The sequence below is a fragment of the Magnolia sinica genome, chromosome 12, assembly GCF_029962835.1.
Source record: "Magnolia sinica isolate HGM2019 chromosome 12, MsV1, whole genome shotgun sequence".
NCBI classification, from domain to species: domain Eukaryota; kingdom Viridiplantae; phylum Streptophyta; class Magnoliopsida; order Magnoliales; family Magnoliaceae; genus Magnolia; species Magnolia sinica.
In genome coordinates this window covers 26,884,898-27,029,076 of record NC_080584.1, presented here as the reverse complement: position 1 = coordinate 27,029,076, position 144,179 = coordinate 26,884,898, and the positions used below count along the sequence as shown (strand labels likewise).

Below are 144,179 nucleotides of genomic sequence, written 5' to 3'. Positions count from 1 at the left end.
AAGCCTTCCGTACAGCTCGGGCGTATTCTCGCAAAGGAAAATGAGTGGACGTAGTTTCCCAAATAAATGGGTCGTACAGTTGCAAATTTCTCTTTTACAATTCCATCCACCTTACTCCTTCCTAATGCAGTTGGCCAACCTCTTACAGTAGACGCAACGTTAATACTTTATTACTGTAGATACAACCGTATATACCAAAATAGACCCCTGTTTCGTAGACACAACCATAATACTTTTTTACTTTTTATTTTTTACTTTTATTCTGTCTACCGACCACAAAACTTACGTACCAAAATAGACCCTGTTTGTTTCTACAGACTCGGATAAAACTAACCCTTCTTTTTCACCCACTTTTTACTTGAACCTGAGGATAACTTAGGGATATTTTCATCCGTCCTTACCCTAAAAATCCATTTCCGTCCATCCGTGTCCCTCCAGCAGCGCGAGAAAAATAATTACCCTAAAATACAAGGTCTACAGTCGTAACTTTTTCGGCAAATCCATTTCCGTCCATCCGTGTCCCTCCAGCAGCGCGAGAAAAATAATTACCCTAAAATACAAGGTCTACAGTCGTAACTTTTTCGGCCGCCAGGGCTTATCCCAAAAATGAGAGGGATATAACTTGGTGGTCCCGGGTGTGTATTGAGGCTACCAGTGCATCTAGGATCACACCACACATATAAAATCTAACCACTTATCTGGACCGTAGATTAGTTTCTCCTAACTATTTATGGTCCATCATCAGAAACCGAGGGCTATCAGAGGATTCCAAACCTTCCGAACGCTGGACCATTTTTGATCCACACATTTCAACTGTAGGGTAATGATCAGATGGAAAGTTACGCTGGACCATTTTTGATCCACACATTTCAACTGTATGGTAATGATCAGATGGAAAGTTCCGCTGATCGTAAAGAATTTTTAAGAGGGGACATAGAAAAGTGGGTCAAATATAATGGACGGTCCAGATGGATGATTGGCTGTCGGTGTGTTTAAAACCAGTAGTGTGCACCAACGTTCATGTGCCTCGTGACCGCCGCAGGACGGCTGGGATTAAATTTAGATATCTCTACTCTTATTTTCGTGGATCATGTTGCATTCTTTCAGCTACAAGGACTTTTCTCGGTCCTCTCAAGTCTCACCTGGCGCTTAGAGCACCGCACCCGTTCTGAATTCTGACTCCTGACACTATGAGACGTGAGGTAGCAGATTAGCAGGTGTACCCTGCACCAGCTGATGCATTGACGTTTACGAGTTTCGTTGGTCTATGTTTTATAACGGGGCTGGACGTCTACCATTAAAACTCTTTCAGGGGTCTAAGAAGTTTGGGATCAATGTTAAATTTGTTTTTCCTCTTCATCTCTGTAGCTGTGAACTAATTAAGAGATTAGATGGAAAATAAATGTTATGGTGGGCTCTACGAATTTTTTAATGGTAAAAATCATTATTTTTATAAAAAAATAAATTTTAAAAATAAAAATAAAATAGAAGACTTGATACAAACTTACCCAATCCGATCCGGTTTCTTTAATTAAGTCAGACTCAATTCGAGTTAGGCCAGCAATGCAACGGATTGCATCGAGTTATATAACTCGGACTCGGTCCTGGATCGAATCGAGTTCTGGTCAATTCATTAAAAATTTCGAAATAGGTTGAGTTGGACCCAATCCGGTCCGACTCGACTCAATGCCTACATCTACCCACACACACCACATGGGTACTCAAACTTGTGATTCAATGTTGAAACACAATGGGTCGAACACTAAGCCATGAGTATGAACCCAAACCAAATGTATAATTACTTGTGTGTAGGGCTGAAAGTCAGGGGATTGGGTTGGATTAGTGCTCAATCCTAACCCAATCCAAGGTTCATGTACCTCAACCCAATCCAACCTCACATCAGGTTGGGTATTTTCAAACCAAGCCCAACCCAAGTGGGCTCAATCAGGTTGGTTAGGTGAATACATGTTAATATTTTCGTTATTACATTAGTCTGTTCTATTTCGATGCACATATTTTTTTTTGTACTTATGATTTTATTAATTATAATTTGTAGTTATTTATCATAGAAAACTTCATTTTTTCTAAACAAATAAGTTAAAATATAGGATTACTCCTTTAAAAGTCGTGTCCTGTCTATTTGGAGAGAGAAATCCAACGTACCATGTTAGCTTGAGTTATCAAAAATAGCATGGACCAATGAAACCTTACGACACTGAAATTTCCTCTGCCTTCAATACAGACAATCCACACTCAATTATAATTTATAACTTATATATCAATTGGGTTCGGGTTGGGCCGAACAACTCGAGCCCGACCCAAGTTTCATCGGGTTGGTGTTTGTATAGCCCAAGCCTGAGATCGAACCCGATACATTCTGCCCAAACCCAACCCAATGTCGGGTGGATCACGGGTTGGTCGGGTTGAAATCACCTGACTTTTAGCCCTACCTGTGCATGAGCATATCTCTTTTCATTTTATATAAAATTTATAAATTTTAATTTGTTAAACAGTTCTCTTATAAATTTAGTTTTCCCTCAATTTAAGTAGAATAAAAGATAGTCTCCAAATTCTCAATTCATAAAGCATACTTTCTAGCTTATTTAAATTTAGGCTTTTTGCTGAAGGGACGTTTGGGAGCTTTGTATTTGGAATGCAATCACAAATCAAGGTGATTACGAATTCTCAATTATGTTAGGTAGCTTGTATTCAAAATACATTGGAATCCAAAATATAAATGCATTGAAATTCTATAGTTTATTTACATGAATTTGAATTTAATTACTAAATCAACTTTAATATCTCAAATTAGTGTACCAATGTGATATATTGACAAATGATCATACTAAGCCTATTAAAATATATACTTTGGCCAAAATAAGGAAATTCCAAGTCTCAGGTGGGCCATGAGCATAGGATCATAAATGAGAGACTTGCCAACGGTTTTTAATTGTTGATTTACATGATCAATGTTTGGACTATCCAGATCATTCTATTGATATAAGTTTAGTGATGTAGCTAATGAGTTGATTATTTTGGGTATCATTTGTGTGTCAAGTGCACACTAGATTAGTAGCCTAGTGACACCTTTGTTAAATTTGAGACTCTTACCTTTAAAAAGAAGACCAAAATACAACAATTTCAAAATACAATAAAATTATATATTTCAAATACCTTTGAGTCCACGCTACGAAATGACTTTTAGATTTCAAATGCACTTAAATACACTCAAATCCACATTGATAAATGATCTCATGTATCCTTTGTTCATGTAAATTTCTTCTTTGATTAAGCCCTAATCTTAACGTGTTTTTTTCTCACCATTTAAAATTTTTAAAATAATTAATTTTCTCACTCATGATTGTTATAAGAATAAGATAAATATTATTATTAGAGTTTTTGACATGTAGCATGCTCCCTTTTAGTTATACTTAAAACCCACCTTTTCTTTTTAATATTCCTAGATAAGCCACTTTAATTTCATATACATGAAAAACCATCAAGCTATGTTGCCTAAGCTCAGGTCAAAGACACTGTGCATTACTGCGGACCATAAGTTATAAATTATAATAAAATGAGCTGATGTCTTGGGTTTCAACACTAAAGTCTTGGGTTCTAGTGCCCACATGGGGTGTGGGTAGGACTCAGTTTCACTTGTGAAATGAATAACAACCAACTACTTGATATCAAAGCTTTGTGGGCTCCACCCGGATGTATGTGTTTTATCCATATTACTCATCCATTTTGCAACTTGGTTTAGGGCATCACCCCAAAAATGAGTCCGGACAAATCTTAAGTGGACCACACCACACGAAACATTGTTGATTAAATGTCCACAATTAAAAACTTCCTAGGGCCCACTCTAATATTTATTTTCCTTCTAACTTGCCAATAAGGTCACACAGTCCTAAATGAAGGGCAAACAAAATATCAACTTGATCCAAAACCTCTATAACCCCAAAGATATTTCAATGAATCTTTTCTATAGTATGATCCACCTAAAATTTGGATCTACCTCAATTTTTAGGCTCATTCCTAAAATGAGCTAACAAAATGAATAAATGGCATGGATAAAATACATACATCATGGTAGGGCCCACAAAGCTTTAACACCAGCTAGTAGGCTGGTGTTGGGTCACCAGGTGGGTGTTTAAAAAAAAAAAAAAAAAATCATCCCAAAGAGCTGATGTCGAACTCCAACATGTTGGATGAGCTACAAGCTAAACTAGCATTAATGAGGTTGTCTTAAGTAGTAAAGAGGAATACTTTGATACTCTAGCTGAGAGTGATGGATGAATATGCACGCACTTGAAAATTACTTAGAAAGTGTATACTTGAAATACAATCAAGTTAAACTGTCCAAAATGCGGTCCCAGTTTAAATATATTAAGACCCAATTTTTTTTTGTCATATTTGATTAACTGACCATTAGATTGCTAGATATTTAATGGATGGTTAAAAATAAAATTATCTGATGGTCACATTTCAACAAACCAGTGTCCACGAGTCAGAGGGTGGGATTGCTCAACCAATGTATTTCAGGACTTTAATTAAGGACAATCAATTCCACCATTTAAGTCGATTTAGTTGGAGTGCATTGGGAGCGGATTAGGTGAGAACCCGGATCCACCACGGTTGGTGGGACCCCTAACTATAGGGCTCACAGTGATATATGTGCCTTAAATCCACACCATTCAACCATTTTGAAAGCTCATTCTAGGGCATGGTCCCAAAAATGAAGCTGACTCAAATCTTAAGTAGACCACAGTACCATAGGAAACAGTTGTGATTGAATCCTCACCATTAAAAACTTCATAGATTCCACCGAATGTTCATTTGTCATTCAAGCTATTGATAAGGTAACAAATACCTAAACGAAGAAACCACAAAAATATCATCTTGATCCAAAGCTTGCGCGGCTTACAAAAGGTTTTTAATATTTAATCATCATTGTTCATTAACTATTGTCCATACGAGATTTGCAACTGCTTCAATTATTGAATTATGCCCTAAAATGAGCTTTCAACATGAATCAACTTACTCAATTAACTCGCTTGGCTTGACTTGAAAAAGCTCAATTTGACTTGGCTCAAAACTGAATTTGAGCCAAGCCAGGTTGATTCTGAGCTAAATTGAGCTTGATTTGACTCAGCTCGAAACTTAATTCAGTTCGAAATGATTCGACTCGAATTAGATTCACTTAATATATAAATATTTATATATTAAAAATCTTAAAACCTAAATTCAAAATTAGCTCACAGGCTTAAACTCAAAGTTAGCTCGAGTTAGCCCCAGTTGTTGACAACTGAGCCGAGCTGGGCAGTCAGCCGAGTTGAGCTGGGAGATCCTGCCGGCCGAGTTGAGCTGGGCCAAGCTCGACTAGGTGCAGCTCGTGTCCAGGCTCGATGTAAAATGAACTTTCAACACACGGATGGACAACATTGATGCAATCATGGATGTAGTCACGTACATCACGGTCACCACCCTACCCGTCCCAACTCGGAAAGAGGCTGGGGATCTGTGTGGCCTACCACCTTAATTGATGGTTTATCAACACCGCTCATCCATTTTTCCATGTAAGTTTAGGATACGACCACACTACAGGAAGAGGTTGTGATAATCACAACCACCTTTAAAACCTTAAGACCACCGTAGTGTTTATTTACCATCCAACCTGTTCATAATGTAACGTAGACATGGATGATAGCAAAACACAAATATTAGCATGACCCAAAGCGGCTCCCAAAATGACGGCATTTAATGGACATTGTGTGGTCCACTTGAGTATTGGATCTGCCTTATTTTTCCGCTTGTATCTAAAATTATATGGAAAAATGGATGGACGGTGTTGATAAACCCATACATTACAGTGGGACCCTCATAGCCCCAGCCTGTTCCGAGCTCGGTACAGGCGGGGTAGTACCAAATCCACGTACATTTCTTAGTTTCTGCGTGGAAAGCGTCGTACGCGGCCGGATTGGGAAATAAATGAAATGTTATCCGCTATTAACGACAATCAAAAGGTAGGGAATTGATCAGGTGGTTGTGATTTTCTTCTTGGATAGATTTTCAAGCAATAGCCAATCCAATGTGTGGCCCATCTACTGAACGGTCTAGATTCCCATGCTTATTCACTGACTGTGTCCTGTCAATCAGTGAGCATAACTATATTCACCCACGTGGACTTGGAAAAGGAAGCGGATTGCGTCCTCCCCCGGACTGACTCGCAGGGGCTCTGTGGGTCCTACCATGATGCATGGGTTTTATCCACGCCGTCCATCTATTTTTTCAGATTATTTAACGGTATGTGACCGAAATTTATATAAATAAAAGGTTCAAATGGACCACACAGTGGGGATTAAACACTCACCATTAAAAGCTTCTTCAGAGCCGAAGTTTGGATCAAGCTGATATACGTGTTTTTCCTTCATCATCTAGGCCTATCCGACCTTATGAATAGGTTGGATGGAAAATTAAAATCACAGTGGGCCATATGAAGGTTTCAACGGTGGGAATCATTATCATGGCTGCTTCCTGTGGTGTGGCCCACTTTAGCCTTGGACCTACCTCATTTTTGGGCTCATATCCTAAAATGATATAGATGAATAGATGGACGGAATGGATAAAACTCATAAATCATAGTGGGCCCCACAGAGTCCCCGCCAGCACTTCGTCCAGGGGGCAGGACGCAATCCGCTTCCCATCACCGTCGGATTCAGGACAGAAAGCCTTAAAAAGAATTTTGAAATCTCTCAAGTACGGATCCCTTGACGGGCAAGCTGATCCTTACCTCTAGCAGCACGGTAGTTTCGTGCGACACAGATCATGTACCATGTCCGTAGCACTTGTATACAATGATCTGAACCATTCATCCTATGCATCTTATGACCATGGCCCACTAATAAAAAATCATATGATCTGGCAATACTAATAATCTAATAATTCGACACTTTTCTCACTGACCGTTGTGAATTTTTTTTATAGGATCATGTGCCACCAACACTGAATTTTTGGACAATGAAACATTCACTGTATGATCTATGAAATGGATGGTTTGGATCTTGTTCATGCATGCCACGTATATACAATATATAACATGAAGGCACAGTGCCTCAGATGCCTCGAGAGCCACTTGATCCGGTCCTAATTAATGGGCCCCACTAATGAATGGCCAATACATTGATAGCTTTGTAGAAACTCTAACCCTGTTGCTTAAAATAAACATAAAGTTGACAATATATCTAACATTGGTTGGTATGTAGAAATGATATGATAGATCACGCTCTATCATGCCATGCAAGATCCTTCCTCCACTGTACACATAGGAAAAACAGTAGAAATAGTCGATCAGGACCGTTTATCTAGTGGGCCATATAATATATACCCCCACTATGTTTAAATTAGAAAATTTTAGGGATTCTGCACATCCATTTGTGGCCTTAAAATGGACAGTGCAAGATGGAGTCTCGTTTTTGACATTCTAAAGTTGGGTTTAGGACCATGACCATAAGAAACAAAGATCACTACAGTTGGACGGTCCAGATCCACCTTCTTCTGTGCCATGTGTATGGTAGAGGAGGTTCTCTGGTATAGTATGGTAGAGCCTACTCGTACAATAACTAATGATGCAAGAGGAGTTACCGTATATTCTGGCAGAGTATGACAGCCATACTCTTGAACTAAGAAATTGTACACTTGTAATATATATAACTCAATCTGAACCGTCCATATTGTGTAAATCACTGTAGATACGTTATAATAAAAATATAATATTATAATTATATCACAACCGTTATTTCGTGGAGTTTGAAACACTGGAAATAGATTTCCATCGAAAGGCCAGTAAGCATACGCCCATTGTAAATTTTTCTTGATGTTCATATAAATTGTGTCCAATAATTTGAACGGTTTAGATTGAATTCTATATGCGTAAATTTAAAGTTTCCGAGTGCTAGCTATGAATTACCATACTCTATCAAAGTATGTAAGTTTTTCTCTTTGGTTTAGGCGATCTGATCTGCCAAAGAACCTTCAAACTATTAAAGCGTCTTTTCAGTAGTCAATCCAAACAGATTAAACGACCGGTTGTTATTTGATACTCCGGCGGAGTATGATGGTTCAAGCGCATGCACTCAACAACTGTACACAGGGAAGTCATGTAACCTGAATCGAACCGTCTAAATCTTAGGACCCACCGTGGAGAAGTAAAATTCCCAAACGCATGTTGATCTAACCATATGTTTTCTGCTGGCCAGTTGATAGGCTTTACTTCGTTGAATTGAGACCATTGACTATTATTCATCTGAACCGTCCATTTATGTCCGCCAGTTGGTCAGTTGCTACATTAGTTATGTAGGGCTCATGTAAAGTTAGGTCCACCTGTGATGAATCATAGGATCTTTGGAAGTGGGGCCCATCTGATACGACCACCTGGAAGAAAAAGTCAAAAGAAAGGTTCAGTAGAAAACTTTATTTAATAATCATTAACTTATTAACTAAATTTAACTATTGTGTAGTAAGTTTACCTTAACCTCATCATCGACAGCCGTGGATTTCCTGACAAAGAAGTTCCTGCACATGCTAGGTGGGGCCCACCGTGATGATTGCAAGAAATCCATCCTGTCGATCAGTTCTGCGAGATCATTTTAGGTTAAGCAACTGAAAATGTGATGGATCCATAACTCAAGTGGGCCATACGAGGGGAAATTTGGGAAAGAAGTGTCTACCGTTGAATCCTTCATGGCTCCACCTTTCATGTTTATATTGATGGGGATTTTCTCCTCATTATTAGGTTCAATGAAATCGAACTAGCTTCGATATCATCGATAATTGTCGGGATTTTTCACCCCTGGTCGCTGGACAGTTTTGGTCTTGTTTCGATATCATCGAAGAACCTTATATGATATCGAAGGTTATCATCGAAGGACCTTCGATATCATCGAAGAATTACGCATATGCGATTGCGGAAACGCAGATTTTGAGATATCTCCGTTTTTCTTTTGTTCTCTTATTGTTTATCCATTCCTGCGTGAGTGAAGAAGGTTTGATCCAAGCGGTATATGCTTATGATCGGTTGTAACGTTCTGCTTTATAGTGGATTGTTGATCTGGACAAAGTCCCGTGGTTTTTACCTCTTTAAAGATTTTCCACGTAAAATTCTCTGGTGTCGTGTGGTTTATGCTTTGATTTATTTCGTTGCTTTATTATCCTATAATTCTGGTATTTTTAGCGGCTACATCCTAAGGTTTTTGTGCAACGGCCCCCAACAAAGTAGTATCAGAGATAAGTTTATTGAACGGAGTAGGATCGGTTCTGAATTATGAAAGGTGACTCATCAAGGATAATCATCCTCAATGGTTCTAACTGGATCATATGGAAGGCTAAGATGGAGGACTTACTTTATTGCAAGGACTTATATTCTCCAATTTTAGGCATATCAGCAAAATCTAAGGATATGTCTGATGATGATTGGAAGAAGTTGGACCGGAAGGCAGTGGGGTTTATTAGACAATGGCTGGATGATTCTATGTTCCACCATGTGTCTACGGAGACCTCAGCCGCTAGCCTATGACTGAAATTGGAAGGGCTGTATGAGATGAAGACAGCCGGTAATAAAATCTTCCTAATAAGACGACTTGTGAATCTCAAGTTCAAAGATGGTTGTTATGTGGCTGAGCATATGAATGAGGTCAACAATATAGCGAACCAGCTCTCCGCTATGAAGATGGTCCTGAATGATGAATTCCAGGCTTTGTTATTGCTTAGCTCATTGCCTGATAGTTGGGAGACATTGGTGGTATCTCTAAGTAACTCCACGGCAGAAGGAAAGGTATCCATGAAACATGTAACCAGTTGTCTCTTCAATAAGGAGACAAGGAGGAAGTCTCAGGGGTCTACTCAGTAAGAGGCCCTTGTGACACAGGAACGGGGGAGAGGAAAGAACATGAAGGGCGGGAATGCCAGAGATAAATCAAGAGGTAAATTGAGTACCAGGAAAGATATTGAATACTGGAATTATGGCAAGAAGGGCCACTATAAGCATGAATGTCGTAAGAATAAGAACTACAAGAAGGAAAAAGAAAGGAGAAGGAAGATGAATCAGATTCCATTGCGGTCGCTTCAGATGGCGACGTTGTAGTTATTCTTTCAGCAGATCATAATGTTTGTCTCATGGCTACGAGTCAGGACACTGACTGGGTGATTGACTCGGGAGCCTCTTTTCATGTGACTCCATGCAGGGACTTCTTCACAAGTTACAAGTCAGGTGACTATAGGACCGTGAAGATAGGAAATTCTGGCGTATCAAAAATCATAAGGGTTGGTGATATTTGTGTGAAGACCGATGTGGGCTGCACATTAGTTCTCAGGGATGTGAGGCATATCCCAGACCTTCGCCTCAACTTGATGTCGACGGGAAGGTTGAATGATGATGGCTATGAAAGTCATTTTGTTGGTGGGTGCTGGAAGCTTATCAAGGGTTTGTTGATCACAGCTAGAGGAAAGAAGTGTTGCACCCTTTACAAGATAAGTGTCAGTATGTGCAAGAGTGGGTTGAACGCAGCGGAAGATTCAGCTATTGACATGTGGCACAGGCGTCTAGGCCATATGAGTGAAAAAAGGCTTCAACTACTAGCAAGGAAGCATATCCTTCCAGACGTGACAGGTATACCTCTTAAAACCTGTATTGATTGTTTATTAGGAAAACAGCATAGAGTTTCATTTGTTAAATCTGCTTCTCATGTTAATAAAGTGCATGCATTAGATTTAGTTTATTCTGATGTTTGTGGTCCTATGAGGATAAAAACCTTGGGTGGGGCATTGTATTTTATCACTTTTATAGATGATGCATCTAGGAGGGTTTGGGTTTATGTTTTGAAATCCAAGGATGAGGTCTTTGGTGTGTTTAAATTGTTTTATGTTATGGTCGAGAGAGAGAGAGATAGGTAGATCATTGAAGTGCATCCACACTGAAAATGGTGGTGAATAAATTGGTGACTTTCATGAGCATTGTAAGTCCCTAGGTATACGGCATGAACAGATGGTTCCCAAGACCCCCTCAGCATAATGGTGTGGCTGAGCGAATGAATCGCACCATTGTAGAGAGAATCAGATGCATGTTATCCCATACGAAATTGCCCAAGACGTTCTGGAGAGAAGCAATGCACACAGCGGTGTATCTGATAAACAGGTCTCCATCAGCCCCGTTGAATGGAGAAGTGCCTAAGAAGGTGTGGACTAGACAGGATCCATCGTACAGTCATCTCAGGGTGTTTGGATGCAGGGCATCCGTTCACGTACCAAAGGACGAGAGGTCCAAGCTCGATATGAAGATCAGGTAGTGTGTGTTCTTTGGGTACGGTGATAAAAAGTTCGGTTACAGATTGTGGGATCCGACCAAGAAGAAGCTCGTCAGGAGTAGAGATATTGTTTTCTTTGAAGATCAGTGTATAGAAGACATTGGTAAGCCAGAGAAGAACCAGCTTAGTTCAGGTGAGCTAGGGGACATGGATCCAATTATTCTTCCCGTGGTGCCTGATGACAGGGGAGTACAGCAAGTTGCAAAGGACGAGGGAGTTCCTTCAGAAGATGGGCTAAGGGAGTAGCCCCCACTTGATCCACCTGCTGAGCCACAGGTGAGGAGGTCATCTAGGGATAGACAGCTGTCCAAGAGATACTCGCCGCATGAGTACATTATGTTCACTGATAGGGGAGAGCCAGAAGATTATTCTAATGCCATAGCCGACGAGCATAGGGGGGAGTGGTTGAAAGCTATGCAAGAGGAGATGGAATCCTTGCATAAGAACCACACCTATGATATGGTGAAATTGTCTAAGAGCAAGAAAGCTTTGAGCAACAAGTGGGTGTTCAGAAAGAAGATTGAGCAGAAGAATTCACAGACGAGGTTCAAGGCCAGACTTGTAGTGAATGAGTTCGGTTAGAAGAAAAGTATAGACTTCGAGGAGATATTCTCACCAGTAGTGAAGATGACATCTATACGAGTGTTGCTTGGGTTGGCGGCTAGCATGGATCTGGAGATAGAGCAGTTAGATGTTAAAACTGCCTTCCTCCATGGTGACCTGGAAGAAGAGATTTACATGCACCAACCAGAGGAGTTTGAAGTCAAGAGCAAAGAGCATATGGTGTGTAGGCTGAGGAAGAGCTTATATGAGGTGAAACAAGCTCCATGGCAATGGTACAAGAAGTTCGACTCATTTATGTTAAAGCATGGGTATGATAGAACGAAGTCGAACCACTGTGTGTTCATGCGCAAGTTCTCATATGGTGATTTCTTAGTTCTGTTGTTATACGTTGATGACATGCTCATCATGAGAAAAAACATCAAGAAGTCGATAGCTGAAACAGGAGTTGGGCAAGTCGTTTGCGATGAAAGACTTGGGCGCAGCTAAACAGATCATAGGAATGGAGATAACCCGTAACAGAAGCAGCAGGAAGCTTTGGTTGTCACAAAAGCGGTATATTGAGAAATTTCTAAAGCGGTTCAATATGAATGCAGCGAAGTCGGTCAGTACTCCACTGGATGGTCACTTCAGATTGAGCGACAGGCATTGTTACAAGATGAAGGCAGAGGTGGATGAGATGAGGAAGATACCCTATGCGTCAGCAGTAGGAAGTTTGTTGTATGCTATGGTATGTACACGTCCAGACATAGCATATGCGGTTGGTGTTGTCAGCTAGTATCTTGCCAATCCTGGCAAAGAACATTGGGTAGCAGTGAAGTGGATACTGCGGTATCTAAGAGGCTCATATAGGTTGATCTTATGCTATGGTAACGGAAAACCTGTGTTAGAAGGTAGGGGTGCACATCGAACCGTAGGAACCGTGTAACCAGACCGGAACCGTTGGATCGGCCCAGTTTGGTCCGGTTCTAAGGTGCTAACGGTCCGGTTCCGGTTCCAAAATTTTCAAAACTGTTGATTACGGATCGGTTCCGATTTAGGGCCCTGTAGAACCGAACCGTTGATCCGAACTGTTACACGAACCGTAGATCCGAACCTCACGAACCGTGGATCCGAACCGTTAAAGGAACCGTAAATTCGAACCGTAACATCTAATGAACGTAGGTCATAACTAACTGATCGGTGGACATCTAATGAACGGTCAAAACAACATATTTAAATTCAACAAAGTAAATGTACATTAAATTGAATTCCAAACTCAGCAAACAGTATTGCCGAGTTAATTTGATGGTGTGGCTACGTCTCATGTACAGTCAATATCATTACACGTGGCACACATGTACCTTAAATTGAACTGTCCAAGTAGTGGGCCCAGTATCGAAGGATCATCATTTAGCATATGATCTTAACTGGTTGATTTGTGGACATCTGATGGACCGTTATAGTGAGAAATCTTCGACAGTCCGAATCAACAAGAAAATGTCCATTGATCAGAGGTTAGAATTGTCTAATGAATCTAAATTTGGAGCACTGTCCCTTCTATAGTGGGTCCCATTATTTGGATGGTTTGGATTCTGTTACATGCAAGCCACGTATCTAGTATCTGATTGCATCGTGTAGGTTATTAAAAAAAGAGGTCTCCCATGTAACTAGTTAGATGATAAGCTACCATTCAACTGCCATATATATGTCCACATCTCTAGTGTGTAAAACATTCAAACCGTCCAAGAATTGATACGAAGTTATTCACATCTATTCACTCTCGATTGTATGGTTCCAAGACCTTAATAGTATTGTTAAAAAAGTGCAATTGGGCTAGAGTTTAAAAAGCCAAGAACTGTCGAACCGATCTGGAACCGAACCGGTTTTCACGGTCCTGTTCCGGTTCGGTTCTAGGGTGCTAACAGTCCAGTTCCGGTTCCAAAATTTCTAGAACCGTAGGGAACGGTTTAGTTCTGGTTTCACCCCAAAACTGGACCGAACTAAACCGTGTGCACCCCTATTACAGGGCTACACAAATGCAGATATGGCAGGCGACATAGACTCCAGGAAGTCTACATCGTTCATGTTCACGTTTGCAGGGGGAGCGGTTTATTGGCAGAGCAAGCTATAGAAGGTCGTAGCATTGTCGACGAAAGAGGCTGAGTATATTGCAGTCACAGAGGCATGTAAAGAGATGCTTTGAATGAAGAGTTCCTACAGGAACTTAGCCTGAAGCAGGAGCAACACGTGGTCTATTGCGATAGTCAAAGTGCTATACACTTGAGCAAAAATCCAAGTCAGCATTACAAGTCGAAGCACATAGAGATTCGGTATCACTAGATCAAGGTTACTTTGGAACAGAAGGTGTTACAACTTGAGAAGGTCCACATGGACGATAATGGGTCAGACATGATGACCAAGGCTTTGTTCAAGGGCAAGTCTGAGGTTTGTAGAAATCAGGCTGGCTTGAAGAAGGTGAATTCCTCCTAAGTCGAAAAGGAAGGGGTTTGATAGAGATTTTTTCCTCATTATTGGGTTCGATGAAATCGAACTAGCTTCGATATCATCGATAATTGTCGAGATTTTTCACCCCTAATTGCTGGACAGTTTTGGTCCTGTTTCAATATCATCAAAGGACCTTAAATGATATCGAAGGTTGTCATCGAAGAACCTTCGATATAATCGAAGAGTTATACAGATGCAATTGCGGAAACGCAGATTCTGCGGAATTTATTTCCTATTTTGGTTCTACCTCTTTCTATTCTTATATAAAGGGGTGTATACGGGATTGGGGTGTATTCCAGGGTATTCTAAGGTTTCCTAAAGGTTTTCTAGGAGGGCTTAGGGCTATCAAAGGTGAGAGAGAGAGAGAGAGCGAGAGAGGAAGCTTGTAGAAGGGAGATTTTGCTCGTAGAGGTGATCTACTTAGCAATCCACGTCTCAATACTTCTACGTCCTCATAATTGGTGAGATCTCTCCATTTTTCTTTTTTCTCTTATTGTTTATCCACTCATGTGTGAGTGAAGAAGATTTGATCCAAGCGGTGTGTGCTTGTGATCTGTTGTAACGTTTTGCTTTATAGTGGATTGTTAATCTGGACAAGGTCCCGTGGTTTTTATCTTTTTAAGGGTTTTCCATGTAAAATTTCCTGGTGTCATGTGGTTTATGCTTTGATTTATTTCATTACTTTATTATCCCATAATTCTGGTGTTTTGGGCGGCTAGATCCTAAGGTTTTGTGTAACGGTCCCCAACATATATGCCATCTAAATCATTTATAAGGTTATTCTCATGAGATGAAGTGGAAACATAGAAAGGTTAGCCTCGTGAAAATATGCGATGACGTATTAACGTTTCAACGGTGGTCACCAAATCCCCACTGTTTCTTCTCCTATTGCCCATTTAAGTGTTGGATCCACGTCATTTTTTGCCAGATATCGTAAAATGACCTCTAAAAATGAATGGGTGGAATGAATTTTTCATAAACATCAAGATAAGGCCCACCTAAGAATCCCAGTGCTGAACTTCCTGCAAAAGTCCTTCGCTGGAAATCGCCATCCATCATGAGAATGAATACCCTACTGCGAGCTAATGGCTAATGGTTAGTGCTTTGTGGCCCCCAGCAACCATGATGTATGTGTTTCATCCATTCCGACCACCTATTTTTCTAGATCATTTTATAATATGAGCCCAAAAATGAGATATATCCCAATCTCAAATGGACCACGTCATCATGGCGTGCATAATGAAATATATAATGATAATAGCAACAGCCATTGCATGTAAACAGCTGTTATAGCTGTTAACGGGCACCATTACTGTTACCATTATGGAACACCTTGCCTACTGCGTTCGATCACCCTCTATCAAACAGAGTAAAAATAAATGGGTTATTTGCCATCGCAATCCATTCTTAAAGTATGAATATTAATACTAATGCATAAGATTCCATCTGAAACCTTTAGTTAAGCATACTTGTGTAAGGATACTTCTAGAATGGGTGACTTCCTTAAAGGTCCTCTTGTTATATCCTAAAAAATAAAATAAAAAAGAATGCAACCCTTCAAATGGGTCACACTCTTACATATAATGCAAACCCTTTGCTATCATTTGATAATTGTCCATTCTTTCAAAACTTGTGAATCAGCTTGATTTTCATGCTAGGGAAAGTGCACAAAGGGTGCCCACCTCATCAAGAGCCCAGATCTCATATGAGAGTTACAATTGATGGTCAAGTTGGTAGGCGTGTGGCGCTTGTATTTACCATGTGCAGTTGCACTACTATTGCAATAGAACCCGGTAAGCGTACCTCACACATGCTAGGTCGCTAAGTTACTTTCGCTAACTGAGAGCCTTGTGGGTAAAATTTCCTATAAGATTTATCATGTCCATCAAATATGTTGCCTTATGCTTGCAATAGAACTAAAAGACTATTACGATGCGACCCTCGTGTTAACTATAACAAAGTAAATAGTTGGTTGGGGAGGCCCACAACCTACTATGGTGTTTATATTGTTGTATTTTTTAATGTTTTTTAATAAATATTTTTTCAAATTCAAGTTTTCCTCATTATTTCTTTTTGAAAAGTGTCTTGTTTTTTGTTTATTTCTCTTATACTACATTGGAAATTATCAAGGAAAATTTCAGTATATATGAGATATGGATTGTATAAGGCTTGAGTTGCCAAGGAGGAATAACTATTTTAGTTGGACTATCTCCTTACGCCAAGCACGTCGAACCGAACCTGGGTCTATATATGGACTGATAATACACTTGTGTTAATGGTTTTGTTCCGCACTCCATGAGTATACTCGCACTTGTCAGTTTTGCACAAATATTTAAATCAGATACGCATATGTTCAGGTGGTCACACCAATTGGGTTCAAACCCAATATATCAAACCTATTTGAAACACTACTTTAAGCACCTAATTGTGGTCTATAAATAAACCAGCTCTAATCCATTTTCATTAGGGGTATACATGAACTGAGTTAGCTCAATTAGCTCGCTCAACTCAACTTGAAAAAGCTCGATTCAACTCGGTTTGAAACTGAGTTCGAGCTGACTTGAGCTGATTTTTTTAGCTCTAAAAAATTTCAAGCCGAGTTCGAGCTTGCCCGAGTTCGACTTAACTCGGATCGAACCATAACTCGAATCGAACTCAAATCAAACCAGTTCAGTGACTCGGTTATTTTGATATTGACGTTACTTAGCAAGTGTTTGATGAAATGACTCAACGAAGTGTCGGCTGGTGACAAGGAAGGTATGGATATGAACCAAATACCCTTGTATCTTGATTTTTATGTTACATGTTAAGTGTTTGATAAAATACATGTAAACTATGTTGCTATTTTACATTCCGTGAGAAATTGAAGGTGCACTCCACGTGTTTGAGAAAATGCCATAAAGGCTTGAACTTGGCTCGAACTGGCCTGAACTACTAACCAAACCAAGCCGAGCTGGTCAGTCAGGCTCAAGGACCGAGCTGAGTTAGAGATGGGGTCAGCTAGTGGCTGAGCTGAGTCGAGTTGTGCTAAGCTCTACTCGGTTCAACTCGTGTACACCCCTAGTTTTTGTTCACTTGAAAATCAATGATCTCTCTCTCTCTCTCTCTCTCTCTCTCTCTCTATTTCTTCAAAATTTCTCTCTAGTTCAGTGTTGTTTTTCCCACTGAGTTTGTTGCCGAGTCAACTCACTTCGGTCTTGTTCTGCACTCCACGAGTATACTCGCACTTGTCAATTGTGTGAATTTTTTAATCAGAGACACGTCTGTTTGGGTGGTCACACCAGTTGGGTTCAAACTCAATAGATCTAACCCATTTGAATTATTTCTTTAAGAACCTAATTGTGATATATAAATAGGCCAACTCTAATCCATTTTCATTCACTCGAAAATCAATAATTTTTCTCTCCATTTCTTTAAATTTTATCTCTAGTTCAATTGTTGTTTTGCCAACAAAGTTCGCTACCGAGTTAACTCACTTTGGTTTAAGTTTGGCACGCTAGTTCGAGCCCGTGTATAACGAATGCACTGTTGAGACCGGATCATAGTTGTTGTATTTTAGAAGCCAACTTTCCAAGATTCCTATTTCACTTAGGACGCGGTCCAAAGAGGGCAGATTTGGTTTCAAGCCGAGTGAGTCACGCCCCAACTGAAACAAATAAGTCATTCTTTCTTACTTTACTTTTATTATTTATTATTTTATTTTATTTTTTCAATATTATCTATTATTTTCAACACACATATCCATTAGTTGTCTTAGTTTTAGATAAATCTTCAATAAAATATGGTGATTCTGATTAATTAGTGGTAGTTCATTTAAATCTTAGCCTTAGGTAATCAAATCACAAGGTCAGACCTAAGATTTAGGTGATCATGCATACTTGATAGCTTCCAATAGTTAATTAATCGAATTTGTGTAGTTTTTTATTGGTGACACATTCCATAGGCTAATATCATGTTTTAAGGGTTAGTAAGAGACAAAATAAGATAATTTTAACGAAAAAAATTAAAATTTTTAAATCCAAATTAACGAAAATCCAAGACATTACAAGATATATATTTGCAGCCAAAATCTGTGTCTGTTATATCTATTCACTGTGATTGTCGAGTAGCTATTAGTAGGGCCAAGAGCAAGAGCAAGATATACAATGGTAAAAGTAGGCATATAGATTGTGACTCAATATTGTAAGACACTTGCTAAATGGAATGATAGCTATTGATTTTTTATGATGAAAAAGAATCTGGCAGATCCTCTGACCAAAAGTGTTATGCCCCGCAATTCGGAATACAAAGTATTCACCCTCAAAGTCGAGTCACGGACCATGACTCGTACACCAAGTGTACTAAAACCATTATTCATATTATTTTCCAGAGGCATAAAATTAAATGCCTTCATAATAACCATCATTCAACATCCAGATTCACAAACACTCATCTTTATACATGTCTAATTATAAAGAATAATAATTATTCCACTAAGTCCATCCATTTGAAATTTCACGAGAGCATGCTCAAACTTTCATCTTACTAATAATAAAATACTTTAACATATTTCTAACTTAAAGTTTCTATGCAACAATAAACTCATTGATATAACAAAGAAAGTATTATGAATTCTACCTAAACATATTAATAATTCATCATGTTCAGCTCATATTCTTTAAGATAGGGCCATTGCCCTCATAGATCATCCATTGGTTCCACCTCATGTACTGGGAATTGACCAATAGTTTCATCTTTCACAAAATTTGCACGATCTTTTCATTAATATAACGTCAGCTAGCCAAGCTCTGTGAGTGAACCAATCATGGTTCATGCATGTCATAATCAAAATATGAATACATGAGTGTTATGAGATGCATGGATTCGTGAATGCATTAAGTGGGTTGATTAGTCCACTTACTTGAGTTGGATTCCATTAACCCACATCTCCCCTTCTAGGGTAGGCTTCCACCATCTTGGTAGGTTTCCACATATTGTGGGCATTCAGGGATGGTCCCCTAGGTTACTTGGTACTATAAGTGTGTATAGGTCTTACGAGGAGAGCCCCCAAGGAAACAGCGCAGGAACGTTATCCACGGCATGGATGAATGGGAATGATCGATGTATTACATTAATAATTTGTCACATATGGCATAATATTCTAATAATAGTATTTTAACATATACAAGTTCAATAAAACAATCATACAAACAAGTACAGTGAACATAGCAATCAAATAACTACTTTAATTACAATAAATATGAAACATGTTGGGATCACTCACCTTCATTTTGGTGATGTGATTTTTGAGATGCCTCCGACTTTTAATTAATTGACAACTACTTAATTACATAGCTCAATTAGTTCGTTGTTTACATCTATATAGACCTTTATGATCAATTCACCTTTGGCTAATCAAATTCTAACTTAGGGCTACCCACACGAAGAATCCAACCATCAGATTTAAATCCTCTTAGATCTCACCCACAACACATAAATAGTTAACTTTCCCTGTGGGGTCCACTTGATTAACCAAAGTTTTCTAATCATTCCAATGTCTCAAGATGATCAAGGATTATAATTACTTTACATGACATAAATTAAAATCATATATATATATAAGATTTTCAATTCAAACAGAAAGTTCCAGCAAACTTTCGATCGACATTGCCATCACAAACTGTCAATCACCGTTGCCATTGATTGATCGAGGTTTGATCGAAATCCACTTCGATCAATCAAAATTAATTCAATTTTTCAACATAACTCTCTAAACACTTTTTATTCCCTTCGATCGATCGAAACTACTTGTTCGATTGATCAAATTGTATCTTCGATCGATTGAACTACCCTATCGATCGGTCGATCTCATTTTGAATTTTGAACTTTGGTTGCTGCACATTTTAGACTGCCTTCGATTGATGGAACCAATCAGTTGATCGATCGATCGGACATCACTGAACGTAGTACAGATGATACAATTTTTTTTAATTTTCTGAATTTTCTTATTTCTCTTGTTTTAAATGATTCCTTAATGATATGGGTCATATATGAACCATCCCTTGACTCTTAAAATCGCTCATTAGAGATGAGTCAATAAATCATTTAGATCCAGACCATCAATGATCTCAACTTTTAGATCAATGCATGTTATGTATACTTTCTTTTATCTATCTTCGTAGGCTATCAAACGGTTAAATCCACCCACAATTTCTGTATATTAAGTTAGATCTATACTAGATTATGTATAATTGGTGGGGATCATATTCAATCCTTCCAATCACCATCTTAGAATCTGAGGTGTAAAACGATATCTACAGTTAGATCTAATTGATGGAATCCAACATATGGTCAAATTGATATGGAGATTAGGGTCCCAGTATCTTTTGGCCCTCAAGATCAAATGACCCATACAGATCAGATTTAAGGCCCTTAATAAGACTACATCGATTCCTACAACAAATGACTGCAGCCCATATCTAGATTCTAAATCATTTCTACTTGAGATTTCCCTACGGACCAATGCAATGAGCATGTGGTCGATCCACACCATCCATTTTATAGATCGAGTAAAATTAAACTAATAGCATAAAAATGGGTCAATGACTTACCAAATCCATCTCTCTAGAACTCTCTCCCTCTCTCTAGGGTTTTCTCTCTTGTGGGTTTCCTATGAGAGAGAATTCTCTCGCGAATCCTCTCAAAAAGAGAGCCCTTTCCAGATAAGATGGGATGAGTTATTATTACAGTCGCAAGAATTAAATCGATTATCCGACCTCACCCTCACCCATAACTGAAAGTCGCGGCGGCATGAGTTTATCCCTTGTTCTCTCTCTTAACTAAGAGTGCCTCTACCTACCTGCTAAGTGACTTATTTTTCTTTCATTCTAAAAATTAAATATATAACTATTAATTATCAATTTAGAGTGTACCGAAATTCAGCGTCATTACAAAAGAGCTATTTAAAGGATTAGTTATGAAAACATCGAAGATAATGAGGTTGAGCGAATGAACTACTAGTGTTGGTAACCCCACCTATATAAGTGGAGATAAATTTAATGGGTAAACAACAAGACACTAGGAGACAGGGAAGCACTGTAAAGAACTTACCTATTCCTATGGTGTAAGCAGTGTAAGCAATAACTTGTGAGAGGATGAGTGTTTGAACTCTTAATGAATCCATTACCAAATATGGTGGTGCATCCAGTTGTTGGGTACATTTAATGGAATTCACATATATAAGCGTAGAAGTGAGGTTGCCTCCTATGAGAATATACAAGTCATTTATCTATAGCATTCATGAACATCTAGGTAAAGGTATATGGCCAAAAGGCACCAAACCATAAAACCAGCTGTAATGGAAAAGTTATGTGAATGGCATAGATAGTCATTTATGCTTAAAGGGTCAAGTTAAAGATCGATAGTAACCTAATTCCTATAAACCTGTCTTGAGTACCCTAAATGTTGATTAAAGTCAGATAAACATTGACACTATTACATAACTCTTCTATATTATACCGAATTGTTTTGAATTTAAAATATTTAGGGAATTATTGTATTTTTACATGGTTTTTTTTTTTAAAGTATTTTTTCAACTTCAAATTTCTCCAATTGTTTCCTTTTTAAAATGTGTTTTGTTTTTTATATAGCTCTCTTGTCCCACATCGAAAAGAACTAAAGAAAATCTCATATATATATGAGATATGGATTATATAAGGCTTCAGCCACAAATAAGGAATAGCCATTTAGGTTGGACCATCACTTTACAATGCGCACGCGTGCCAAGTTGGGACAAGCCATGTGTCGTATGATGTGTGCAAGCATGCGCGCGTGCATCGAGCTGGTCTGGGTCTGGGTCTAGGTCTGAATTTATATGTGGACTAAGAATACACTCGCGCTAATAGTTTTACTCACGCTCCATGAGTATACTTGCACTTATCTATTTTGTGCAAATTTTTAACCCAGAGACATGTCTGTTCAGGTGGTCACACTAGTTGGGTTCAAACCCAATGGATCTAACTCATTTGAAATTGTGCTTTAAGCACGTAATTATGGTTTATAAATAGATCAACTCTAATATATTCTCATACATTTAAAAATTAATTATTTCTCTATATATTTCTTCAAAATTCATTTCTAGTTCAGTGTTGTTTTGCCAACTGAGTTCATTGTTAACTCTATATATTGCATTCAAGCACTTATCTATTTTGTTTTGCCAACAATATATAATTACACGCCTGTTCGCTACATTCTAAGCTAATGCAATGCAGTGAATGATCATGTTAGCCGAGTAATTATTAAGTTTAATTCACCCAGCATATTAGTGAAGCTAGGATACTGACATTATATCATGAGTCCCTACCGGATCACATGGTTCTTCACCGCACATAGTGACTCATTACCAGTGTCCCTTGATCCAAATTTAGGTACTACTCATTTATATCATAAATCAATAATTTCAAAGATACGATATGATACCTAAACGTATGAGGATCAACCCGGTATGGGTCATCACCCACACCGAATATGATTACTTAATTTCAAGGTTGTAACGGCCCACAGCGCGCTGCCCTGACCAACTAGAGCGCTATTTTTGAAAGGGGTCCGGATTAGACGGCTCACCCCAACCCACGCTTAGACCACAGCCCAGATGAACAGTGGCTGGGGCATTACAGAGGTGCAGGCTTATCACATAAAAACCAAATTACCACAAGAAAATGGCTCGTCACCCAATTCCATTCATGCCCATGTCGTTCGAATGACACTCTAGCACGCAACCAGCGGCAGAGTAATTTGACAGGGGCTGTTCGAACAGTAGTTTATCACATCCATCAGTGCTCACTAGTCACTATGGGGAGGCTCGTCACCCCAGCATAGGCCAATAGCTCAGACACGGTGTCCTATACCACAATGCATGGCTCATGAGTCTTAGTTGCTCACTGGTCACTACAAGGAGGCTCGTCACCCCAGCATAAGCCGACATCTCGGACACGGTGTCCCATACCACCATGCTCAGCTTATGAGTCTTAGGATCGTATCAATAATGGTTATGAGTAGACTAAATCAATGGTAATGGTGGTATCTCAGATTCTATTAAATATTATATAGTCACCAAGCACAAGAATTATCGAGCTTGCATTAGACTGATACAATCGATTACGGAGGACCCTAGGTAAACCGGCATTAGGTGCAAAGCATCCCACGTAGTTCCAACTACTGTCGATCATCCATATTCAACTCCAGTCGGCCATATAAGCCTGGGATGGCCTCCCTAAAGTGGGTTATCCGTATATTTACATAAATTGTGAAGCTCGATCCACCACAACAACACAATTCAATCATCCTATCTAAGCATTCAACATTCAAGAATTTTTATAATATTAAGAGTTTCATGTAATTCAAGTATTTCAACGAGTATGTTATCAATTAAAAAGTAAATAAATGTAATTAATAATTTTAAAATGCCCAGTAGAAGCTTGGAGGTATATCTTCACCTTTGAGTCAAAATCCTGGACTCGGATGCGGCCCTAGCGTCGGGAATATTGGGAAAAACGCTCCAAACCTAAATTAAAGTATAAGACTATCATTAATAACATAGATTTACTCCTTATTAAATATTAAACAATGAATTATGGCTTAACTAACTTAATTTGATTGATTCATCAACTCAGTTTAACTAATCGGGACTCATAATTGGCGCACAACCTAAACCATAATGGAATGAGGCCTGATTACAACTCTCGTAAGAGTATGGACCACTTTGATTAGTAATTATGACTTAAATCCCTAACATACTCAATCCTAATATTAGGGTTTATAAGATTTGACGGAAATAAAATGGGGTTTCTAACCCAAATGGCTCAAAATAAAAGAAATGAAAGAAAGAGATGAAAAGACATGTAGGGAAGTCTCTTACCTAGCAAGTGAGTGGAGAATCCAACCTAAAATCTTTGGATTTCATTTGTGGAAGACATGAGATCGGGAATAGAGATGAGGTCTTACATGAATCCGGCGAGCACGAGGATTGGATGGTGTGATCCAGCCGCCGGGGGTGCATATAAGGTGGTGGCTCCCATTTCTCTCTTCTCACTCTCTCTCTCTCTCTTAGCTGCTGGAAACGGCTGAGAGAGAAAAGGGTTGGAGCTTATACGGGTGGAATTATTTCAGTTGGCCCCAAGGTTTGAAAAATCCCAAAAATGGCCAAATGGGGCCTGATTTGGATTATAGGGGTTGCTCTGATGCACCCCTGGCCCATCTAATTTATGGGATAGGTGCCCCAAGGCCTAATGAAGGGTTGGGTGAAGTTTGATCGAAAATTGACTCAGAGTTTTGCCAGAGCGGCCCTGTAGGACCCCTTTTTTTGGCTGCTAAGGCTGCCCTGATAGCCCCCTAGCCATAAAATTTATAGGATAGGTGGTCCATGGCCCGATGAAGGGCAATACAAAGTTTGGCGGTAAACGGATGCGGAGTTTTATCATAATGGCCTGATTTGCGATTAACGGTCATCGTTACTCAATTAGGGACCAAATTTGGCAGATGAGTGTAAAGAATTATTTTTAGCCTTTGGTGTAAATTTGGAAGAGATCCAACAGCTGAAATGCTCTGATTCCCTATTCTAAGTAAGGGCTATTGATTTAAAATTTCAAGCCTGTGGCCAAGGCCAGGGTGAGTCGCACTTTACAAGTGTTGACTTGACAGTGTGAATCGTCTATTTCTGGGTGTTGTCTGAGTCTGTCATCCGCAATAGACCACAAGCCCAGTGGGATGAATATTACCCTACAATTTCGAAACTAGTGGCCCACTAACGAGCAGTCTAGAGCTTGTTCGGGTAATCAGGGCATTTTTGGAATAAATTGGGTAGGGAGATTTCTTAGGTGCAGTTGTTAAGGTGTGGATTAACTAAGTTTACAATATGGCCTATTCAAAATTAGTGAAAGTCGAGATTTAGTCATGTTTACTCTAAACCATCGGTTTTAGGTTAAAAGTATAATGGGGTTAATTTAGTCCATTAGTCAAGGTCCGAGCCTTATTTGACTCGACTTCGGGTAGATCTTTTAATTTAGTTACGATCGTCTTGATTAATCAGTGGTAGTTAAGTTAGATTTGGGCCCTATGTGAACAAATCACGAGCCTAAACTCGATACTTAGTGATCGGGCGGGTTCATCGATTTTCTACAGTTGATTTATTGAATTTGTTCAGTTCTTTACTAGTATCACCCATGTATAAACTAATATTGAGGATTAATGGTCAGTAAGTGATAATATATGTTAATTATATAAAAAAAATCAAGGATTTTTGGAAATCCAAAACAGTGAAAATCCAAGACGTTACATGGATCCTGGATGCATCAATCATGAAGGGTCTATTTAGGAACAATTCAACACAATAGATCTTTTAGAAGACTTAAACAGTGAACGTATTTGTAGTATTCTTTGATGAAAATATTTTTTGGAGGATTTGATGGATGAGAAGAGATCTGTTGGAGTTGATTGAGATTTGGATCGGAATGGTCCAGTTTATATAGGCACTAAGGAGTGGACCGTTGTTACGTGGGCATCAATGATTCAGAACATTTGAAAAATATTTTTGACCGTTGATCATTAATTTGAGCCATTTCTGGTTGTCAGATCGAAAGATCTGACCGTTGGATCATCATAACTTGTCTGTTTTCAGACCGTTGCAGCTTTTAAGGCTGCTAGTTGTTCTAAAAATTAGCTGAATGTTTCGAATTAATAATTCAACCGTTCTCTATAGCTTATAAAACACATGGCTTATATCATACCACTCGCATCTAAGCTCATATCAGACTACTCACACCGCAATCGAACTGTCTCGCGACGATTCGCGTAAGGTCGCGAGGAAGCGACTACACTGTGACACGATGCACACGTGCAAAGTGCAAAGTGCGCTAACTAATGCCACTATAGCTACACTGCCCACACCCACACCTGTGCCTAAGCCTAAGCACGCGCATGCTTGCGTTCCACTGTTACGCATTGAACACGCAATCCGAGGATTTCAATATCCAAAACTCCAAGTAAGAATACTACACACACCTCCACATATAAAGCACAAGTTTTCTTTTCTCATTTTTGATATGGGACAAAAGCAAAAAACCGCACATTTTCATTTAAAATTTTTCAAAATTGTTTTGCCAGCAAAAATTTTGAAAATTTTTTATTTTCAAAAACCAAATTTCAACAATCACCCACTAATTTTTTTAAAACAATAGTAAAATTCTGCCAGAGATAAAGAACAGTTATTATGGATAGAGAAAGATATCTTACGATTTGAATCTTTCCTTAATATAAGCATTTTAAAATTTTGTCGAAATTTCTAGTTGTCATAGCTTTGAACCAGTTATTCGTAAATGATATAACTGAAAATACTACACATATAATAGCTTCTGCCCTTAATATAACTCGCTTAGTACTTTTAATGGTCATGTACTTATCTTGTTTCATGAACGATCCCGAGAGAACTCTAACTCTCATGAGAAGCGGCACCACTTCTATATTCACATATGTGAAATCATTCCAGCATTTCCATTACTTAAAATACTTATCTTGTTTGACTAGATTTCATTAAGAGTTCCAAGACTCAGCCCTCTTATTGTAACGGCCGACACTTTCCATCCTGGATGAGGTTGTTTTTATATTTAGTGATGAAACTTTTCACATATCAATGATTTGTTATTACCCATTGAACCCAATCTTTAAAGATTTTGTAACTTTGGGTTGGGTTTCTATCACTAGTGGAACTTTGATTAAAGAGTTTTAACCCCATCTCTCTAGATGTTGTCCTTACTACCTCTCTCGTCAGAGGTTTAGTAAAAGGATCAGTCAAATTATTAGTTGACTTTACAAATGAGATCGTAATGATTCTATCCTTGATCAATTGCCTTATATAATCATGTTTCAAACTTATGTGTCTAGACTTCCCATTATACATATCGTTGTAGGCTCTCGCTAGAATGACTTCACTATCTCAATGAAGTGAAACAGCTAGTATGGGCTTTACATATAATGAGATTTCTAATAGAAGATTCCTTAACCACTCAGGCTCTTTGCCTATTGCACCCAATACTATGAACTCAGATCCCATCGTTGAGTACGTTATGCAAGTTTGTTTCTTGGATTCCCAAGATATAACTGCACCTCCTAAGGTGAATATCCAACTTGTAGTGGACTTGTTGTCCCATGCACTCGATATCCAACTTAAATTGGTATATCCTTCCAACACTATTGAAAATTCTAAGTAAAATAGTCATAGTTCTTTAATTTCTTTTAAATAACCTAGAACTCTATTTATAGCTTTTCAATGTTCAACACTTGGATTACTAGTAAACCTACTTAATTTACTCACAGTGTATGTTATATCCGGTCTTATGCATTTCATAACATACATAAGACTGCCTATAGAACTAGCATACTCTGTTGTGCAACTGCTCTTCCACTGTTTTCCTTCAACTTGATACTTAGATCAAATGGGGTTTTTGCTTCTTTGATTTTTAAGTGGTTAAACTTATTCAATATCTTCTTAATATAGTGAGACTGGCACAATGTATAACCCCCACTATATTTTTTAATTTTGATACCTAATATAGTATTCACTTGTCCAAGATTCTTTATTTTGAAAAAAGAGGAGAGAAACCTCTTTGTTTCAGTTACACCTTCCATTTGATTGCTGATTATTAATATATCATCTATATATAAACATATAATTACAATATAATCATTACAAACTTTTGAGTATATGCATTTATTAGCAATATTATGTGCAAAATCATAAGACAGAACTTTAAAATCAACTTTCTCATGCCACTATTTTGGTTCTTATTTTAATCTATACAAATACTTAACGAGTCTACACACTTTTCTTTCATTACCTGGTAGAACAAACCCTTCTGGCTGCTTCATGTATACCTCCTCATCGAGGAACGCTATTGAGGAATATTGTCTTCATGTCCATTTGATGGACATGAAGATGATCTATTAATGCCAAAGTGAATAAAATCATAATCAATGTTATTCTAGTGATTGGTGAATATGTGTTAAAATAATTGATTCCTTCCTTTTGTCGAAAACCCTTAGCAACTACTATTACGTTCAAAGTTTGAATTATACCATTAGTGTGATATTTCTTCTTAAATATCCACTTACACCCTATTGGTTTAGAACCTTTAGGTAGATCCACCAGTTCCTATGTTTCGTTAGATATAATCGAATCCATTTCATCACTAATGGCCTCTTTTCAAAAAGCGCAGTCTCTTGAAGTCATAGTTTCACTAAAGATTTTAGGTTCATCTTCTATAATTAAAACCATAGGTATTTTCCTAATGACATTCTCTCTATTACCATTTACAAGATGAAAAGATAGACGTTGAGTGTCTATTTGATCAAGATCAAGACTCTTTTCTACTCTTACTCTTTGACTCATACGAGATTCACTTGGTATTTCAACTTATTGTTGTGTTTCTTCTATAATTTCATTATGAGATTGAATCTCAGTATTCTTTTTCTCCATTAATCAAGAGTTCTCAAAGAACTCTACATCTCTAGAATTTATGATTACATTGGAGTCTAAGTCTAAAAGTCTATAGGCCTTACTATTTTGTGCATATTTTACAAAGACGCACTTGATAGTTCTTGATCCTAACTTAATTCTTCTGGGTTTAGGAGTTCTAAAATATGCAAGGCTCTCCCACACTCTAAGATACCCTATATTTGGTTTTCTTCCTTTCCATATTTTGCATGGAGAGGTCTTGATTTTCTTAGATGAGATATTATTCAGAACGTGACACACAGCTAACAACGCTTCTCCCCATAGGTTTAATAGAAACTTTACTTGTATTAACATTAAATTGACCATTTCAACAAAAGTCTTATTTTTTCTCTTTACTACACCATTTTCTTGTGGTGTATTCAGTGTTATACACTATTGTACTATGCCGTGTTCTTCATAATATGTAGAAAATTCATCAGAAAAATATTTTCCTCCTCTGTCACTACGAAGGATTTTAATATTTTTAACTAATTGATTTTTTACTTCGGATTTATAGATCTTGAATGCATTAAATGTTTCATCTTTTGATTTTAATAGATATACATATACATATCTTGAACAATCATCTATTAATGTTATAAAGTACCTCTTATCTTCTCAGGTAAAAATACTATTTAGTTCATAAATGTCAGTATGCACTAGGTCTAGTATTTGAGATGATCTCTCAACACTTGGGAATGGTTTCTTAGTTATTTTAAACAGTATGCATCCTTCACATTTATCGTTATCACTTTCATTGTATGATATTAAGCCGTTCTTAGCCATGAGTTTGATGGTACTATAGCCAATATGAGCTAATCTATCATGCCACAATGTTATAGACTTGATCACGTAAGTAGAAGAATTCTTTTCATTCAAAGAAAATTTGATCATCACATTACAAGCATAACCCTCACCCACAAAGTTTCCATTCTCGGACAAGATCAGCTTGCCAGACTCAAACACAAACCCTTATCCCAGGTTTGCTCAAAAGATCCCTTGAGACTAAGTTCCTCTTTATGTCTGGGACATACAGTAAGTTGGTCAGGATTACCTTCTTTCCAGAGGTAAAGAGTAATTCTACGGTTCCTTTGCCTACGACTTTAAATCGACCTTCATTTTCCATTTGAACCTCTTAATCATTGGTCACGTCTTCATAGGTTTTGAAGGCGGATCCATCATTGCATATATATACTGTGGCACCTATATCATACCACCAACCGAAGACTTTATATTGAACTAAGTTCACTTCTATGACCATTGTTATGATATCATCGTCTACTACATTAGCATCTTTCTTAAGCTTTTTATGGTCCCTACAGACTTGGGCGAAATATCCAGTCTTGTTGTAGACATAGCAAGGACCCTTAGATTTGTCTTTTTTCTTCTTTTGGATTTTCTTAAATTTTCCTTTATCTTTATTAGATTTTAGGGAATCATTTTTCTCAAAGTTATTTTTTTGGATAGTCTTTCTACTGCATTCACCTTGGATGAGGATGCACCATTTGTGTCATCATTCTTGTCTCGGTTACGAGATTCTTCCTCAATACGAAAATGCTTTTGAATTTGTTCCAGGGTAAACTCTTTGGATTTATGCAATAGCTTCTTCTTGTAATCATTCCAGCTCGGATGCAATTTGGCAATAATTCCTCCGACTTAAAAGGACTCAGGTAGGTCTATTTTCAAAGCTTTTATTTTGTTTACAATTAAGTGTAATTCCTGGATTTAGGCTAGTAGAGGCTTATTGTCTATCATCGTGAAATTGAAATACTTGGCGATTAGGAATTTCTATGTACCTCCTTCTTAAGCCTTGTATTTGTATTCTAGCGCATTCCAGATTTCTTTTGCTGATGTGGTCCCTGTGTATCAGTACTTATTGTCTATTCTAGAGCATCTGTCACTTCTGGTAGAGGCTGAAGATTCGGGTCCAAAATGTAGAAAATCTTCAGGGCAGTTAGCAGAAATTTCAACTTATCTTACCACCTAGTGAAATTTGTATCATCGAATTGGTCCAATCTTATCAGATCCTAGTTCATCAGTTTGACTGGAGCGACACTTTCCGTATCTATAATGACGCTTTAAGATTGTTAGAAAAAATGTTAGAAATATCGAAAAATAAAAATAAAATAAAATAAAATATTTTTGTTTCACCAAGTTTAATCACATAAAAATTATGTCGCCCTTAAAGCGTGATTCGCTCTCTTATCAATTGCTAATGGTTTATAAGCGAATTACTTTGAGCGCGCGCGTATGTGCGTAAGTTCCAGTGCATACGCAACTAGAGGATTTCAATCTCCAAAACTCAAAGTAAGAATAGTACACACACCTCCACATATAAATCACAAGTTTTCTTTTCTCATTTCTAATGTGGGACAAAAGCACAAACTATACTTTTTCATTTGAAATTTTTCAAAATCGTTTTGGAGGCAAAACAAAAATTCCAAAAATTCTTGAATATTTTTCATTTTCAAAAACCAAATTTCAACGGGATTCGGTGCTAATCAATGGTTTTAAAAAAGGTATTAGGATTGACGCATTTTAAAATTCTTAGTTTGAGTCATGATTTCACATCCATTACCATTAATTATCACTAATGACCTCGATACGAAAAACAATTTGAATATGACTTCAAGAATTAGTAAGCCTCATGGTGTCGTTTAAATAAAATCCACCCCAATCACCACATCACCTCATTATATGGCTAAAAAATTGGCCAAGTTCATGAGTAAGGTGAGCCATACGAAGGGAAACCACCCGACAGAGGGATGCCCACCCTTGATTTTTTTTAGGGCCCACCACAAGGATTATATGAAATTCACTTCAGCCATTAGATGTCAAGTTAAAATTTAAGTCTTGGGACAAAAAATTATCCCATTCATGATTCAAGTAGGACACATGAAGGAAAATAGTTTGGAGGGTGAGTTTCCCTTTAAATGGCTCACCTAAATCACAAACTTGCTGATTTTTGGACCTTATAACGAAAGTGAAACGATGCTTGGGAATAGATTTCACATAAACATCAAGTAAGCCAAGTGTAGAAGTTCATAAAATTAGCTTCATACATGTTAAAATGTACTAAAAATTTAAATTGATTTAAATTTTATGGTAATTATGATTTGAATTTTATTTCGTACTTAATCAATGTTGCCAAACAACCCCTGATAAATGGAATCCACGTCAAGCACATTTCACACGCATTATAGAAAGCAACCGTCACAGGCACTTAGTCAAGCGACCCTAGAATTTTTCCAAGAGAAAGCATGAATCAGTCCAAACCCGATCAAGTGGGCCCCACCGATCGATAATCTAGACCGTTGAATCTGACAATTTTCCCAGAATCTTCTTCGGTTTTTCATCCGTTGAATTTGGACCATTGATGTGTGCTCTCTCAATATGATCCTTGGCCGAGGACATGCATCGTGTCCTCGAGCTTCACTTACTAGACTGTCGGTGTCGCCGCCTTGTTACGTGGATCATACTTGGAAAATCTCAATTGCAGAATCCTAACCCTTTATTTTGGCCTTCAAAATAGGCAACGGTCCACATTCAACTGGGAAGAAATCCAATTGTGGCCTTAAAATGGATGGTGAAAGACGGAATTTCATTTTTGACAGTCTGAAGTTGGGTTTAGGGTCATGACCATCAGAAACAAAGATCACTACCATTTGAACGGTCTAGATCCACCTTCTTCTGGAAGAGTATGACAGCCATACTCTTGAAATAAGAAATTGTACATTTGGAATATATATAACTCAATCTGAACCGTCCAGATTGTGGAAATCACTGTAAATACATTATAATCCAAATATTTTATTATTATTTTAATACCAACGTTTGTTTACAGAGTTTGAAGCAGTGTAATTAGATGTCCATCAAAATGACAAATAAGGCATCTATCACTGTAAGTTTCAATATATTATTCATCTAAATTGTGGCCAATGATTTGGACGGTTTAGATTGAATTATGTATGTGGAAATTCAAAGTTTCTGAGTGCATGCTATGAACTACCATGCTCTATCAAAGTATGTAAGTTTTTCTCTTGGGTTTACATGTCAAGACCTTTGAGGTTATCTGATCTGCCAGAGAACCTTCTAACAATTAAGGCGTCTTTTCAGTAGCTAAGCAAAACAGATTAAACAAACGGTTATTATTTGATACTCCGACGGAGTGTGATGGTTCAAGCGCATGCACTTAACAATTGCACACATGGCCTTCATGTAATATGAATCGAACCGTTTAAATCGTAGGACCCACAGTAGATAAGTAACATTCCCAAAACCAGGTTGATCTGATCACTTTGTATACTGCTGGTGAGTTGAAGGGCATTACTTTGTTGAATTGAGACCATTGACTATTATTAATCTGAACCGTCCATTTATGCCCACCAGTTGGTCAGTTGTTACATTAGTTATGTCGGCTCATGTAAAGTTAGACCCACCTGCGACGAATCATAGGGTCTTTGGAAGTGGGGCCCATTTGATACGACCACCTGGAAGAAAAAGTCAAATGAAAGGTTTAGGAGTAAGTTTATATAATTAGTATTAACTTATTAACTAAATTTAACTATTGGTGTAATAGGTTTACCTTAACCACATCATTGGTGGACGCGGATTTCCTGCAAAAGGCTTTCGGAGGAAGTTCGTGCCTTGGTATGCTAGGTGGGGCCTACCATGATGTTCACAAAAAATCTACCTTATCCATCCATTTTGTGAGATCATTTTAAGTTAAGTGACCAAAAATGAGATAAATTCATAACCCAAGTGAGTCATACAATAGGGAAAATTGGGGAAAGTACTGTATGATGTTGAATCCTTACCTTAATATTTATATGCCATACAAACCAATTATAAGGTCATTTCCTATGAGATAAAGTGAATTTTATTTTTTAAAAATTTTTTAAGGTTAGTGTTTTTGTTTTTTAAGTTAGTTTAATACAAACATGTTATGGCAATATATATGTTTCGACAATGGTTAGTGAATCCCTACAGTTTCTTCTCTCATGGCCCACTTAAGTTTTGTATTTGCCTTTTTTTTTTTAAATCACGTGTCCTAAAATGACCTTTAAAAATAAATGGATGAAAAAAATTTCTCATGAACATCACAATGGGCCCCACCTAAGCATTCTAGTGCTGGAACTTCTTGCTAAAGGCTTTCACAGGAAATCTAAGTTCATCGGCAAACAAGCAAGTGAAGCTAACTTAATCTCACCAGGCCCCATCCCATGGTGTGCATAATGACCTTAATTTTATAATGTTAATGATGGCAACGTTGGATGTGAACAGCCGTTGTGACCATTAACGGCCACCGTTACCTTTACGGAACACCTTACTCACGGCATTCCATCACCATCCATCAAACAAAGTCAAGATAAATAGACCATTGGCCATCGCGGTCCAAGCTCAATGAATGCAACGCGGAAAGACCATATCAATACTTATCGCACAATATCCCATCAAAACCTTGTAGTCAAGCATATTGGACAAGGAAAGTATTAGTATGGGTGACTCCCTAGTAAGTCCTCATGATGTTGCACTCCTAAAAAAAATGCAACTCTTCATGTGGATCACACCCTTTCATGTAATGTGGACCATTGGAAATCATTTGGCAATTGTCCGTTCTTTTGAAACTTATGAACCAGCCTTATTTTCATGCTAGGGAAAGCATGTAAGAGGGCCCACCTCATCATTAGCCTAGATCTCGTACGAAAGTTACAATTGGTCAAGTTGGTAGGCATATCCAACCCTCAATTTGGCCACAACAAAGGAAATGGTTGGTTTGGGAGGCCCATGGCCCACCGTGGTGTTTATTTAACATCCAATCCATTCATTTTGGTGCCTCATCCTGATGAAATAATTTTGTGGTGTGTCCGACATGAGTGTTGAATTAGCTTGATTTTGTGGGGTCAAGCTATCCCTCTATCTGCTGATATATAAAGGTGATGTCTCGAGAGGTGATTTTTGAAATATAGGCCAACCAATTGATGTTGTACCTAAGGGAAATCAAGGCCAAACAATGGATGATGTGCCCAAGGGGCGACTGTTCTGCAACATAGATTCATTGCTACTCATTTGTAAAAGCAAAAGGGTATTTACATTTGGGACCAACGCGTTTTAAAGGCATGACTTGAAGTCCATTACCATTGAATATCCGCAATGACCTCAACAATAAAAAAAATTAAAAAAAAATAGCAATTTTAATTTGACTTCAAGAATTAGTAAGCCTCACCATAACATAAATCTACATAAATCATCAGGTGCAACATCCCATTTTAGTTGTATGGATGAAAAATTAGCGAAGTCGATGATTTTGTTGGGCCATACGAAGGGAAACCACCCGAGAGAGGGATGCTGACCTTTGATTTTTTTTAGGCCTACTATGAGGATTATACGAAATCCACTCCAATCGTTAGATGTCAAGCTAAATATTAAGTATCGAGATAAAAATTAAGCACATTTGTGATTAAGTGAGCCACATGAACGAAAATAATTTGGAGGGTAAACACTATTGTTCCCTTTATATGACTCACCTAAATTATAAATTTGCTGATTTTCGAGCCCTAACGGCTAAATGGGATAACGCACTTGGTAATCAGAGTGGATTTTATAGAAACATTATAATGGACAATGTGCGAGAAATTTTAAAGGTACATGTGGCTTACAATTGGTGAATTTTGTTTCAAAATACTCAAATTTAACTTCAAAAATTAACAGGCCCAACTCTGATGTTTAAGTAAAATTTATCTCATATATCAATTGTGTCACCCTATTTGACTCGTGGGACTAAAAGATTAGCCCAATTTGTGATTTAGGAGGAAAGGGAAGTAATTGAGAGAGAGACACATGCACACCTTATACTGTTTCCAATTATATCGTCTGGTTGAATCTTAGACTATGCTGCTTTTTGGGCCCTACAATTAAAATGAAGCGATGCATCCACGTAAATCTCATATAAACATCAAGTAAGCCTGGTGTAAAAATTAAGAAAATCGGCCTCATACATGTCAAAATGTACTAAATATTATAATTAATATAAAGTAACTGGGGGATTTGAGGGGCTGTTTGGCAGCATAAACTGGGGTTTCAAATCTAAAGGGTTTCAAATCCCCTTATAGAGTGGGTTTGAAATCGACACTTAGAGTTTGGATTACACCTAAAATCCTTTCAATAGTTGCGGGTGTAACATGTGTGTCACCATACTATCATTCTATTGGGCACATGACCCATTAATAATATCCAAAAACAATTAAATTATCAATTGCATCACTATAATTACCTTAATATGATGATCAACACCGTCCAAATATTGTTTAATCGCTGGTTAGTCACTCGAACATGATCTTGTGCTTGTGGCCCATCTGAGACTTGAAATTTCATCGTTTTTGAGCAAAGCATATATTTCAACGGGCTTATTACAACCATTGTGTCAAAATTTACATATCTCACTAATTAAATATATTAAAATTGATTTAGTAATTAAATTTAAATCCATGTAAATATACCATTCATAGCTACTATTGGATTAAAGTTGATTCACAATCCAATGTCCCAAACACACCACGAGGATTTCAAATTCAGGGGTTTCAAACACCGGGGGTTCCCACGCTCCCAAACAGGACCTACCCTCAGATATGGAAAGCAGGTAAAGGTAATTTCACACACGCCATAGAAAGTATGAATCAGTCCAAACCTGATACATCAAGCAAGCCATGGACTCCTTTTCTCGTCTCTGGAGTCAAGTGGGCCTCACCGATCGATTATCGAGACCGTTGAATCTGACCATCATTCCAAAATATTCCACAGTAGAAGCTGGTACTCGTCCTGTCTTCGTTTTTTCTTCCGTTGAATTTGGACCGTAGATATGTGCTCCCTCACATATGATCCTTGACCGAGGACATGCATTTTGTCCTCGGGCTTGACTAACTAGGCCGTTGGTGTCCCTGCCTTATTACATGGGTCATGCTTGGAAAACCTCAATCGCAGAATCCTAACCCTTTATTTTTGGCCTTAAAAATAGGCAACGGTCCACATTCAACTTGAAAAAACCCAGAGATTTGGGTCCACAAGTTGAAATGATCCCATGATTTGAACTTACATATGAAACAATAGTCGTATTACACGGGTGATCAGGACCGTTGATATTCGATTTGAACGTGAGCCGTTCTTTTCAGTGTTATAAACTCATCTACACACATAATGCTCATGACCATCCAGACCGCAGAAGCTTCCATCATCTGACCATCTCAGCGTGTGGGCCCCAGTGGCGTGTTTCATGCTTGTATCCTCAGTCGCGACAACGGGACAGAAGACCTCTCCGTGTTAGTTCACCACATTTTTGAAAATGCCGTTGATTCATCTCCCCACATTTCGCACAGATGTACCAATATCTAGACTCTCCAAATTTGTGGGTCTCACTTGATATGGAACATTTGTAAAATTACATCAAGAAATCCTAACCATCCAATTAATGACGATCAAATGGGTGGTCAAAAGTAAAATAAAAACCTGATGGTTAATAATATTTGTTTTTTTTTTTTTTTTCCTCCTTAGGATTCATCCACAGCTTAGTCGGCAGTTTGGCTGGTGTGGATTCTGTCTGATTATGCCATTTGTACGGTTGAAGGGTCACCACCATTTTTTTTAAATGGCAAAAACTAACATGGGAGTGTAACCTCGTCCGAAATACTTTCCGGATATTGTCCGTGAACTAACGGACAGTGATCAGGTGGTGTTGTTGGGCGCTGTCGGGCCCACTGTGATGTACGTGGCTTGTATCCATGCCGTCCATCCGTTTTTCATCTCATTTTAGGACTTGAAACAAAAATGAAAAAGATCTGGAGGTCAAGTGGACAACACTGTAGGAAACATCAGTGATTGAACGGCCACTATTAAAATCTTCTTGGGGGCCACAGAAGTATTAGATCAAGCTGATATTTGTACTTTCCCTTCATCCATATCTCTGCAACATTATCAAAATATTGGATGGAAAGTAAACATTACGGTGGGGCCTAGGAAGGTTTCAACGGTGGGTGTCATTATCACTACTCTTTATTGTGGTGTGGTCCACTTGAGATTTGAATCTTCTTAAATTTTTCGATCATAAGCTAAAATGATCTTTAAAAACAGATGGACGGTGTGGATATTAAAATAATCATAAATAAAGGTGGGGCCAACGGCGCCAAACAAATCACCGCACCACACTGGGGGGTGTCTGGGAAACATCACCTAATCCGCGTCCGAAACGAACAACCGGGGATACGGATGAAACCGTGGGCCCACCAGTACATTCGGTAAACACCAGAATAACTGATCACCTACCATTATTCCTGATAACATGATATATATTTATGGAATCAGTACCGTTAAAATGATAGGATCCACTACTAAGATTTTTATTCTCAAAAATAAAAATAATCCAATTAATATTTTGGCCACACGTATGTGTCAAGTCATATAGTCAGTTTTCCATTGAATCTTACAATGTGGCCAAAATAATGAATTTTACGATCTGATTTTCTTCCCAGGTGATATTTATGGTGAGACACACCATTTCCATGGCACTGATTTTGTAAAAAGATTATTAGTGCTGGGAAAGATGGTAACGCTGCACAAAGTTATGGTACCTGGCCGGTTGGTTATCAGTTCTCAAACTCGCGCACAACGACGAATCTCTTCTCGGCCATTTCTAGGCGTGGAAACTTCTTTTGATATTTTCAGATGTTGACGTGTTCCTCGCGATATTTTCAAGAAAATATTGCTGAAAGTAAATTATTAAAAAATCAAACTAATAAACAATTTTAATATTTTAAAATATGGGTAAGAATGAATTAAATTAAAGTTTTAGATATTTATTTTATTGAATTGCAATAAAATCATGCAAATTCAAAACTTGTCTTATATTTGAAAATGTATCATTCGATCCATTTCCTACAAAAATGTCTCAATAATTTCAAATTCTCTGCAATAATTATTTTAAAATATTTTCTATAAATTTATAAATGATTATATATATATATTAATGATGGCATTGACAGTTGCTCGATGGAATCAAGTGGTGTATCGATGACATTTACATAATGGTATAGATAGATTTAATATATCGACAACAATCTCTAGTGTGTCTTTAATCTTCACATTCTGGTGCTCATTTGTCGTCATTATTTCTAATCGTCTTTTATTATATCTCTATCGTCACTTTTTATGTATACTTTATCTTCATTAAGCATTTGCCAAGCTCAGAGAAATTGTACAAAACTTAAATTCTTCTATAGGAACTACATTCGTAAGCATATCAACCGGATTCATGCTTGTGTGAATCTTCTCTAGAATCACGCTTCCTTTCTCAAGCACCTTTCGAATAAAATGATGACGAATATCAATATGTTTAATATGTGAGTGATAAATAGAGTTCTTCGATAAATTAATCACGTTTTTGCTGTCACAATTAACTAGCATGGCCTCCTGTTGAATCCTTAACTGATTTATCATTCCCCCTTAGCCAAATTGCTTCCTTGAATTCTTTCGTCACTGACATGTACTCAGCTTTAGTTGTGAAAAGAGCCACCATATGCTAAATCTTCGACATTCAACTGATCGCTACACCTACTAACAAAAATAAGTAATCGAAAGTCGAACTTCTATTATCCACATTGCTTGTGTAATCTAAATCCACATAGCCTATTGACTTGTCCCCTAATTGTTTAAACATCAAGATGTAGTCCATTGTACCTCGTATATACCGAAATAACCATTTCACTATCTTCTAATGTTGCTTATCAAGGTTAGCCATTTATCTACTTATAATGCCCACTACATGTTAAATATATGGTCTCGTATAAACCATGACATACATTAAACTGCCAATGACATTCGAATATGGTACACAAGATATCGCTTGCTTTTCTTTATCTATAGTATGACAATTTTCTGAAGAAAGCTTAAAGTGAGCAGCATTGGGTGTGTTAACCGGTTTTGTCTTGTCTATACTGAACTTAACCAATACATTCTTAAGGTATTCTACCTGTGATAATTGTAACATACTTCTCTGTCTATCTCTATGAATATCTATACCGAGAATCTTCTTTGTAACTTCCAGATCTTTCATTTCAAGTGTCTCTAATAATTGAGCCTTCAATGTATTGATTTAAAACATGTCATAGCTGGCGATAAGCATGTCATTTATGTACAATACCAATACGATGAATTGATCATCATTCAATGCCTTATAATAAACACAATGACCATACGCACTCCTGGTAAATCACTAGCCCATCATGAAAGTATCAAACATTTTACATCACTGCCTAGGCAACTATTTTAGGCCGTATAATGACATCCTTAACCTTTAAACTTTATTCTCAGCCCCTTTTACTACGAACCATTCTGGTTGCTTTCACGTAAATATGTCCTCTAACTCTCCATGTAGGAAAGCAGTCTTTACATCCATCTATTCCAATTCCATGTTGTATTTGACAACCAAACCCAATACAAATCTGATAGACACTTATTTGACCACGGGCATAAAGATCTCGTTAAAGTCAAGACTCTCCTTCTATGCATACCCTTTTCACGATAAATCTTGTTTTTTTTATTTTATCTTACTTCTCCTTATAAATTCACTTACAACCGATCAATTTATATCCTATTGGAAGCTTCAATAGCTCTCATATCTCATTTTTATGCAGAGAGACCATCTCATCATGCATAACCATCATCCATTCTCAGCATCAGAACTATCTAATGCTTCCTGGAAGGAAGACGAACCTCCCTCATCCATAATGAGGGCGAATGCAATATTCGAGTCATCTCTGTATCTGACTGGTAATTTACAATCTCTTAGCGGATTTCTTCCGAGAGATGGCTGCTCCACCTGCTCATGTATATATGTCTGTGGCTCAGCTTCAAATTGTGTCTCACCCCTTTCAATTTCAATGTCGATCAGTATCGATTTTTCTAGTTTCTTGCTTTCGTCATTACGGAACAAGGAATCCTCATCAAGTCTGATATCTCGCCTCATAATGATTTTCTCAATAATCCAGTCGTACAGTCTATACCCTTTTATGCTATCACCATAGCTCACAAATGCAAGTTTCTTCACTCTTTGGTCTAGCTTATTTCTCTAAGAAAATCCAATTCATGCTTTCTGCTACACCATTCTATTTAGGTATATGCCTCACTATATTGTGTCTTATAATCCTATCATTTTTACAAAATTAATTGAATTCCTTTGAAATGAATTCACCTCCATTAGCTATCCTTAGAACCTTGAGTTTTTATCATGTTTGCTTCTCAACCATTACCTTCCACACCTTGAATGTGGCAAATACATCAGAATTATTTTTCAGAAAATAAACACACTTTCCTGTAATAGTCATCTATGAATGAGACAAAAATTGATGACCCTTTAGTGGAAACAACGGGCGACGGGCCCCATATATCTAAATATACATACTTAAGCACTCATTTACATATATATTTTTCAGTCTTAAAAGTTAGCCGAAATTGTTTACCATATATACAATGTTCACATATATGAAAATCTAGGCTTTTAAAGACAAGAATCAAGCTGCGATCAGAAAGTACCTTCATACCGCACTCGCTCATATGACCCAGACGAGCATGCTACAAACGTGCCGATGTGGATTCTACTACAAACACTGTAACTCCACCCGATACCGTATTCCTGATCAACTTGTAAATATTGATACTCTGTTGTGCTTTCATCATTACAAGAGCCCATTTAGAAACTTTAAGGACTTGATCAAAACCTATAAAGTTACACCTAAGTGCCTGTAGTGCCCCAAAAGAGATAAGATTCTTCCTGAGGTCAGGAACATGTCTTACATCCATCAGGATACGCTCCACACTATCAAATATCGTGATGTGCACTGAACCGATACCAATCACCTTATAAGTAATGTCATTGTCCATAAAAACATGTCCACCATCATTCTTGATATAGATGGTTAACCAATCTGCGTGAGAAGTCATGTAGTATGATGCTCCAGAATCCAAAATTCAGTCATTACTTAGGTAACTTGATTTAGATGTCAAGAAATCACCACCATCTACCTCCTCACTAGATTACGTTGTCTTGGCCCCCTTCGTCGCACTATCAGACTTTTCTCCCTTTTAAGCCTTAGGATTCCAACAATCCTTTTTCATGTGTCCTGTCATCCCACAATTCTAACACTTCATCTTTCCTTTCTCTTTTGATTTAGATTTAGACTGATAATTTTCCTTCTCTTATTCAAAATTTCTTCCCATGACTAGTAACGCATCCGTAGAGGTACCCTCGCCACTATCTTTCTTTCTCAACTGCTTCTCATAAAGGGTTGAGATGATATGTTCAACATCGATGGTATCCCTACCATATATTAGCGTGTCTACCAGATTCTTAAAAAATAATGAAAGCAAATTCAAGAAAATTAAGGCTTGATTTTCCTATTCGATCTTAACCGCTATATTCGTCAGTTTATAAAGCAATTCACTGAAAGTGCTAATGTATTCGCTGATATTAGATCCATCTGTTACCTTAAGATCATAGAATCATTTCTTAAGATATATACAACTACCCAGAGATTTCTTCATGTACAAACTGTCAAGTTTCGTCCATACTCATGTGGCATTCTTTTAATACAGGACATTATAGAGAACATTGTTCGCTAAACACAATTGGATCGAGATTATAGCCATCTCATTGAGTCCATCCCACTCTTCATCAGTCATATATGCAGGACTTTTCGCCCTGCCAATAAGATCATGTTGCAATCCTTTTTAAACTAAAAAGCCTCTCGTCATCACCTTTCATAGTATAAAAATATTTCTACTGATGAACTTTTCCGTTTCATACTTCACGATAGATGCTTTCAACGACATATTTCAGTTTAGAACTTGAAACTTAACGTTAGCTATGATACCACTTGTTGGGGGTCGCGCGAAAGCAAACTCAAATTTAAACTAACAAGACAAATCAAACGAAAGCAAAACTCATAGAGAACACGCAAGTTTTACATAGAAAAACCCTCATTGAAAAAAATCACGGTATAAAGCAACAAGTATTCCACTGTTAAAATAATATTATAAGAGATCGATGGACTTGCCAATCCGAACAACCCTAAAAACTTCCTTGAAGTTCCTATCTATGCTCTTGAACCATTAAGAACATCTTAGAGAACCATAACATTACCATGATCCTGATTACACTTGATATATATTACCACAATCGGAATAGGAAACAAATCGTGTACTTACGCAATTTTGCACGCACTTTCGATGGGACTTTCGATGGTATTGACAACCATCAAGGACCAGTCAATGATATTGAATTCACCGTTGATGTCATCGAGTAACAACTCCAAAACTGTCCACTAATCAACTAGAATTTTTCCAAATTTTCTTAATAGGATCGAGCATCTGTCGATGGCATCGACTACTACTCGATAGAATTGCATGCTCTATCGATGACATCAACATATAGATTTAAGACGTTGACAATAATGTAAAAATATTTTTAATTAAATTTTAATTTCTCCATATATTATTACCTGTTGATGCAATTATCTGGTTCGTCCTCCTGGATCCTTGTATGCCTGCACAGAAAAAGGACAAAGGAGACCCTGGCTAGCGCAGGGGACCCTCCGATGCCAAAGTCAGGCCTGGACTCGGGGTCTTAAAGTATTGAAAAGTCTTTTGGAGGAATTTGTTTTTCGTACCTCTCAAGGTGAGGGCCCCCCCTTCTTTTATAGCTGCTGGGGCATTTAATCGTACGAGGATTCTCTTCCTGGTATTGTGCGCGAGATCTTCTCCTGGGATCACGGAATCTTCTCCTGGGATCACGGAAACAGGATCGTGCCCGTCTCATGCCTTCATCCGATCCCGTGAGCTTCGGGATCGGGAATCTTATCCCAAGACATCCGGAGTGCGGCTTCATCTTGTGACGGTCGATCCGATAAAGAGGTCCGCCCGAAGCATGCCCGAGACACTGACGACCCTACCGACCCGTCGGGGCCGACTCAACCTTTGCCTCGGTCTAGCGAATAACTCCTCGGATTTGACACATCCTTTGGTGGCCCGAGGCATTTAGTCCGAGTCTGCGGACTTGTATGTTTTGTCCCCAACAGTAAGCCCCCTTACTCCGAGTGTTTTCATATGACACTGAGGAGTAGCGAGTGCTGAGTCGGTTCATAACTTAGTCCGAGACGAGAAGTAGTCGTTAAGCGCATTCATTGAGACCTTTGATGGGGACGGTTCAGCTTCTGACATCGTATGCGCCGTCAACTATCAAATCGCAGGTCCCGCCAATGAGGTTGGACACGTAGTAAAGCTATTATTGTTGCTAGTCGGCGTGCTCCACGTGTCGAGTGGGGGAATCGATGCAGGCGTCGAATCATTTCCCCATTAATGTCTCCGCCGTAGGGCGACCTTATAAAACGTCAGGGGTCCCGCACTTCGAACTTTTACTGCTCTTGCCATTCTCGCTCTGCGTTTTCTCTGGGATTTGCGTAGCCTTTCATCTCCTTCCTTTCTTCTCTCTTTATCGTCGGCACTTCTTTCCGCCACTGTTCCTTTCTCTCCGGTGAGTTTCTCCTTCCTCTTTATTACATAATAATAATGGCGGATAGGAGTTCTCAAAGCCCCCAAGTGGGAGTTTCCGGAGACGAAGGCGAAGCGCAACGTTTTTGGAACGTTGCGGAATCGCCCTCTTTACTAACGGAGATAGCAGTGGATGCCAACGCTGCTTGTATGCCTGAGAGAGTCACCGACGATCAGGCGGAGCGCCCTGCTTCCGTCGTTCCTTCCCGTGGCGGGTCATCCTTATTAACCCGCCCGGGGAGGCCCAACTTACCAAGGGACATGGAGGAAGATGAAGAGGAAGAAGATGAAATTTTAATCGCCGGAGGAACCCCTGACTCAGTTCCTGCTGATGAATCGGCGCAGGCCGAGTCTGAAGGGGAAGAATCGGGGGAAGATTTAAGCGGTCCGGTTCCTTCAGTCTTGACTGAGGCGGACTTGGACAGAATCCGAGTCGGGTATCATATCCCCGAGTCGGTCATCACGTATCTTCCTCGCCCGAATGACCTGCCAGATCACCCTCCTGCTGGGGCAGTCGCAATTTACCAAGTATCGATGCAGTGCGGCTTGCGTCTGCCCCTTCAGACCATCGTCCGGGGAGTTTTATCTCGCATACAGATTGCCCCGGGGCAGATAGTCCCGAATGGGTGGAGGAACTTACTCGGATGTGCGGTGTTGTGGGCTGAGATGGAACAGCCACCACTTACAGTCGACGAGTTTCTCCACCTGTACCAAGTGCGGGTAAATCCGAACTACCCTGGCTTCTACGTCTTCGCTGCTTGGCGAGGCGGAGGCGGTTCCCTGATAACCGACCCTCCCACTTCCAACAAACATTGGAGAGAGCGTTGGTTCTGGGCATGTGGTCGATGGGAGACGGACGAGTCCGGGTCTTGCGAGGCTCGTGTCCCTCGGACATTTCAGAGAGCAGGTGACTTGGGTCTTCTCTCCCTCGCCCTTTTTTTTTTTTTGTTTTTATCTGACGGACTTGTGTTTGGCAGATATTCCGAAGAAGAAGCCGAAGCTCGGCAGCACTGCCTCGGCTCGGATCAGAGAGTTGAAGTCGTTGGATCCGAGTGACATGTCTTGGATGGTGCTTCTTCAGCAGGTGAGCCTTCTCGGTGCATGTGTGGACTCGGTAGTTAGAGGTTTTTAAGTACGAATCTTCTGAATTTTTCAAATTTCCGCCGTCTTACTTCGCCATAACTTCTTCTCTGGTTTTTTTTTTTTTACAGATCTGCCCGAAGCTCGTCCCAACCTCAGGATCACCCTCGAACCGGAGATGACTGGAGCTCGTCCCGCCCTTAGGCCAATCACGAAGTTGAAGGCTCCTCCGCGGTCAGTTCTTCTTTCGGAGCCTCGGCCGCCGAAGAGGCAAAGGGTGCTGCGGAAGGAGAAAGAGCCAGCGAGCTCTGCCCCTTCCGTCGTCGTGATTCCCGACCTGGACGAAAGGGCGGAAGAGACGGCGATTGCTGCTTCGGATCCTCAGGCGGCACCTGACTCGGCACGCGTTGAGACGACGGTGCCGAGTCGGGAAGGAGAGACCGGGGCCACGACCTCAAGGGGGGAGGAAGAGACGAGGACTGCGTCCTCCCGAGGGGAAGAGACGAACCAGGAGGGGCCGTCAATCCTGCAACAAGTGGTGTCGGGGATGGTTCTTTGGGCCCTGGCCCATGGGTGTGAAAGAGAGTTCGTGAAACTGTACAACGCCCCGTCATCGCAGACCGTCAGCCACGCTGCCCGGATGCTTTTTGAACTCGCTCCTTGCTTAATCAAGGCCAGCAAGGAGCTATCCTCAACTCATCGGCTACTGGCTCTTCTGTCTGAGGCCGAGATCCGGGTCGGCGTCCTGACAGGCGAGGCGTCTCTTGCTCGGAAAGCTGCCGAAGACGCGAGGGCAGAGGCGGCTTCTTCCAGAAGAGCCCTGGACGAAGCGAAGGCAGAGGTCGCTCAGGCACTGGTTCGACTCTCCAAAGCCGAAGAGGAGAATCAGCGAGTTCTGGCAGTCCATGCTTCGTGCGCGGATGACTTAGCTCGGGCTAAGCTTGAGGCGGCGGAGCGCATTCAGCAGGCCGAGGAGAAGACTCGGGAGGCCGAGACGGCTAGGGACCAAGCCGTCCAAGCATTCCTTGAGTCGGCCGAGTTTGAGGACGAGAGGGATCGCCTGTTCCAGAGCGGATATCTGGAATGCGTCAAGGATATAAAGAAGTCTTTTCCTGACCTTGACCTTTCAGAAATCGAAGGCGGGGCAGCCTCAGAATCCGAGAATCCGGACGCCGCCGCTGAAGACACAACTGCCGGGGACGGGGCCGACGCATGAAGACTTTGGTTTTTTTTTTTTTTTTATATGTAAATATTTTTTTGCTCCGATGTATTCGGTTGCTTTTGTACTTACACGTATTCGGACGAATGAAAAAGCATGTCTTTAAACATCAAATAGTAAGCTAAGGATAGTAGACCTTGAGGTGTTCAGCGTTCCATGGATGAGGCAATGACTGTCCGTTTAGGTCTTCTAGCCGATATGTTCCTGGTCTAATGGTGCCCGAGACGATATAGGGTCCTTCCCAATTGGGTCCCAGTGTACCCGACCCAAACTCCTTAGTGTTGGAAAACACTTTCCGAAGAACCATATCTCCCCTTCGGAATCTTCTAATCTTAACTCGGGTATTGTAGAACCGAGTCACTTGTCGTTGTCGAGCCTCCGTGCGCAGCCTCGCCCTTTCCCTTTGTTCGTCCAGAAGGTCGAGTCCGAGTGCAAGGAGTTCTTCATTCTCTTCTGCATTGAATAAGGTGATTCGAGCCGAAGGTAATCCGATTTCGACGGGAGTGACTGCTTCCGAGCCGTAAGCGAGTGAAAACGGGGTTTCTCCTGGGGCCGTTCGGGTTGTAGTTCGGTAAGCCCAAAGAATTTTCGGAGCTCTTCGGCCCATGCTCCTTTGGCCCGGCCAAGCTTGGTCCGAAGATGTTGCTTGATACTCTTGTGAACCGCCCCGACTTGTCCGTTGGCTTGAGGGAGATGCGGTGAGGAATAACTAGTCCTGACCCCGAGGTTCTTGCACATCTCACGAAATCGCCTATGCTCAAATGGCCTTCCATGGGCGGTGACACTGGTACGGGTACTCCGAATCGGCAGATAATGTTTTTCCATACAAACTCGGTGATCTTCTGCTCGGTTATTTTAGCTAATGGTTCTGCCTCGGCCCACTTCGTAAAATAGTCCACTGCTACCACAGCAAACTTGGTCTGCCTTTTCCCATAGGGAGCGGTCCTATGAGGTCGATGCCCCATTGTGCGAAAGGCCAGGGACCACTCATCGGCGTCAGTGCCTCGGGTGCTTGCCTCGGAATTGCCGCAAACCGTTGGCATCTGTCGCATTTTTGAACGAGCTCACGAGCGTCGTGTTGGATAGTGGGCCAGTAGTATCCCTGTCGTAAGACCTTGTAGGCGAGGGATCGCCCTCCCGAGTGGTTTCCGCAGATTCCTTCATGAATTTCCCGTAACACATAGTTTGCCTCGCTGGGTTTGAGGCACCGCAGCAACGGGGCGTAGTATCCTTTCTTATAAAGGGTCCCGTTGAGTATGGTGTAACGGGAAGCTCGGATCCTAATTCGTCGGGCCTCGGTGCGATCTTCTGGCAACTTTCCTTCGTCAAGGAATTGGCGGATTGGATCAATCCAGGATGGTTCCGAGTCGATTGTATTGACGGCCTCGCTAATTGGCTCGTCTATACTTGGTTTATCGACGTATTCGACAGGGACGGACCTGGGTATATCGTCTTCTTCGGCCGAGGCGAGCTTTGCTAGCAAATCGGCTTTGCTGTTTTCCGTACGAGGTATCCGAGTTACACGACAGAATTAAAATCTGTTGATAAGTTCTTTCGCTTTCTCCATGTAAGCTCTTAGCCGGTCTTTCCGTGTCTGGTATACACCGGTAACTTGGTTAACAACCAACTGAGAGTCGCTGAAAACGCTTAGGTGCGTGACCTCCATGCTAGCGGCGAGTCGGAGGCCGAGTAGCAACGCTTCATATTCCGCCGTATTGTTCGACGCTTGAAATCCAAGTCGTAAGGCATACTGTATATAGGTGTGATCGGGGGTTTCCAGCACCACCCCAGCCCCACTGGCCTTCGAGTTGGAAGAACCGTCGACATACAGATTCCATGGAATAGGGCAAGGGGAAGCGGTCGAGGCGGGCACTGCATCGACCTTCGGCGTATCGTTCACTGAGAGTTCGGTTGAAGGTGTTCCTTCGGCGATAAAATCAGCTACGGCTTGCCCTTTGATTGCTGCCTTTGGTCGGTATTGAATATCAAACTCACTCATCGATAGCCCATTTGGTGAGTCGGCCGGAAGCTTCTGGTTTTTGCAGTACCTGGCGAAGCGGAAGGTCGGTCATTACAATGATGGTGTGGGCATGGAAATACGGCCTAAGCCGCCGAGATGAAGTTATTAAAGCCAAGGCAACTTTCTCCAAGCTTGGGTATCTTGTTTCTGCCGGCAGTAATGCTTTACTGACATAACCGGCAGTTGCTTTCCTTCAGATTCTCGTATCAAAGCCGAGCTAACAGCTGCCTCGGACACGGCTAGGTAGAGGAGCAACGACTCCCCTGGTTCGGGTTTTGATAAGAGAGGTGCAGAACCGAGATATGATTTTAATTGCTGGAATGCTGCTTCACACTCTTCCGTCCAACCCATCGCTTGTCTCCCTTTCAATTGATTGAAGAAAGGGAGACATTTATCCGTAGCTCTGGACAGGAATCGATTAAGTGCTGCGACTCGTCCGGTCAATCTTTGGACGTCCTTAATGGTTTTGGGGGATTCCATATCAATCAGAGCCTTTATCTTCTCAGGGTTTGCCTCTATTCCTCGCTGGACTAAGAAACCGAGGAATTTTCCGGAGCCTACTCCAAAAGCACATTTACTTGGATTCAGCTTCATCCGGAACTTCCGTAGGATTAGAAACATTTCTTCCAAATCATTCACATGATCCGCCGCGTGTATGCTCTTGACAAGCATGTCGTCGATGTATACCTCCATGGTTCGGCCTATAAATCGAGTAAAAATTTTGTTAACTAACCTTTGATAAGTTGCACCGGCATTCTTCAGACCAAATGGCATCACTCGGTAACAATAAAGGCCTTTGTCGGTGACAAAGGTAGTTTTTGATTTATCTGTTTGATGCATTACAATTTGATTATATCCCGAATAAGCATCCATGAAGCTAAGGAGCTCATGCCCGGCTGTACTATCTACTAGCTGGTCTATCCTCGGAAGCGGAAAGCTATCTTTGGGGCAGGCTTTATTCAAGTCGGTATAATCAATACAGACTCGCCATTTCCCGTTGGACTTCTTCACAAGCACGACATTCGCGACCCACTCTGGATAGTGTATTTCTTCTATGAAATTAGCCTGTAGTAGTTTGTTGACTTCTTTCTCGATGATGGTGTATCGTTCAGGGCCAAGCGGTCGTCGCTTCTGTCGGATCGGTCGATATGACGGATCGACGTTAAGCCGGTGAGTCACCACGGAGGGGTCGATCCCTTGCATATCTTCATGATTCCAAGCGAATACGTCGGCGTACTCTCGGAGCAAGGCGATCAGCTTTTCTCTCAAAGGGGACTGCAGAGATGAGCCAATTCGCACTGTCTGATCCATCTGTCTCGACCAAGGGGACCGAGACAAGATCCTCGACCGGCTGTCCTCGTTCATAATTCTCGCCCGAGGGTCCAACGATTCGATTGTTAATATGTTGGTCGGAATCTTGTCGGCGGCTCCTTTTACAGCTATCATGTAACATCGCCTTGCGTCTTGCTGGTCTCCCTTAACAATTCCGACTCCTGACTCGGTCGGGAATTTCATTGTAAGATGGTATGTGGATACCACAGCCTGGAGGAGACTCAATGAAGGTCGGCCGAGTATCGCATTGTATACCGAGTGTTGATCGACGACCAGGAAGTCAACCATCATCGTCGTCTGATGTGGGGCACTACCAGCAGTGAGTGGTAATGAGACAGTCCTTTCGGGCAGTACTTGTCCTCCGAAAAAACCGATCAACGGGGTCCGAACTGGGCATAACGTGGATCGTTCGATCCCCATTTTGTCGAACGCCCGGGTAAACAACACGTCTGCAGATGATCCCGTATCGACTAGTATACGAAACAACTTTCGGTTAGCGATAGTCAGGGTGACAATCAATGCGTCATCGTGGGGGTGATAGATGCCTCGGGCATCTTCTTCTGTGAACGAGATGCAATATCTTTCTCTTTTCTTCTCCTTTGATGGCCGATCTATAATCATGAGCTCGGACTGAGGCTGACTAAGTTTTCGTGCGTGATTCCTTCGCGCGTTGTTTGAGTCGCCCCCACATTGTGGACCGCCGATAATCGTCCGGATTTCTTCCATAGGCTGACTCTCGGTCGGGCGCGCCTCAGATGCCCCAGCTTTGACCATATGTTCTCTGAGTCGGCCGTCTTTTATGAGTCTTTCGATCTCTTCTTTTAAGTGACGGCAATCACTTGTGTTATGCCCGTGATCGCGATGATAATGACAGTACTTATCCTTATCCCGCCGATTAGGATTACTCCTGAGCTTACTGGGCCAGCTAAGCCTTCGTTTTTTATTTCCATCAGTACCTCTTCCCGAGTCTTATTCAGGGGAGTATATGTGGAAAATTTTCGATCCGGCCGTTTTCCTGACCTTCGCTCGTCACGTGCTTGATCCTCTTTGCTTTTCCTCCGGCCGAGTCGGCTTCTTTTTTGGCCGACTCTTTGGCCAAGGTTTTGGTTTCACGCAGGATTCGCGCTTCCTCGGCGTTGGCATATTTATCGGATCGTGCCATAAACTCTGCCAGAGTATCGGGCGGAGTTTTGTCTAGAGATGCCAGGAATGGCTTATCCCTAACTCCTTGCATGAGTGCATTGAGGGCCGTTTCTTCCGAATGTTTCCGAACTTGAAGGGATTCGAAATTAAAACGCTTGATGTAATCTTTCAATAGCTCTCCCTGCTTCTGAACTAGGTTATTCAGATGTGCAGGGGGCTTTAATTTTTTCTTTCCGCCGATGAAGTTGGTGAGGAAGGCGTTGCTTAGCTCAACGAATGAACTGATGGATTTTGGCTTCAGCTGTTTGAACCACAGTCGAGCTACATCGGTCAATGTAAGAGAAAAGGCCCGACACATTACTACATCCGAGGCATCATGGAGTTCCATATCGGGTCTGAAGCACTCAATATGCTCGGTCGGGTCGGTTTTGTCGGTGAAAGGAGTGATTTGAGGTAATCGAAACCTCTCGGGCAATCGGGCTTTCAGTACCGAGTCCACAAAGGGGGACGCTTTCGCGTCGGACCCGGTTGAATATACATTCCGGCCGTGCTTTATGTCTGCCATCTCTTTTGCCATCTCTTCCCGCACTTCTTTTTGAAATTTTGAATGTCGGCTTTCCAAGGTTCGCTGTTCCGCCGTGCCTTCCATGGAAGGGCGATTGCGCCTTCTTCGTTCTATTTCGTGTCAAGATCCGGGGAGGGAGGCGTTGGTCGATCGCTGCGAGATGGTTCTCGACCCGCCTGGGGTTGGCTCGGCCGGAAAGATTGCGGCGCAGAAGGTTGAGGATCAACCGCCGCGGTCGGTACGTGCGCTGTCTCCCCTCGAGGATGCGGGAGTGGCTGCATTTGCTGCTGATACATTCGTTCCAGCATCTGTTTCATCGTATTCATATCGGAACGGATTTCTTGAACCTCCTTGTCCAACCGCCCATCGTCGCGACCCCGCTGATTGTTGCTTGTTCCGGTCGCCCTCGTCGGCGGTTGTTAGGTGGGTTCTGGGCTGGGGGATGCGCGTTTGGTCCCGCTGGCCCTGTAATCGCGTTCTCATTCAAATCTTCTTCTGGGACCGTCCTTCTAGTCATCACCATTGGACTCAATATAGAGGTACGGGATGGCTTTTTGCACGTTCCCACAGACGGCGCCAAACTGTTGATGCAATTATCTGGTTCGTCCTCCTGGATCCTTGTATGCCTGCACAGAAAAAGGACAAAGGAGACCCTGGCTAGCGCAGGGGACCCTCCGATGCCAAAGTCAGGCCTGGACTCGGGGTCTTAAAGTATTGAAAAGTCTTTTGGAGGAATTTGTTTTTCGTACCTCTCAAGGTGAGGGCCCCCCCTTCTTTTATAGCTGCTGGGGCATTTAATCGTACGAGGATTCTCTTCCTGGTATTGTGCGCGAGATCTTCTCCTGGGATCACGGAATCTTCTCCTGGGATCACGGAAACAGGATCGTGCCCGTCTCATGCCTTCATCCGATCCCGTGAGCTTCGGGATCGGGAATCTTATCCCAAGACATCCGGAGTGCGGCTTCATCTTGTGACGGTCGATCCGATAAAGAGGTCCGCCCGAAGCATGCCCGAGACACTGACGACCCTACCGACCCGTCGGGGCCGACTCAACCTTTGCCTCGGTCTAGCGAATAACTCCTCGGATTTGACACATCCTTTGGTGGCTCGAGGCATTTAGTCCGAGTCTGCGGACTTGTATGTTTTGTCCCCAACATTACCTATTTATATCATGATAAAAGGGTCATTGGCATATAAGAAAATGAACAACTAGTCATAAGTGGTTTCAGCATGCCTTGGATTTACAGTATGGACGAACTTTGCGGAAATCCCAACGGGCCTTCTATTTTACACAATGAATTCGAGTATACATGAGCTTCCTCGGTAGAGCAGACACTCCTGCCCCCCCTCTCTCTCTCTCTCTCTCTCTCTCTCTCTGATCCACGTTAGTTCCGCTTACTCCGCCCACCTCCCAGTCTCTCTGGCATCGTCTCTTTTACGTAAGACTAAAATCCAAACGGCAACAACACGCTCTCTCTCTCTCTCTCTCTCTCTCTCTCTCTCTCTCTCTCTCTCCACCTGTAGACCGTTTGAAAATTCCTTGTACACTCGTCTCTTTATTCTCATCTCCTTCTCTTCCTTTGTTCTACAAAAACAGCCCCCTCCCCCAGAAAAAAAAAAAACCCAGAAAATTTCAATGGCAATTCTCGGAAATCTCGCCACCTTCTTCCTCTTCTCAACCATCTTCATCTCAGTCTCCGGTCGATTCGTCGTCGAGAAGAGCAGCATCTCCGTTCTGTCACCTGCAAGTCTGCGCTCCAAGCATGACAGCGCAATCGCCAACTTCGGAATTCCCGACTACGGTGGGACTATGATGGGAACCGTCGTTTACCCAGGGAAGGAATCTTCCGGATGCAAGCCCTTCGATTCTTCCTTCAACTCCCCATCTTCGCGGCCTCTCTTTCTTCTTCTCGATCGAGGAGGTGCGGATGTAATTCCTCTGTTTCATTGTCTTCTTTCTTTTTCTTCTTTCCATGGAAATCTTCGAATTTGAATGGTGATAGTTTCACGTTCGAATGGCATTTTCGTGGAAGTTTTTGAATTTCCCGTGGAGAATATGTAGTTTCGACTGATCGGTGGTCGTTTACTCTGTGAAGAAATGCCAGTTTCTTCCTTTCATCTTCTTCTTCTTCTTTTCTTTTCTGAATTTTGCATGACAAATAAGGAGTTTGGAGTATTGGGTACCTGTGATATTGTGAAAATTTTGTCGATTTTCGCATCTGATGGCATATTTTCCGAGCAGTTTCTTATATTTTCATGATGAATGAGCGATTTGGAAAATTGGGTATTTGATAATTTCCGAAAAAAAAAAAAGACGAAGATTTTCAGATTGTGATCCCAATTCTCTGTTTTTTTTAAAAAATAAAAAATAAAAAATAAAAGTTTTGAATTCATCTAAGATGAATAGGCAGTTTTGACTAATTGGTGCAATTAATAAATAGTGAATTTTTGCATGGGAAAGGAGGACTTTTGTGAAAGCTTTTTAAAATTTGGTGTGGAATAAGAGATTTGGAGAAATGGATAGTTGATAATTTTGTAAGAAAATAGTGAAATTTTCAAATGTGATTCAGTCTTCTTTGAAAGTTTCTGAATTTATCATGGCAGATGCACAATCTGGATCAACCGGGTGCTTAATAAATTTCTGAATTTTGCATGCGACAAACGGCCTTTCCTGGAAGTTACTGAATTTGGACGACGAGAAGGCAGTTTGCAGTGACGGGTGGTAGTTGATGATCTTGTGAAAAGGACTTATGCATGTGATCGAGTCCGGTTTTTTAATTTTTCAGACTCAATTCATGGTTTTGAATCATGGGTTATCCTTTTTGTTGAAGGATTTGTGAATTTATATAATGGGCAGAATCTTTTTGTAAAATTTCTGGATGTCGCACAACCGATTTGGTTGATGCATGGCAGTTGATTTTCTGAGCACTTTGTTTTGGACATTAGGCAGTCTTCGAAAGCAGGTTTTGATATCGGTTTTAGATCGTTAGATATCTTTAACTTTAATTACTATGTTTTCTTTTTCTTTTTGCTACGGTAAAATGCCCAAATTCTGCATTACAACAACACGATGTCCGGTAATAGGTGGCTGTTAGATGTATAAACAGTTTGTGAAATTTATATTTCATACAGACAGTAATAAGAAATTCTGAAATAGGCAGTCTTCAGTAATGGGTAGTTATTATCTTTCGGTTTCACTTAGATTCATAGATTGTTAGATTCCTTTTACATATTTTCCTCTTTTTAATGCAATCTCATGTTTCAACTAAAAGAATTCTCTTCCATATGATGAATAGACCCTTTTTTTTTTTATTGTCTTTTTGAATGATCTGAATCATAATGCTATTCTTATTTTCTTTTTAGACCCCTCTCAGAACAATTTGTTGCCATGTCGGTAATAGTAATTTTCTATTTTATTTTATTTTCTTTATTTATTATTTTTTTTTTTTTGGGGGGGGCGGCAGTAAAGAGTAAATTGTTTTGATTCATCTCTTGAGCTATCTCCTTTGTTATTGGATTGGGGGTAAACTAGGGAATGCAAGGGAAAGTGAAATTGTGACATAAGAGGATGTAAATTGACATTGGCGCCAGTGGAAGGAGACCCCTTGCACCTGTTTGTTTGGTTAGAGAAACTGTGAACAAAAGTGCTTTCCCTTTGCATTTTCCATTGTTTGGGTTTCAATTTTCAAAGGAAAACTTCTTTTCATTCAAATTTTCCCATTCAAAACATCATATCAGAAGGAACCTCCTTTCCCACCATTTGACTTTTTGGAAGAAAAATTTTACTCCCTTGCTGAGGAAAGCACATCGATTTCCTCCCATTCTTATGTATCCAAACAGAGGAAATGTCAAATCAAATTGAAATTGTTTGCTTCCTCTAATTTACTTCCAATCCAAACATGAGGTTGAACATCTGCAACAACTGGTAAATTTGGGATCTAATAAAGCCTCTTCAAGCTTTTATTGCGAGTTGTTATTATCTCTAGTTTTCTTTTATGTCTTTAGGATTCTATGTTTGATTCTATAGGTTGCTCCTAAGTTCCCTTTTTTATTCCAGGGATAGGAAAAGATATAACCTTAACCGTAAAGCCAACAACCATCTGTAATTTGTAGTTGTAATCTCCTTTTCTTTTCTTTGTCTGCAAATTTCTAAATCATCCAAAATAAATAAATAATACAAAACCATCTTCGTAAATGAATATTTATTGATTTTTTTTTTCTTTGCTCTAGAGTGCTACTTTGCTTTGAAGGCATGGAACGGCCAACAGGCTGGAGTGGCAGCAGTTCTAATTGCAGATAATGTTGACGAGCCTCTCATAACCATGGATACTCCTGAGGGGAGCAGCGATGCAGATGGTTACATTGAGAAAATCAGAATTCCATCAGCTTTGATCACTCGTTCCTTTGGTGATGCGCTGAAGAAAGCACGGCAAAATGATGAAGAGGTTGTGATAAAACTAGACTGGACTGAGTCGATGCCTCACCCTGATGAGAGGGTTGAGTATGAGCTCTGGACCAACAGCAATGACGAGTGTGGGATCCGGTGCGATGAACAGATGGATTTCGTGAGGAACTTCAGGGGCCATGCTCAAATACTTGAGAAGGGCAATTATACACAATTCACCCCACATTATATAACTTGGTATTGCCCCCAGGCATTTATCCTTAGCAGGCAGTGCAAATCTCAGTGTATAAATCATGGCAGGTATTGTGCACCTGATCCGGAGCAAGATTTTGGTGAGGGCTATGATGGGAAGGATGTGGTTGTTGAGAATTTGAGGCAGCTATGCGTGCATAGAGTTGCTAATGAGAGCAATCGGTCATGGGTTTGGTGGGATTTTGTGACGGATTTTCACATCAGATGCTCCATGAAGGACAAGAGATATAGCAAGGAATGTGCTGAAGATGTAATGAAAGCGCTTGGTGAGTGATGGTAGAGAACGTTGGATTAGGATATCTCTCCTTTTTTCTACTTTTTTTGGTTCGGCTTTTTCTCTAAGAGTTCTAAGATCTTTATCTTATTGTTTTAATCTGAGATGTCAGATCTGCCGCTCGATAAGATCAAAAAATGCATGGGTGATCCTGATGCTGATGTGGAGAACCAGGTGTTGAAGGCTGAGCAGGAACTCCAGGTCTTTGCTTCTTCTTTCTTTTTCTGAGTTCTCAAATGAATTCAAGGTTTGCTAATTCTACATGCCACCACACTTACAAATATGACATGCGTGTCACATACAAACCAGGCCCTACAACCCAGATGCCCTAACCGTAAATCAAGAAGGTCATGTACATTATTCTGTACACATTAGGCCCATCTGATGATTGGACCATTTTTCTGTACACAGTGAGGACCATCCGATGCACAGTTGGATATGACATGCCATACTGGCACCTGTGGCACCATGTAGATGTCTGTGGAGGGCCCACAAGTAGAATTACCTAACCTCCTGAACTTAGGCCTCTGAGGGCCATCTAACACCTCGCTTCTTACCTTTGCAAAAGATTCTTCATAAGTCAATATAAGGAGTACTCCAGACCTCGAGGTCTTAGAGTTCATTGGACCACCTTTTACACGCACACCCCCCCCCCCCCCCACACACACACACCCTTTTTTAAAACATTTTTTTCATTTATCTCCTAACATGAACTTGGGCCCACTGTTTTGAATTATAGGTTGGTCGAGGTTCTCGTGGTGATGTGACCATCTTGCCGACTCTGGTTGTCAATGATGTCCAGTATCGAGGTTTGTTATGCAATGCTTGTACTAATCTCTTGTTAGAATTTGATTTGTGGTGTGATGGTTAACTGAGCTCTATTGTATTTTCTACCTGTACCTTTTCCTATAATCATCTTCATCATCATTATTATTACAAAAAGAATCTTTTCAGCTATCTCATGACACCTTCATAACATTGTTTTCAATGTTCAAGAACTTTGCATGCAGATCCATGGCCTATTTATTCATTTTGATAGGGACCCAACTTTCATCCTTGATTCTCTCCCTCTCTTTCACTTTCCCTGAAACTGTAGATCGATACCTTCTTCATATATCTATCTCCTTTTTTGTTACTAGTAAGGTCTCTAATTTATTTCATTTCACCAGTTTTTCCTTTTGAAACCACACTTCGCAAGTTTCTTTCTATGATTGTATCTTATATTTCTGTCATTACTATTACAAATTTCCATCAACCTTTTCAAGCTGGCTGCTTTTCATAACAACTCAGCTGAGTAGACTCCCCTAAGCCTCTAGGCAGTATTTAATTCGACGGTGAATTTTTTAATATTGGTTGTTTACCCTTCTAAGGAAAGATGCCAGAAGCACTTTCGAGATTGTATAAGTTCTTGTTTTGCTTGTTTTGAAGGGAAATTGGAGAGAACTGCAGTGCTGAAGGCTATATGTGCAGGATTTAAAGAGTCCACAGAACCTCGGATTTGTTTGAGTGGAGGTTAAACACATGCCTACGGCTTTCTAGTCGAGATTGGTTTCCAGAAATTCCTTCTGGGGTCTAGGCATTGAATTTTTATTGGATTTTTCCTGTTGTGTTTACAGATCTTGAGACTAACGAGTGCCTTGAAAGGAACGGCGGCTGTTGGCAGAACATGAAATTGAATGTTACTGCTTGCAAGGTATTGTGAATGAGATTATGTTAAATGCATCTTGTGAATGATACATGTTAAGATAGTTTTCCTGTGGTAAAAATGTTTGACCATTGTATAGAGGTGGGTTTCTGAGTGAAGGATGTCTTATTTCTTACTTCTCACTGATCTTTGGATTACGTCTGTTTGTTTAGGACACTTTCAGGGGTAGATTATGTCAATGCCCTGTAGTGGACGGTGTTCAGTATCATGGTGATGGTTATGTATCTTGTCAAGGTCCGTACGCCTTGCACCTTGTTTCATTTCCCTTCAATATTTAAGTCTTGATGCTTATAACGAGGACTGATCACCTACAACTGTCTCTACTCTACAACCCATTTTCATGAATTCAAAATTTTGGTTTTCCCAAGGGAAAAATGTTTGTGAAAGGGGTGTAGCTTAAGTTAACCTTCAACAGGTTGCAGGTGATCAATTCTGTATAAAGAGACGACCCATTGGGGAGCATGTTGGATTGTACACGTTTGATTCTCATATCTAGTGTCATTTATGTGAAAACAGCTTATCTTTGCTCTTGCTAGTATATATGAATGAATATATCTTATGGATATGAAGTGTGTACGGTATTGTCAGAACATGTTTACTTCTCCATAATCTTATATCTACGATGAAATGAGAACTAAAAGACCAAAATTTGCATGAAGATTTGTGTGTGAGCATGATTCATGTCATTATTGATCTGTAAGGAATCATTTTTTGTGCATTTGTGATATCAAATATCTGATGTAAATATTAGAACCTAGGCAATCTTGGAACAATCGCTATTATTAGGGCGTGTTCATATTGAGAGTAAACTAAGGAAAGCAAACCATTCTCCTTTGATGTGACATTTGCTCTATTTGAGAAACATAAAAAGAGAAGGAAATTGATTTCCTTTTCTTAGAAAGGGAGTTAAACCTTTCTTTCAAAAAGACATTTGATGAGAAAAGAGGTCTCCCTCTAATGTGACCTTTTAAATGGAAAATTTGGATGGAAGAGGTTTTCCTCTGAAAATTGCAAACCAAACACTGAAAATGCAAGGGAAAGCATTGTCCATGACTTCTTCTGTAGCAAAACAAAAATTGCAAAGGGCTTCCTTTCCCTTGTTTACCTCCAATCCAAACACACTAAATATTATAGGAGGTGTCTGGCTGATTGAAGGTGGCAAGGTGGCTATAAGACCAAAGATAGGAATAGAAGAGGTGATACAAAAAGAAGAAGAGAAAAGAGAACCTTTTGAAATGGGAGGCAGAGGAAAAACAGAGGATAAGCAAAAAATAATAGACATATTTCTTGATGACAACAATGAAGAGAATACTTGCAATTTATAAACCTTTAAGGCCATTTTTGCGAAGAGTTTACAAGACCTAGGAGGTTTCTGGATATCTAAGACACTATTTACGAGAATGTCACTCCAGTATATTTTCAAGAATTTTATGATATATTTACAACAATTCCCCAACGTTATTGCATCATTTCAAAAGCATATGAAGCTGAAAAATTCACAAATTAAAATCTATTCGTAGAAATGTATCATGAGATCCCAAGCAACAACTGATGATCGAAATCATGTTTCGTGAGCAGGCAAGCCTCTTTTCCAAAGTGAATCAGGATGTGACATACATGCACAGATGTGATCAATTTTGGAAGGCTAATCCAAATATTTCTTAAATTGTTGAATTTTTTTTCTTTGGATTTCATATCCCGTAGTAACATGAAAGTATCAATAAGTATCACTTCATCTCAATGCCATAATGTGTTCTATGGTTGGAAAAAACCGAAGCCCACCGGTCCAAGGAGTCGTGAAGCTCTTTCTCCACTCATGAGTCTGACTATCACGGTATACAGTATGAAAAAGTTATGTCCCTTGTTAATGAAATAGTTGCCTAAATTAGATTTCTCTTAGGACCCATTTGGATGCACCTTCAAAAGGGGCGTTTGAGACCTAAATGCCTTTTTTCATCCAAACCCTTTCCATGTTGTGCATTTGGATGCATTTTCACAAACCCTGTTTGATTCCCCACTCGTTGAAATAGGTGCTAAAGTTTCCACTCTCCGAAAAACTAATTGGATTGCTTAATGGAAAATTGACCAACAAAGTCAGTACACACTTGCTTTTGTGAAATACCCTTTTACAGATGTTGCATCCATATGGGCCCTTATTCAAGTTAATGAAAAAAAAAACATTTAGAAATAATAATAGTTTGTGGAGGAACATGGTTATATGGAGCTAGGACTTCTCTATTTAGCCTCATTAGGTTGAAGAGATGGCAGTTTTTAATAAACTGCTTTAGCTGTGAGGGGTATTAGAGCATATAAATGGCAATCACTTTAGATTCGATCTAATTTTTTATTCTTTGATTTTAATGGTGCTTGATCAAGGGGCGAAATTTTTTTCCATGTTATGTGGAATGTTGGAATGTTCTTGTGGAAATTTCAGTCATGTATTACAGTTTGGTGTAATTTTTATATTGAAAAATGACAAAAATTATGGCCAGAAAATTATAGAAACTTAACCCCCATGAATTTAGCGAGTAAACTTCAATTAGCGTTAAAAAAGTTAAGCTGGAAGAGCCATATTTCCAGGTTTTACGTACTTAGTTCTTCTGCTATGCGGAACAAGAGTTCATTAGCGAAGTGTCCCTCTAAAATGGAAATATCTAAGGTTGATTGAGCAATTTTCTTGGAAGCAACGGTCTACAGAGCAACCCACATTTTGGTGATCCAAATTTTCCATATGGTGGGCCCCATGGTGGATGGAAGATACCCTGAAACTCTCCCCCATCAAATGATCTTAATTGTTCTAAATGTGGAGTATTGGTTGTACCTGTCCATTTTCATTAGATGGATAGGATTATATGATAGAGGAGATAGGGGTCATGTCCCATCATATGATTGGACCCAACATATCAAAGTTTTTACACTTCCAACCATTGCTGGTCAAAAAACATTTGTATTCTTTAGACCGAGCATCATATAGTACATCTCTAGATGGAAGAACCATTATCTGACAATTCCCATCTACATAACTGACTTTCAACATGACTTAGAATGGGATTTGGAAATCTAGACATTCCTACTGATGCCCACACAGAAGATGAAGATGCAAAGTTCTATTTTCCGCTATTGTCAAGTTTGGAATTGTCTTTTGAGCTCTACATGCTACAATTCGAATGCCCTTGATAAAGGCATTACCCATTGAACTTAACTTTTTTTCCCCTTGGCAGCTGTGGGGCCCGCAAGGTGCATTATGGACAATGGAGGTTGCTGGTCGGAAACTAGAAAAGAACAATCTTTCTCAGCTTGCTCAGTTCTGTGATGTTATCCCTCATCCTATTGCATGTATTCTTCAGTTATCCTTCATTGCTGCATGTTCTTTCACACACGTCTTACTTAGTTTGTTCATGACATGAAAAGGAATCTGAGTTAAGAGGATGTCACTGCCCATCCGGATTTCGTGGTGATGGCTATAAATGTGAAGGTACCGCTGCCTGAATTCATTTAGTTCTTAATGGATACTTTCCAGCTCATCATCTAATGAGTAATGGTCACATACAATATTCTATCTGAGCTTTCCCATACAACACTTTGTTTCCTCAAAATCTGAGCTGTGTAAAAGGTGAAAAAGATCACCTGGGCAGAAAACCAGGATGGTCCATTAATCTGGTGAACTACAGAATAAGAAGCAATGGACAGACAATGGTCTGACTCAAGGTATGTGTGTGGCATCCTGGTATGGTCCACTATTTTCACGGCTCCAATATTCCACCAAAATGACACATTAGAAGAAAATAATAGCATTGTATGTAAAGGTTAACATACAAGGCTGTATGTGAACATTTTATTTTTTCTAATATTTGATATCTATCATATATCTCCTGAACTTCTATTTTTTACCATCAACCATGACATCTTTCATTATGTTGTTTATCAGATATTGATGAATGCAAGGAAGGGGTTGCCTGTAACTGCGATGGCTGCACTTGCAAGAATACCTGGGGTGGATACGAGTGCAAGTGCAAGGGAGACCTTCTATACATGAGGGATCAAGATACCTGCATTGGTAAGGATATGTGTTAACATAGGGCAATTGTGTTGCTTGAGTGAATTCAATGCGGTGAGTATTTTACTTAGTCTAAGTGGGCTCGTAATCAAAGTCACAAAGGCTGTAAGGCCGAAGAGAAAGTCCAATCAAAAGATAGGCCGGGGGATTATTATTTTTGAGAATTTTGGGAAGTCTTAGTTACAGGGATGAAAATTAAGGGTTTCTTTAATATTTATTTTAAATTGAATTTTTTTTGGGTGAGTTTGTAAATAGTCATAGTTTGTTTAGGATTGTGTAGAGTCTGGTGTTCCGATCAGAAAAGAGTCGGTTAATCAGTTTATTTTAACAGGATTTAGAATGTTTCTTTCAGTTGAAAACTAATAACATTTAAACTCTATATTGGGATGGAGTAGGTTTTATGAAGTTTTAGTTCAATAGGAAGTTGAATTGGGAATTGGTAGCATTTAAGAATGAAATAGGTTTTAGATTGTTAATTTAATAGATAAACAAATATATTCTTAAGAAGAGAAAGTGTTACAAATTACAACCAATGTTGTGAAAACTAGACTGAACTAGTGCCCACCCAGGTTCAACCTGAACCAGACACCTAAGGGTCAACACCAGTCAAAACCATCCAAAACCAACTTAAACCAATCCAAACAGCTGGTTCAACCGTCTCCCCTTCCTTTTTTCTAAAACCAACCAATTATATATATATATATATATATATATATATATATATATATATATATATATATATATATATATTCTTTTTCTTTCAAAGTTAGCAATTTAGTGGAAATTTTGTTGTATTTGTGTATATTACTAAATAGTTTTTTTAAAAAATTATATATCATTTTTACAAAATGTTTGTTTCGCTCTCTTTTTTTCTACTTACCCAACATTTCCCTTTGTGTTGTTATTTTTATAAATATTTTCATTTATTTTTGTATTTTATATATTTTCTAGTCAATTGGTTAGGCCAACCAGACTAGCAGTTCGACCACAAGAAAACCAAATAAGAATTTTTCCTGTTTGATGGTCAGTTCGGCTTTTGCAACATTGTCGTAACAACCCATTAAGGCAATGGATATGCATTTCCTATGCCAAACTAAATTTTGCTTACTCCATCTTTAGCAAGAGTATCCACCAAGGCATTAGCCAGTCTTGGGATAAGGCTGAGACGACATGATTGGCGGAGAGTAAGGTCCTAATCTCATTATGTAAGAATCTAGGCTTCCAAGGTGTGTTGAAGTTTTGGAAACCCATGCCATGGTGTTACAGGAATCTCCTTCTAGAATAAGAGGGCAATTGAAAGTTTTGGAAAATCCCCATCTTCATTGCATCGAACTCAGCCTGGTCTGAATCCACACCTCCACCATGACCAAGAATGCCAATCTAACTTTTCCCGGTATCATACCACACCATGCCCTCAACTCCAATGTACCAGGGTTTTCGCATAGAGCCAACATTAGTGTTCAAGTTCCACCATCCACTCCGATGTGAACACCACCAATCCTTTTTCCTTGGGTGGTGATGGTTCTCCCAAATGAAGAAGCCCCAACTTCTATCAAGATATGACAATAAAACACCTTCAAAATCATTTGTAGCGAGTCCACGATTCATAAAGAAGATCCTACTCTCCTCCATCTGTATAAGAGATGAGTTCCAACAAGAATTCCTACAATTGCATTCCTTGCAAATTCTCCACACAATGGCAATCAGAAGCATTCTCCACAAATCTCTCTTGGGTAGAAAAGTGTCACTTGGCTGCCATTTAAGGAGGTCCTCCACCTAATTAGGAAAAACCCACTTTAAAGAGTGCATCAACTCTCCCACACTGAATTGGAATGAATGAACATGTGATTCACTAACTCCACCTTCTCACACATAAAACAAATATTTGTTAAGGGCTATATTCATTTCTAAAGATTATCCAACATTAGAATTGTTTTCAACGATTTTGTCCAACAAAAAGCTTGAATGAGAATTGGTAGAATTGTTTGGGTAGTTATAGATTTAGAGAGTTGTACTTTGATGTGATTAGTTTGGTAACCACCAGATCTTGGTCTTTAAATATTTTCTCCATTTTCGTACTTCTACACATCTGTTTCTATGCATTAGGTGCCGTGTGGAAAAAATTTGCAGACAGAAATTGCACACTATTCTTAGGAAACCCACTTTAAATTTGAAACAGCAATTTGTTTGGCATGGAGAAAGGCCATCCAACCAGCTCCAAATGGCAACTTTTATTATTTCAAATGGAAGAAACATGCACAATGGTCATTGCACTCGATGCAAATATAGCAACTTCCAAAAGCAACCTACTTATGGTTTAGTGGTAGACTCACAGGAGTTTCAATGCTAAGGTCATGGATTCGAGTACCCATTGTGGTGTGTGTGGGTGTGAGGGTGTGCGCGTAAAATAAATAAATAAATAAACCTTCCAACAGCAACCTGAGTATCACATTCTTATGTTTCGATGTTCTTGCGGCCAGATAGGTTTAAGGAGCAAGTACTTCTTAATGATGGACTAGATGAAAGAGGGGTTTATGTTTATGCTTTCAACTTTACTTTTGCGGTGTAAACCTGGTGCTTGAGGTCCTGAAGAAGAACTGGGAGACTAGGAAATCATGAGGGATGTGTGCTTACTAGGGGTGCAATTGGAGAGGTTGGGTCGGGTTGAGAGTCAACCTAAGCCTGACCGAACCTCAAGAGGACACGACCCGTAACCCGACCTGACCTGGATTCCAGCCCGAATTCATCTATATTCAACCCTAAACTGACCCAACCCGACGTGAGCAATCCCAAATACATGTGATTATCCCCATCCCAACCTGAACCCGACCTGATTTCAAATCAGGTTGGAGTTTTCCAACCCTGACCCGATCTGAGGACCCTGACAACCCGACCCAAACTTGGGTTGGGTCAATCAGGTTTGGGTTGACCTGAACCAAGCTGCAGCCATAGTGATTATGCGCTATTCTATCAAGCTGACCATGATCTGTTATGGATGTGGAGTGATAAGGTTTATATTCCATTTGTTTGATCCTTGTCTGTTTATCATGCAGGGAGGAACTCATCAAGATTTGGGTGGTTCCTGACACTCTTAGTCCTATCCGGTGTGGTCGGTGCTGGTATGGCTGGTTATATCTTTTACAAATACAGGCTCCGGGTAAGTCTTCCAAACTAAAAGGGATCGTGTGCATTCTCAACCGCATCTCTTTATGTAGCCATGGTCTGCTCCATTCTTTGTGCTGTATGATGATATCTTCTCCTCTCTTTATTTGTGCAGTCGTACATGGACTCAGAGATCATGGCTATCATGTCTCAGTACATGCCACTCGACAACCAGCAGAACGAGGCACAACCTCTACGAACAGGTTCGGTGTAAGGAGGTATTATTCTTTTCCTTCATGAGCCGTGGCCTCTCTATCTTTTATACTTGTGACTTTTCCTTTGGAAACTTTTCATTTCTTTACGTTTATTTATTTAATATCCTTTCATTGTTTTATTGGTTTTCTTATGTGGGAAGAGCTGAAGCAGTTACTTGTCGTAGTTAGAGAAGCTCTCTTGAATGAGATGCATGGTGCTGCTGAGTGTGAAGTTTGAGATTCATTCAACAACTTTTTCCTGCACCTGAAAGGCTCAACTCTCCCCTTTGAACTTCACAACCTAAGAGAAATACACTGCAATTTCTCCCACATATGCCGAAAATGTCATCTCTTTTTGGTCATGTACATGGAAATAAATGTTATGTAAATTTAGGTGGAAAATAATACAGTATCATATCAGTCAATTACAAATAATCAAAAGATAGAAAATGCAGCTTGTTTCATGTGTTGTGGAATAAAGAAGCAAGTTGCAGAGACTTGGGTTGTTAGCCCTCTTGATTTCAAAAAATTCAATGGAGAGGCTGAAGAAATTCTAAGAATTTTGGTTTTGAAATGAAAAACTCTCGGTCAGGTAGATTGAGGTACTGTCCTTTTCGATGATTCGGTCTACACAACTTTAAAGCCTCGTTAGGAAGCCGAATTCAACATGGAATCTTGACCCTCATTACAACACCAAGATACAATACAGGTATGTATGTTCTTTGGAAATTGTTTTTAGGGAAATGAGACGCGTCTTTCTATAAGAAAAGTCTTAGTTTTGTGTTGAAATTCAAAGAGTCTATCCTTATAATTGAGACCTGTTCTTCCCGTAATCCTTCCTAAATTCCTAGGCCATAACATCAACAACCCAATTGCACTTTTCTTTTCTTTTTTGAATTTTGAATACAAACCAAATCTTTCTGCAATTTAGCATTGACTAAAATCAATCACATTCTTCATAGATGTTGACCCAAATGAAGCCTTTGATAATGCTGGAGATGCGAAAAGGAATTTGGAGAATTTTCCCATGGGTTTTTCTCTCTATTGCTTTACCCCAAATATCTTTTAAATAGAGGAATACAAGGGAACAGCTATACATGGAAGATAATAAAAATCAGACTACATGAAAAGTGATAAAGATTACGCCTAATCAGTAATAGCTATACATGAAAAGAATCCATATATATAGATATCAGCCCTTACTTATTAAAGTGTGAGATTAACACCTAGAGCTTACAGGCCTCCAAAGCCCTGTCTAGGCTCATCCCCATGCTAGTTACTGAATCCTTCAATTGAGGTTCCCTGAGATCCCTGAGGATATTGGTCTAGAAAACCTCCAATACTGTAATAACCTAACCAAAGTACTAAAAGCTCTAGGACTGATGGAATGCATCAAGCTAGGCTCTTAAACAACGGAGGATAGCAACACCACCAAGCTCAGCAACTCACATCCATCACTGCAGCCCAGTTTATGAAGAAACTCACTTTGGCACTTGTCCAAGTAATCGTTTTCATTCGGAGATGGCATGGAAGCTTTTCTTTGGCATAGGTTATATCTTTGACGGTGGGTGACACTCCAATAAGGACTTTAACAAATATAGAAGGAAGTGATTTGTTCCAATCATTCGTGGATGTGCAAGTGAATTGAATTGTAGACATCAGTTTAATCAGGACGAACGAAGAAAATTGCAATTTTGTTTCCTAATATTCATAATAATTGTGTTTCTTTGAGGTCCAAATTTGAGGTAATAAAATTGCAATTTGGAGCATAGCGCAATATCTGGTGGTGTCGGGTCCACTTGAAGACTCGACTCACTACACAATTTCAACCATTTGATCATTTAGTTCTCTTCCTCTGAAGATGAATAATCTCCTTCGACCCTCGTTTTATGGTCCATTGATAGGATCTTCCAATCTTGAAAATATTTTGGACATCACCCATTACAGTAAGGCCCATCATATTAACAGTTTTGATCATTACAACATGACCCAGATGGGCTACAATCCGGATATAATTTGTAACCTGGTCTCAAATCTAATTGCTAAAGTTCCAATATAAAAACCCAATTGCTACAATCCTGATATAATTCTTGAGCTATTGGCCCTTTGGAAGTATTAAAAATAAAAATAATAATAATAATAATAAAATCCTGCTCATCTTCCCAAAAATAAAAATAAAGATCCAATTGCTACATTCCCAACATAAAAAATAGCAGATTGCAACACCCTAAACCCTAAGCTCCATGTGAGTGGAATGTGCATGAGATCCACCCCGTCTATTAGGTGCACTACCTCATGTTTACCCTAGATCCATAGTTTCAGGATGATCCAAAGCTCAGGTGGGCCACACCATAGGAACAGTGTAAAGTCATCCCTAAACCTCTAAACTCATGTAGTGGGGCCCACCTGAGTCCTACAATGCCTTAATTTTGTCTGCATATACATTATACAGACAAAATGTGTAAGGTTATAATGGTGGGTACCCATCCCAGCCGTTCCTACGGTGTGGCTCACATTAGTTACATTTAAAAATCATGCTAAAAACCACTAAATTTACATGGTGTGGCCCACCTGAGGTTTAGAAAGGCCTACTTTTTGAGATGTCCCTTCACCATGGCGGGTTGTGTTAGATGAATGGATTGGATCGCATACACACGCACACCATGGTGGGCCTCACATAATCTGCAAGGTTTTAATGGTAGCACCCATCCCAGCTCTTCCCTGTGTTGTGGCTGTTAACTTAGTTTTACATCAGAAGTGGAGTGGAGTTGAAATATAGTTTGTGAAGTTGAAATGTGGCTTATATGGTTGCGGATTAGGTGAGACCTGGGATCCACCGAGGTGGGTGGGAACCCTGACTGTGGGGCTCATAGTGATGTATGTGCCTTAAATCCACACCATCCAACCATTTTCAAAGCTCATTTTGGGGCATGATCCCAAAAATGAAGCATGTCCAAATCTTAAGTAGACCACACCATAGGAAACAGCTGTGATAAAATCCTCACCATTAAAAAATTCATAGATTCCATTCGGAATGTTTATTTGTCATTCCTGTAGATAAGGTTACTAAGACCTATGTGAAGAGATCACACAAATATCATCTTGATTCAAAGCCTTGTGACGCATAGGAAGTTTTTAATGGTCTATTACTAATGTTTCTTGTACTATGGTTCATTTAAGATTTGGATCAAGCCTTAAAATGAGTTTTCAATACAGATGGACAGCATAAATGAAGTCACATACCTCAAGGTGGGCCCAACAGTCAAGAATCCCGCGCGCCTAAGTGGATTTGGGGTCTATCCGAGCAGCGCCAAGATCTTTCCTCTATAGCTGTTACTTAAGAGCCTGTTTGATTTTCCAAATCCCAGGTAAATCCCCAGTGAAATGGTAATGTTTGATTTTCCACTTCTCCACCGCCTTTGAAAATGCAATTACATTTCACAAAACCGAGTCAAAAAGATTAGTTTAAATTTTTGGACCCCACCTTGATATATAAGATATATATGTGCTGTCCATCCATTTTAGCGTAACATCTTGGGACATGGGACAAAAAATGAGGTTGATCCAACACTCAAGTGGCCCACACTAAAGTAAATGGTGGCACTGATAAGTTTTTAACGGTAGATGTTTGATTCCCTAAATCTTGTAGTGTGGTCCAGCTGAGCTTTGTATCAGCCTCATTTTTTTGGTCAAGCCATAAATTTATCTGGCATAACAAATGGACGGTGTGGATAAGCCACATACATCAAGGTGGGCCCCAAATACATTTCCTAGTGTCTTCCTTTTTAGCTCAAAAAGTAACCGTCAAATCAAGCACAAGTAACAATGCAACAATTACCGAAAGAAATAATTATTACTCACACCTGTAGTGAGAGTATTTACGGTTGATTGAGAAAATCAAACACGCCCTAAAATTCTACAAAGAAAATAGTGGTCCATCCGCATGAAGCACCACACATAGAAAATGGCTATAAGGCTACTTGGGAACACTGTGGTGCTTTAATGACACACTTAACATGTGCACATTGTGCATAGGCCTCCATCATAATTTAACTTTTTTCTAGGTGGACCTATGTATTAGGCCTCAAAACTGATGTGGTAGATGAAAGGTCAAGCTCACTAGGATAGCTATGGAGTCTCTATCAATCACTATATTGGAATGAGATCCCATAAGAATTAGAGTGAGATAGGTGCTCCAACCACTTCAACTTCCATCTTCTTTCTTCTCTATTAGTTTTGGGCATCTAGAGTTAAGGTCAAGTACCGTGCTTTTACTGGGTAGTGCAAGTTCACTGCACGGTTGGAAGACTTTACATATCTTCAAGAAGTGTACCATAGTATGCACTTTTAAGTTATTTTTTATATTTTACTTTCTACAAATTAACAATATTTTGTCTCCATGGCTTCCAGCGCTCCAATTACCCTTATTAAGTTGGTTCAAATTGAAAGTTACCCTTTTGATAAAAAGAACTTTCATTGATGGGAACAAAAGTCAGGTTCTTGCTCAAACAATTCAAGATTATTGATGTTGATGATTGGACCTTCGTGTGCATGCATAAGGGACAGACAAAGAAGACCCTGGCTAGTGCAGGGGACCCTCCAATGCCTAAGTCGAGTAAGGAATCTAAGTTTGGTCGAGTAAGGAGTTTTGGGCTAGAAATTTTGTGTGTACCTTTTACTGTTAGAGATGCTTTTATTTATAGTTGAGGAGAGGTAGTGACATAAAAGAGATATCCCTGTTTAGTAGGGACGTGCTGTAGAGGGATTCGAATCTCAGATATGTCGTAGATATTCTCCAAGATTTCGGAGAGATTCGTGTTGTGGTAGTCTCCTGAGATCTTTGGTCGGGATCTTGGGTAACGTTGGTTGGAGTAAGGTCGGAACCTTTGAGGATGATGTTGTACGGACTTGGGATTTTGCCAACTTGGCAGCTTTGCAAAGGGCTAGTGAAGCTTAGTCGACCTTAGCCCCTCCGACCTCACCACTGACCCATTTTTCCCATAACAATTGATATTGTCATTGAGGCCTACTGTTCTCTGGTGCCTAGGATGAAGAAGATCTTGGTGTAAATGACAAATAACAGAAATGCATTGATGATGATTACATACATAGAAATAATATTCTAAACTCTCTTTCTAACAAGCTATATGATCAATACTTGAAGAAAGAAGAATTCGCTCCAAATTATGAAAAACTTCCAAAACATGTTATATGGTTGAAGAATCAAGAACAAAGAAGTTTTTAAGTTGCAGACTATGTTGAATACAAGATGGTTAATAGAAAACCAATCTTAGATCAAGTTCAGAAACTTAAGAAATTTGCTAATTCTATCTTACCGGCTGAGATGGTGCCTAATGAAAATTTTCATTGAGTATTATATTTTCTAAGCTGCCCCTTTGTGGAAGGATTGCCGAATCAAATTCATGGAAAAAAAGAAGACCTGCCTCTTGGACAACTCCATTTGCGTATAGAAGATGAATCTCGCTACCATGAGAGGAAAGAAGAGCCAGTGGTGAAGGCTCATCTGATTAAATCGAAACCTGCTAACAAAATGATATATATATATATATATATATATATATATATATATATATATATATATATATATAGAGAGAGAGAGAGAGAGAGAGAGAGAGAGAGAGAGAGTATTATTAGAAAAGTAAAAAAAGAAAATGGAACATTATATTTGTTGTAAGAGTCGGGATCCTCTGTTATCAGGTCAATAGAGAATTCCTGTTACCCTAATGGTTGGCGTCCGAAGCTGTTTTTTATTTTTTTAGTGAGTGGTGACGTGGACCAATGAGAATTAGGGTTTCAGGATTTCTCTGTTGACCTGATAACAGAGGATGTAAACGTAATCAGATGTCTCGCTAATGCCAACACCGAAAAGTAGAAAAAAATACTAAAAAAAAAAAAGAAAAAAGGTGAGAAGGGTAAAAATTTTGTAACAGTAATCACTAAACGTAGTCAGAGGAAATACAAAATGGTGGATCGACACAAGAGCCACCCATCACATCTACTGACAAAAATATATTCGCCTCCTATGAATCTAGTAGGAGATGGTATGAATATGTTTATAGACAATTCCTCCTTATCCAAGATGATTGGGAAAGGCTTTATTGAGCTAAATTCACCTTCTAAAAGACTTTGATTCTTCAAGAATTGCATATTCCTGATATGAGGATAAACACCGCTTTGGGTGAACTGCTGAGCAACCATGATTTTTAAATTTGACAAGTTTATACTCACAAAAAGTGGTGTTTTATCGAAAAAGGGCTATGTTGTATATAAAATATTTAAACTTAATATTGTTAATAAAAATTCTATTATTTTTTCTTACTTATTTAAGTCTCTTGATTTATAATATGGTCAACTAGGCTATATAAACTTTAAAACAATCCAAACTATATTCAGGATAGAGCTGATTACAACCAAAGACACTGAACACATTGAAAAAATACATTGCTTACGGTAAAATTAAAATAATAAAAACCTTATTTAAAAGAGTAAAAAGATCTTAAAAATATATTAAACTTATATATAATAATATATGTGAAATGACCGATACTCTGTGTCTAGAGGGAGAAAACTCTATTTCACTCCCTTTATAAATGACACTTCTAAATACACTTACGTTTACCTACTTATAATTAAAGATGAAAGTTATAAGAAATTCAAATCTTTTAAGACTGAGACAGCAAACATCCATGAAATAAAAATTACAACCCTCGGAACAAAAGAGAAAGAGAATATACGTAAAATAAATAAAATCATGAACTTTTAGAAAGTAAATGAACTCATCATCAAAAGACTGCTCCTCATACACCTCGGTGGTATAGTGTAACTGAAAGGAAAAAACAAAACCCTAATTGAAATAATTAATAGTTAGGTTAGGTCCATCACCTAATTTATGGAAAATTCTCTTATCTGCTTGTTATATGCTTAATAGGATCCCCCACAAATGAGTCAACTTGACAACTTGTGTTGAGTTCAAACCGCTTGTAGACTCTCTCAGTTCGAAATCTGCATGAAATCTTGTCAACTGGAGTTGACTTGACCAAGCTTCGAGTCGAGTCAATGAGTTTTAGAACTATGGTTGTACACTGTAATATATATATATATATATAGCGAGAGAGATAGAGAGAGAGCGGAAACGCTCACCTGCGAACCAGTTCGTACGTACTACGTACGAACTTTTTTGAGAACCCATCATAAGTGATGTGGATCCAAAATCTGAACCGTTCATGTGAAGAAGCACCTACTGAAACCCGCCGGGCCCAAGTTTTACTTTGATCTAAAACTTTGATTGGCCATGAAAAATTAAAACAGTTTCCTCCCTTGATTTACATTTCTCTTTTTTATGGCCCACCAGAATATTAGATCGGGTTGAAAATTTGTTGCATGAGGTTTTATGGGATTCCACATCACATGGACCGTTCAGATTAGACACCCATGGCACGTGTACAAAGGTGCGCACGTGCGTAGGTGCGCAGGGGAGCATGACTCGAGAGAGAGAGAGAGAGAGATCTTATGTTTAAACCTATCCGTTTTTTTTTTTTTTTCCATAAAGACAATTCTTCAATGGGAAATTTGGTTTGAGTTGTCTTAAATCACAGCAAATCGAGACTGAGTAACTCTTTCCACTGTGGAACCCAACCGATTCTCAGAGTATTGAGTCACCCAGTTTTAGAATTATGCTCTGAATATGATATAAAATGTGCCCATCATGCTTTGATATAGGACAAAAATACTCCTGAATTCTAAACAGGGCAGGGCTAAAAACGTCTTAAACAAAGTCCAAACCCAACCCAGTTATTAAACGAGCTTGAATTTTATCCCTAGGCCCAACCTCTGGCCTAGTACTCCAGCCCAGGGCCTTCACAGCCCTAAGAACAGCCTAGCCACCACTGATTTTTTATTTTTTATTTTTATTTTAAATCTTAAGATAAGGTCACGAGTCAAATCTCTAAGGTACCTCTGCTCGAAAATAAAACACAATAGCCACTATGCCAGCGGTAGATTACTTGCTAATTACTTTTATTATTATATTAATTCTACTTTAAGTAGATTTTTAGACCAAAATGGGATCTAAATGGGTCTGACCAGCTACTGGTAGAATGCATGCTAATTACTTCCTCCTTTTGTTTTATTAATTTTTCTTAAATAGATTTTTAGGCCAAAAATGGGTCCGACAGGCCGGACCAGCAGTTGGTTAGAAGCCTACCACGAATTTGGGTCAGATCCAACCCAATAAAGTCAGGGTTTTACCTTTACCTCCTTGCAAATCTAAATCCATACAATTAGGTTTGGGTTAATGAGATTACTGTATTTGTAATGTGTTAGTTTTTGTTGATAGAATTTGTAGTATCCTTTATGAGGGTTAGGCTCGTTTTGCAAATCCAAATGAATACAATTAGCAGATGTGGGGCTCACACGATGCATTTATGAAATCCAACCCGTCCGGATAGGTCAGCTCATGTAATCCACAGGAACCCAAAATCAGGATGATTCCCTAATTAGGTGGGTCACACCAAAGGGTTTAAGTTGGAAGGGAACATACATCTTTGATTTGAGTGCAGGCCCACCTTGTTGTTTATATGAAATCCAGGCCATTTGGACCATTCATCTGGTCTCTGGATAAGGTTCTGGAAGAAATTAAGGTTGTTTTCAGATTCAGGGTGGGTATCCCCTACCAAATTGTTCCTTATTTGTGGCCCATTGGATTGTGTTTAATCAGTCTGATATACGGATTGGACGGCCTTCATACATCACATGGGCCCCACATCTGCACGGTACCACCATAAGCTACTACCGGTACCTAGGTTTGCCCTTTCAAAATGGTCGTAACCCTTCAACCTTAGACGTGGCTTGTCCAACAATCCAGTGTCCGGATCGCTGACCCAACTCTGGATGGAACATCAGAAAAATTGCAATGAGAGGATGATATCAATAATCTGATTACTCGGTGTGAATTTGGACCGATCATTATTCTTCCTCAAACCATCCATTTGGTACACTAATTGGATGGTCGAGATTATTTTATCAATGCAATTTTAGGGATTTGGTCCATCCAGTGGAACACACAATTTGAATGGACTAGATAGCTACACCTCAGTGCCAGATGTGAGGAGGCTGTCACCAAAACATTTCAAAAGGTGCAAAACTAACATATGATGTTACCATACATGGCTACGCAGGGGATAATGGGCCCACATGGTTTGACTTACACAGTGGGCTATAGTACTGACCATGCTAGGACCGCCAGGGATTGCGTGAGCTGTGGGGCCCATTGTGATTTGTGTCCTGTCCACGCCATTCACTTGTTTTATCAGCACAGTTTAGGGCACGAGCCCAAAATTGAAGCGTATCCAAAGCTCTAAGTGGACCACACCACAGGAAAGTGGGGGCAATGAGGTCCATGGGAGAAACCTTCCTAATATGCAGTGATGCTTATTTATCGTCCAACATGTTGATAAGGTCACACAGACATGGATGAAGAGAAAACACAAATATTAGCTTGATCCAAAACTTGTGGGCCCCAAGGATTTTTCGATCGTAGGCATTCAATTCCCACAGTTTCTTGTGGTGTGGTCCACTTGAGCTTTGTATATGCTTCAATTTGGACTCGTCTCCTAAAATGAGTTGGAAAAATGGATGAGTTACTCGTTCCGCAATCCACATATAATAGGACTACTAAGTTGAAAAGAGAGGATGTATTCCCATGAAACTCTATTGATTCTAGGACTATAATGAGGACAACAGACCGAATCTCGGATTTTCACCTCCCGATCAGCCATGTTCGTGACCAGGGAAGGGTCTCCTGGTGAGAATGACAGAGCCTTCGCAAGCACTTCGGATGAGCAGAAGCTCACCCTATCTGCACTATTCATTAATTGAAGGAGACTTTTTAAATTGATTGAAAATGAAGAAGACAGAAGAGAAAGGGAAGAGTTTCAATACAACAGAGTAGAGAATGGGTGCACCTCTCCCACCATCCAAAATGGTGGTGGGAATCATAATGCGCATTTAAAATGCACTTTTGAAATTTTGACTTTTTCAATGCTCTTCCAGAGTCCCACCAACCATCTTTAGATGGTGGGAGATAATGTGGGTGTTGGGCATACTAAAGCCGTGCCCTAAGATAATTATATTTCATAGAGGCAAGCAACAGAAAAACCAAAAAGAAAAAAAGAATATTTATCCTCTGCAAAACAAATGCAGAAATTATAGTTACAGGCATTAAAAACCTGTAATCCTTTCAAACTTAACATTGCCTTCATCAACAACAGACAGGTGTTTCCTTTTCTTGGACAGCTTCGACATGTTCTGATATCCATTCTGCTCATCGGTGAACTGAGCCGCCGTCCGTGCCCTTAATTCTTCCAAGCTCTCCCCCTCCTTTGCTCGCTCCAGGACCTGAAATGATCAGCAGATGTAGTTGTGAGACTTGTGACTGTGAGATGTGTGAATATGCATAGGTTGGTTGGCACATATCATTGATACAATGAGCCCTGTCATGTATATCAGATTTGGACGATTGCTACATTTTGTTTTCAACCATCTATTTCCATCTATTTTGTAGGCCATAGATAGGATCTACCAAGGGAGATCATTGGGACATTCCCTATTTTACATCCATGGTGAGTCATCGCAAGTCTGGATCACATGAACCATGGGATCCACATCGACAGAGGCCTTGCGAAGCATGAAACTGTATTTTGCTGATGAGCAGGACCCAATAATTCCTGAAGTTAGAGCTTCTAGAGACTAGAGTCATACCAGATGCCGACCGTACAAATGGGTGCTGGAGAGAGCTCGCATTGCATTCTGCGCCTCCTGCTTCGTAACATACTCAACAAATGCAAAACCTCTGTGTCCCCCAAACTTCATTGGCAGCCTTAAGCTCTTGATCTGAAAGATGAGAAGAAATTTGTTTAATGCCAAAAAAAAAAAAAATCAAATAATACCGGCACGTGTGACGCACCTCATTTGCTTAAAAAAAGATGTCGAAAAGATAAATTGAGATTGAAAGATATTCCAAGAGGGGTTGTGAACAGATGCACTTGAAGGTAGAGTTCCATGCTCTTTACAAAGTATGGAAAGTTCACACCTCATTTGCTAGAAGAAGAAGAAAAAAAAAAAAAAGATGTCGAAAAGATAAATTGAGATTGAAAAACATTCCAAGAGGGGTTGTGAACAGAGATGCGCTTGAAGGTAGAGTTCTGTGCTCTTTATAGAAGTATGGAAAGTAAAGAAATAAATAAATATAAATAATAATAATTAATAATAATAATAATAATAATAATAAATCAGAGATATTGTAAGAAGACTGCATTTGATAGATGCAAAATATAAATTCCTAGAATCAAATAATTCACAAATCATACAAGTTCAAGTAACTAAAAAATATGTATGTTGGTAAAAGAAACTAGCAGTGATAAATGAGTTCTGTTTATTTGTTCAAAATATTGCCACCAGGTATCATATCAGCCACTTGGAAAATACTAGAAATTGAACTTAATGGCATCATCCTTACTGTTTGATTGATGTTTTGCCTAGCCACTGCCACCTATAGGATCTAGATTAGGTCAATCAAATTTTAGCAGATCCTGAACCATGAGAATGTACAGTGTTAGATGCTCCTGCAGAACACCGTGTTATTTGTACTAAGGGTTTTATCTATAATAATTTCTTAGGAGAAAGAGAAGCTAATCTCTCTTGTATTACACGTATCTCCAACTCGGAGATACCGATAACACAGGTAGTATTAGAAATTCCAGGTATTGGCAATATATCGCTAAGTATTGCCAATATTTTCGACTATGTAAATTCCAAGTGTCACTTGTATCACCAATGTATCAATATCGCCCATGTATTGGCAATATTTTCGACTTTGTAAATCCCAAGTGTCGCTTGTATCACCGAGGTATCAGCGATATTTTGATAATATCGCCAATGTATCGATATCGCAAAAGATCTGTTTATTACAAAAAATTCCATGTTAATTTATTTTTTTTTAAATGGGTGCAAGGTTGTATGTAGTGTTTAAATTGTCGAGGATAATATTAATACCATCGCAATATCATCGTTATTGCAACATGGGCGATATTGAGACCACAGTCTTTCATTTCCTTTCCAGTTGTCGATGATTTCTCGGCGAAATATTATGTGTTGTCAATATTCTGAACTATTGATGGATGTTTGGATGGAAAGTTGGATGGTTCAATAGATGGTTCGGTGGGTAGATGGAATTGATGGGATGGTTGGACTGATTTCTTACTACAACACATGCTTTTAGGCCTCCATTAAATGGAAACTTATCATGCATGCATTCTTTTTGCAAAAAATTTTATTCCTAAATATGCAAATATTTGTATTTTAGCATCTCCTGAAATTTCACAAAAAAACCACCATTTTCCCAATGTTTTCCCACATTTCCGATTATTGAAGATAATATTAACGATATTAATATTGTTTCCATATTCCCCGGCTACCGAAACCTGTAGCAAAACCAATACTTCGAACGCTAGGTACATGTGTCAATAATGTTTAAAATACATTCTCATTACCTTCCAAACTTTGGTTAAGACTTTTCTTGCCATTTATTGTTTTCAAGCTTTTTTAGAACTTTATTAAACATAGCATGCATTCAATAATCTGTTATCTTTTTTATTGAGGAAAAATTAAAACTTGTAAGTGATAAATTATAATTCATAATTCTTAAGATAATTTTCATATGATTCTAAACTTTTAGTTTAGAAAATATATACAGAAACAAGATGAAAATATTGAGCACTGTATTGAATGTAACGGTATTGTAGTTTTGTGTAGAAAAGGAAAAAGTGAGAGAGGAGAAAGAGAGTAGAAGAGGAGGTGCTAGGCTAGACATTTCCAACATCTTATATCTTTAAGTAGTAAAACAATAAAAAGACAAAAATGCTCCTTGCCTAATAGAATATGACTTATTCCTTAAGTGCAAACAATATGACTAAGGAACTGATGCAAACAATTAATCACTTGCTCTAAAAGCTCGAACTGTTAGAGCATGGTGAATTAACCCCTTTATCTCATAGCCCAAGCCCCACGTCTCATGGATTAGGACCTCGGCCAAACCTCCCTCATGGGCCCCAAATCACATGGGTACCGCCTCACACAGGCCGCCCACCCCGAGTGTGTCCCCGCATCCCACAAGCTACCCCACTCGAGGCCAGTGTGAAATGCGCATTAATCACCCCCGGTGAGGAGTCTCGAACACGAGACCTCCTCCCTAGGCCCCGCCCACCTAGAGTGTGCCCTTGCATCCCACAGGCGACCCCACTTGAGCCCGGTGTGAAAATGCCCTTGCATTAATCACTCCTAGTGAGGAGTCTCGAACATGAGACCTCCCGCTCTGATACTAATTTGACGCGGGACAATTAACCACTTGTTCTAAAAGCTCGAACTGTTAGAGCATGGTAAATTAACCCCTTTATCTCATAGCCCAGGCCCCACATCTCATGGGTTATGACCTCGGCCGAACCCCTCTCGTGGGCCCCGAATCACATGTGTACCGCCTCACACAGGCCTCCCACCCCGAGTGTGTCCCCACATCCCAAAGGCTTACCCCACTCGAGCACGGTATGAAATATGCATTAATCACCCCCAGTGAGGAGTCTCGAACACGAGACCTCCTCCGTGGGCCCTGCCCACCCCGAGTGTGCCCCTGCATCCCACAGGCGACCCCACTCGAGCCCGGTGTGAAAATGCCCCTGCATTAGGAACTACGTGAACAATAACAAAAACTAAATGGACCATACAACTGTAGGGCCCTTATTGCAATCATCTAGGTGGGTTGCACGATCATACGGCCCACATCCATCATCATTAACACTCCTTAAGTTGCACATAGATGTTTAGAATAAATGTGTGAAGGCTAATTCCAAGCAAGAGATTTAGTGAACACATCAAAAAAATACGGCGTAAAAATTTCACCACTAGAAACCTTCTCACGTATAAGTGGGAGTCATGGCTCTCTCATGAAAGACTGGGTTATTGAGAGGTTGCCTGATTATCACAAAACAACTACATCGGTTGATTCACTACAAAACCCATTTCCTATAACAGCTTCTTTAACTACTCAAGCTCACATATGGTATGAGCCATAGCTCAACAGTCTGCTTTGGCACTAAATCGGGCTACAAAACTTTAGACTCTTAATTTTCCATGTAATCAAATCATCCCACAAATATACAGTATCCAATTGTAGACTGCCTATCAGTTGGAGAACCTGCCCAATCCACATCAAAATACCTTGTAACCTAGATATGATAATGTCATTTGTATAAAGTCCTTGGCCCGGTGCTCCTTTTAAGATATTGTTAAATTCAAACTATTGCATCTGTATGCGGGATCCTAGGAGAACTCATGAACTGACTAACCACATTTACAATATATGATATAATATAACTGGCTTCGTGATGGTCAAGTAGAAAAAGTTTTCCAACCAATGATCTATACCTGCCTGAGTCTTCAACTACATCTCCTTGATCATTAACCAATTTATGATTTGGATCTTTTGGTGTCTCAACCTGCTTAGCACGAAGAAGGCCTACTTCTATATACCGGTGAGAAAATCCATGATATATTTCCTTTGAGATAGATTAATACCTTCCTTTGATCTTGCAACTTCTATCCTAAGGAAATATCGAAGATGACCTAAGTCTTTCGTTAGAAAGTGATGTTGTAGATATTGCTTGAGATCTTCGATCCCTCTATTATCACCACCTCTTACCACAATATCATCCACATACAACTAGCACAATCAACCCAGTGACCCCTCTCCGTATAGAGATGGAACAATTAACTTCACTGTAACCCGAAGGCGAACACATCTTTAGTGAATTTATCAAACCATGCACATAGAGATTGCTTCAACCATAAATTGCATTTCCTAACTTACAAAACTTACTTGACTTCCCTCGAGCAACAAGCCTGGGTATTTGCTCCAAATAGACCTTTATGAGATCTCCATGTAGAAAAATATTTTTAATATCAAGCCGAAACAAGGGCCCTCTATGATAAACCGCAACAGAATAACGATGTAAATGAGGGCTGGAACAATCATAATGCACGGAGATGTGCAACGATAATCTACAAACGTGCATCGATAATGAGAAAGCATTAGATTACAATGGGTCATGCATTTTAGGCATCTTGGAGCCCACTAACATCGGTGGTTTATGATCACCATATAAAACTCCATAAAATATCTCTAAAATTTTATTAAATGCTGTTTTTTTAATCCATACATTAATGATCATCATCATAGGAGACTAGCACCATTAATTACAAAACAAACCACACCATTGGACAGATGATCTCACTAAATTGCCCTCAGTATCTTCTCAAGTCATGGCCCATATCAGCTCACAAATGGCCAATTCAAGCCCTCAACTAGATTCACTTAATCTTAAAAGACTAGACTTTGATTCAAGCCCATCTAGTTTTATGCACAGATGTCGAGTCTACATAAGCTGTCCAGATGCCCTGGATGGCATATAATGTTCCCTATCTGATCACATAAAAGTAACGAAATAATGGTGTCATGAAAACCATCAAAAGCCACATTAAGAGTTAATGATCCCAAGCCCAAGCCCGAATTTGAGTGCACAAAGTTAAACATCCTGTTGACAATGACTAGGCAACAATGGATGTTGTCCATGGGTTTCATAGTGGAGGACATCATCTATAAGAGTTTTAGGCCATTGGGAGAGCAAAAACCTATCTCAAATCAAGCCCAAAATTAAGAAAGCCCATCGAATGATTACCCAGGCCCACAACAAAAACCCATTACCCTTCATTTTCTCCTATCTTAAGGTTTCAAAGAATACCAATCTCTTGGGCTTTATCATCGCTATCACTCATCTTAAACCCTGGGGGGGGGGGGGGGGTGGCACAGCTGCCGCAACCAACCGAGAGGGAGAGGCTGCTAATGGGGATGTTGCCACAATTGCTAACAGCAATGACCATGGCTAATGATTGTGAGAGGGGAGAGGATGTGTTTGCACATGTTTTTTTTTTTTTTTTTTGTGGGCGGTGGATCGGTAACACAACTGCCATTGCCGGAACTGGCAATAGCAGCAGCGACTACTACCACTATTGCCGACAAGGGGGGAAAGAAACAGAAAAAAGAGAGATAGGAGCAAGGTTACCGACAATACAGTCGCCACTGTTGTTTTTGCTGGTGGCAGTTGCCATGCCAGCAGTGGCCAGCTCCCCAATCCATATATATACATAAACATACATACCTACATATATATAATTTCTTTCTGCCCCCCCTTTTTCATTAATCGGGGGTAATGGCTGCCACCATTTCTCACAAATAATATTCGGTTGGGTCTTAAACAGAATGGGGGAATAATGAACAATCAATGTATGGGAAAATGACGGGCATTAAATTAATAAGATTTGAGATTAGATAAATTACCTCGCAGAATTGATTCACGCAGATCAGAGATTTGTCCTAACTGCTTTGAAATCACTTTAAAAGGCTTGGATGGGTGGCCCATAGGAACTAATGGTATCTACACGATCTTATGGACATTCGCACAAAGTCAAAGATGGACAACCTGTTGGACATAGGCCAGTGGGGCCCACTGGTGGGCAATTACTAGTGGGTGGGTCCCATGAGGTTAGGCCTCTTCCGTAAAAAACAAGAGTAAAAAGAGGAATAGTGGTACATAGAAATTTGTCCGTTTAGCTTTTCCTTGGGATGATCTAATCCATAGATCGTAATCCGAGGCCATCTATACCGTAGAATCAGAGGGGTGATTAGACCCATCTGCTCTAGTAGTGATTAAGCGGACTGCTAGATCTGGATCGTTCATCTTCGGCTTTGTGAAGGTTCCATGTCGTGTAGACCGTCAGATCTTGAGGACTTACTCTTCCGCACTTACTATCAGTGGTATTAGAGCAACTCAACAGCGAATCTCCGATTTATTATTTTCATCACGAAAGGTAAGTGGCCCTTTTAAGGTAAGAATTCCTTTTAGAAAATTTGCTTTGGATTGGATTCCTGCTCATGGCTTTTGAATGTTATCACATCAGTGTGCGCACTGTAACTCTTGATGTGCACTTATGCACCGAATTTAGGCCCACGCAGATGCATGTGCATGTGTAAAATCTGGACTCTTGGATGTGCATGTTGTGGACAGTGCCCACTGCATCTGATATTTTTATTATTTTTTATTTATAAGCGTTGATTATGTTTACATGGATGAGTTCCACAGCATCAATTGAATATGTGAGGATGAAACTGTCCCATATTGGAGAAAGAAAAATCAAGTGGGTTATTGTTTGTAGAACATTGGTTCACACCATAGAACTTTTTGGAGGCCTACTCTCATCTAGACCATTGGATCTACAAAAGACATTTGTGGTCAATGGCTGGCAATTGAGAATGAATCAGTGGACCTAGAAAATCATGTCTGATAGTTTCCACATGCACCACCCGAATCACCGTGTGAACGGGTTGAGGGGAACATCAATGTCATGATATGCCAGTTAGATTCAAATGGTGGGCCTTTCCATCCCATCATTCCTGTGGTGTGGCATGTTTACACCCATATATGATCAGTCAAATAGTTGTCCAAGGACTCTATACAGCCAACAACCAGATCAATAAAATTAGTGTATACATATATAGTCCAGACTGTAGACATGTTTCACCCTCAACATGTGCGAGATCTAGACCACTGATTGGATGCACTGTGCATGGATGCAAGATAACTAAAAAGCAAAGACAGCACACCTCTAGTTGTTCCATTGGATGCACTTTTACATGTGCATCAAGAACTCAAAAGTTAAAGCCATTTCTCCACAGTATACATGGTAGGTAGATTCAATGATCACTGTCATCCATCTGGCAATCCTTATTATCTTTGGTCTCTTTTTCAATAGCCACATATGGGAAAATTCTATCCGTTAATTTTTCTTTAATTGTACCGTGTCTAGAGAATGGTGAATCAGAACTGTCCATATAGAGGTCCCTTCCATGGATGGCTCACGTTTGAAAAATCAAACCAACTAGATGATCCTAGCTGTAGAACCATTGTCCTTGAAATTAGCGGTGAACTGAAAATTGTTAATGATCTAGTTTCAACCGGGAGAAAGTAGGTAGCACCAACAGCTCGGATCTTCTTATTAGCCTAGATTTTTACCAGTGGCCATCTAAGGTGAGGCCCACTAGATGACCATCTCGATACACCACACTCGGCCACGTATCGAGTGGAAGGTACGTTGGATGAAAGGTGAGTGGATCCACCGAATCATTCTCCTGAGAACCCGACCTTGCAACTGACAGCTGCTTGAGTGGACCCCACGTTTATAAGCTACTCCGCGACGGTAATTATTTCGCAATTTCTCACTATAAGTGAGATGATATGATCAAATTTCCACTGTGACCCTGCTAATGGGGATTACAAAGTTGGATGGATGTGACCATATCACCGCCGCTCATCCATCTGATATGTCCTTTAGATGGGCCCTCATATCACTATGGGCCCTAGGAAGGTTTCAATGTTGAATGCCATTTTCCTACTATTTTTTATCGTGTGGTCCACTCAAGCTTCTGATATGCTTCAGTCTTGGGCTCATGCCTAAAATGAGCTAGCAAAACGGATGGATGGTGTAGATAAAATCTACTTTGAGAATTAGTGATCTAGATATCATTAGTGATCGTAACAATCATCAACCATGATGATCAATGTTGATGATAGGATCCATCATCAACAATGATCATTAACGGTAATGATCGGATCCATCGCTAATGGACATGATCACTAGTGATGATAGAACTCTCTTTATGGCTAAGCACTTCATTTTTAAAAAAATCTGATGATAACATTTATATGTGTGATATAATTAGGCTTAATATGATTAGATCTAAGCCCCCTTTTTTCTTAGAAAATATAAAACTTAGTGCTAGAATGCTCCTATATATAAAGGTTGTGCATAACCTGAGTGGAAATTAATTCTCCTCCACCAAATGATGCATGCAACCTGTAATGGAAGGATGCACGTTATACAAATATATTCTTATAAAACTATCAAATCTATCTTAAAAAGAGAACTTGATCAATCTACACCGCCCATTCAGGTATGTGGACTTTCAGATCTTGTTAAGATGTGTTGACTACTTTTATAACTTGAAAATTTGAATAACATGTAGAAATGTTGATGATTGGTGACAATATCTTAGATCATAGCTAAGTAGTGATACTTGATGTAATGTAAAGATGGCCACCAAAGCATTAATCGCTAAATAGCTCAAAGGTCAACAATTCGATGGTAACAACTACGAAAACTGGTCTTGCGAGGTGCGAAGCCTTCTAGACGAGGACGACATATCGCATACTCTCGATAAGGTTCAAGAGGAACCTATATTAGCTGAAAACGAAAATTTAGGAACATAGGGCTGCAATGAACCACTACAATAAGTGGCATAAATAGAATCGTTCTGCCTGTAATGTCCTAATTAGTACTATGTAAAAAGAACTCATACCAATGTATGAAGTGCATGACACCACTAAAGGAATCTGGAAAGCACTAACAAATGTCTATGCACAGAAGTCAGATGCAAAAGTTTGGGCAATAGAATTAGAATTCCAGGAATACAGGATGTCAGTCAACTACCCCATCAAAGATCATATCCGTAAGATGGATCAGATGATAGGTGCCCTTGGGAATGTTGGGCGCAAATTGACTGAAAATTAAAAGATGATAGTAGTGCACCGTTCTTTGTCCGAATCTTGGACTCCAATCAAAAGAATTCTGAACCATACTGATTCTATCAATATGTTCAAAGACTTTTGTGGCCATTTGGTACGAAATGTTGAAATGAATACAATTCAGCCAAGTTCGGCTAAGGCCTTTGCAGCAGAGACCCAAAAGTGGAAAGCTAATAAGAAACAGTATAAAGCTCGCAAGAAGGTGAAAAAGAATGACCAAGAACAAAAGTCCACAGCACCCCCTCAAAATCTCAAGAAGGGGAATGTAAAGAAGAAGCAGAAAAAGACTAACATAATATGCTTCGTCTACGGAAATTCCAGCCATTATGCCTGGTAGTGTGCCCATAAAAAGATGGTAATTCCTACGTCACTAGATACTTTGTATGTAGGCATTTGTTCTAAAATCTTTTCCGTTAATACTATATTTAACGAGTAGATTTTAGATTCAGGTGCAACAAAGCACGTGACACAAAGTCGTCGAGAACTCGAAGAATTCCAACTTGTAGCCAAAGGAAATTACAAGGTGTATATGAGAAATAATGTTGTTGAAGACGTATTAGGGATTGGCATTTACCATCTTCGTATGCGCATAGGGTGAAAAATAATCCTCCGTAATACTCTTTATGCACGAGGCATGCGTCGGAATTTAATTTTTGTTTCTATGTTATTATTTGATGGTTTTGATATTCGTTTTTCCAGGACACGAGTTTCTTTAAGACTAAATAACCTCATCTATGCATAGGAAAATTTAATTTCAAATTTATTTATTCTGGACATAGATAGTGATAATGCACCTATTGCTTTATCTGTTATGTCGAATGAAACTGTAGCATCTGAATCTTTAAAATGGCACGCGAGATTAGGTCACATCGGAAAGGATCGTATGACAAGACTAGTATGTTCTGGTTTGTTAGATTCCTTGATTTGTCATTTTGTGGACATTGTGTGTTCGAGAAGACTTTGAAGAAATCATTTCCTAAAGTGGTTAGGTACACGGGCCCACTAGAGATAATTTATTCAGATATTTGTGGACCCTTCAATGTATGTGCCAGAAATGGATGTCAATACTTTGTCACCTTCATTAACGATTACTCGCGCTATGGATATGTGTATTTCATCTCACGCAAATCTGAGGCTTTTGATTGTTTTCTTAAATATAAAGCTAAGGTGGAAAATCAACTTGAGAAAAAAATTAAAATCCTTCGATCTGATGGAGGTGGCGAGTATACATCTGATACGTTCAAATCATATTGTGAAAACGTTGGCATTGTTCGGTAGTACACATTGGCTTACACTCCACAACAAAATGGTGTTGCAAAGAGAATGAATAGGATGCTACTAGACATGGTTAGATCGATGATGGCACAAGCCAATCTCTCCACCACATTCTGAGGAGACGTACTGCTAACAGCCGTATACGTCCTTAATAAAGTCTCATCCAAATCCATTCTTAAGACCCCATATGAGATGTGATCTAGGAGGATTCCTTCTCTAGCCAACCTACACCCTTGGGGATCTTTGGGATATATTTTGTTGCTTGCTCGGCATAGAGGTAAACTTGATGGTAAAGCCATTGAATGCATGTTCAAAAGGTACCCCATGCATTCAAAGGGATATGTTTTAATTTATGAGGACCATGGACGATGGATTGAGATAGAATCTGACCTTCGTCGAAGATAGATACCCCAGCCGAATGAAGCAGAAGGTTTCAATATAACTTTTTGAAATACCCGATGTATCTCAAGAGAGTGAGAGTTTTGCTTATCAAAATGATGATGCTCTTATAGTTCGTCAGGATAGTGAGAGAACATCTCTTGCGTTGCGGTTGATAATGATGAACCTGATTCTTATCAGGAAGAATTATTATCTTCTAACTCGGCTGATTGGGTGACTGCTATGGACGAAGAGATGACTTCCATGGAGAATAATAAAGTCTAAGAACTTATAGATCTGTCTTCCAATCGCAAAGCGATAGGTAATAAGTGGGTACTAAATATCAAAAGGCAGATGGTACAGTGGACAAGTACAAAGCAAAATTAGTTGCTAAAGGTTTCACACATCATTGATTACGAGGAGACTTTTTCACCTGTTGCAAAGTTCTCCTCAATCCGCATGATCTTGTCCATTGTCGCAAGTTTAAACTTGGAGTTATATCAGATGGATGTAAAGACCGCATTCTTAAATGGTGACTTGCATGAAGAGATATACATGCAACAGCCCATGGGTTATGTGGACAAAAAGCATCCAAAAAAAGTCTACAAGTTGTTAAAATGTATCTATGGGCTGAAGCAATCTTCAAGACAGTGGTACATGAGGTTCCACTTAGCCATCACTACTTTTGGATTCACAATAAGTGAAGAAAATCATTGTATATACATGAAACGATCTGAAAGATCTTTTCTGATACTATCTCTATGTAGACGATATCTTGCTAGCTAATAATGACACACAATTGTTGATATTGACTAAAGATTGGCTATTCTCGAATTTTGAGATGAAAGATCTCGGTGAAGCTAACTTTATTCTTGGGGTAAAAATCAATAGGGATCACCATAAGAAATTTTTAGGCTTTTCTTAAGCCACCTATATACAAAAGATCTTATAGAGCAGTTCGGGATAGAAAATTCAAAAGTTGTTTAAACCCCTATAGATAAAGCTACCAAGTTAGACAGAAAATCGTGTCCCCAGACTAAATTCGGAAAATTGGTCATGTCCTCGGTACCTAATGCAAGCGCAGTAGGGAGCTTAATGTATGCTATACTTTGCACCAAACAGGATATTAGCTATGCAGTTAGCATAGTAGCCGTTATCAAAGTAACCAGGGACAGTCTCATTGGCAAGTCATCAAACGTATATTCCGCTATCTCAGAGTAACGACAGACCTAAGCTATGTTATGAAGGCACGATCCTCAAAGGATATTCTGATGTTGCTTGGGGTAATGACGCCTATAAGGGAAAGTCTACTTCAGGATGTCTTCTTACTCGGAGGGAGAGTCATCTCATGGTCAAGTAAGAAACAGACATCTGCAGCTCTTTCATCTATGGAGGTCGAGTACATTGCATGTTGTGCTGCAGTTCGAGAGTGTGTATTGGTTCGGAGATTTTTACTAGCTCTGGGTGTTGCATTGAGCGTTCGTCAGCCTATATCAAGCTAGACAATATTTCTGCCATTGACTTGGCAAAGGACCCTAAACACAACCAAAAGTCCAAGCACATTGAGATCAAGTATCATTACGTCCGTGATCAAGTGCGATAATAAGAAGGTCGCCCTCAGCTACATTTCTACTAAGGAGATGATGGTTGATCCCATGACGAAACCTATAGCAAGATATCTATTTCAGATTCACGTTAGGCAGATGGGATTGAGGAAAGCTTGAGTGATAAGCTTGTATCGAACAGTGTTTTAAATAGCGGTAACGTGTTGCGTAGCGTTCAACCCTCCGTAACGTGTAGCGTAAGCTACACAATACTTCTATTTTTTATTTTTTATTTTTAAAAATATATATATGATAAATATTAAATAGTAAGAAAAAAGCAAAATATATAAATGTCATATTCTTCAAAATAAAAATCTCAAAGTTAAGAGCATTAAGTACAATACAAATGTCACACAATATAGTGGTTCCCACATGGACCACACAATAAAAAACAATGCACACACTTACACACATACGCACACCACAGTGGGCCCACCATAGAAAACAATGCAAATCCACCCCTTCACGCACCTCAGTGGGCCCCCACGTGGGCCACACCATAGAAAACAATGCACATCCACACATACCCACACCGCAGTGGGCCCCACCATAGCAAACAATGCAAATCCACCCCTTCACACACCTCAATGGGCCCCACGTGGGCCATACCATAGAAAACAATGTAAATCCACCCCCTCACACACCTCAGTGGGCCCCACATGGGCCATACCACAGAAAACAATCTATATCTACAAAGATGATGAAAAAGAAATGAAAAAATTATAAAGAACAAAAAAACGGACAGTAACTGACATTTTAAAGGGGAAAAAATGAGAAAAAACACAATACCAAGCTATTTTCATTGTACATCGAAAAAAATTCAAAAAAAAAGGAACGAGCGTACGATCGCAACCAGAATAGGAGAAATCCGATTTCTCCGTCATTTCTTTTCCATTGTTGATGAAGTCTCCAACAATCAGCCAAAGAAGCCCCTTCGAAGGACTTTTCGATCGCAAGATTGAAGAGGGGGGAGAGGAAGTAGTGTTGGTTTGCGTCTAGAAGGGCTTTCAAATACCCTATTCGGTAGGATTTTTTATTTTTGAAAAGTTAAGTGCTTGTGGTGTGAGTTCACCATTGTTTACAGCAGTGGAAAAAAAAAAACCCACAGAGTAGCACACGTTACCTGCGCTACACGCTACAACCCCTGTAGCATGCGCTACAGGGGATTGGCGCTATTTGGTGCGCTACGTAGCGCTGCGACTGCGCTACGCTACGAGTGCTACTTAATACATTGGTATCTAGTACCTTTGATCTTTCATTAATGAATAACACATTCCATTTATTTAATATTGAGTACTTATATTAACTAGGTAAGTAAATCATCAGCATTTACCATGAAATCATGTAGGATTTCTATTTTTTGTCGGCAGGCCGGTCACCAACTCGCACAGGTTGACCAACCTTGAATGTACAAGAGGTACATTTGGGGCGATATTCATACACTGAGGTATAGGCTTATTTTTATTGTGAATAATAAAGGATGAGGATATGAGTGAGTCGCATCCACCTACAATCTCAAAAGATTGAAGATGAGACTGATCAGGTCGAACAACATAATCGCATCATTACTTTTCATGTGATCAATGTTATGGCCTGAATTAATAGCCAGGTTGTGAAGTTATGAGATGAGTCGTACCTCATGTAAAGTGACCTGCGTATTGTAGACTCGACATACGCTGAGTATTGTCTACTTTACGGCGTGGATTGTAGCCACGTGCTGAGACCTTTTGACTATAAATTGCTTTGATTCGATCTAATCATTGCAACGTGTGAGTAGCCAGTCCCATAGGTGACTCTTTGTGTCCTTAGCTACCCTCCTCTTATGTATAGGAGGATGAGATTGAGTGTCGCTACTTTAGTATACTATGACGAAAGGTCCTCGATTGGCCAAACTCAGTTACGCTAAGAAAGGAACATGATTGATTCCAAATTACACATCTACGTGGGGAAGATCCCGTGACAGCTACACCAAGTTTCTAGAACTATAAATATGCACTTTAAGACTTATCCGCCGGTAGTATCGAGTTTTTTTTATTATACTTTTGCAAATGATATTCTTTCTTAAAAGTATATATATAAGTATTGGTTTAAATTGATTTTAGTCGAAGTTTGTGAAAAATAGAGTTTTTAGAATAACTCGATAAGTTGGATATGTGCGTATGTTGGCCGAGTACTCCAAATCGGGAGTCGACTCTATCTGGCGTGGTCATGTGGACTAGGACAGGCATTGCAAAGCTTGGGTTATTAAGTACAAGTTAGGTGGTCGCTTGGTACTTAAACACTTGTGAGAAGATTACGGTGATCCAACTGGTCTCACGCCTCTAATTCTTTTGATCGCGATGTTTGATTTTGATTGGTATTAGGCGAGTTAGATGGACAAATTTTTTTGTGCCTATCCCACAATGTGATTGAGTGGGAGATGTTGGACATGTTAGTGGGGCCCACTGGTGGGCAAGGTGGGTCCCATGAGATTAGGCCTCTTTCGTTAAAAGATGAATTTCAAATTCAAGTTTGAATGAGGATTTAGATGAGGAGATAGGGATAAGACCGGATGATTTCTATTCTCATCCAAACTCCACATCCTTTCCTATAAATAGGATGAGGCTCTCTCGTGAAAATATACTAAGGAATAACGAGAGTAAAAAGAGGAATAGTGGTATATAGAAATTTGTCTGTTTAGCTTGTCCTTAGGACAATCTAAACCATAGATCGTAATCCGGGGCCATCTATACCATAGAATCAAAAGGGTGATTAGACCCATCTGCTCCGGTAGTGATTAGGCAGACCACTAGATCTGGACCGTTCATCTTCAGCTTTGTGAAGGTTTCATATCGTGTAGACCGTCAGATCTTAAGGGCTCGCTCTTCCGCTCTTACCATCACAACCCACATCAACGACCTGCCTAACTACTAAGAGAGAATAAATGAGCTAATTGCCCCTCTGATCCTACAGTTAGGATAGCTACTCGACACGATCAACGGTTTAGATCATCTAGAGGTAGCCTAATGGACAATAGATATTCTCTCGTTATTCCTCTTGATTCTCTCTAAGCAATTTCTCGGATGGATGCATTTATCGAGGAAAGAATTGAAAGGATTAGGAGTTCAAATATGATAGGGTTTAACCCTATCTCATCCGAACTCTTTGCCTTATCACAATCCTTTCTCTCATTTGAATTTGAATTTCGAGACATGGGAATTGGGAAAAGGGATATCCAATAGGGAGTGTTCCAAGGGATAACTATGTGGGAGCCACCCGGTAGTAGTTCCCCATAAGTGAGCCCCACGGGCCCATATCCAACAAAAACAAAGATATAGACAAAGCAGCCAAAGAAATTCAACGGCTTCTATCTATGATGAGGAGAACATATCTTCATGTCCCACTCTTAGTGATGCGGACATCAGTGGTGCACCCTCTAGAGTGTACTAGAGGAGAAGGCGTTGCCGACAGAGTACCGGAGCGGAGGAGTTAATGTGGATGGACGTTGGGTCCATCAGACCCATTTTCTGATGCGCTATGAGTGCAGAAGTGGCATGACTGCACCCTAAACATAGATCCGTAGGTCAGATTTCACACCCTACCACACGGGTTTTTAGTTTTTAGGAATTTTTGTTCATTTTTCTTGTTTTCAGGGGCTTTAGTGCACTTTCTTTATTTTTTTTCGTCTTTTCATTATTTTTCTTGTTTTCAGGGGTTTTAGTACACTTTTACTTTTTCCATAGCTTATATATACGTTGTGAGAAACCCTATTTTGATTATTATTGAATGAATAGAAATTTGTATCTTTTCTTCCTCTTTATTCAAGAGATTAGGGTTTCAGGATTGACCCTTAGGTGTTGTGGATTCTACCTCGATTTCGGGTTTCCTTCTTTCTAGACCTTCGAGGTGCAGGAAAATTTAATAATCATCCTCCTTTTCTTTTGACAACAAAAAGACCTGTACTTTCTTCATCTCGAACCCGTCATTCTTCGCCCCTTTCGTTCCTCTCTGGGTATCTCCTTTCTAGTTTGAACGGAAAAGAGGGAAGGTTAGTCAATAGAATTAGATCCAAACTTGATCGTGGACTGATTTATGCTAGATCTGGGATATCCTCATATCCCTAGGTCATCCCTTTTTACTGTTTACGCGATTTTATGCTAAGGGGCATGATCCTGACGGAATGACCTCATCTTTATGTTGAAATTTACCTAATCCCTTTGATTGGAAACAGTTAGTTGATTCGTGCATTTATTTTAACATTCTTTAACTTGATTATACATGCATCTAAGATTGGGTCATCACATGTCCTTGCACCACTTAACAAGCTCATCGGCTTGTAAGTTACCTTCCCTCGAGACATGCATCGATCTACCATCAAAAAGATCACGAACTGCCTTTACAAGATCCACAAGCTTCCAACGGCATGGGAACCCTTGTCTACCAGTATCCTACCCCATTTCTATTATTTGCAAAAAAAAAAAAAAAAATGGTAGCGAAATCTAAAAAATAATATTGAACATAAAAAATAATTTTTTTATACAAAGCCAGGCCTAAGAATGTCTGATACAAGGATAAAGAGTTAAAAACACGTGTTGACAAGGTGCATTTCAAAAATATAGTGTCAAGTTTCAAGTATCTAGCTTGATGAATCTATACATTAACTAAACTGATGATCAAACTCGAGGCAACCTATAAATCATTTTGCATGTAAGCATTCTACTTCAAGATCACTGGAATGCAAGAAAGGGCAACAAACTGGTACCTGACCAAATGGACTAAAAAGCTGCCTTAGATCTTTCTGTGTTGCTTCAAAAGCAACATTTCTCACAATTATTTTTGTTGAACTCCCATCCTTATCAACTTTCTTCAAAACCCCTCCATCCTTTTTGGCATGACATAGTTGCAAAATAAGAGCGTGGCCTTCCAAAATAGTTCCCTGCAATAGAGTTGCATCAGGTGACTCAAATACAAGTGGACAGAAATACTAGAAAGTGATAATTGATCTAAATTGAAGCCTATTGTAAACAAATGTTTTGCTGTCACAACATGCGTATCGACTCCAGCCCAACAGCAGCCATTTGTGCCCACGTGGCATGTATGCACGATCCAAGCTGTCCATTTGAGCCCACATGGCATGTATGCATCGACCCCATAGTGTAGATGACTTGACCAAAATCAGGCCAGCACAATAATCAGGTGCACCACAGGGTATGAAAAAAAAAATGTAGGGCTACAAGTAAACTACTTTGTAGTTATCCACCTTTTTCATACACTGGATTGGGCCACCCTGATTATTTGCCAAAGGCATCTACAAGGTGTGGCCCACTGCCCACCTGATGGACAGCTCAGATCCCGCTTACACATGCCATTGCATGTGGATGTGCTGTGATCTATATGTATGCGGACATAGGAAAAGTCTGGAAAAACATTACCTGTAGATCCCTGCATACATTTGCTGCTGTCTCCACAGAATCAAACTCTATGAAGCCAAAACCCATGGAGACATTCTTCCCATTTTTCAAGTGTTTCTTTACCTGCATAATTAGAAATGCAACATGAGAAGAGCTTGTGATTAGAAAAGATATTGCAAAGACATTTCTGAACAATATGAACATTACCTTGACACTATGGATCTTTCCATCCTTTATATTTTCACTAAAATGCTTTCTCAAACCCTCTTCAGTTGTCTTGAAATTGAGGTTCTTAACAAATACTGATCGTGACTGTGAATAAGATCAATGGAAGTTATAGTATTAATAAGTGCTCAAATTGGTAACCTCAACATACAATGAACAATCAACAAACAAGAAGGATTCAACTAGCAATATCCTGTGAAAGTTTAGTTACTGAATTTGCCACTAATTATACAGGAGCATCCAATGTTGACACCGAATTCAATCATTTATGGTACATTTGGTTTTTCGACTTTTTGGGGTGGATGGGATGTGCTCCACCTAAACCCGTCCAGATAATTTCTAGTTGGAAATGTGTGATATCTGGAAAGTAATTGGACCTGAAAAACAACATTTATGATGCAAATCGGAAAGCAATAACCAAAAACACTCGTGCATGCGTGCGAGTGAGAGTGTGTTTATGTGTCTGGCATCGCCATCTAAACCTTATCCCAACCAAATGAGGTCCATGGATCCTGCTCCATCATACCATTTAGTCAAGGACCATATCCTCAATTTAACCATGGGTCAATTTATCTTTTCTAGCTACCTCCACCCACGTCCTTTTGTGGCCTTCCCCTTGCCCTTTTATAGCCTTCAATTTGAATCAATAATGCAGGGGCATTTTCACACTAGGCTCGAGTGGGGTCGCTTGTGGGATGCAGGGGCACACTCAGGGTGGGTGCGGCCCACGGAGGAGGTCTCGTGTTCGAGACTCCTCACCAGGGGTGATTAATGCGCATTTCACACTGGGCTCGAGTGGGGTAGCCCATGGGATGCGGGGACACACTTGGGGTGGGCGGCCCATGTGATTTGGGGCCCACGAAGGGGGTTTGGCCGAGGTCTTAAAACCCATGAGATGTGGGGCCTGGGCTATGAGATAAAGGGATTAATTCGCCATACTCTAACAGTTCGAGCTTTTAGAGCGAGTGGTTAATTGTCCTGCATCAAATTGGTATCAGAGCGGGAGGTCTTGGGTTCGAAACTCCTCACCGGGGGTGATTAATGTAAGGGCATTTTCACACTAGGCTCGAGTGGGGTTACTTGCGGGATGCAGGTGCATACTCGAGGTGGGGTGCGGCCCACAGAAGAGGTCTCGTGTTCGAGACTCTTCACCAGGGGTGATTAATGTGCATTTCACACTGGGCTCGAGTGGGGTAGCCCGTGGGATGCGGGGACACACTCGAGGTGGGCGGCTTATATGATTTGGGGCCCACGAAGGGGGTTTGGCCAAGGTCCTAAAACCCATGAGATGTGGGGCCTGGGCTATGAGATAAAGGGATTAATTCGCCATACTCTAACGGTTCGAGCTTTTAGAGCAAGTGGTTAATTGTCCTGCATCAATCAACTCATTCCAAACTGGTCCAGTTCTTCTTCTCCAATACACATGGACAAACCACCTGAGTCTGCTTTCCCTCATTTTATTACCTATTGCGACTACTCGTAAGTTGTCTCAAATGTGTTTCTTTCTATATCCGCCCTTCCTCATCTTGCCACTCATCCATCTCAACATCCTCATTTCAGCGACACTCATTCTATAAATGCGTTGTTCCTTGGCTGCCCAACATTATGTCCCATAGAGCATGGTTGGTGTTGTAGCCCTCATATATGATCTTCCCTTCAATTTGATTGGTATGCAGTGATCACATAAAACTCCCAAGGCTCATCTCACTTGGGGTACTTGGGAGTGGTCATTTTGAGCTACTTCTTGGCCATCAATTTCAAATAATTCCCCATCTCGCTGTTATTAAAATTCATTTCATATGCTCTTTTAGTTAATTTTAAAACCTATAGATTCTAAAGCATCTCTCCATTGTTCTAGCTTTTTTTACACGCGCGCACGCACACACCGCATAAGCACTCGATTCCATGATGTTGAAGCAGTCTGTCTACCACTGAGCCATGGAACCGGACCCCTCCATTGTTCTAGCTTTGCATTTATCCTGTGCATGTGCAAGTGTGTGCCATCAACCTTAAGTAATCCCACATTTCCACCACTATTGTTACGAAAATTGCATTTCATATGCTCCGATTTTGTGAGGCTAATTTTAATACCCTTAGGAGGTGTTTGTTCACTGCTATTTATATTTCTCACCTTAGTAGTTACCTGGTTTTTACAAAGAAAAATATTTGGTTAACACCTTTTTATTGGAATTCCATTCCCCAACTTCCCTCAAAAAGCTTGACCCCAGGTTTAGCTGTGGAATGGAAAGCCTCAAGAATTTAGACAGAAATTTATACTTTCCCAGGTCTTCCCAAGAAACCCAGTGTATCAACCAACGAAAATTTAATCATTCCCCAGGAAATACTAGGCCAACTCTAACGTTCCCCATGAAACATAAAAACCAAGGAACAAATTCCCAAACAACCAAACAAACCCTTAGGGCGTGTTTGGTCCACGGAATTGAATGGTATTGAATTTTATTAGATGGGATTAACATCATTATTACATAATGACTGCATGTCTAGAAATACCATTGATGCAGGACAATTAACCACTTGCTCTAAAAGCTCGAACTATTAGAGCATGGTGAATTAATCCCTTTATCTCATAGCCCAGGCCCCACATCTCATGGGTTAGGACCTCGGCCAAACCCCCCCTCATGGGCCCCAAATCACATGGGGCACCGCTTCAAACGGGTCGCCCACCCCGAGTGTGTCCCCGCATTCCACGGGCTACCCCACCTGAGCCCGGTGTGAAATGTGCATTAATCATCCCCGGTGAGGAGTCTCGAACATGACGCCTCCCCCGTGGGCCCCGCCCACCCTGAGTGTGCCCCTGCATCCCACAGGTGACCCCACTCCAGCTCGGTGTGAAAATGCCCCTACATTAATCACCCCCGGTAAGGAGTCTCGAACACAAGACCTCCCGCTCTGATACCAATTTGATGCAGGACAATTAACCACTTGCTCTAAAAGTTTGAACTGTTAAGAGTATGGTGAGTTAATCCTTTTATCTCAGCCCAGACTCCACATCTCATGGGTTAGGACCTCGGCCGAACCCCCCTCGTGAGCCCCAAATCACATGCGTACCGCTTCATATGAGCCGCCCACCCCAAGTGTCCCCGCATCCCACAGGCTACCCCACTCGAGCCCGGTGTGAAATATGCATCAATCACCCCCAGTGAGGAGTCTCGAACATGATACCTCCCCCGTGGGCCCCGCCCACCCCGAGTGTGCCCCTGCATCCCACAGGCGACCCCACTCGAGCCCCGTGTGAAAATGCCCCTGCATTAACCATGGAATTGTAGCCATTCAATCCCATGTTTGGGATAAAATCTTTGCTACGGGGAAACACGGGATTAAGCAAAATCATGTTTGGTGGACCATGGAATTGTAATCAACGGACCAAATTCACAACGGATGTCATTCACTTACACGCATATATAAATAGAATGTCATGTGTAAATGGTGTATATGGATGGACGGCATGGATAAACGCATGCATCAATGTGGGGCCCACATGTAGTGGATTTCAAAATCCACAGAAATCCTGCATGGGACCAAATGCAATTTCATGGGACTAAATGCAATTCCATCCTACCTAATCCCAACCTTTCCCATCCTCTCCAAATGTGGGATGGAATTGCACGGGACCAAATGCAATTATATCCCACATAATCCCATCTAAGACCCCACACCAAATGCCCCCTTAGATTCTAAAGCACGCCTCCAGCACAAACACCAAGTGTGTACAATATATTTTCGTATACAAATTGACATTGTAATTTATATGCAATATGATGAATATTATTATTACAGATCCCACATGTATAGAATTGTATTATATGCATGCTACTGCAAAAACGAAGTATAGATCTCCACGTTCTAAATATAAATTCACATTACAACTTAATCAGCACTATAAGTATAGAACCATAATTTTCTGTCGGTAAAAAGATGCAATCTGTATCACTAATGACCCATAATCAGACAGCATGATTCAGAACAGCAAAACATACGCTGGTTGGCGGTTTATGTAACACTGATCCAAATTTACAAGTAGAAAATCTAGATCCAAAAATTAATATTTTATTCAACCATTTAAATAATCAACTGTTAACTTAATCATCTTCTTAGTTGTTCCAGTTCTGTTCTAGTTGTAATCATGGTGGTTGTTTTACTACAAAGGCCTCTCAAAAGTCATAATGTTCATCAAACCAAGGATGATGATTTAAAATACACAAAAAACAAAATTTTGCACTGTCATATTATTGATTCTTTTTTTCATAATCCAAGGAGTGGAATTGTCATAATATTTCTCATATCAAATTGTCATAGTAATCCTCATTGATAAAGAAAAAGATCCTAGATCTTGGGAAAGTAATCTGCATACCAGTGGGAATTAGGAAGTCCTTAACCTATTTCAAAATAAACTTTACTTTTCTCCCACTATTTTACATTGCATTTGTCTAATAAAATATAATGCTTAATATGCATAAAATATGAGGCTAATATTGTTCACAGAGACTGCTTTCTACACTCAGAAAATATCGACCAAGAAAACCCAAGAGAACAAGACATCCAGTACAAGTTTCTGAGACACCTACAAGCCAGCAATCAAATGCAGCACCTGTGAATACAGGTGAGTAAACCGGCACCCCACAATTCTTTTCTAACTCATGGAATCAGAATCACCACTAGGACCACCAGCCACATCTATATATAATGGTGCATCTCTTCGGTTTGGACAACCAAGAAAGCAGGACAAGAAGAAAAGGAATGAAGTATACATAAGGGAGAGAGATGCTAGAAGAAGGAAGAAGAAGAAGAAGATCACCACTAGGACCACCAGCCACATCTATATATAATGGTGCATCTTTTCGGTTTGGACAACCAAGAAAGCAGGACAAGAAGAAAAGGAATGAAGTATACATAAGGGAGAGAGATGCTATAAGAAGGAAGAAGAAGGAAGAAGAAGAAGAAGAAGAATAAGGCACCTTAACCAAACCATCCAAAATGGCCTAGGCCAAACCGAAGAAGAAGAAGGCACCTTGACCAAACCATCCAAAATGGCCTAGACCAAACCATACATATGGACCACAGAGAAGTTTGAACAGGGGAAGGTTCATCAGTTGAATGGGTAGGATTAGTCCAATCCAAGCGATTTGGCCACAGTAGGAAATTCTCAGGCATGGAAGGTTGAGAAGAATATTGGCAGCATTCAGAATTGAACATCACAAGGTCTGGTAATTAAAATTGCAAGGATTGTGGATCATGGAAGGTTGCAACACAAAGGACATAAACCACTTGAGGAAATTGATGCACTGCACACACTGCTAGAGTTTGGTTCTAGTTATTACATTACTGAATGGTTAATACATTATGTGAATACTTAAATTTTAAGCAAGTCATTACTTCGTTCAGAGTGCATTGGCTCAACTTGTAGAATTAGAAATGCTGGATTCAGAGTTTGATCATCATCAAGGGGGAGCAGTAGCCGTATGCACAAAGTGCAGATATATTTATTAACATTCTATTGTACTGAGACACTAACTAGCAAAAGACAAATGGGAAAAAGCAAGGTAAAAACAAACGTATAAAATGCCAAAATCCAAACCTCAACCCTATCAGGATCTGTATCCTCTTCTGATATTTCTTCAACCTGTTGCTCTAGTAATACTCTCTTCACATCTTTTTCACCAATGACATCCTTCTGTCCACCAGTCTCAGATTTTGAACTCGGACTGAGAATATTGCTAGGAGCCCATTCTAAATACAATGGACCATCTCTATAGTAGATAAATAGAGTCATCAGATCTCCTTTTTGATTTGTTAGATAGCAGAACTTTTTAGTAGATATGAGGAATGTTAAATAAAAATAAGCATTGACAGCTTTTCTATCAAACAAGGAGGAAAAAGAAAAAACTGTTTCCAGTTTGCACTAATATCAGGAATGATGAAGTCCAAATCCATTCATCTACTACTATCAATAATGAAATGATAGAAAGAAAAGGCAGAGTTTCAAACACTAAAGAAAATACTAATTGTTAACACATGAGAAATATGGGTTGTACAGCTGTATGGCCCACCTAGCACCTCCTCTTGTCTATTCTTTAGTTAAATTGGATTCGGACACTTAGTTAGGACTCTTGGTTATGACTCAAGGAAAATTTTCGCTTTTGTTACTTAACGGTGTTGCTATCTTGTTCACTTGCTTATTGTTAATATAAATAGGACGAGAGGGAATGTCCAGCCCTACAATCCTCTTTTCCTTTCTTTTCACAGCTCCCTCCTCTCCTTTATTTCTTCTTATTCCTTCTATTTCTAGTTTACAAATCTACACTAATAAGTAATAACACAAAGTTGCACAGATACCAAGTAATACACTAAAAATGTTAGGGTACACAGCTCTGCGTACATGCAAAGTGCCATATTGATGGTATACAGTTGTGTGTTCCCGATAAACACCATATTGATGTATATCTTTTAGTTATTATCATTTATTTATCTTTTAGGAATGTTTTGGTAATTATCTCCAATGTTTTAAATATCAACAATATCGACTGTTATGTCATGTATCCCACCTATGCGATATGAAACACACAGGTAATGTCTAAAATTTTTCATATTATAGGATATATCACAATATATCGCATCGTATCATATGCTATTGCAAATACCATGAGAAATCACGACTAGCCCTTTACAAAAAATACTTTGTATCAACGATATTTATTGATATCAACAGATATTACATGAATGCGTGGGAAGTCCAAGTCTGAGGGCCGAAAAATCGAAAATAAAAATAAATAAATAAATAAGCATCCAAACCCCTTTTTTCTTGATTTTTCTCCACTTCTAAAAAAATCTATTGTGGATCTAGACCCATCCTTCTGAATCCCTTCAAATAAAATCACCAATTTCGAGACAGAATCAAGATCTAAGCCAATTTGGGGCCATTTTCAATTTGATGAGTATTTTCGATCTTCTTTTTTTTTTTAATCATCTTAAATCAGTGTTGAATGGTTACAAATACATTCTTCTTAATATTTTGTATGAAAAATCATGGAGTTGGAGCTTCGATTACGAGATATGGGGGACATAGGTCGAGTAGTAGAAAATGAGAAAAAATAAAATTTCCCCAATTTCTCTCAAATTGATTGCAATCTGTGTCCAAACACAAAATCAAACATGTATATAACCTAATCCAGTGATTCTTGGTAATCTGGAGATTTTTTAGAGAAAAAATAATTTAAAATGTTAAAAATTATTTTTAAAAAAATTCCACATCGATCAACGGTCAATTGACCCCCATTTCAAAGTATTCAAGAGTGTTTGATGAAATCACCATCACAAACACTCTAATTTTGCGATTTGGGGAAAAATGGGCCGATTTGCAAGAAATTAGAAAAAATTCAAAATTTCTACATATTTTCCCAAATCAGTTGTAATCTTAGTGTCCAAATATGAAATCAAACATGTATGTAACCTAATCTAGTGATTCTTGGCAATTTGGGAATTTTTCATAATAAAAAATAATAGTTTTTTAACTAAAAATATTTTAAAATAATAATTTTTTTCTAAATTCAACTTCAATCAACAATCGATTGGCCCCTATTTTAGAGCATTTAAGAGTGTTTGATGAAATGAATACACTCTAATGTTGGGATTTGGGGGAAGATGGGCCAATTTACGAAAAATTGGGGAAATTTCAAATTTTTTTCCAAATTTTCACAAATCGGAGAGGATGAGCAACAGCATTATGTTAGAGAGTATCTTCATTGGTATCATTCTACAATGACCTAGCCATAATATCGTCAGTTTGTGGAGCAGCAGTACTATGCCCTGCCCTGTCGAGATGAAGATGATGATTTTGAGCCACTGCACAGCTATGTGGGTCTGAGCCACAGCCACACACATTATTCACATGCATATTTCTAATTTTCTACTTCTTCTTTTTTTGAATTTATTGCTTGTATCTCCATACATGTCTTCCTACATTTATAAATTATATGAATTGACTTTGAATATACTTGCATGAGTTCAGCCAAACATCGCATAGATTAGGAACCCATACAAAGAAAACCTATTATGTGCACTTTTTTTGTAATGTTTTGATTTCTAAGTATCTCTTGATGTCTTCTTTAACAATCCCTAAAGTTTCATTAAAAATTTAACCAATTTCCCAATGTTTCCCATGCTTCCCAACAATGGCGATACATTATGCGATACAACCGATATATGTCATGTGATAACCAATATGCATCTATATCCCAAGGGTGTGTGATACATTCCACGATAACAATACAAAAAGCATTAATTATCTCTTAGTAAACAGAATACTATCTTTACAATTAGGAGATTATAAATCAGAGTTCGTAGTATCAATGTTGCTATATGTATCCCTGACAATGGATACAGAGATGTATCGATATCCCCAATATTATTGCCGATCCCAAGAAATATATCGTTGACTAAGGGAAACAATGGGGAAACATGGGGTAAAGGGAGGAATTTTTCAAATTGTTGGCCTCTCTCAAAAAAAAAAGAGGAGGAATTTTTCTCGAAACCGCAACATATGCTAAAATACACATTTTGACACATTTTAGAAGGAAAAAAAAGAAAAAGAAAAAGGAACCATAAATAATAAGTTTCCATTTAATAACGGCCTAAAGCATGTATTATCATATAAAAAAAAAAAAAAAGAGTAGAATAGTAACCAAAATGAGTTCATATAACAAAAATATAGGTAGCGAACAATAACTAAGAAATCCAAAAACTAAAAGAACTAAAAAATATACATGTCCAGCCATGCATTATGCATACCTACATACATACACACATACATGATCCATCCATGCATCCATGCATACATGCATACATGCATACATCCATACATTCAAGCATACATGCATACATCCATGCATGTCTATCCATCCAACCATTAATCCATCTATACTCAGATGCATACATGCATGTGCATACATTAACTATCCCTCAAAAAATGCACCCATCCATCCATCCATCCATCCATTTATGCACACATACATCATTGTATCATACAACCATGCATCTATGAAAAACATTAAATGAATAAATATTTTATAATTAAAAAAAAAAAAAGTAGAATTTCTTATTCATCATACTTTTAAAATCTTTATTTCTCTAAAAACTGGACGTTGTCGATCATCAAGATACAACCATAAATAAAATAGAAATAAAACAAAACAAATATTCATGTAAAATACGTTGAAATTATTTTTTCAATTAAAAAACTGATTTTTTAAATTAATTTTTGAGATTTTAAAAAATCAGAAAATTGACATGACACAATAGACCGGCCACTCATCAACATACTAAAATTTGGGCCCTCAATTAGTTATTTTATAAGAGAAAACATGAAAATTGGATTTTGCCAATTTCCACCATTTTCAACCCCCAAATCTTTCAATTTTCAACTCACATCCATGTCAATGTGTGAGAATCATGCATAGACATGGATTCGAAATGAAATTCATGCCAGAAATTTAGAATGAAAACATTTTTTTTCATTTTTTCTTACCTAGAGATACCTATAATGTCAGTAATATTACCGATAATATCACAGATATCTATAACCCTGTTATAAATAAAGGATTTTAGAGGAGGAGAAAATATACTCTTTTCCCTGATTCTACATGGTATCAAAGCCTCTTGTTTGTTTTTTGCTTTTCTGTTTTGAGAGTCTACCATCCATCCCTCTTCTCTTCTTAAGACCCCATATGATGGAGGGATAAATTTACACTCATCATCATCATACAAGGTCTCCTCCCTCCCAGCACCATAAATACTTTTAAATCATTAGAAAGCTACTTTGATTCAGATATCCTGAACCTCTAGTAAAAATCAGTGCCATCATCGATTTGTTGTCGGATCATTATCGAGCCACCAAAACAGCCATTGATTCAAATGTCCTCCACTGGAAGTGCTTGAGCCACCAAAAGAGCTAACAATTCAAGTCCCAGCCCCCAGAAGTATCGTTATACCCTTTGACACCCACCGGACATGCCAATGGTTCAATCCCAAGAGTCATCAAAAGTGCAGTCCGCCTCTCCCGTAGCTCCTGAACTCACTGGCAAGTTGGGCGTGCACGATATACATGCTCCAGCTTGAGGGGGAGTGTTTGAGTGCACAGCTTCGTGTGTACACACAGAGCACTATACTGATGGTGTAGGTGTACAGTCTTGGGTGTTCCTAATAAACACCATATTGATGTATATCTCTTAGCTATTACATTTTAGAAATATTTTGGTTATTTGATTGGCTTTAGTAATTATCTCTATGTAAACAAAAGATTATCTTCATAAACGGGATATTATAAATAAATGATTCTAGAGGAGAAAATAGATATTCTCTCTTCTTTTCCTTTTTCTTACATAAAAAATAAAACTAAAAAACACGATATGGAATAAACTACAAGAAATACACAATAGGAAATAAACTAGTTTTGCATTGAATCTTTAGTTGTGAACTGTAAAGGTAATTCTACCCCCTAAAATGCAACATCCAGCCCCTCAAATTATGGTCGAGGTGGCCTCATGTAGAAAACGACTTGTGAACCAGCTGAGTCAAAAATAGGGTGGTTAGAGAAGAGAAATGTTCTCTGTAAAATGATCATGACTAAGGGTAGAAATTAAAAGCAATCTCATTGTGAAATATTTACAGAAGGAAACTTTTGCTAACTAAATTCTATTGGAAAAACTCAAAGAAAATTGCTGTGAATGAAACAAAGACGAGGTATCCTGATAAAATAATAGATTGTTCCATATACTACGAGGGTGATCTAAAAACTTGTGATTTCCCTAGATAGCTAGGTGAATAATGGATAGTTGCTGCATTTGAAATGCCAATATTTATTTTCTGTGAAGGGAAAATAGATTAACGTACTTGTAACGCTTATATGCTAAGCCCTTGAAAGCTGCACGAGCTTCAGCTGCTTCAAGGAAAATAACCTGAAAAATCATGCAGAGAGGCATCACCAAAAATTAAGATATAAAGAGGACTATTGCTTATATTGTCAACTATCATTGCAAAAGCCAGCATTGTAACAAAGTGCCCAAATTTTAAGAAATATGCATATGGAAAATCACTAATTTTCATATCACACTAAAAGCAAGGAACATATCCTTAGAAAATTTTATAGCCTTCTTTCTAGCAATACAACTTTATAGTTGTACATGATATAGCCTTCAACTCCACCTGGTAGCATTGCAGCAACAAGTACCCAGACCATGAAAACAAAGAGGGATGATTTTAGGTAGAAAGATGGTTGTTGAACTTCTGCCAAGCAATTATGAGAATTATGATTTTGATACATGCTGCTGCCTTAAAGTATGCAGCAATAGCAACTGAAAATGTAATTAAACACCCCAGCACAGAAACATGACAATTGCATAAACCAAAGTTAAGGATACAATGAACATCACCAAATTGAGCCTACAAGGTACTAACAAATCACTAGATAAAACAAGATTACATCACTACATAAAAGAATATTATATCACAAAAACTAGCCGAAATGGCTCGATTTAAATCACTGGCTCAGAATTTTACCAAGGGCTAAATTATGGAAAATGGTCAACTCCTGAACAACTTTATAACCTATATAGTAAGCGAAAAGTGGAAAGTTTGTGCTCGCATGGACACATTCAGAGCTTTTGACAATATTTCATGGTCCCCAGCAAAATTCATACCCAGATGGTCATGGCATTCACTGCGTCTAAGAGGTCTACCAAATTCATTCAACCTCTAAGTTCTTTGTTCTCGTTGATGGATCAACATTTGGGCCTTCTTAAAGCAATTAACATGGACCCTTTATCGACTTCCCTTCATGTTTTATTCATGGATTCTTTTGTAGGATCACAACAATCTTATGAAGGAAACTCGTGTCTATGCTACTGAGTCCCATAGCAACAGTAATTTGCAACAATATTCCTGTTCCTCTTTGAAATGATCAAAACATGCTACACCAAAATGCAAACGCACATTTATCAAACGTAGTTTAAGCATACATTGCTTCACTAGTCACAAGAAGTGGAAAGATGTAATTTCATTTTTGAATAAAGAATCATCTGATTCCCATAATCCAAAATCCTAAGCATGCCTGAAGAGAAACTGTGTTCCACCTCAATGTTTCTTAGGTGAATTTCTAGCATCCTTTTGAAGCATTTAGAGGACAAGGTAAGACCTTGCATAGTTAATTGGAAATGGAACCTTCTTCATTTTCTTGGATCACAAATAAAAGTTTTTATTAAAGAGATGGAAAGCTACAAGCATCCATTAAGTAAACAGATGATGATTACTGTAAAGCATGGCATTGCTATAAGAACCTTTTAGGCTAGAACATCAGCTATAGAGTTCCCTTCCCTAGAGAATATATTAAAGAGAATCTTTAATGAGGTTGCATTAGCCTTAATCTCATTGGTGAGCCCTTCCCAAGGAGGAACAAGTTTAATGAACACTCGCACCACTAAAGTCTTGAGTCACCTTCCACAAAAAAAAAAGGCATGTAGTAGGTTATCCCCACTAATCTCCATGAATTCTGCCGAACTACGGTGCCTCTCTCAATCAGGCCCACAGAAGGGAAACGAATCAAACGTTAGCCATCCCTCATAATAACGGTGACTGCCCGAAAAAGTACCATCCACATTCAATTTCCACCAACTGCGAAGAGTGCTAAGAACCAACAGCTTTACAGTGCTTGAATTATCCAGAGTGACAAAAATCCAGCTTGTTAAACTATAGGACACCGACACCAACACCGACTTCATCTGACATAAGCTCCCAAGATACAAAATCATATTTTAACTCTCCTTTATAGAAGACGAAGAGGTTTAGCTTTTCAAAATATGTCTACTATGCTCTTTCCAAGTACCCTAAAAAATCACCTAAGGAAGAACCTCCACAGAATCTTACCTCTTGGTTTGAAAGGCTCCAACCCCTAACCCTAAGAAGCTCTATTCCATTACTTAGAACAATCCATGATGCCCCAAACAGGTGAAAAAGAAATGACCAAATATCCCGGGTTGGCTCACAATGGAGAAGTAAATGATCAATTCATCCTGTTTCTTTCCTACAAGTAAAACAAATATTCAAGAGGAGAAATTATTCAAACAATATCAAGAGAGGAAATTACTCCTCTAAAGGTTATTCAACATAAGGATCATATTAGGGAAGCAAAAGGCTGCAACACGTGATAAAGCTAGGGTTGTCAACTGGCAGGGCCGTCCCATGGGCTTTCAAGCTGGGTGGGTATTTGGGCCCAGTTTGAGCACACATTTTAGGCAAATGGGACAGGCTTGGGCTTAGACATAAAAGCACACTCAAGTTTGGGCCAAGCTTGGGCTACTCCCGGCCCATGCGCATATATCTCTACTATAAACATAGATCTCAAGTCCATCCTGGTAGACTATAGCACTCCCATCCAACCACTTCCAATATTGTCTAATGAATCTCATCCTACGGTTGCTTGTCACTTGCTTTTCTCCCATCCTGAGTTCAAAAGACATCATGAGGTGCAACATACCAAAGACTAGGTACTAGGTAAACACATTGGATATTGCATGGGGTGAGAGCAAAAGAGAGTCAATGACACACGCAAACCGCATCTTCTCTACAACTCACTAATCTCTCCCATAGTCCCATGTCTCTCTTTTTCAAAGAACCACCACAGCTCCTGCCTCTCTCTCCCTCAAACCCACCTCCTAGGACAGCCACTATCAATGAACCTCATCACAAACCCACCATTGAAGGGTGTTTCCTAACCTCACCACGGCATCCAAGAAGCCCATTGAAACCCAACTTGGATCAAAGAAGAAGAAGATGGAAGGAAGGAAGGTTTGTGTACGTTGCCTTGTTGTTTTTATTTTTTTGTCCTTCGAGTAAGTTCTCACCAAAGCTAGGTTGGCTGATTTTTTTTTTCTGAATTCTAGTGCGTTGGGATTTTCGTGATCTTGCAATGATACAAGTACATGACCCATTGGGACTGTTTAGAAAGAGATGGCCAATACTAACTGTAGAGTTGTCGGAGGATTTTCTTAAATCCACAAATTTGAATGAGGCTTTTTTCTATTTTTGAACCTCATTCCTATCTGCATCATGAAAGCTCCATTATTCAGAGTTGATTTTTGTTTTAGAGTGTTGTCCATCATTTCAATTTTGTTGATTTCAGTTTTATAGAGTGACTACTCAGATTTTGTCTTCTCTCTTATGCGATTGTGCATAGACTGTTTTGACATGACCTGCTTTTAGGTAACAATATGCTTGGAATTGAACAAGGCTTGTTTTGACATGGCTAGTTTTTTAGTGAGATGTGCATGAAATTGAACTAAGCTTGTTTTGACATGGCTTGTTTTTTTATGAGATATGCATGGAATTGATGATTTAAACAATGCATGATTGAATTCAATTGCAATTACGAATTTTTCTTTCACTTGGAATGAAGTAACTTGAGATTATCATTTGCTTTTTTATGTTTCCATTTCATTTTTACACATTTGGAATATATGGATTGATCCGATGCAAGTGGTCATGGGCCGGACTGAGCCGGACTGGTCACGACCATATAAATTGTCATTGAGATGGGCAAGGGCAACACTTTGGAATTTTTTTGGACATGGGCCGTGTTGAAGTGATAAAGTGATACACCACACTCTGACAGCTTAAGCTTTTGGAGTAAATGGTTGTTTGAAATGGTATCAAAGAGGAAGGTCCTATGTTCGAATCTCGAGAGCAGCAAATATGCCTCGCTAATATATTATTCTCCCACGGGGGGTCAGGAAAAATCAGGTCCGGCCCAGGGACTGGGAAATCAAGCCCGGCCTATTTATGGTGTGAGTGTCCCTCCACCCTTGTCAGCATGTTCCTGTGCGGAGTTCCCACCCCGCACGTGTGGGGGGGTGTTGAAGTCCCTTGATATACATTGATACACCACAATCTGACAGCTTAAGATTTTGGAGTAAATGGTAGTTTGACAGGCCGAACTTGGGCTAACGTAAAGCATTTCAGGCTAGGATTGTGCAACATGAAGCCCATCCTATTGACAGCCATAGATGGAGCCAAGGAATCCCAACCTTCATCACACAATGGCTGCAAAGCAACAGACACCTCGAGAAAGTATTTACAAAAGAATGACAGGTTGGTAGATGGGCCCCAAATACTCTCATTGCATTCTTACAAGAAAGGTGCATATATTCCCAGACCTTGACAGCTCTTCTAACATATCAATTTCATAACCCCATAGGTTCTGTCTGAAGGAAAGACTCGAAATTAGCAGACAAATTGCTTACTCTTTGAGATGAAATATGCCATAGGAAATGAGAGCACAAGAGCATACTCTCCAAAAGCGTATCCTCTCACCACCCCAACCTTAAACCTCACCCCTTCAAAAACATTTCGCCAAACTACTTCAAAATATCATCAGATCATAATATAACCTTCCAAACTTGAGACCCTAATCTTGTACTTCCACTGAACCCTCACCCTTTTCCCCATCTCTCTAGTAAGCATCAATTGACATAATGCCTCTTTGTTCTCAAACCTCCACCACCATTTCGATAATAGGTTCCAATGTCTTCCCCTTGTTCTTCCATTCCAAATAGCACCCACATTCTTTGGCTTCTAAAACTCCTACCATCTAGAATTGATATCCACCTCCCATCTTTCCTACAAAAAATCTTCTTAGATCCTTTTTTTTCTGCCACCTTTACCAAGATTATAAAAAGAAAGGTAGTAGGTCAGAAGATTGGACTAAGTGACCTTGATCAGAATAATCCACCCTACCAAAGAGATATAGTATCACTTCAAGAAAGCTAGCTTCATCAAAAAAAATTCAACAATGTGACCCCAAGCAGAAAATTTTATTGGGTTAGGACCATGTTTTAAATATCGACGATCTTGGCCGAAACATCCCACAATATATTTCGTATCCAACCAGTGCAATACAAAATGCACTAGTGCGATATATCCCACATGTTCGATCTAGTGAGCATTTTTGAATTTCAATCATTTTATTTTCTATAAATCATGTTAAATTAGTGTCAAATGGTTACAAATCCATGATTTTTCATGTTTTGCATGAATAATCATGAATTGCGAGCTTTGATTTTAAGATTTGGATGAGATGGACCAAGTTGCGGAAAATCGAAAGAAATCGAAATTTCCCAATTTCTCCAAATCATTTGCAATCTGTGTCCAAACATCCAATCAAACATATATGTAACCTAATTTAGTGATTCTTCTTTTGCTTTTGAATGTATTGCTTGTGTTTCCAAACGTTTTCTTACATTTATAAATTATATGAATAGACATTGAATATACTTGCATCAATTCAGTTAGACGACGCATAGATTAGGACCCTACATAAAGAAAACCTATTATGTGTACTTGTTTTTTGTAATGTTTTGATTTATAAGTTTGTATTGATGTCTTTTTTAACAACCACGGGTTCATTGAAAAATTCAACTAATTTCTCAATGTTTCCAACAATAGCAATACATTACACGATACAACCGATATATCCCATGCAATAACCGATACGTATCCGTATCCCAAGAATGTGATACGTAACGCAATACCAATATTTCGAACACTAGTTAGGACTAGAGGGGCAAGAGCAAGAGACTTGATGGAGAGCAAGACCACCATATGATGCCAATTCGACTGCCAAAACCTCCTATGTTGCTACTGCAATTTTAGAACCCTTTCGAAAATTAAACCACAACCCAAAATCCACATCAAAGCATATAGAACTCATTCAGAAATAAATAATTAAACTTTTAGAAATCAATATTTCAAGCCCTCTAGCATCTATAAAACTGTTTTTACCTATATATAAACCCCTAATCTAAACTTAATCTTAGCCAATAAACTCTATAAAAATCTAAACTGTTGATTATCCTTGAAAAAACTAGAATCACTGTAACATCGCAAATGCAGTCATTGCAAGTAATTTAGTTTATAATTTTTATTTTTATTTTTTATGTAGAGATAACAAAAAATTTATTTATTATTTATATTTATATATATATATATATATATTAATAAATTTTTTTTAAAAAAAAAAAAACCCCACAAAAAAAGGGGGAAAAGAATACAACCCCAACACAACACCAAGACGAACCAAAAAAATTTGTGGCCAAACTGACCTTTACGTAGATGGCCCAACTTGACACAAACCCTTTGATATTCCTGATTACCTCATCTACCCAATGCTTTCATTCTGAAAGCACCCTATTGATGTAGGACGGCCTAATCCAACCTTAAACGAGCATGGTATTTGAAAGGGGCAGATTCATGCAATCTTAAAAAACAAATAAAATATCAGCCTTATACATCATCAACACAAGAAAAAAAAAAATTAAGGTTAATATAGCATTGATTATGGTCATCCATCACAAACACGAAGTATTGAATTTTAAAATCTGAATTTAGTTAGATCCGGCGAAAGATAGAACTTTCATCTTGCAATAGGTCCGTCTAACGATCCAAGTGGATTTTCTAATCCAGAAAAATAGGAATTTCCTAGATTAGGAAATCTGGAAAATTCAGAAAAGAATTGGTGGTTCTCCAAATTTAGATTTGGGTGTTGGGTTTTATGTGGGGATGAAAATCTTTTGAGATCTAATGATTTAGATTTTTAAAAAAAAAAGATTTAGATTCTAGATCTAAAGATTCTAAGAGAAAAAGAAGAGAATGGGGTTAAAGAAAAGAGTACCTTGAGAAAAGAGAGAAGAAGAAAGAAGTAGGGGATGAGAAATTGTTTACCTGGGCCTCACGCCCTCTTCCAGTCACTAGAAGTTGAAGACGAGATCGTCAGAAGCAAAAAAACTCTCTTTTTTTCTTTCATAAATATAACATAACATGCTATAGGTTTAGGGCAACCCTTATAAATTCGTAATTACACAAAATTACCAAAATACACCTACTAAAAAAAAGTTTTTTTAAAAAAAGAAATTCACACAAAATTGTCTCAAAACTTAAATAAATCAAATGTTCATAGACTAAATGCAAATTTAAGATGTCGGATAGGCCCCGATGATAGCGCCGTGAAGATGGCGTAATTAAGGTGGGTCGTGATGATCCAACGGTCCGATCACACCATCCTCGCGATCCAACAGTCCATGTCTCCTCTAAGCAACTTACACATGTCACGCACACATGTGTGAGATCTTCAACCTCTAGAGAACCGACCCGTATCCGTCATCTAACCACATTGACACAGGTAACGCACGCCTCCTACGTTAATATACTTTGAATGGCCTGGTGTCCGCATGGAGGCGTGCGTTACCCATGTCAATGTGGTTAGATGACGGATACGGGTCGGGTCTCTAGAGGTTGAAGACATTACACATGTGCGTGACATGTGTAAGTTGGTTAGAGAAGACATATGGACCGTTAGATCACGAGGATGGTGTGATCGGACCGTTGGATCGTCACAGCCCACCTTCATTACGCCACCTTCACGGCGCTATCATCGGGGCCCATCGTGCATCTTAAATTTGCATTTAGTCTATGAACATTTGATTTATTTAAGTTTTGTGACAGTTTGCGCACAATTTTGTGCGAATTTCTTTTTTTTAACTTTTTTTAGTATGGGTATTTTGGTAATTTCATATAATTACGAATTTATAAGGGTTACCCCAAACCTATAGCGTGTTATGTTATGTTTATGAAAGAAAAAAAAAAAAGAGTTTTTTGCTTCTGACGATCTCGTCTTCAACTTCCAGTGACTGGAAGCGGGCGTGAGGCCCAGGTAAACGATTTCTCATCCCCTACTTCTTTCTCCTTCCCTCTTTTCTCAAGGTACTCTCTTCTTTAACCCTATCCTCTTCTTTTTCTCTTAGAATCTTTAGATCTAGAATCTAAATCTTGTTTCTTTTTATCTAAATCATTAGATCTCAAAAGATTTTCATCCCCACATAAAACCCAACCCCCAAATCTAAATTTGGAGAACCACCAATTCTTTTCTAAATTTTCCAGATTTCCCGATCCAGTAAATTCCTATTTTTCTAGATTAGAAAATCCACTTGGATCGTTAGACGGACCTATTGCAAGACGAAAGTTCTATCTTTCACCGGATCTAACTAAATTCAGATTTTAAAATTTAATACTTCGTGTTTGTGATGGATGGCCATAATCAATACTATATTAACCTTATTTTTTTCTTGTGTTGATGATGTATAAGGCTGATTTTTTATTTGTTTTTTAATATTGCATAAATCTGTCCCTTTCATATATCATGCTCATTTAAGGTTGGATTAGGCCGTCCTACATCAATTATTGGTATCAAAGTTTAGGTCCTTGCATTGGGTCGTCTTAGATCAAGTTAGCAAGAGTCTAGATTTTTATTTTTTATTTTTTTTTCTAGGGTTTCATGCATCGCATATAAAGTCTAGATCTGAAATTTTCATATTTGCATAACCAAAAAAAAAAAAGTCTAGATCTGAATTTTTCCACATTTGCATCATTCTAAAAGTTGGGATCATCAGTGTCCATAGTCTTGTGTCAAAACAATCTCCTAGCGTCGTGTTTTAGGAAACCTAAATTGAGTCTTATTGTGTATGCCCACTCGGACTGGTAGAGGATTTGGTCTACACCCGATTTTCAATATGGAACAATTGACTGAGATAATGAACACGATCAACCAACGTTTGGCCGCCATTGAGGCGCAATCTAGGAACATGAATACCCGTATGGATCAGATAGAAGCGTCCCTAAGAGAAATCTCCGACATTGGAGGGGATGAACAGTCTCACGTAGGGGGAGTATTTAAGGAACGAATAGGAAATTGTGGTAGAGGTTGTGGAGCACGTGGCCGAGGGGTAGGACATGAAGGTGGCGTAATGAAGGCGGGCCGTGACGATCCAACGGTCTGATCACACCATCCTCGCGATCCAACGGTCCATATGTCTCTTCCAAGCAACTTACACATGTCACGCACACATGTATAAGGTCTTCAACCTCTAGAGACCCAACCCGTATCCGTCATCTAACCACATTGACACGGGTAATGCACGCCTTCTACGTTGATATACTTTGAATGGTCTGATGTCCGCATCACCTATTCTTAGCTCCCTAAATAACCCAAAAGACGACCGTAAGGATCAACCTCCACGTAGCTTTTTTGGCTTTAACAACTCCTCCCATATGCCAAGCCCACAAAAGATCATCCATAGACCTCAGCATCACCCAATCCATGTGTAGCAAACACAAAAAGTGGGCCCAGACTTTAGAAACAAAAGGACAGTGCACAAAAAGAAGATCAATCAACTCTGCATCCTCCATATGCACAACAGACAAATATTGGGAAGAACTAAGGCTCTCCTTTGTAAATTATCTACAATGAGAACCCTCTTACGACCCACAAGCCAAACAAACACTGCCACCCTAGGGGGAGCTCTATAGAACCAATGATGGAAAGGATGTGCAGGTAAGATAGTGAAGGAGGCTTGCTAATGATAGCTAAAAAACAACCAAACAGAGAACTTTCCCGAACAATTGCCCGACCAAATCATCAAATCTGCATGTATAGAAGAAGGATAAACACTCGAGGCTAGGGACCTTCACAACTCAACTGTGCCGGAAAGCAGCATCGGGTAACCTCCACTCTATCAGTTAATTTTCCAATGGACCCAATTCAACATCTGCTCCCGACCCTCATCAACAACCATGGCCCCCCTGGATCTCAACTCTTATGTAGAGGAATCCTTAAACCATCTGTTCTGTGAAAGTCGTCTTGCCTCAAAGGTATGGAAACACTTCAATCGGATCTTTTATGTCCAGCTCATCCCTAATCAATCCATATCACAAAGAATTCAGCAATGGGTCACCTTGGGAAGTAAATCATCATCGTTCAAATTTCTAAGGGGAATCATCCCCAACTTTATTGTGTGGGAAATATGGCTAGCCAGAAATGACAGTAGGATTGAAGGCAAATCTAGTTCGGTGGATCACATAATCTCAAAAGTGAACCTATGGATCGAGGAAATATCAGGACAAATGCCTCAAGAACTCCATATCAGCTTCAAGGAACTTGTGGACCTCTAAGTGATAATAGCCAGAACAAGTTTAATCAAAAGAAGAAAAGTCATCATCCCCAGTTGGAAGAAGCCACCGATTGGTTCGGTTAAGGTTAACATGGATGACTCGGTGAGGGGGAAAATAGGAGACGGGGATGGAAGCAGATTTTGCAGAGATCATGAAAGGCACATGATTTTCGCTTTCCACCATCAATATGGAGCTAGAGCTCTTCTGGAAGGGATAAAGCTTTGTAAATCAATGGGTCTCAGAAATGTTATGCTGGAGCTAGACTCGCAAATTATTGTGGATTGTGTTAGCAACGCAATGTCGAATCCATTGTGGAAGATTTGGTACATTCTGGGTGAATTAAAAAAGAACTAGATTCGATCTCGTTCACTATATCCCACATCCTGAGAGAGAGCAACACTGTAACGGATAGCCTCACCAGGATTGACAGTGAAAACGGAGGAAACAAGGTCTTCTAAAGCAGAATGGAACTCCCAAAATCAGTGCAGGGTGCCTTGACGCTAGACTGAGCAAGCCTCACAAACATCCAGGTGAAGAATAATTCAACAGCACCCCATTTTCTCTGATTTTGTGAGTGTTATGTTCCCAGTTGAAGTTGTGTTAAAATGTGAAGCTCCTTCAGGTAATGTTGCAGCAGGTTGCCCAAACTTTGCCCAGCTAGCCCAGAAGTAGAAATGTTGTATAAGTCTCGTGGTAGAAGATCAAGGAAGAGATAGCAAAAGGTTTCAAAAATCTTGTAAAAGATCAAAACTTGCTTCCAACCCGTGATTAAATGGGGAATCTCAGTCCGGCACATCTGAAAATCCTAAGATCATTTGAACGAAAAATGCAACTGATATCTAGAACATTTGACGTGTTGAATCACCATAAATTCAAATAGAATCAAAATAAGCATAACAAAAATGCATACCAAGGCCAAAGTTTTCGTCGGGGGGAGAATAATTTTGTCCAAACTTCCAAATTTTCCAAACATCTTAGCAAGATCTCCTTCAGAAGAACCATAAGGCAAGTTCTTCACCAAGACCACGTGGTTGCTCCTTTTAACTTTCTCAGTTTTACCAGAAGCAAATTCCTCTAAAGCATCTATGTCGACTCCAGCATTTACTAGAGCTTTCTTTGTCTCCCCTACCACATGTGTTTCACCCAAAGCCATACGAACAGCAAGATCATCCGCTTCTCGGTCTAGTAAATCGCTTTTACTAACCCCATACTTTCGAGCAATGTTTTCAACAACCTAATCAATATATAGGAAAAAGTGAAAATTAGAAGGGGAAAAAAGGTTATAGCATAACAACAAATAAAGACACCAAAAACAATGAGAAGAGACCATTCAACAAATAAATAAACCCTATGACATACAAAGAAACAGGAACCAAAATTAACATGGTAACCATTTGGAGAGCATGATTGATGAAATTAGACTCATTATATTTACGAATTAGTGGATCTATACGGGAAAAAAAAAAAAAAATATATATATATATAGAGGGTTGGGTAACACCTAAGATGGCAGAGTGTTCTGTGCAAATTACTCATTAATCTTAAGATTTTGACAGAACACCAATGAGAAAATGAGAGATGCATCTGGGAAGAAAAGGATAACTGATGGGAGACGTTAATGGGTGACTAATTTTAGACATTGGTTGCTTCAAACAGTTGCATCCTTTTCAAATAGAAGGACCAGAGATATGATGCAGAAAAGAGAGACCGACAGGTACAATTTGTGAATATTATTCAGAAATTTAGGGAGCCATTAACTACACCAAATTTAGGGAGCCATTAACTACACCCACACCGATTGATATGCTTATACCCATTTTCCATTTCGGAAATGAAAGTATAGAAGAACACTAGTTCAACTTCCATAATGAAAAATGGGTGTAAATAAATCAACTGGAGTGGAAAAGGATATTAATGTAAACAAATCAACTGTAGTGGAAGTGGATATTGATTCCTTGAATTTAGCTGTCAATGCACAATATCATAAGCCACAAACTAAAGGGTAGTTAAAGCACAAACAAACATCATGCAACATCAAAAAATGTAGGCATCATTTGGATTCTTGGAACTCTCCACTTAAGAACTCAAGTTACGTGGAAAGCAAGTGTTCTAGCTTTCTTATGTTCTTCACTTCTATTTGCTTAAATAAAGTTGTCATTTATAAAAGAAAAGGAGTAGATGGAAAGCACCGTCAACTAGGTCCTGGAAACTGAAATCCAGTAAATCTTCTTTGAAAAATTGCGAACAGAAAAATATGAATGGTATTCTTAGAGTTGAGAAATGGCAAAAGGAGAATTGTCTTTTTTTTCCGAGGCCAGCAGGATGGCGCACTACCAATGAGGTGGAAGCTAATGATCTTAGGTAAAGATTGAGGATTTTTCCTCATATCTCATGGGGAGCTTGATCTCTGAGTGAGACTCAACTAATCTTATCACATGGGTGTCCATCAAAGATTCTGAACAGTAGCATTTATCCTTTATATTTAATGAGATACACGATGTTGCTTATGGGCCAAACATTTTGTTGGCTGATGGAGTTAGCGAGGCAAATAAGATGACCAATATCTAAAGCAAAGGTGAGGCAGGTCACTTTGCACAGGGACATGTGCTCCTCTTTTTCAGGTGCCTTTCTCTTCAACATAGCAAATAGTTCTTTCTTAAATGTGCATGCTTTTCTTTAGTTATGATGCTCCTTAGCCCTATTTCCTATTTAGCTGTGAGCATATGTAGGTTGTAGTTACATAAATGAACCTTTCATGTTCATTATTGTGCATGTATTATATCATCAAAGTTCAATTTAGTAATCATTCAAATAAGGCAAATAAACAGATATTGGATAAAGCAGGAAGACACTGGCAAGATTGATATTTAATGCCAGAAACGCCAAAGCTAACAGCAGACAGAAGTTGTTTATTATTTTTGGTATTTTTGGGAATGATGAAAGAGCATGCTATGAAAGTTGAAGTTGTAGCAATATAAGTACAGTGTTTGGGTGCTTTTCAACAAATTTTCAGGTTCAAAGAAAGACAGAGCAGAGCCTTCTCTTTGCAGTGTCTTACCAGACAAAAATCAAAGTACAAAGGGTAAATGCCACTTCGAGTAAGGGACGTACAGTGTCAGAGCGCATGAATAAACTGTTCCATGCTTGAGTATTGCCACTAGCTTCAGATGCCTTCTTCTGTTCCTCCCTTTGTTGCTTAAAACTTTTTGCAATTCCGTCAGCAGCAATATTAGACCTGGAGAGGGTGTGCGACCAGCACGGTGTTTGCTTACATGGATAAAAAGCAGAGATTGAAACTCATGAATAAGAGGCTATAACAGCTAAGTTCCGCATACTCTAGTTTATCCGAGGAAGGCTTTTGTTGTTTTGCAGGCATAACATGTAACAATCTGCCTTGGAAAATTGAACTGTCCAATTCTTCTAGCGCCCTGCAACAAGAAGGAAATTTTCTATTTATGTAGACAGTGTTACCTACCATATTTTGTGCATCAGTAAGCAATAAGCATACGATGAACGCTTAAATAGCTCCTTATCATTGGCTGGCATGCGCACAGAAATATAAAACACAGAGAAGGGTGTGCATACATGCCTTGTGAGGACATGAGAAAAATATGCGCAAAGCAACAAGGTGACCAACATTTCCTGACAAGTACATATGGGATCAGCTTCATCCAACCAGCACCAACAAAACTAGAAGCGTAATAAATGATAATATATAGAACTGTGGAATCTCCCGAGTAGTTGGGATAAAGCGTAGACGATGGTGGTGGTGTAATGGCATAGAATTTTGGAATCTCTCATGGATTTAAGGGTTTGAAACAAAAAATCAGTAGGCTCTTTTATTTGGGGTTAGTCAACCTTTCTAAATAAATAAAAAGGAAGAAAGAAAAACAGAATTTCAAGATACATGCCACCAAAGATAAACCAGAGATGAGATGACACTGTTGATTTCCCTGGTGCCAGAAAAACTACTGCCTAATAGGGTACTAACTACTTCCAAATTATAGCACCTATACATTGGAGCATGTGAAGACATCTAAAATGTTATTTCCAAGTATAAGAAAACTGACATCTTGATAAGCTCAGATGAGAGCTTGAGTGTCACTGAGCTTCACACAACATGGTTACAAGAAGATACATGAATTTTTAAGTTTGAAATTATTACCTAACTGCAGATTCTGGAAGTGTGTAAAGAACATATCCAATTCCTTTGGATCGTTTTGTATCTTTATCAACTACAACATGGACTTCGGCAACATCCCCAAATTTGTCAAAGAGCTCCATCAAGTCATCCTCACTGAGTTACATAAACAACACGAAGGATCAATCAGCACTAAGAACCAGAAAGAACATCCAATGGCCCAGAAATATTTCTTAGATTAAATTCCACACAAATAGGCATTTCACTGAATGAAAGCTTTGGGGAGGGAATATCACTATACTCTGCTGTGTAAGGAAGATTTCTGACAAAGAGACGGCCAGACTCTAAAGCCAGAGATGGATTTTCACTGTCAATCGTTTCAGTGTCAGGATCTTCAGGAGGGCTCCCCCCTTCAATTTTGTCTTGCTGATCACCTGTATGCACAGCATGGGCTTCCTCTGCATCAACCTCATTACCCTCTTCATCACTTTGGCTTGCATTGGATGAATCACCATCATCTGTTTCTGAATCTGACCACTCCTTCGTGATTCTACTCTTGAAATAATCCATGTCCGAGATGACCTTATCACGAGTTGCACCCTGCAAGAGCTTCATTGAAGAAGCTTCACGTGACCTGTTTTGCAAAGGAGTTGATGAACTTCCAGGGTCCACTTCATTTTCCTTTTCACTGATTGTGTGAGACGACTGTGTTTTATTTCGCTTCTGTGCCTGAGTTTCTTTCCCATCAATTTTACCATTTTGGACAAGGGGAGGTACTGTATCATTCGACCACAACTTTGACTTGCTTCGCGGCTGCATAACTTGAAGAAATTCTTGAAGCTGAAGATCATCGTTCTTATGGCCTTGTTTGGAATTTTTTGACTTGTCATTTGCTTTTTTAGAATCTGGAAGACTTAAACCTTTAACACCCGCACTTTTCCTGTTATTGTCCATCAACGAGTCCTCTTTCTTCACAGAATGGCGGCTCCATGGACGTGGAATGTTTGGATCCCCAACTTTACGAGCAACCTGGCAGTAAACAAAGGGGTATCACATATAGTGTTCTCCAGGTACATCCCATATAACATTTAGAATACGATGCCTATATACAGACATGGATGCCAGAGAGAGGATTCAATGATTCCACATCTCCAAAACCTGGGACACGGGCATGGACATGATATTGATTGTCCATCTAATGCTATGTTACAAGGGTACAGGTTGAGTACGGTGGCCTGAAAGGTAAAAGTCTGTAACGATTGACCAAAAACTCACAATCCATATTACAGGAACTAACCTTGGGAAGTGGTATAACTAGGCATATAAAAATTCATGCATGGGTAGTTTCAACGAGCTCTTATGCATTACAAGAAATATAGTGTTAATGAAATGATATACCAATTTTACATATTACACTATACAGAAAGAAGTGTCCATAGCTAAAAGGTTTAAACTATGGGTGCAGATCCCACAAGCATGAGTTTGACATGACCAAAATCCTGTTGCATAACAAATAGAACCAAAAAAATAAAATTTTAAATTTTAAAAAAAATAAAAAATAGCAGGGGATACCAAAGTTCTCATGATCTCAGGAACAAGCAATATAATCACATAAATGCAGATTCCATCTATAGTATCAATCCAAATAGACTCCTGAGAGATGAGAAGGATGATAACTACTTACATCAAAGCCATGCAAATGCTTTAAATGTGAAAAGAGAATCAACACATAACACTTAACTGCAAATATCATAATGGGCACAATGCATAAAAAAGGATTTGACTTCACATGCATTCGAACAAATATTGAGAAAAGGAGGCCAACGAGGGGATCAAAATTTGTTATGAACTGAAGAAAATATCAGCGATATTATCGATAATATCGCCAATATTATCTGTATCGCCACCACGGTGATCACCGAAAATCACATTATTTCCTGGTACCAGCGATATTGCCAATATATTGATAACTTGAAAATATCACCAATCTTGTCAGTGGATAAATGCCTTATATTGGCAATACTGGCGATATTATCGCTGAAACAAGGAGACCTCCTGGAAGTGTTGCGAAATTGTTTGTTCCAGTAGATTGAAGAGAGGGCGCATATGATGTCCAATCCTATGTTCGGAAAATACCCGAGTTCTTCTAAGGGATGTAGGGATTTGTGGGTGTTGCTCAGCAGGGTGTGGATGAGGCGATCCCAAGGCAAAAGACAAAAAAGGAGAGAGGTCAGATTAGTGCCACAATGAAGATTCTTTTGTGAAATGTGAGAGGGTTAGGATGCCTCCTTAAACGTGTCCTGGTCAAGAAGGTTTGCCTTAAGTCAAAGGCAAGTCTGATTGTTCAGCAAGAATCCAAAATTCACAGTCCAGATCGAAAGTTTGTTGAGTCTGTTTGGGGAGAAAAGGGATCGAATGTTGTTTTGGATGCTGTGGGTTCATCAGGGGGGTATTTTGATCATGTGGGATCCTAAGGTCGGGGTTAGGGAGGACTTTTGATCTGACTATTTCTCAACGTCAGTTTGTTTTTAAGGAAACCCCGTCTGGGTTTAGATGCACTTTCACTGGACTTAATGGTCCCAACTCACCAACCCTCCGGCCAATTTTCTGGTTGAAGTTCTCGATGTTGTAGTTCAGATGGAACCTTCCCTGGCCTGCAGCAGGCGAATTTAATGTTATCCGGTTTGTTCATGAAAATTTTAAGGGCGGTCTAGTCACCTCACTTGTAGCATGCAAGGTTTTTCTGACTGGATTGTGATGTATGACCTGGTGGATCTCTCATTGGGGGAGTCAAGTTTACTTGGTCCAACAATCAAGCTAATTTGGCTATGTCAAGGCTGGACAGGTTTCTGGTCGTGCCAGACGAAGCACTTAAATTTCGCCAAAGGGGGGTACCCAAGACAGTGTCTGACCATTGCCCCCTGCTTCTTGAATTGGACGAGGTTAATTAGGGCCCAGGACCTTCCCACTTTGAACTGGCTTGGTTAGAAGCCAAAGGTTTTGGGGCTCTAATGTTAGATTGATGGTTATCCTTTGAAGTGCCAGGTCATGCTGGCTTCAGGCTATTCCAAAAGATGAAGATGCTCAAGGAGAAGCTTAAGATCTAGCATAAGGAAGTGTTCGGGCTCAGAGGGAGGGAGCTAGACAACATTATGTGGGAACTCCAAGCATTGGACATTAAAGAAGCATTAATGCAAGACATGGAAATTAAATATGACGTGCAAGATTTCAAGCTTTAGATCATACTAATTTAGAACAATCACAAAAATTCCACATCCCACGTAAAGTCAAGCATTCAACAAGGGGGATCTATAAGGGTCCAAGCCTACACATGCTACAGCTGGATCAATTAAAATTATACACCAGATAATGATCAAATGAGAGTAGATTCATCCACACATGCAAAGGATTATTTTCCTAATCCAAGGGATTCACATGTTTCAATTCTGGAAACCCTAGGGCTGTAAAAGGGGAATAGAAATTGGGATTTAGGATAATCTAGGGTTAGGGTTAGGAAAATCAGACGAGAGAGGAATGAAATAGAGGAGAAAGACAAACCCAAGATGTATCACACATGTGGACAGCAGCAGGGTCCAGACGCACGTGCATGGGATCCTGCCCGCACGTGTGTGGGGCCTAAGAACCCAAAAACAGCAAGCTTGGGTTTGGTCGGCCAAGAGTGGGCCACATACACACCGAATTTCAAGATGATCCGACGTCCGGTCTGTGCACAGTGCTCCACCGAAGTTTCAACCCTCCCGCAGGGCTTAATTCTGCAAATCTGTTATAGATGAAGGATCGACTACAAAAGAGGGTGGATTTGAAGCGTGGATGGCTGTGAGAGATAATGAATGTGGATGATAGGTGTGGCTTCGTACCACGGTAGTTAGCTCTTCGAAGAAGGGAGGGTTTTGCACCCAATTGGATTTTCACAACTCAAAGAATTAGAAAAGCAGGAAAATGCAGAATTTTATTCATAATATTCAATTGAAAAAAAACCTACAAGGGGTTGCCTATTTATAAGAAAAACCTACACCCCAAAAGCCGCAACATGTGCGCACCCTATTACTTAGAGACGAAGTAACAAAAACAACAACTAATCAAAGCAATCTAAACCGTCCATGATATTCCTAATAACAATAATAAGCAAAATTCAAAGTACTAGATCATCTAGAATAGTTGGCCACGATCATGAGATCCAATGGTGGGACTCACATGACGATCAAGTCCACTACAACAAACCAAAACACAGTCCTCTAACTAGGAGGCCCTCTTTGGACGTTGTCATCGATCCAGATCGATGGAAGGGCCCTCCTCCTTGCGTACGTGCGTAGGGAGGGCATGCATGTGTGCGAGATGTCCCCATCAAGAACTTAGGTCACTCTCTGAATAAGACAAAGCTAATCAAGTTTGTCCATGGAGTAGGTAGCACGGATCGGTAGAAAATGCACCGTCTGACGATAACCCATATGGCATCGTAACCACACTGAGTCCTCAGCAATCCCATTATAAAGTCAATCATCACATACTCCCACTTCCACTTTGGGACCATCAAAGGCTGCAAGGTACCCAGGGGTTACTGATATTCTGCCTTCACCCTCTTGCGGGTGTCACAACGAGAAATATACTCAGCTATATGGAGCTTCATTCCCTGCCACCAATATTGCCTCCTAATGTCACGGTACATCTTTGTGTTGCCCGAGTGGATAGTGATATGGACTGGTGTGCCTCGATCAATATATATTGCCTAAGCTCCGTATCATCTGGCACAGTCTCCCCTTGAAACGAAGTCCACCATCAGCTCCAACATTTCAATCCAACGAACCATTGACTCGGATGTCTTTACAGTGAACCATAAGCACTTGATCAGACTATTGCACCTCTATAACTCAAGATACTATAGTAGGCTCGATCAATAGGGTCGCCAGCTATATTATAGCTGATTGATGGCTCAACTCAAGGTCATAATCACGTACCACCTCCAACATTTGTCACTCATGAACCACAAGTTGAGTTATAAATCCTCATGGCTGGTGGCTAAGGGCGTCTGCTACTACATTTTCTTTGCATGGGTGGTATTGTAGGGAGAAATCATAGTCCTTTAGCAACTTTAACCATCACCTTTGCCTTAAATTGAGCTAGCTCTGGAAGAATAGATACTTTAGGCTTTTGTGGTCTATGAATAGCTAGAATTGAACCCATATAGATAATGCCATCGAATCTTCAACGCGAGCACTACTACGGCTAATTCTAGAACATCCGTGGGGTAGTTTTGCTCATGGGCCTTCAACCAACTTGAGGCATATGCTATGACCTTTTTGTTATGCATCAGCACACAACCTAGACCAATCCATGAGGCATCGGTATATACAACAAACCCCTCATTCCCAGAGGGTAGGGTGAGCACTGGCGTGGACATCAACTTGTCCTTTAGCTCTGCAAACACCTTCTCACAAGCCTCGCTCCAAACAAAAGGTGCTCCTTTCCGAGTCAGACTAGTAAGAGGGGTAGCTATACGGGGGTAGTTCTAAATAACCCGTCGATAACACCCCACCAACCCAAGAAAACTCCCAATCTCGGTAACATTAATGGGTTGCTTCCATTTCAACAAGGCCTCGGCTTTCAAAAGATCAACTACTACTCCTTCCTTAGAGATGACGTGCCCGAGGAACTTAACTTCCTCTTGCCAGAACTCGTACTTTTCTAACTTGGCATATATTTGGTGATCGCGCAAGTTCTACAAGGCTACTTGAAGATGATGCTTATGCTCCTCTTCGGTACACGAATATATTAGAATATCATCAATAAATATCACTACAAATTGGTCGAGGTAGGGGCAGAACACTTCATTCATCAACAACGTGAACATGGCAAGGGCATTAATTAGCCCAAAAGACATGACGAGGAACTCGAAATGGGCATATATGGTGCGAAAAACCATTTTAGGGATGTCCTCCTCTCATACTCGAACCTGGAGAATCCCGATCGCAGGTTGATCTTCAAGAAGAATTGTGCCAGTATGAGCTAGACGAACCAATCATCAATCATCGGGGATAGATACTTGTTCTTGATAGTCACCTTGCTTGCATGAAGGACACATCATGCACGTGTACTACTAGCTTTATAAGCTCATTCTTTCTTTTAGTTCCACTAAGTATATGCATGAATGGAGAACGGAAGACCGATGCCACTTTTATATAGAACATGGAAGCTTGGATTGTGTTTTATTTTAGGTTCTATTTTGTTTGGGATGTATATATATATTTATGCGATGTACATAGACTTGATGTATATAATGGTTATGTATAGTGAAAATGGTTACTTTGTGTATAGTGGATACTTATCTCTATGGTGATACCATATTGCAAAAAAGAAGAAAAAAAATAATACCCCTAAATTTTATAGTCGGGCGTCGAGCTTTAGACTTAATGTATGGGTACCAGGTGCCGAACTAAGAGTTTCACACGTCGCAAGCTAGGTTCATCCATCATGGATCAGCCATGCGGAGGCCGGGTTTGGGGTGCGACATGCCCTGCTCTATAGTTGGGTTGCTATTTTGCTTGGCATGGTAGGGGAGTGGGCAAAGATCACAAGTCTTTGAAGTGTCCCGCGGTGTTGGTTGTCCTTTAGGAAGTTTGGAAAGAACAAAACAACAAATTCTTTCAAGAGTCCTCCTAGTCCAGGGTCGTGGACCCAATCTTTCAAGATATTTCATACTGGTGGTCCAACCGCGACTCTTCAGATAACAACATACTTTCCTTTGTTTTCTATCCATCTAACTAGCCTATTTCTGTTCTTTCTAAGTTGTATAGTGTGAGGATTCTCCTTTTTCTTTGTTTCTAGTTTTGTTTTTCTACTTTTGTTTTGTTCTGTCTATTCTTTTCTTCTGGCATCGGCCTTGTTTTCTTTGGGTTGCCTTTGGCTCTTTTAATATTAGTGCAAAAAAAAAAAAACCCTCAACTCTCCTTGGGAACTGGCTTTGCCACTTTAGAACAAAGCCAAGAAAATGGTGGAGAGATGATTTGCTTGTAAATATGGTTTAAATGAGGGAGGGTGATTTTCTAAATCTTCCTTCCTTTACAAAGCCTCTTTGGCTTGGAAACCCATTCCCGCCCTTAAGCCTTTCTTCCAAGATGTAATCTCTTTTGGCCTTGGACCTTGGAGATGTGAATCAGATTAGATTCTAGCTTGAACAGTGGACATCAAATAGACCTCTTGCATTTGTTTTCCACGGTTTGGCCAAGGTGACCTCTAACCTTTCCTTGACTATGGCTAATTGTTTTTTTTATGTCGGTTCAAGGGCTTCATGTTCGCCTTATAGGAGATCCTTGTTAGAACTCGAGATCAAGGAATTCCTCGAGCTCTTAAGGCTTCTCCAAGGGATTTGGCCTTCTCCAGGGGTGGATGATTCCTTCTCATGGTCACTCTCTCCTTCAAGCAACTTCTCTTCTAAATCCTTCATCTCATCTACACCCTACCTTCAGCTCAAGATTTGGTTTTTCCTTCCTTCATTTAGACATGCAATGGACCCCCGAAGGTCGTTACCTTTATCTTGCTTCTCGTAAGAGGGAGAATCCTGACAGTGGGTAACTTGCAGCACTACGGAATGATTCCTCCCAACTTTTGCCCTCTCTGCCTTGGCAGTGCAGAATCCATCAACCACCTCTTCCTTTACTGTCCCTTTGCATGTAAAGCGTGGTCGGCTATTTTGGCCAAATTTCACTCCCCTTGGGTTATGCCTAGCTCAATTTTCAGGTTGTTGTTCGCTCCACATGGAGGTGACATTGGTAGAGATTTCAAAGCTATTTGGCGCTTGACTATGATGGCAACTCTTTAGTCTTTATGGAGAGAAAGGAACCATCGTTGCTTTCACAACACTTCCTCTAAAACTTCTAGGGCGTCGAATCTAATTTTTCAAGATTTGAGGGATTGGTCTCTTCATCTTAACCTTTCAAATAGTTCTCTCGTCTCTTCCCTCTTGGGCTAGTGCAGCTGCTCTCTCCTTTTGTCTTCTTTGGGAGTTCTTTCTATCTGGAGTTGTATAGTTGGTTTTGTAGGTTTCTTTTGTTTTGTTCCTTGCCTTGTTTTGTTTTACTTATTTAGTTCATTTTTGTTTTGTTCTTTGCCTCGTTTTGCCTCATTTTGTTTAATATATATATATGGGAAAAGGTACTATGCGCTCGAGCTAATGGGACCGTCCCATGAGGTCGAGCTGTGTGGGCCCCACCGTGATGCGTTTCGAACATCTACCCCATCAGTCAGATGCACCATTCCATCGTGGGCCTACGTCTCAAAAATCAAGTCAATCCGTGACTTGTGTGGGCCACACCACATACAGAAGTAGGGAGGGGCCGTGCACCATTAAAACATTCATGATCATTTTTTGGGCCCACCGAGATGTGGTTTGCAAATCCAGCCCATCCATTATGTGTGTCCCACTTGGATAAGGGTTCAGACCAAGTTTCAGCAGCATTCAAAACTCAGGTGGGCCCCACCAAGTGCTTTTATATGTTTTTGGCATGTCTTCACATGATTTTAGATGGTATGGCCCACCTGAGTTCCGTATACGACTGATTTTTGGGATATCCCATAATTTAGAGGGGACCCATCAAATGCACAGTGTTGATGGCCGACACGCATCACGGTGGGGCCCACACAGCTCGACCGTGTATATATATATGTATATGTATATATATATGTATATATATATATATGTATATGTATATATATATGTATATATATGTATATGTATATGTATATATATATGTATATATATGTATATGTATATATATATATGTATATGTATATATATATATGGCCTGCTCTCCTGCACACCTTTTTTAGTGAGCACCCATCCGCATCTTTTCAGGTGAACAACACACGTGTGCTGGGCACAAAATCTCTCTCTCTCTCTCTCTCTCTCTCTCTCTCTCTCTCTCTCTCTCTCTCTATATATATATATATATATATATATATATATATATATATATCATCTTTGAAAAACTATAAGGAACTATAAATCGAAATAACATCAAAATAAATACACACGTCCATAGGATAAGAAGTTTTGAGAAAGATGAAAATAAGAAAGGACACAACACCGAATGGTATACCAATAGAGGCTTGGAGATGTGTGGGAGATACAGGGTTATTTTGGTTGACAAAGTTGTTCAACAAGATTGTAAGATCGAAGAAAATGCAAACAAATGGAGGACAAGTATTGTGATACCTATTTATAAGAATAAGGGAGATATACAAAATTGAACTAAGGCATGAGAAAAATGTATTAAAAAATCAGTTCAGTTTCATGCCATGGAGGTCTACCGCTAAACCTATTTTCCTACCTAGACAATTGAAGGATGGGAGAGGAAGGACCTCCACATAGTGTTTATTTACATAGAGAAAGCTCACAATGGAGTCCCTAAAGAGCTGTTAATCTGATAGGTGTTGGGAGAGAAAGAAGTTTTCAAAGGATATATTAACATGATTGAGGATATGTATAAGGGAGCAATAACAAAGGTGAGAACTACTATTGGAGAAACAAGTGAGTTACCAATTAGCGTAGCCTTGCACCAAGGGTCGGCATTAAGACCATACCTTTTCACATTGTTTGTAGACGAGTTAACGAGGCATTTGTAGGACGAGATCCCATGGTGTATTTTGTTTGCAGATGACATAGTTTTAATTGACAAGACGAAGGAGGTGTAAACACAAAGCAAGATTTATGAAGGGGTGCTTTAGAATCTAAAGGATTTAAATTTGGTCGAACTACTATGGAGTGTGCAATTGAAGTAACAATAGGAGTGAGAATTAGGAATTAGTAAAGATTGTTAACCAATAAGTTTCCAACATGTCCATAGGATGAGTGTAGCGAAAATGAGAATGTTTAGATGGATGAGTGGCAAGACAAGGAATGATAGAATTAGAAACGAATGCATGCGAGGGAATTTAGGAGTAACACCAATAGGTTCAAAGATGAGGCAAGGGTTGTATACGAACCGAGTTAGCTCGGTTAGCTCGCTCAACTCGACTCGAAAAATTTCGATTCGTGTCGGTTCGAAACTAAGTTCGAGCCGAGTCGAGCTAATTTTTTGAGCTCAAAAAATTTTCGAACCGAGTTCAAGCTCAACTCGACTCGGATCATCAAACCCCAACTCAAATCGAACTCGATCGAACTGGTAAGGTGACTCGGTTACTTTGATATTGATGTTGCTCACCAAGTGTTTGATGAAATGACACAATGAAGTGTCGACTGGTGGCAAGGAAGCTATATATATGAAACAAACACCCTTTTTTCTTGATGTTAATGTTGCCTGCAAGGTGTTTGATGAAATACCTATAAACAACTGCTGTTGTTTTACATATAGTAAGAAATTGAAAGTGCACTCCATGTGTTTGTGAAAATGCCGCACGGGCTCGATCTTGGCTCGAACTTGGCTCTAATTGGCCCGAGCTGCTGACCGAGACGAGCCGAGTTGGCCAGTCAGGCTCGAGGTCCAAGCCGAGCTGAGTTCGAGCTGGGGTCAGTAAGTGGCTGAGCCGAGTCGAGCTGAGGCCAGCTCGACTTGGTGTACACCCCTAGAGGTAATGTAGACTTACATAGTTTGGTCATATGCAATGGAGACCAAAGAACTACACCAGTCAGAAGCAGTGAGTTTGTACAAGTTGATGTCTTTAAAAGGGCAAGGGGAAGACCCAAAAAGACATGGATGGAGGTAGTAAGAAAAAACTTGACCTATGGTCTAAATGAAGTTATAGCCCTTGATAAAGTGGAACGGCGGAAGTGGAACAGCGAAAAATGACTCATGTAGCCGACCCCAATTAGTTGGGATAAGACTTTGACGATGATAGAATTTGGACTGATCCAGCTTTGATTCACATAGCTGCAACTTAATTAATGCAGTCAAAATCAATTTTACATCCAAAAATAACACTAAATATACAGACCTCACACATGATTCGGGAGGTATCCAAGTACGAGTTGTTGAAGAACTTGATCGCCTCATCAGCCTCTCCCTCGGTACGAAAACCAATGAATGCAAATTGTCGACTCTTACCATCACTGCAATCAAATTCACAAGAACAATCACAGCCCATAAATAATCATTTAATATTGGACAAGACCATGCTACTGGTTCACCACCACCATCTTTTTACTTGTACTTCTAGCACATCATCCAAACTATTCATATTGCGGGCCTCACAATAGATCACCCGTGCACTAGAATTTCCCCATGCTAGAATAACCTATCCGTAGACTGTTTGGACACTTTTGGCTGAATTTGAAATGTTGCTTTACTTTCCTTCTCAACCGTCTATTTGCTAGAACCAAAGAAGGATTAAATTTTTTCCATCTGGGAGATTTTTCATTCATGGGCTATCCATGATGGAGTCTATCAACAACACTTCAGATCATCAAATCATGAGCCCCACTTGTACAGACTGAAACCAGGAGGCTGCTGCACAAATTTTCAGCCCAAGCACTGCATAGTGAGAAAAACTTTGATACTCTGGCAGAGAGTGATGGATGATACACAGGCACTTAGAAATTGCATATGGAAAATATAAATCAAATTAAACTGTCCAAATTATGGGTCCCAATTTAGATGCATCATGATACAAAAATTAAGCTTATTTGATTATCTGACTATCAGACTGTTTTGAAATTTATTGGATAGTTAAAATGAAAAATCCAATGGTCCTATTTCAACAAACAAGTGTCAATAAATCAGAGGTTAGGATCATTAAGAAAATCCGATTTTGGGAATCCGACTTAGGGGTCGTTCGGATGCCCGTAAATGGGGCCAACTGTAAATGGTTTACAGTCTGAGTTTGGATGCTGAAAAATGATTTACAGGCAAAAAGCTGTGATTTCATTTACAGGCTCTCCATTTATAGGCTATAAATGGAAAGATTGGTTCTCCATTTACAGGACTTAAACAATTTACAGGCTATCCAAACACAGACAATCATTTACCAGTAAATCATTTAAGCTGTAATGATTTACACCTGTAAATCATTTGCCACTTAAAACATTTACAGGCATCCAAACAACCCCTTAGCGATAATGCATTCCACTATTTAGTCAGTTTAATTTTAATTAATGCATGCTGCATGTAGCATATCAACCGCTGTATGCTTCCAGAGTATCATATAACTCCACTTGTAGGATACATCAAATACAAAACATTCAGCAGTCTGAATTCAACTGCCGATACCAGACGGTTGGGATTGTTCAATCAACACAGACTCTGGACTATTCTCCATATACAAAATGGCCTATGATTTGGACAGTCCAGATTGCCACATAAGGAATGAAGGCAAGAGAGGGAAGAGTACTTACGCAGTACGCATGATTTTGGCATCGGTGACTTCGCCTTTCTGAGAAAAGAAGTCTCTGAGGCGATCTTCGGCAATGTATTTCGGTATATTCTTGACGCAGATGCGAGACCTGCAAGCATAGAAATTTTCAAAAAAAAAAAAAACAAAAAACAAATTCGAGATTTCTGAGAGAATAATGGAATTTGAAAAGGTATTTTTGGGAGATTGAGAAGGGAATACTGACATTGGTTCTCGATTCTGGTTTATGGAAATCTGCTGAAATGATGCGAGAGTGAGGGTTTTGAGATTGGCGGCAAAAAGAGAGGAGAGAGAGAGAGAGCTGTGAGGTTTTAGGGCATTCGCCGGTTTGAAAAGTCACCGAGTTTGTGAAGGAATCGCCCTAGCCTGACAAACGGCTACTACCGGTTGGTAAATCGAAAGGAAAATTCGCACGCAGGAGCGTGCCTTACGCTAACCATGAGATCAACCCGTTCGCCGGCGAGGTGAATAATGTGTGGAAACGGATTGGCTACTCCCCCTGCCACCAGCCTGGTGGCTGATGTTCGGTTCTCTGTAGGCCCCACCATGATGTATGTGCTTCATCCATTCCGTTCATCCATTTTTACAGATCATTTTAGGGATTCATCTGAAAAATGAGAGGGATATAAATTTCAGGTGGACCACGCCACAGGAAAACAATAGTGATTAGATATCCACCATGAAAATCCTTCTAAGGCCCGCTGTACTGTTTATTTGACATAAAATCTGTTGATTATGTCATAAAGACCCAGATGAAGGGAAAAAATAAAAATCATATTGATCCAAAACTTTTATGGCCCTAATTTTTTTAACGGACGACGTTCGTTCAACACTGTTTCCCATAATGTGGTCCACTTTAGATTGGGATATACCTCATTTTTAGTCTCATACAATAAGATGGTCTATAAAAATAGATGGACGGCATGGATGAAACACATACATTATGGTGAGGCCCACGGAGCACCAACCACCAGTCATTGGCAGGTGGCAGGGGGAGTAGCCAATCCGTTTCGGACGTGGATTGCGTACCACCCTGGCCCGTCCCTAGCTCCAAACGAGCAGTTCTGTGGGCGGGCCCACCGTGATGTGTCCCTAGCTGCAAACGGGCAGTTCTGTGGGCGGGCCCACCGTGATGTATCTATACATTCAAGCCGTCTATTACTTTTCTCATATTATTTTAAGGCACCAAAATAAAAATGAAGCAGATCCAACGGTCAATTGGACCACACCACAAATGAATCTTGCATTGAATGCTTTGTGCATTTTAATGCAACCAAGCTTATTACTTAGTGTGGCCCACTTGAGCGTTGGATCTGCCTTATTTTTGTGCTTATGCTTAAAATAATATGAGAAAAGGGATAGACAGCTTGGATGTAAAGATACATCAGTGGGCCCGCCCACAGAAGTAGGCAATCCACGTCCATCTGTTTCCATAATGTGTCACCCGAGTAATCCCTTCGTGGGGGACGCGGATTTCCTGCGAATTCGCCCCATTGAGATATTTGTATAAAATTCACCTCATCCATACGTTCTGAGAGCTCATTTTAGGACGTGAGACCAAAGAACAGGTGTATATAACACTCACATGGGCCACACGAGAGGAAACGTTGGGTATTTAGTGAGAATCGTTTAATCATTCTTTTGGCCATAAAAGTTCTATATCAAGCTATATTTTTTGTTTTTTCACTTCATCTGATTAGGAATGACATTATAAACGGTTTGGATGGTGTACAACCATTGAGATGGAATCCAGGAAAGTTTCAACAGTGGGCCCACTTGAGTTTTGTATCCACCTAAATTTTTTGTCCCACGTCTTTAAATGAGCTCTCAAAACCGATGGATGGAATGAATTTTTATCGTACATTGCAGTGGGCCCCACCCATCATGCCTGTGCAGGAACTCCCTGCGAAAGGCTTTCGCAGGAAATCCGTGTCCCTTTGTGGGTGTTAGCCTTTCCATGGGGCCCACCTTGATTATTTTTTGTATATCCATGCCGTCCATCCGTTTTTCCAGCCCATTTTAGTGAACAGTCCCAAAAATCAAGCAGATCCAAGTCTGAGGTGAACCACACCACAAGAAACAGTGGTGATTGAACGTCAGCCATTTCCTAGGGCCCACCATAATATTTATTTGCCATTTAATCGTTGATAACGTCAAGAAGAACCACCGTAACGTTTATTTTCCATCTAACCTATTGATAAGGTCGACAAGACCTAAATTTAGGTTAAAAAACAAAGATAGGTTTGATCTAAAACTTTTATGGCCCACAAAATGTTTTTAATAGTCGTTCACCACTATTTCCGGTGTGTGGTCCACCTAAGATTTGGATTTGCTTAGTTTTGGGATTACGTCCTAAAATAAGCCATATAAATGAACGGACAGTGTGAATAGATAACAATATAATAAAGGTTGGCCCCCCATGGGAAGGGTATCACCCACTAAGGTATAACCTGGTAACACCTAATCTCCTCCCTTCATTAGGTAAAACGCTCCACAAAAAAATTGATGGATGGGGTAGATTTAACATGAATATTATAGTGGTCATACGAAGTTTCAACCAAATACATTCCCAAGGAATGCAGTGCTATCAAGAGATTTAGGTGTGTATTAACCTGGGTCCAGCAGAGCAAGGTTTTATCATTTTTTACGGCCATTCACTTTCAAGTTATGGATATGGATGGTTACTGTAATGTCTCAAACTCGAGTATACTACTCTTTTTTTTTAAATCCGACTGTTAACTTTTAAAGATAATCTAATTTCACGTGTATTTTTTCTTTTTCTCTCTTTTTTTTTTAAATAGTGAGCATTTCAGCGGACGAGAAACAAATTAAATACAAAGGAAAGTCCAAATATAAATATTAAAATATTCAAGCAACTACTTAAAGCCTTATACAAACCAGTGTCTAAATATCAATGATTGAAACTGTAAGTGCCATGTTGTAATTCTATCACCCGATATTCTCAAATTTTGTTGTGCCAAACCACCCGTAGTCAGTATCTTTTTATGATAAGATAGAAAGTTCACCTTCAAGTCATTATCAACTCTTCTACATTTTCAAGTTGAAGAACTTTGCCAAATATCGAACTCAAGTTCAAGTACAATAACACAAAGTCTATCTCAAGCTCAAATCTCAAGTTCAAGTACATTAACTTTAACTCAAGTTTTAAGTACTCAAGCTCATATTACAAGATCACTACCTAAAGTTTAAAGTCTCATGAACACAAGCTCTAGCTTAAACTCAAGCTCTAGACTTCGAGGTCAAGCTTCATGTGCTTTCTATCGAAGCAAACAATGTTTCAAACTCACATTTAAGGTATGAATGACCCTAGATTGACCATAGGTTAGGTCATGCTAATTGCATATTGAATTTGGGTCATTATATATGTTTATAAGCTTTTCTTCGACTAATCATAGTCATTGTTCGACTAGTCCAGGCACTGGCTCGACCAATCCAAAGAGTTTCTCGACCAGTTCGAGATTGGTTGACAAATTTTGAAGAATTTTTTGTTGTGGCTTGACCAGTCATGCACACTGCTCGACCAGTCGAGTGAACAGTCTCGACCAGTCGAAGAGTGCTCGAATCGAAGTTCAGCAAGCTCATCTGGTCCCACTCGAGCAGTCGAGTAACGAGTTTATCTTATCGCGCTACAAAATTTTAAAATTCGTTGGTGCTTCGACCAGTCGAACCGACCCTTAGACTAGTTGAGGGAACAAAATTTTTACCTATAAATAGAGGACGAATCTCAGAGTTTTTCATTCATTCTAAGCCCAATCAAGTCATTACTCTGAGAGATAAGTTACTGCAATTGTGAAGCTATTACTTATTCATTTTAGATTCTCTTTTATAGCTTTTTGTATTTGATTTTGTGATCTCTTTATTCAATTATATTCTGTTAAAAAGGGAATTATGATTTACCATTTTTATATTAAAATCAAATCAAGCTAGCCCCAGGTTAATTTAATTTAAAAATCATTTAGACATAAAACCCTTTTATTTCTAAGATTGGACATTGAACATCTACATCTATATCAAATTGGTTCTACTGGGTTATATCAGAAGAAGAATCTTTGGATAAGTACAATTTCTTTTTATGCATTTTTGGTTTATGAGATTCAACCAAGAAAAACTCATTGTGGGGTTTTTGTGATTATGTAAGCCCATTTGAAAAACACAATTGTGAAGGTTTTAAGGTGAACCTTGGAAAACCTTATTTCCTAGTGAAAGCCAATATCTCGTAGGTGTGGATGTTGGGAGTAGAGCAGTTGTGTTGCTGTTTGCTAACAATTAGTGTACACACAAACGAATCATTATAATTCCTGGAGTTGCAGTGGATGGTTGTATTTGTTTATGTGTGTGAATGTTGTAATTTACTTTATGCACTTGTGATGAATGTTGTAATAACTTAGTTTATTTCCTTTGCCTCTTTATTGGTTTGGGTTTTCGATACTTACCAACGTTCTAGTAAGGTTGTCCTGCTATGAGCCTTTGATTTTTTGTGTTAGGTTGTCTTTAGAACTCTATTTGTATCAACCTCTCAAGACTAGTGCATTTGAGGTTATTATTTACTTGCGCTATCTTATTATTTAATTGTATTATCTATCTTTGTATTCCAAGTGGTATCAGAGCCTAATAGCTCATTCATTTCCTGAGATAACCGATCTCGAGTTTTTAATATGTCAAATTTTGATAGCCTCTCTATTACTAGGCCTCCACCTTTTGATGGCTCCAATTATGTTTATTGAAAAGCCAGGATGAGGATATTTTTTAGGTCCACCCAATGATGAGGGGTTTTTCGGTCGGTTGGAGGAGGAGGAGCCAACAATGGTAATTTTCATCATAGGCTCCCACCTGATGATCCACATTTTCTGGATGGTTTGGATGAGTCCACTTATCATTGTGGGACCCACTTTTCATCACGACATTCTCGCATACGCTACGAGTCACAGTATTTTCGGCCGCGTGCAAAATCTTGGTCGAAAGAGGATATCTCACGGAGTTTCATATTTTCGCGAGATAGGCTGCTGCTCGCCTTAAAACGGATGATGTAGATTGACTGGGGAAGGCTTCCAGAAGCTAGGGAACGGCGGGGATGGGTTTTTGCCAAAAATAGGATTTATTCCCTTCGCCTTTTGGTGAATAGGGAGGCATTTTCGGAAGTGGTAGGGGTGACGAGGACTCCATTGCGTGCGTGGAGGGTTTCAGATGCTCTGGACGAACGGATCTTCCAATAAGGAGCCATTGGAGAGAATGCGAATGACGTGGATTTGTTTTCAACCATAGCTTTCGTACCAGGCTATTTGGGCAGATTATCGTGCACGCGCGCACGTACCCCTACATGCAAAATGAACTTGGTTACGGTCGGTGGGCCATTAAGATTGCGATGGACAGTCTGGATCACGGAAACGTCCCCGATGGTGGGCCGTTACTAGCAACAGACAAATGGTTTGTTTAAATTTCAAGCTGGGCGAGAAAAAGAGGGAGAAATTCTCCTATATTCGAAAGGTTTCGGGTCAAACCCGGTTCGACCCGTATCCGATTTCAGTGCACTGTTGGTGCAACGTTGCTGACGTGCACTCGCAATGGTTGTGGGGTTCAATATGAGGTATTTGGCAAATCCTCTCCGGCTATCTACCTTGTCAGATCACATTAAAGCCCATCCCAAAGGATGAGGCAGATCCGAGTCTTAGGTGGGCCACACCTTCAAATCTCGGTATATATTTAAGAATTTTGATGATCTGAAGGCCAGATTCATCCCAAATTTGATTAACAACGTATCAATTGAATCGCGATCTTACTTGGGGTAGATTTGATGTAATAACCCAGATTTTTTCCAACTTGGCAATGGACGTCCTTGGACGTAAAATTGCCCTAGGACCTTATTCTGTTGTAATTAAGGCGTAATTTAGTTAAATATTAATAGCTTGGATCACTTTTTATACAAACTACAAAGGCCCAACTACCACCTCAGGCAGAAATCACCCAGGACCAAAACCTTTAGGAATTAGGTCAATATTAGTAAGTGTTAAACTAAAGTACTTATGAAATTAGCACTAATCATTTTAAATATGATCTGCAAGACCCAAACCGTGCAGTATCATTAACGCTACATTACCCTTAAATCTAGAATCCATCCCTAAACCCGGTTGCTCTAGGGAGCACACCGAAACTCCGTATCGAACCTGGACCGCACGTCGAAAGTCCGATAACCACAAAACTATACAGCTATGACCACATTACTGGACTTAACAACCCTCTCCGAAATCAAGTCTTAATTATGTCTAGAAATGCACAACTTGAGCCCCAAGCAAAGTGCGTGAGAAACTTAGATATCTTTAGAAATAAAATCCGAATTTAAGTAATCTGAGTCATGTTGCTTGCGGGCCAAATATAAGGATTCAGACCGTTAGAATCTGACCCAAATACACCATCGGATCGGGAAAAATGTCCCATACATGGCAATGCACTTGTGGCCTTGATCGAGTGCCAGTGACCGTTGAACTGAAACTGGTCCGCCACGGTCGATCTGTAAATCCGATCTGAGCGAAAACTCAACCTGACCTAGATCCATGGTTAGGGAGCTTAAGTCCGACCGCACGTGGAGAAGGGGCCACTAGAAGTGTTCCATTGGGCTGAAACAGATGCCCTTTGGATATAACCTAAGTATACCTTGGCCCTGGGGCAATTTCCATCAAACCTGGGCCTATATAAGGACCTTAAACCCTCTCTCTCTCTCACACCTCATACGAATTTGAGAAACCCTAGGGGAGAGAGGAGAGAAAAGAGAAGGAAAAAGAGAGAAAGTAAGAGTGAGAGTTGGAGATTCTTCCTGGGATTCGATCCCGCTATTCTCTGCACTCAACCACCATTCTTGTATCGCTATACAGGCGATTCTGATTCCGTTCTTAGGTAAGAAAACCTAACCCTAATCTGTTTTAGGGTTTCAGATAGTGTAAGTTATGAAATAGCTAACCTAATTCATGCTATAGGTTGCCAATCCGCCGTAGACAAAGGCGTTGTGTTCAAACTGAGTTCGGTTCGAGTTTACCGACGAAAGGTGCGGACTATAAATGTTTAGGCTATGGTTTTCAAGGCTTTCAATGTCAGTTAATGATTTATGACTAACTTGATTGCTATCACATGCTTAAATACGACGTTTCCCAAGCTTTACACACATATATGAATTGAGTTGAATATACTGTATTCCATGTATTTGTTGATATGATTGAATGAATATGGAATTTGGATCTGTGCTTGCCATGATTATTAACCATGAATATATGCTCGTTGTGTATGTGGCAACTCCTTTGTACAAGGGCTTATCAGGATATATGTTATAACTAGTCTAATACATGTATGTTAAAGTGTGTAGTCTATGTGTATGTTGAAATGCCTGAATGGACACGGAATTATGATTTGTGTCCGCCATGTCTATGGAATGCAAATACATGAATTGTTATGTGCGTGACAACTCCTTGTTGTGAGGATTTGTCCACATATATGTTATAATCAACATGTATTGTGTATGTTGATATATTTAGTATAAGTGTGTGACACAATGACTGTATGTGAAGTAGTTAGATGAATTGTACTTAATAGGGTTGTTGGGATAGGATTCCCAACTACTATAGTTATATGCATAAATTCCTTCAAGATGGTTGTAATCTAAATAGCATGGTTTGTATAGAATGCGTATATATAGAATGGCATGTTATATGTGTTTCATTATACATTCAAATGCTTTCCATATTTACATTGATTGTTAAATGCTGTATGATTGTCATGTGTACATATTTCTCATATCCGAATGTGTTTGGGAATATGGTATAGTCCAAGCAATCGATAACAGACCCTGTTTTGGTGGCTAAGGTTGTTTCGCAACACAACGTATTCGATGAGTCCGAGCCGTACTTCGGTTGTCAATAGTGGTTAGGCCATACGGAGTGCTCGTGCACTTCATGTCAATCAATTCGAGGTGCGCTCGTACCAATCGAGCTCGTCAAGTAACCCGATTGACCCAGTGTATGTTCACCATGCATGGACACTACTGCTCGAATCTAAGGTACCAAACTCACCAGTGGAAACCCCTTTAACCTTGGTACCTCGATCCGCTAAGACTCATGAGCCGGGCATGGTGGTATGGGACACCGTGGTCGAGCTGTCAGCCTACGCTGGGGTGACGAGCCTCCCCGTAGTGACCAGTGAGCAACTCAAACTCGTGAGCCGAATACGGTGGTATAAGACACCGTATTCGAGCTGTCGGCCTACCCCTGCGCAGCCTGGCTATGGTCCCCAGTCAGGTTGGTGACGAGCCTTCGAAAATAGACTGTTAGTTGGTAAGGTGTGGGTGGTAGTGACCTCGAGTGTACTCTGAGATTGTGTTGAGGTGATGAGTCTTTCCATAGCAACCAGAGTACAAACTAGGCCTGCACTGATAAGGTGACGAGCCCTTTTCAGTGACCTAGAACTGCAACATCGTATGAGAATTGCTAGGACTGACGACCCTAGAATGGATCATTGTTTAGGAATTGATATAAGGGAGGTACCTTAGCTTCCCAAATCCTGCTGTATGAAAAGGATTAATAAGAACTTGGTAATCACGCTCATGCACCGCATTACGTGTGCGTTTGACGTAGCAGGTCAAGCACCGAGGAAGAGTTTCATGTGCGATCATGAGATGAAGTCGCTGAGGGAGCGCAGGCGAGGGCATGCATCATTATTTCATATCATTCTTGCATTAATTATAGTACTTGGGGATGTTTGCTTGTATTGCGTTATTATTACTGCTTGACTGAATTGATAACATGTTAACCTTTGCTTTATTGTTTCATTGAGTTGATCACTCACTCCCACATTACAGGACGGTGTTGTACACACCAACCAGACTGTTGTAGGTTCAGATGATGACGTAGCCTGCGAGGCTAAGCCGGACTTTGAGGATGGCGAGGAGGCATTCTTTTATATGCAGTATTCAGGCAGATTTACGTAGACCGTTCTGAATCGACGGAGCTTCAGGGCTAATACTTTGTAGAGGACTACCACTCTTTTAACATTTTATATTTTGAATCAATACTTGTAACTACTTGACCTGGCAATGCGTTCATGCTTTGGGGACCTACAATGATTTATATATTTTATACTCTGATTACAGTCTTCCACTTGTGTAAATTTAACTGTCCCTGGAGTATGATCTGCTGATTTAGCTTAATCTCATTCATGTTTTATGCACTAACATGGACAACATCAAATCATCATTATGTATGTTGCATAAGTGATGCGTTGGAACTCAGGAGCTGAGCTTCTGCTCGACCCCCGATTTTCAGGGCGTTACATTTGACGATCATTTCTACCATCAGTTTTCCCCCCACACCTCAATTGGACGGGCGATCGTGAATTTGAACGGTTGAACTATTTTAAGACGATCATAATTAGTCAAAAGGCTCCCTAGATGAATCTAATGGCTAGTTTCGATGTCCAAGTCCATCATTACGAGGTGAGGCTTAAGCCCAATGATTTATTTCGAATTCCATGGTTGATACGTAATCCCAACGGTCGGATCTTGTGATCCAAAAGTGCAAGTGTTTTAGATTCATTCTTCACTAGTTTTATGTGTTTTAAAGTTCATATAATCAGAGATCTAGCCACTGATCTTACTCTTAGAGGGTCGGATGACTCGATCTACAAATGAAGATCCTCCTAATAGTTGGATTTAAGTGTGGATAGAGGTGGTGTTTAGATGAATTAGCTTCGTGATTACATTAAGCTAAGTGCTCAGGGTAACACCCGAGTACTCAAAGTACAAGGTGTTACAGCTTCGGTCAAGGACGACTAAAGGTGAACAACCTCCCTTGGGGCCGAATTTGAAGGATCGCCCCAGGCTGAACCATCTGAGGCAGCTTCCTAAAGCACCGCAGTTTCGGCTTTTATGGTCACTTCAGTTGGCTATGGCTACTCGATCGGGGGAAGAACCTTAGGGGGCAGGCTCTAACGCACCAGTGCCACTCGTCGAAGCCTCGACCCTAGGAACTCGTCAGACCGAGGATGAGAGAGTATCCTTCTTGGTAGCCCTCCTCATCCGCTCCAGCTCTACTGCGGAAGGGAGCTTTAGCCTCTTTGGTCGAGGGCGATCTACCATCTCTAAATAATAATAAGTACAATGGTCAGAAAATGGAGAGAAACTGAGAAACCTTTCGAATCCACATAAACCAACGTACTTGCCGATTTGACTACTGATAAGTCGACCTGCTCCAAGAGAGTATGAGTGATCAACTTCCTCCAATTCCTCCAATCCAAGCTACACTCCCGGGTGATCCCGACTTGGCAGAGTTGGATCGGAGTCAGTTGGGGCTGACGACAAGTCAGAGCTGCAAGAAGATGCTACTGAGTTAAACAAAAAGCTAACAAGACAGGCATGCCAAACTACAAACAACCACAAGATATTACTCAAACTTCCAACCTGGGGCAACAAACTCAGTAAGGACCTAAGACCGCGACCTGCCAAGCTTCGCTGCTGGGGCCTCCCACTCCCTAGAAGGGAAGAACCACCCATCATTCCAACTCTTATTGGAGGAGGGATTATTCGTAATACGGGCTTGACCTTCGCCCGACCACTGAGAAAAATAGTACCAGCTAAGAGAACTCGGACTACTTGTAAGTGTTATGGTTTTATACTCATTTAGTTGTCAAATTTTGTGGTGTCAAAACATCAATCTATGTCTCGTGTAGCTCATTGGTATATATGATCAAGACATTGCATCACTGCTCTAAACACTTTGCTTCAAGTCAAGAACGAAGAACTACTTCAATTCATTTCAAGAAATGCAAGTACAAGTTACAAAGAAGTGATTTTATTTAAGACCCAAGTCAAGTGAAATTCAAGCTACGGGAAGTACAACTCAAGATTAAGTGTAATATAAGCCTAGAAGATCTCAAGCTTAATGTTACATCAAGAATAGAGATCTCGAGCTTCACAATCTTCCAAGGTCATTTATCATCTGAAGAAATGGTATTTCAATGTTCATTTTCCATGTTCCAGGTATGAAAGACCATAAATTGACCTTAGGGTAGGTCATTTTGAATACATAATTCAAATTGAATCACTTTATAAGTATTTGGTCAGTTCTAAGACTAGTCCTAGACCTTGTTCGACTAGTTCTAGCACTGGCTCGACTAGTCCTAGAAAATTCAGGACTAGTCCTAAGTTTGTTGCAATTGTTCGAAATTTTCTGTTCATCTACGACTAGTCCTGGACTCTGTTCGACCGGTCGTGTGAACAGTGTCAACTAGTCATTCGACCAGTCCTAGTTCTTCGACTCAAACTACAGCAACCAATTTTTGAGTCCTACGACCAGTCGTAGACACCCTACGACCGATCGTGTAACTGTCTGATTTAATCCCGCTTAAAAATTCAAAAATTCGTTTCATCTACGACCAGTTGAAGGGTTCCCAAGACCAGTCGTACATGTGATTTTTGCATCTATAAATAGACGACAAATTTCAGAGTTTGATAATTCAATTTAAGGAAAATCAAGGCATCACTCTAAGATAAGTTTGTATTTATTTTAAGTTGCTGTATGCATGTTTAAAATTTTCTTTTGTTAGCTTATTTAATTTGATTTTGTTTCTATATTCCAATCTAAATTGAAAAGAGGAATTGTTATATTCCTTCTTCTTGGAATCAAAATCAAATATAGCTAGCCCAACTGGTTTAATTCAAAATCAATTAGAACCTATAACCATTTCAAAGTGAGTATTAGATATTGAACTTCTACTCCGATTGGTTCTTCTGGGTTGCTACAAAGGAGAAATCCAGGTATTTTATATTTATTGTAAATTCCATTTTTTTGGTTTTGTTTGAAGTTAAGCCAGAAAAATCTCATTGTATTGATTATCTGAGGAGAGCCAGAAAACTTAGAAAGTGGGGTTTTTGAATTGTGTAAGCCCATTTAAAAAGACACAATTGTGAAGGTTTTAGGTGAACCTATGAAACCTATTTTGATAGTGAATGTTGATATCCCCTGCGTGAGGATATTAGGAGTGGAGTAGCTGT

At 39.6% G+C, this 144,179-nt stretch overlaps 2 protein-coding genes across 3 annotated transcripts; one reads left to right on the top strand and one right to left on the bottom strand.

Moving 5' to 3' along the window:
- The first annotated feature begins 53,282 nt into the window (after positions 1 to 53,282).
- LOC131221145 (vacuolar-sorting receptor 6) lies at positions 53,283 to 66,425 on the top strand. 2 transcript variants are annotated; one of them, XM_058216295.1, is made up of 13 exons: positions 53,283 to 53,801; positions 56,110 to 56,802; positions 56,923 to 57,011; positions 57,550 to 57,619; positions 58,239 to 58,322; positions 58,427 to 58,503; positions 58,668 to 58,749; positions 61,737 to 61,819; positions 61,927 to 61,990; positions 62,444 to 62,572; positions 65,626 to 65,729; positions 65,850 to 65,952; positions 66,114 to 66,425. In XM_058216295.1, the coding sequence occupies exons 1-12, from the start codon at positions 53,516 to 53,518 to the stop codon at positions 65,946 to 65,948; spliced, it is 1,860 nt and encodes a 619-aa protein (XP_058072278.1). In that variant the 5' UTR covers positions 53,283 to 53,515; the 3' UTR covers positions 65,949 to 65,952; positions 66,114 to 66,425. The 2 variants fall into 2 exon arrangements, with proteins under 2 accessions (XP_058072278.1, XP_058072277.1); XM_058216294.1 differs by having other exon boundaries at positions 53,284 to 53,801; positions 66,090 to 66,425.
- A 9,640-nt stretch (positions 66,426 to 76,065) lies between these two features.
- LOC131221143 (multiple RNA-binding domain-containing protein 1) lies at positions 76,066 to 132,490 on the bottom strand. Its single transcript, XM_058216293.1, has 15 exons — positions 132,336 to 132,490; positions 132,114 to 132,221; positions 130,718 to 130,832; positions 120,072 to 120,799; positions 119,795 to 119,926; positions 118,965 to 119,057; positions 118,741 to 118,864; positions 116,540 to 116,863; positions 105,472 to 105,536; positions 100,163 to 100,334; positions 94,549 to 94,653; positions 94,363 to 94,464; positions 93,693 to 93,866; positions 76,708 to 76,839; positions 76,066 to 76,344 (listed from the first exon to the last, which is right to left on the bottom strand). Coding segments are annotated over exons 1-15 (2,553 nt in total). The 5' UTR covers positions 132,338 to 132,490; the 3' UTR covers positions 76,066 to 76,167.
- Positions 132,491 to 144,179: the final 11,689 nt, after the last annotated feature.

What these genes read in the sequence shown, in the direction of transcription:
- LOC131221145 (XM_058216295.1), top strand. Translation starts at nt 53,516, where the DNA reads ATGGCAATTCTCGGAAATCTCGCCACCTTCTTCCTCTTCTCAACCATC. An exon ending in AGGCTGAGCAGGAACTCCAG is followed by an intron (nt 57,012 to 57,549) that starts GTCTTTGCTTCT and finishes TTTGAATTATAG; the next exon opens with GTTGGTCGAGGTTCTCGTGG. An exon ending in AATCTTTCTCAGCTTGCTCA is followed by an intron (nt 61,820 to 61,926) that starts GTTCTGTGATGT and finishes TGACATGAAAAG; the next exon opens with GAATCTGAGTTAAGAGGATG.
- LOC131221143 (XM_058216293.1), bottom strand. An exon ending in CCTTCCTCGGATAAACTAGA is followed by an intron (nt 118,865 to 118,964) that starts GTATGCGGAACT and finishes CACCCTCTCCAG; the next exon opens with GTCTAATATTGCTGCTGACG. An exon ending in TTTTTAGTCCATTTGGTCAG is followed by an intron (nt 76,840 to 93,692) that starts GTACCAGTTTGT and finishes CTCATCTTTCAG; the next exon opens with ATCAAGAGCTTAAGGCTGCC.